Source organism: Oncorhynchus mykiss, chromosome 32, assembly GCF_013265735.2.
Source record: "Oncorhynchus mykiss isolate Arlee chromosome 32, USDA_OmykA_1.1, whole genome shotgun sequence".
Lineage (NCBI taxonomy): Eukaryota > Metazoa > Chordata > Actinopteri > Salmoniformes > Salmonidae > Oncorhynchus > Oncorhynchus mykiss.
The window spans coordinates 32978877-33091650 of record NC_050572.1 but is presented as its reverse complement, the minus strand read 5'-3'; the positions used below and the strand labels follow the sequence as shown (position 1 = coordinate 33091650).

General features: G+C 42.1%; 7 protein-coding genes and 1 long non-coding RNA gene across 24 annotated transcripts; 3 read left to right on the top strand and 5 right to left on the bottom strand.

Moving 5' to 3' along the window:
- Positions 1-9454: 9454 nt before the first annotated feature.
- LOC110488340 (class I histocompatibility antigen, F10 alpha chain) lies at positions 9455-18312 on the bottom strand. Its single transcript, XM_021560551.2, has 8 exons — positions 18023-18312; positions 13647-13907; positions 13196-13474; positions 12695-12994; positions 12377-12481; positions 12045-12062; positions 11701-11778; positions 9455-11572 (listed from the first exon to the last, which is right to left on the bottom strand). The coding sequence occupies exons 1-7, from the start codon at positions 18093-18095 to the stop codon at positions 11729-11731; spliced, it is 1086 nt and encodes a 361-aa protein (XP_021416226.1). The 5' UTR covers positions 18096-18312; the 3' UTR covers positions 9455-11572; positions 11701-11728.
- A 5083-nt stretch (positions 18313-23395) lies between these two features.
- LOC110488338 (E3 ubiquitin-protein ligase RING2-A) lies at positions 23396-26811 on the top strand. The gene is made up of 7 exons (XM_021560549.2): positions 23396-23672; positions 24218-24317; positions 24581-24741; positions 24894-25109; positions 25288-25599; positions 25709-25931; positions 26106-26811. The coding sequence occupies exons 2-7, from the start codon at positions 24240-24242 to the stop codon at positions 26247-26249; spliced, it is 1134 nt and encodes a 377-aa protein (XP_021416224.2). The 5' UTR covers positions 23396-23672; positions 24218-24239; the 3' UTR covers positions 26250-26811.
- Positions 26812-27801: 990 nt separating this feature from the next.
- LOC110488339 (40S ribosomal protein S18) lies at positions 27802-30309 on the bottom strand. Its single transcript, XM_021560550.2, has 6 exons — positions 30188-30309; positions 29452-29550; positions 29253-29339; positions 28784-28885; positions 28477-28568; positions 27802-27922 (listed from the first exon to the last, which is right to left on the bottom strand). The coding sequence occupies exons 1-6, from the start codon at positions 30188-30190 to the stop codon at positions 27847-27849; spliced, it is 459 nt and encodes a 152-aa protein (XP_021416225.1). The 5' UTR covers positions 30191-30309; the 3' UTR covers positions 27802-27846.
- A 77-nt stretch (positions 30310-30386) lies between these two features.
- Positions 30387-39254, top strand: LOC110488337 (vacuolar protein sorting-associated protein 52 homolog). 4 transcript variants are annotated; one of them, XM_036971620.1, is made up of 19 exons: positions 30387-30623; positions 31240-31327; positions 31486-31538; positions 31700-31775; positions 31899-31966; positions 32176-32351; positions 32546-32696; positions 32824-32924; positions 33048-33180; positions 34369-34560; positions 34913-35068; positions 35241-35359; positions 36565-36688; positions 36780-36875; positions 36997-37104; positions 37390-37455; positions 37572-37683; positions 38039-38157; positions 38417-39254. In XM_036971620.1, exons 1-19 carry the CDS (start codon positions 30534-30536, stop codon positions 38561-38563), a joined length of 2175 nt encoding a protein of 724 aa, XP_036827515.1. In that variant the 5' UTR covers positions 30387-30533; the 3' UTR covers positions 38564-39254. The 4 variants fall into 4 exon arrangements, with proteins under 4 accessions (XP_036827515.1, XP_036827516.1, XP_036827517.1 ...); XM_036971621.1 differs by having other exon boundaries at positions 30418-30623; positions 31200-31327; XM_036971622.1 differs by lacking the exon at positions 31486-31538 and having other exon boundaries at positions 30418-30623; positions 31730-31775.
- Positions 34512-35352, bottom strand: LOC118946511. The gene is made up of 3 exons (XR_005041386.1): positions 35211-35352; positions 34894-35093; positions 34512-34587 (listed from the first exon to the last, which is right to left on the bottom strand). It is a non-coding gene; the product is annotated as an uncharacterized LOC118946511 (long non-coding RNA).
- Positions 39255-40289: 1035 nt separating the features above from the next.
- LOC100136003 (VHSV-induced protein) lies at positions 40290-49269 on the bottom strand. Of its 4 annotated transcripts, none has more exons than XM_021559475.2 (6): positions 48823-49269; positions 43964-44007; positions 43033-43383; positions 42575-42844; positions 42396-42455; positions 40290-42279 (listed from the first exon to the last, which is right to left on the bottom strand). In XM_021559475.2, the coding sequence occupies exons 1-6, from the start codon at positions 48843-48845 to the stop codon at positions 42197-42199; spliced, it is 831 nt and encodes a 276-aa protein (XP_021415150.1). In that variant the 5' UTR covers positions 48846-49269; the 3' UTR covers positions 40290-42196.
- A 7967-nt stretch (positions 49270-57236) lies between these two features.
- Positions 57237-71030, bottom strand: LOC110488335 (CXADR-like membrane protein). 4 transcript variants are annotated; one of them, XM_021560543.2, is made up of 9 exons: positions 70853-71030; positions 66780-67028; positions 62299-62580; positions 62003-62044; positions 61843-61884; positions 60770-60880; positions 60646-60702; positions 60490-60521; positions 57237-60407 (listed from the first exon to the last, which is right to left on the bottom strand). In XM_021560543.2, exons 1-9 carry the CDS (start codon positions 70926-70928, stop codon positions 60246-60248), a joined length of 1053 nt encoding a protein of 350 aa, XP_021416218.2. In that variant the 5' UTR covers positions 70929-71030; the 3' UTR covers positions 57237-60245. The 4 variants fall into 4 exon arrangements, with proteins under 4 accessions (XP_021416218.2, XP_021416220.2, XP_021416219.2 ...); XM_021560545.2 differs by having other exon boundaries at positions 60776-60880; XM_021560544.2 differs by having other exon boundaries at positions 70859-71024.
- Positions 71031-71375: 345 nt separating this feature from the next.
- LOC110488334 (cyclic AMP-dependent transcription factor ATF-6 beta) lies at positions 71376-84340 on the top strand. 8 transcript variants are annotated; one of them, XM_036971220.1, is made up of 17 exons: positions 71376-71525; positions 74110-74189; positions 74951-75032; positions 75426-75485; positions 75588-75670; positions 75873-76053; positions 76257-76421; positions 77052-77242; positions 77339-77518; positions 80126-80208; positions 80336-80548; positions 81027-81134; positions 81376-81475; positions 81668-81735; positions 81949-82051; positions 82184-82268; positions 82488-84340. In XM_036971220.1, the coding sequence occupies exons 1-17, from the start codon at positions 71417-71419 to the stop codon at positions 82754-82756; spliced, it is 2160 nt and encodes a 719-aa protein (XP_036827115.1). In that variant the 5' UTR covers positions 71376-71416; the 3' UTR covers positions 82757-84340. The 8 variants fall into 8 exon arrangements, with proteins under 8 accessions (XP_036827115.1, XP_036827113.1, XP_036827116.1 ...); XM_036971218.1 differs by having other exon boundaries at positions 71377-71525; positions 74951-75053; XM_036971221.1 differs by having other exon boundaries at positions 71380-71525; positions 74951-75053; positions 77052-77209.
- The last annotated feature ends 28434 nt before the right edge of the window (positions 84341-112774 follow it).

Below are 112774 nucleotides of genomic sequence, written 5' to 3'. Positions count from 1 at the left end.
TGGTGTTCAAGCCAGTTCTTTACAGTTCGTGTCTTCTAGGTTGGAAATAGCTTTTTGCTACATTGAACAATTGTGATACGTTGGCCGCATTCTTCCCTATTGGATTTTTTTATTCAAAAGGAACCGGAATTAAATATTTGTTTTCCCTGAGTTTCACTTATCTAGGCAAAGCGATGGCACACACACAGCCTTCCGTGGCTCTCAATAGCCACATTTGTGTGGACATTGACCAGAGTCAATTGCCTGTCAAATGCTATGCATGATTAGATACCAGTGGATATCGGGCCTAATGCAGGGAGCCTCCTATAGAGTCCAGACAGTGGGCCCCCCCCTCCCTTCTCTTGACCTTTTATCTCACCGCTCAGTTCAATGTTAACATCCAGCAGTGTCCAGTTGGCCAGCTCCTGCGCAAAATGGTTCCTTCCCTCTTTTCTCACCCTCACCTCCTCTTGTGTGCTGTCCAGCTGGCTGTGACCTATGACCCGGACAACCTCAACTCCTGACCCTTGGACTCGTTCCCACGCCACACCCTTTTGTGTGGACCGCGCCATGGCAACGCCTCGGTCACTGCTGCCACGGTAACAGATGGACAGGGCCCTGGAAATAACTTCATTCGAGCCGCGGACAATCTGCCCAGGGGTACCCCACACACACCCCAAAGCCCCCCACACACTCCCTCCACCCCTGCACTCTGCGCCCACAGTCCTTCGATTAATTCCGCTGCGGTACTTCTGGTTATGCTATTTAATAAAGTCATTACCATGGTAATCTCAGATTTATCCTGACATGTGCGCTGAAAATGTTCATAGAAATAAGAAGAGCATGTCGTCAACGCAGTAAGCCGCAAAAGGCACGAACAAGATAGACAAATATCCTATTTCACAGTGCTGGTATTTATGGCAGGGAGTGGGAGTGGTAACTAACTTCATCAGCTAACTTTATAATTATTAGCTAAACCACTTTTATTAGTCCTATTGTTTTTCTCACATTCTTCAAAGGGTAGCTTTAAGGAGAGATGTAAAAGAGACAGATTGGAGCAATAGGAATTTGTATGCTACTCCAAAACAAATGGAAAGAACAATAGTAGGATTAACATACCCAATAAGGTGCTTGCAGGACATTTTGTGAAAATGACTTATCACTAATTACATTTCTTGACTTGACCAATTAAGTTGATTATGGGGACAAATGTGTTAAATTAAACAGGGACTGTGTTGAATTGTGTTGAATGGGCCTGTGACCATGTTGGTGTTGTGTTGTCAAAACACACACTTGTCCTTTAATAGAGCAGTCTGATCCTCAATGTCGTTTCACCTCCCACTCAGAGTAAACAAACAAACAAACAAAATGGCTCCTATTGAAACTGCCGAATACTCCCAAAAGCATCATATTTCACAAATCTGTACAATTATGTTTGAAAAGGTTCATCTCATAGGCTGCATCTACACAGGCATCCCAATTCAGATTTTTTTTCTACTAATAGCTTCTTTTAGAGCTGATCTGATTGGTCAAAAGACCAATTAATGACAAGAAGATCAGAATTGGGATGGCTGTATGAACGCAGCCGTATAGGCCTACATGAAAACTAAATGATCTCCCAGTCTTATAAGAACAGTTGTATATTCTATTTATTTTTTCTAGCACTTTTATACAGGGAGAAGTTAGTTGGAAGTTCAGCATAAGATTCAAAAGTGGGAGACGTTTTCAGCTCAGCCCAACAGACTGACTGATCAAGAGGCGCCAACGGTGACCCCAAAAGACAGACCATTGATGCGAAATCACACAAGCGCAACCATTTATTCAATTTTGGATTTTGTATCCCTCTGTCCCGCATCTGCATCACTATCTTTCCCTCTCATTCCACCCCTCCTTGCACCCCCCCCCCCCCCCCCCCCCCCGCCTCTCGCCCAGTTCATTGTACCAAAGGAGATTTTCTTCATTGAGGCCCAGTCTCTTAGGTAACCCCAGTGCTGCATGAAATGAAGAGAGAGAGAGAGAGACGGAGAGAGAGACAGAGAGACAGAGAGAGAGAGAGAGGGAGAGAGAGAGAGAGACAGAGAGAGAGAAAGAGAGAGAGGGGGGAGTGAAGGAAATTGAAAGACAGAAGGAGGAACAGGCAGAAAGGCTCGGAGAACGCAAGAGAGAAGGATGCAGGAGCAGAGAAGGCAAGAGTTAAGATGCTAAAGTAGGACAAGTGTGTCAGACATTGAACGCAACGCAGCTAAAACAATAACACATCTGAGGGAAGAAGATCAAAAATATTTCAGGATGAATTTCTACACCTTTGAGCAGCAGTGTTTTTATTTGTTATAACGTGTCAATGTTTTTAGGCCTCAACTAAGTCTAGTAGCTTTTTTTGTTGTCTTTAAGGTACTCAACATAGCTTGAATACATCGGTACACTTTAATTGTTGTGCCAATGTGTATGCAACCATGGTTAAGGTGGTCTATAGTGACCTGTTATGATATAAGAGCAGTAGTTAAGGTTGACTTCAGAGCTAGAGGTTGTATCTGTGGCATGGAGCCGTGTCGTAGACCAGATGCAGCAGTTGGACTCTCGTTGGATTCCTGTCCGGGACAGTGGAACAACTTCACTGCTGCTCAACAGATTACTACCACTTTGAAGAAACTTCTCAAGATGAATGGGTAAAAATGGGTGACTAGATTTTATTTTCAAGTCGTGGCTGATATTCAGGAAGGGAAATAATCTTTATTGAACCTTCTAAACATCCTCTGTGGGAAAAAAATGTACTAAGTACTGTAAGAATCAAGATTTGGTTTTTGATATTTAAAAGAGGTTAACTTAACCCGTTTTTAAGCAAACCACTTTTTTTTCTGTAATCAAGTAAAAGGGCATTTTCTGAATTCAAAAGAAAAACAAGTCTTCATTAGACTTTTAAATATGACTTTTTATAGTATCTACTCAAACAAATAACTGTTAACTTTAAGATACGGATATGAAATACTTTATTTCTCTTTGTGGGGCGTGCGGGGCTGCTCTTCAATTGTGAGCAGCACATGGAGCCTCAATGAATGGCTGAGGCCTTTCGAAAGCAGCCCATATTATTCGTTTTGACACAGCTCATATAGAAAGACAAATGTGGCATAGAGCAATTCAGTTTGGGGGGCTACTTTTGTTTCAACCTCTCACTTTTGTTTCCAGCTCTTACCTTGGCTGCTCATGTGTTAACACTCGGCTGCACTAAGTTATCATAGGGAGCTTTTGTCTCTTTGATCCGTGTGACCATGGGGAGCCCTTTTGTATGGGTCACATTGCTGCTGCCTTGGGGTGCTGCCCTGCAAAGTGACCCTGCGTTCATCATTGTGTCATGAACACACAGAAAGGGTGGTTGAGTTAGGGTTTCAGAGGCCTTCATTTCCCTATACGTTTCTCTGTGCCCTCTGTCTATCCAAACGTCTGCCCATCCATCCCTGCTATGTGCTGACCCAGGGGGGGTCCGGAGCTGATTGTCCAAACGCAATTCTTGTGTCTGCCTCCCTGAAACCAGGAGTTGTGGATGGACATCACGCCCCTGACCTCCAGAAATCTCCAGTAATGCAGACATGGAAGGGACAGAAGCAAACGTGTGGGTATAAATGGTCACCTTTACCACGCTGGGCTTTTTCCTAAAAAATATTTGTACTTCTACTATTCTCCAGCTTCTAAACGTGGCTCACGGTGGCGGTTAAGAGCCAGAACAAGAGGTTGAGTCTACTTGGAGGCTGAAGTCATTAGAGGGAGAAATGAATAGCATTTATAATGTTAAGTACTGTTGAATGTGTCCGGTTTGCACTTCAGTCCCTGTTTTCTAGGTTGCTATTTCTTTCACAGCTATTCAGAAAAGGTCTCACAAGATGCACACTTTTAGCAGGAAAGGGGAGAGAGTGAGAGAAAATTAGATTGAATGAATGAAGTGGGGTGTGTGTGTGTGTGTGTGTTTGCATTTGCCTGTGTTTGGCAAAGTTCAGGGGTTAGGCTACGGAATAATAGGGAAAACGAGAGCAAAAGTAAAGCACTGTAAAGGATTTGGAGATTGTAGGGAGAGACGGGGCTTGGGGCGAGAGACTGGGATTATCAGGGAAGGAGGGATTTCAGAAGAGAAAGAAGGAGAAGAAAAGGGCAATAGGACATTTTTGGAGGGAAAGACAAGAGAACAAGGAAGAGAGAAATGTGTAAAGTACGAAGGGCCCAAAATGAGCGCAGAGAGAAAGGGAAGTACAAAATAAGTTGAGAAAAAAAATTGCCAGGGAGGAAGTTCGAGCGAGACTCGGGAAATAGCTATAGAAAGGAAAGAGAAAGAGAGAGGGTGGAGAAAAGAGAGAGACAGGGAGATCAAGAGGGAGGCAGCATTAATATGCTAATGGCCTGGGTGAATGCACAACAGGCCCACTGACCAGGCTAATCACGGGTGGACACACACTGGGGCTAATCCTTCACGCAGCTCCCTCGCACACACCTCCGTGCACACACTGATCACGCACTACTGAACACACACACACAACCCACCCACACATACACTATTTGCACTGACCCACGCAAATAACATAATTTGATGCTAATAATAGCAAAATAGCAAAAAGTCACAGAAACATATATAACATATGCCCTCTCACTCTCACTTTCACACACAAACAGTGTGTGTGAAAGTGAGAGTGAGAGGGCATATGTTATATATGTTCCTGTGACTTTTTGCTATTTTGCTATTATTAGCATCAAATTATGTATATCGCCATGGTTATTTAGCTCTCTGAAGCCACGATTGGACTCGGTGGGCAGAATGTGTCCTCTGGTGGCGTTTCTACCACTCGTTTTGTTAGGGTTTTCTCTTTCCTCTGAGCGGGAGTCAATGAAGCTACTAATATTTACTGAAGAGATTGGCTGCCATCTGTGTGTCTAACCCAGGCTGAAGGAGTGGAGGTGTTATGTGAGCACAGGGAAGTGGTTCCAAACAATTCCTGTAATAAATGCTGTGTCCATGTTTATTAGCTATCATGTCACGTGTAATATCATGTCTTTCACTTAAATAAAAAAACGTTCAAATTAGTTGACTTTTCCCGTTTTGTTTCCTCAAAGTGATTAGTAGCTATATATGAATGGAAACTCAACGCTTTATGTTAAGTAACTGTCTTTGTTATCCATCTCAAGAGTTGAGTTTAAAACAACAAAAAAACTGTCACAGATTTAGGTATTGCATTGTATCTTGAATTGTATCTTGAGCGCTCAGTTACCCAGGGTAAGAACAAGTTACCCCTCAAGTCGAGTGGGGTTTAGAGGGGAGCAGTGGAGACAGCTGGTGGTTGATATTAGAGCAGCACCTCGGGGCAACCTAGCCCTACACTGACATCTGATCACGTCTCAGCTAAGCTAGGCTAATGCTAACTGTGCTCTGGCCAACTCTTATGTCTGGCAGCAATGACAACAACAACAATAGGAGTGTAGCCATAACAACAGCAACACCAATGGAAACTTAACACTCATTTAATTTGATTGGATGGGGATTAAAGTCCCCTCAAATCCACACCAGTCCCATCATATCTGGAAAACAAAAAACTGACCTAAGGTCAACGTCTCTACGGTCAATTTCAGTTAGTGCCACCCGGAAACCTTGGGACATCGATACCCTAAACCTTACCATAATCATAACCCTAACCTTAACCTTAACCCTTAACTCTTAACCTTTGACAACATTAAATGTTTTAGATTTCAACTACATTTAAAATATTTTAACTTTCAATTTCAATGGGGTAACATCAGAGTTGGACATCCCAAGGACCCCACTTGGACTTTTCAGTCAACTTCCTACTCTGTACCCTGGGCTGCTCTCTCCTCTCCTGGTCCGACTACAGCTCTAGACTTCAGAGAAACCTTCTCCAAGTTCACCCCTTCCACTCACTTCGGCCTCTTGGTGGTCTAAGAAAACACAGTACCAAGAGTCAGTAAAAAAAAAAAACAGGTACAATACAATCCAACTGATTTATTCAGAGATGAAACCAAGACTTGCCTTCTAAAATATACATTTTGTTCACCTTACTTGTCACATTTTAATGTCTTTACCTTGATGTACAGATAGGTGGCGGAGTTGGCTGTCACCAACAGTAGAAAGCTATGTAAATGTAAACAAACACTATATAGCCTCAAAACATGTTCAAACTAACATTTTGATATCATGGATGGTCAGTCCTTGCATCCATAGCTCTGTCTATAATTTTGAAAGTGGTTACATTTCTCCAACCCCCATCCCTCTGCTTTTTTACAGAAACAGGGCGGGGAGTGGCTTTGTTACTGTTTCAACTGCTGATCGCCACTTTAACTAATTTCATCATATACTGTAGATATGACCATAACATCAGCATATAACAGTGCTTGCCAGCCTCTCTTACAGGGCAACATCTGTGATGGGCCTATAGTGACTGAAATTACATGAAAATACAAAAGCATTGTGTGATACTTTGCATTGCTATTGAATTATTATTAGTTCATCTTTATGAGCAGTAAAGCAGCCATAAAAGTTAAACTGTGAGATGTTTAAAGGAAGTTGTATACAAATCAGCTGAATATAATAACTTTAGTGTTACCTGAGCAGATCACCTTTAATGGAGCCACCAAAGTTAGCCCTGTGCCTCTTCCACAGTCCCTGAGCGCAGGCTCAGGTTGTCACAACTTCCGCCGAAGTCGGCTCCTCTCCTTGTTCGGGCGGCGTTCGGCAGTCGATGTCACCGGCTTTCTAGCCATCGCTGCTCCATTTTTCATGTATCCATTTGTTTTGTCTTGTTCCCTTGCACACCTGGTTTTCATTCCCCAATCATCATATGTATTTATTCCTCTGTTCCCCATCATGTCTTTGTGTAGGATTGTTTTGTGTTACGCTGGTTTGTTCCGTGTTTATTGTTTACACGAAGATTGTTACTTTGTTAACTTTATATAGTTGTGGAGCATTTACACTTTTGCCTATTTTGGTTGGAGGTTTTTTGACACAGTTGCGTCCTACTGTTATTCTCTCCTGCCAAATAAAGTGTGCTGTTCAGAACTCTCTGCTCTCCTGCACCTGACTTCTCCACCAGCAGCACCCAGCCATAACACAGGTCCATTACAGTACACTTCAAACCCTTCAGTGCGTTTTCCAAGTAGTCTTGAAACAGTGGAGCCACAGTCCAACTGTCTACACCAAAAAAATCAGCGACATCCTTCAATTTCCAGCCATATTTTACAGGCTACATATTCCTCTTTCCCTGTTGGTACCACTCCACTCTACCAACGCAGCGACTGCCTCCTCCCACCAGCCTCACATCATCAGACTCTGGAGAAAGAAGAGTGCATGCTATTTATTTATACATTCTCAACAAGGCGCTACAGACAAGCTGCCTACAGACTACCTCTGCATCCTGCCTGTCAGTCAGCTTCACGCGCTGACGTCCAGGACTGATTGGACTTCAGCTCCACTCTTCCAGAGCAGAAACCAGCTTCATCCACAAACTTGACAAAATCAGATCAAAAAGAGACGGTAGAACGTTCAGTTTTGTTGACGATACTAGTATTTTCATCCCCCCCCAAAATTTGAATATTAAATGAAAATTTAAAATACCCTAATTTTGTTTGATACAATCTTTAATACAACATATATCAATCTTACCTGAACAGATTACATTAGCATAATTACGCTTATGCACAAAGACACCATCTCCGTGTGAGACTAATGTACACTTCTCAAGAGTAGAATCCTGACCATAGCAATCAATACATGCTTGTTTCTATCCTCTACTTCCCTCCAAACTGAGGTCTGTAAGTTGCAGCTACAGCTGTCCCACAGTCCATCTTTCTCCACACAATATTAGCTGCTTTCAAGTTGAAATACAGTCCTCCAGTATCCATAGAAAACACCCCTGCTTTCCAAACACAGGAGCTGGTTTCATTCATCACTCTGAATGGGCCTAAACAACCAGGTAGGAAAATACAAGGGTGAGGACAGGTTATATGCCAGAATTATTTTGATTGTAACAGTAGTAGTGTCAGTGCTTTTAACATTGTAACAGCAGTTACTACAGAACAGTTCTTTGGAGCTGTTTTTCTACAAACCTGCTGGGCTGCCGATTTGAGCCTGTATATCTGAGAATAAAGATAAAAGATTTAACATATCCCATAATGTGATGGGAAGCATATTAATATGTGTGTTTGTGCTTTTAAATCACACTAACTGCGAACTGAACCACACATTGATAGTTGCTTTTCCACTTGACCACTGGTGGGTGTTTTTCTGGAAGGTTCCATCTTCGTTAGGGAGAGTTTCTCCATACTCCACATCTTCATGGTGATCCGGTCCGTCTTTCTGCCAGAACACCATGACTCCACTGGGGTAGAAACCTGTAGCGTGGCAGGTCACTGGAGAAGAGTGGGTCTTCTGGAGCAGAGACACTGATGGAGGGAGAGAAGAAGTGAGAGGATGTTGTGCCTCACACCAGTAATAGGTTTTGATTGAATAGGGCCCCATGTGTCTCAGTACCTATCCTCTTCAAGATGCTGCCTATTTATTTATTTAACTAGGCAAGTCAGTTGAATTACCAACATCAATAATGTTATTTATTATTTATGTCAATATCTATGTCATTACCTCGCATGCCCCTTGAACGTCTGTCTACATTAGAGTATGCTGATTCATTTTCATGGTCATCAGCACCAGAGTTTGAGGCTGTTGTTCATCTCTGTTCTATTCCTCCTTCTGTTACACTGAGATCATGTATCTAAACAGAGCAGCGTCCCAACCAGCATCACCCCAGAACGGATATGAGTTTGTAGGTTTCAGTATCAATACGTCATGAAACACAGCACATGTTGCAGGGGCAAATGAGAACGGACAGACAGAAGATTGAGACACGCAGACAAGCAAACTAATTGAAAACTGCATTTGATCTGAAACAGAAGAACATGGTCTATAACAGTCATACTGTAATTATACCAAGTCTATGATAGACACATGGTCTTAAAACAGAAACATACAGTAAGAGACCACCACCTCACTGAGTGGTCCTTACACCCTATAGAAAGACCCTGTATTATAACCAGACTTGTGAATGAGAGAAGCCATCTTGATCTTTGTCAGGTTCATGTTGTTGCAGTTTCCCCATCACTGAAATTCACTACATTGTGTTGAAAGGTCATTATTTTGTATATATCAGATGAATTGGAATAAAGGGGGGAAAACACAAACAGTATCAGTGTCGTTGTGACAATTGCCAATAAAGTACTGTATTTCTAATTTAAGACAAGCCAGTTTAGATAACCTGCAAGTGTATTGTGGTAGGCCTAAATACAGGAAGGTCTTGCAACAACTTGATGCTGTAAGTTTAGTTCTGACAATGGCCTTGACTCAAATCAATAACATGGGAGGAGGATCACTTTGACGTGAAAGAGGTGGAACAATGCATCAATATGAGAATGGCATAATAGAGCTACATGTATCTCAGGTTAAGGTCAGAGCTTTATTTGGCGTACTGGATGTGACCCATTGAAGGAGGTGAATCATGTTGGATCTAGCTCCATGTGATATTAAATTGTTTTATATCATCACACTGAAAAACACAGCAACAAAATAATACAGCATAGAAATGCAATCAAAGTACTGTGCACACACACACAGAGAAACATGAGCAGCGCGCGCACACACACACACACAGAGGAAGGTGGTGTCAAACAGTGTTGAGGTAAATACCACACCCTTTCATGTAAGAGCCTCAGTATGCAGCTATCTTGTGTCTATCTATCCTCAATCATAAGATGGCCGACACATGGGGATCTTTTTTCATATCCATACTGCCGAGTGGGACGTAGGCCTATTACAGTGACACATTTTCATTTAAGAAGGGTTTTTGTTTCACTAAGACTATAGGCTACTGAAAGAACTAGAACAGAGCCAGTGGATACTAGCTGAAAACTCTTTGACCATAACTACAGTAACAAGCCTACAAGTCCAACCAAGTCATCTTTGGACACTCATTTTCTCTCCCCAATGAAAATGTGTTCCTGAATTCTTGCCCACTCCCACAGTGTGTTCTGGTACTTTTGACGGGAAAACTAAATCAATAACCAAATCAAACCCTGATAAGAATCATAAAAGCAACAAACCATCAGTCCAATATGTCTACAGTGAAGGATCAACAATATCACAGTGTCATCTATAGGTAGATTAACTCTTCTCACCACTGTTTGAGAGGAATCACCTGATGAGTCATGACTTTTGGGTGTCTTCGTCGCTCCGTGGTAAAGTTTCCCCTAGGTACAGATAGATATAGGATCAGCTTCCCCTACCCTTAACCATTAGTGGGGAAAATGAAAATAAAAATAAGAAGTTGCCTCATCACAAATCTTGGATCAGATTACCCTACTCACAATCCTAACATAAACAATGGGTGGTAAAATAAATATCTGACCCTGTTCATAGACTTTGTTACTGTCAACAGAAAACAGGCATTTGGCACATACCCCAGGAAGTAAGGACAAAGCAGAGGCCATAGCCTGTTTATCAGATGGATTCTATAACCTGAGACTATCTTGACACTTTGTTTCTCTGCATTTCGCAAAACGATCAGGAAATTCTGTGACATTCCAACTCAGGAAGAATGAAAAACATTATATTTTCTATTGAAAAGACAGCTGATTTCATCTGATGATTGGATATGCAAAACATATTTAGCCATTTTCAAATGGGATTAGAAGTTGAATAGGATCTATTAGTCTCTAGGGTTACAAAAATTTGATATGAAGTTATGTTTGTTATGTGACACAAAGAAAACTCCATTTGGAATAATGACTTGTTCAAAAAACAATTTTTATCTAGATAAACTTTATCTAAGTTTTAAGTTCCTCGGCGTACACATCACGGACAAACTGAAATGGTCCACCCACACAGACAGTCTTGTGGGGTATGCATGGTGTCCGAGCTGTGCGCCAGTAGTTTAGACAGACAGCTCGGTGCATTCAACACGTCAGTACCTCTCATAAATAAAAGCTGTGATGAAGTCGATCTCTCCTCCACTTGTAGAATATGTGACTTGCATAAGATGTGGTAGATCATTGCTTTATGTGTAGAGCATCCATAATGTACAAAGCACAAACACTTGCAAAAAAAGTTGTTGTTTAACTTGACCCATCACCAACTTATTCTACAGAACCTACTCGCCCAAAAAGAAAGAAAAATACCACCACTTCAAGTGAAATATGTACAAATGGAACACGTAGACAGGCCTTGTTAAATTGTATAACTATCAGCTAGACACGATAGTGTGAGCAAAGCTTTAACATCACACAATTACTGTATCTTATACTACATTTACCTGTACGGCCGAGTGTTCCATTGGCTCTAATATACATCTGACACAGTTGTAATATTACATTATATAATTCCACAAAATTACAGCACAACTTTTCAAAAGCCAAACCATCAATGAAATGAAAGTAAAACCTAAGGAAATTACCAAAGAATATTTCTGACTACAGATGTTTTATATATGGATCATGTGTTCAGTGTGTGTGTGAGACTGAAGTTTCCGTTTGTTATTTCCGTTGCGGTCCTCTTCAGCTCCTAAAAACACATGAGAAGAGAGAGGTTACACACACAAACACACTCCAAACAGTAGCAGTATGTTCCAGTGTGGTAGCGTTTGGATCTCTAGTTTGCTCATTAATACGAGGACATCTTAAGTGACTTACTCTGATGTTACAGAAGTGCAGAGGTTTCTCAAATCTTCAGGAGACCTTTCCCAGAGTTGTCAGAGTCAGTGTCGGAAGCTAAAACAGAAATAAAACACCAATGTTAGAAAGAGACTGATTGAAAGATATGAGTTCAGGTTAATTTACAACTTCCTAATGCATGGTTCACAGTAAATAAAACCATCCATATTAACTAAGTAGCTACATCAGTTAACATTAAGTTTGAACCCACATCACAATCTACAAGGAAAAGAGACAACCACATTCTAAAATGGATACAGTCAAACAAAACCAAAAAGTCTGATATTTTCAGAATAGTGAACAACATGAAGGTCCCCACTTACAGCTGGCTGGAACAAAGCCTGAAACAGAGATAAACGTTGTGTTATTATGGACTCCGATTTGGTGGAATATTACAAGAGAACATGTTTGACATTATTCTGAATCCTGTATTTCTACTGCAGACATCACACAACATGAGTGACAACGTGACTCTTTATTTACATTAAACAGGTCAATTCAAACATACTTCTACCATCACTAACTAGAATCTACAATACTATTACTTGTAAACCAGTACTGACTACTACTTCTAAAGTAAATCACAGCTGATAATGTCTAAGATGACAGTGTATCCTACATATGACAATAGAAAGAGGTCTTTCTCTCCTCACACCTTTCTTGCTCTTCTTCTTCCAAATGACAACCCCAACAACAACAACGACCAGGAGGAGAGCTACCACCCCTCCAATGATGGGGATACAGTTGGGGGCTGGGTCACCTGTAATCAGAACAGAGCATTCAGACTACAGTGCTAGATAGTACATTTTGATCTCAAATGAACTCTAAGCAACATCAATAAAAATTCAGGAGGTCAATGAGAACATGTGGTCAGAAAGGTAGTGTTCCTGAGCAGGTGAGTAAACTTAAATTAGGAATATTTGGTAGGAGGGTTATGTATAGTGTATAAAAAAAAAATCTTTCTCCCTCTTACCCCAGTTGGTCTGGATCTCAAACTCAGTCAGAACCTTGATGAAGTCCTCCTTGATACCAGTGACCTGAACCACACACTGATACTTGTTGTTCTTCCACTCCTCAGGCGTCACTGTGAGGTGGGTGCTTTTCTGGAAGGTTCCATCATCGTTTGGGAGAGTCTCTCCATTCTCCACATCTTCATGCTGTTCTTGCCCATCTTTCTGCCAGAACACCATGACTCCACTGGGGTAGAAACCTGTAGCGTGGCAGGTCACTGGAGAGGAGGGGGTCTTCTGGAGCAGAGACACTGAGGGAGGGACTGGAGAGAGAATAAAATAGAGAGGGGGAGGAAGAGAGACATACAGGCATAGTGATGAGAAACAATTACAGGGAGCGGAACAGCAATAGATAAAAATAAATAACTTGAATATGACGTGCAGTACGGAAATGTAAATAAAAATACACAATATCATATCACTTTTCTGGCTGTAAATTCATATAATCTCCTGTGTCTCTGTACCTGTCCTCTGCAGAGTAGTCTTCCCATAGTCCAGGTACTTCTTCAGCCACTCAATGCAATCCTGGGTGAGGTAGCTTTTCTTGCTCTTAATGCCAGACAGGTCCATTTCCCACTTCATTTTGGAGTGGAGAGCCTGCGGGACTAAGGCAATCCATGTCGCCGTCTTCACGTCAAATGTCAGGAGGTCTTGTCCATCATATCCAATATGGTGAAACCCTTCTGTGAATCCTGTCTCATCATCCCATGTACAGCCATACATGTCCTGGCTAATGTGTATGCCTGAGAGAGAGAGAGATTACATTAGAAACACTGACATGCAAACATTAACTTTCTTTACACAGAACTCACATTGAACACACAAAACCATACGACTTCTGCACGGAGTAATTTAAATTATATCAAAATGTAGTCACACAGTACGATCACACAGACTGGGGTCTCTGAAGCTCACCTCCTGTTTGATTGAAACGCTTCTGTGCTATCTGAATGTTGGTTTTGAAAATGCTCTCTGCACTTTTCAGGTTCTCTGTGGTGCTATCCCAATACTGCTGGTCAAAAAACGTCTCCATCCAGCTCTGCTTGGGGACCTTCCTCTTCGTGATGCTGTCATAGTGGCTAATGACCTGATCATTCACCATCCCCATGTCCACAAACTCAGGGAAGGCTGGGATTTCTGAGGAGGTTGTGTAGAAGTAGCGCAGGGAATGTCTCACTGTAACAGAGAAGGTACTTTAAGGTACTGTACATGGAACGTTAATGAGTGTGCATATGCATGTTCTCGGCTAGGCTAAGTGAACGTCTGTGCCTCGCATACTCCCTTAAAAAGACCTTTGCTTGAAAAGGAAATGGGGGAAAAAAAAGTGGCAATAGTACATTGTCCATCTTGAGACGCCATAGCCACTATACACTTGCTCAAAATGGTCTGAATTAAACAATGATAACTCAAGAAATCTGTTGATTTTAATATTTTGCTGATGAGATCTTAAATAAAGCAATTTTACAACTGAGATGTTTGGAGCAGTATTTCTCAAGTGAAAAAATGTGCATGAAAACAAGTCTCATTGTTTTCATTCAAACACTTTGTTGAAGAATCCCTACTGTTGACCAATCATACACAAAAGGCCGTAGCCCTCACCTACAGAACATTGGCTTGCCTCAAAAAAAATTGTGAACACGAAGACCGAAAAATCACTTGCCGAAGCAAAAAACATCAAGATGTCGTCATAATATATGCATAAACTTTAGGATGGGAAGCATGCAGACCGCCTTTAAAAGAAGCAATAACAATGTCAGCGCTAGCCAACCTTCATTGATATTATAGCACCACTAACATACACTACTAACCCTTCCTCAATCAATCAATAATTAAAATGTAAAAAAATAACAGTATTTTTGGAGTACCATCATACGCCGAAGACGTGGATGTTGAATATGGCAGCCCCCCGTACCGCTGGTTTAAATGAGGAAGACACATTTCAGTTGTACAACTGACTAGGTATCCCCCTTTCCCTTAAGTATGACATGCAAACCTATTGAGGTTATATATATATATATATATATATATATATTTATTATCCTACTGTAGGTGTAGGATTTTATTCATGTATTTGATCAGAACTATACAGAACCTATAAAGAAGGGCACTCAACATGTACAGCACTGACACAAATGACAGGTGGAAAGGAATTGATAATAGAAGATTGTGGGAGCTGTACTGTTAGATTTCAGTGCAGCCTTTGATATAATTGTCGATAACCTGTTTAAAAAAAACACTTGTTATGGCTTTTCAACCTCTGCCATATCGTGGATTCAGAGTCATCTAATTGAGCATATATATTTTTTAATTTGTATGTAAGCTTCTCTAAATGTTAAACATGTAACGTTTGGTGTACCGCAGGGCAGTGCTCTTGGCACTTTTCATATTTTGTTTACCAATGGACCTGACACTGGCATTAAAACAAAGCCTGTGTGTCGATGTATGCTGAGGATTCAACCCTATACGCGTCAGCAACCACAGCTAGTGAACTCACTGCAATCCTAAACAAAGAGTTTGTCAGTTTTAGAATGGGTGGCCAGTAGTCCTGAATATCTCTAAAACTAAGAGAATTGCATTTGGTACAAATCATTGCCTAAGTTCTAGACCTCAGCTGAATCTGGTAATGAATGATGTGGCTGTTTAGCAAGTTGAGAAGACTAAATTACTTGACAGCTTACATTCTAAGGTAACACCATGGTCAAAACATATATACACACACTGAACAAAAATATAAACCCAACATGTACAGTGATGGTCCCATGTTTCATGAGCTGAAATAAAAAGGTACCAGAAATGTTCCATATGCACAAGTGAGCATTTCTCCTTTGCCCAGATAATCCATCCACCTGACAGGTGTGGCATATCAAGAAGCTGAATAAACAGCATGAGCATTACAAATGACACCTTGTGCTGTGGACAATAAAAGGCACCTAAAATGTTGAGTTGTCACACAACACAATCCCAAAGAGGTCTCAAGTTGAGGGAGCTTGCAATTGGCATGATGACTACAGGAATGTCTACCAGAGAATTGAATGTTAATTTCTCTACCAAAACGTCATTAAAGAATTTGGTAGTACGTCTAACCGGCCTCACAACCGCAGACCACATGTAACCACACCAGCCCAGGACCTCCACATGCTTCTTCACCTACGGGATCGTCCGAGACCAGCCACCCAGACAGCTGATGAAACTGGGATTGCATAATTTAAGAATTTCTGCACAAACTGTCAGAAACCGTCTCAGGGAAGCTCATCTGCATGCTCGTCGTCCTCATCAGGGTCTTTACCTAACTGCAGTTCGGTGTCGTAACCAACTTCAGCGGGCAAATTCTCACCTTCGATGGCCACTGGCACGCTGGAGAACTGTGCTCTTCACAGATAAATCTCGGCTTCAACTGTACCGGGCAGAGTGGGCGAACGGTTTGATTATGTCAACGTTGGGAACAGAGTGCCCCATGGTGGGTTATGGTATCGGCAGGAATAAATCGACTGCAATTTGAATACACAGCGATACCGTGACGATATCCTGAGGCACACTGTCGTGTCATTCATCCGCCGACCATTGCACAGCATCATGCCGCAAGGATCTGCACACAATTCCTGGAAGCTGAAAATGTCCCAGTTCTTCCATGTCCTGCATACTCACCAGACATATAACACATTGCGCATTTTTGGGATGCTCTGGATCCACGTGTACGGCAGCTTGTTCCAGTTCCCGCCAATATCCAGCAACTTTACACAGCCATTGAGGAGCGGGACAAGATTCCACAGGCCACAATGAACAGCCTATCGTGCTGCATGAGGCAAATGGTGGTCACACCAGATACTGATTGGTTTTCTGATCCACGCTGCCATCTGTATTCTCAGTTATGTGAAATCAATAGATTGTGGCCTAATGAATTTTTCAATTGACTGATTTCCTTATATGAACTGTAACTCAGTAAAATCTTTTAAATTGTTGCAGTTATATTTTTGTTCAGTGTAAAATCAATGATCGTAAACATGGGGAGAGGTCTGTCTGTAATAAAGAGACACTACACAAAGCAAGTCCTGCAGGCATTAGTTCAATCTTATCTTGATTATTGTCCAGTCATATATGGTCAAATGCTGAAAAGGACCTAGTTAAACTGCAGCTGGCCCAGAACAGAGCGACATATTTTGCTCTTCATTGTAATCAGAGGGCTAATATATCAATACCATGCATGCCAGTCTCGCTTGGCTAAGAGTTGAGGAAAGACTACGCATCACTTCTTGTTTTTATAAGGAGCAATGTGTTGAAAATTCCAAATGGTTTGCATAGTTAATTCACACAGCACTAACACACCCCACCAGGGGTCTTTTCACAGTCCCCAGGTCCAGAACCAATTCAAGGAAACATACAGTATTATACAGAGCCACGATTGCATGAAACTCCAATCTCATTAAGGCATGTGAAGACCAAACCTGGTTTAAAAAATAAATAAAACAGCAACTTCACCCATGTGACCTACTTTTTCTGTGCATGTACTGACATGTTATTGTAACTGCTGTGTAACACATACATTTAAAACAACATGCAGTGTGGATGTAAATTGTAAAGTATTTTGTTTGTAATGTCTTTTTCGTTATGTGTCGGGTCCCCAGTAAGACTAGCTGTCGCCATTGGCGTCGGCTAGTGGGAATCCTAATTAAATCTAAAACAACAACAAAAACACATTTTACAACTTTTGAAGGCCCTCGGAATCAATTACAGTGGGGTCTCAAATGACTGTTGCTTGTTCGAATAGTAGAATACAAGGTGCAATTTCGAAATTTGGTTGTGCATCAACAGTTCTCTTGGTATGGCAGTCCCTGATAGTCACTCAATTAGCCCATGTCCAGCCCATTGATTCGTGACCACAGCAAAGTTGCATATCCCAGGCCTATAGTAACATAGAACAGACTGCGCGTCACCAAACACCAGGGCAAACTATATACTTAAGGTTAAGATCGAAACTGATACATGCGCTTCACAGCCATTATAGCATATGAGTCAACATCTCACAGTGGACAGCATGCCTCCATATTGTTGGACATATAATGGAATTCACGTTTCTTTACTATACTGTGTTTGTTTTATCGAGTGATGCTGTTATTTTATTCTAACTCATGTTGTTTGTTTATTCTAAGGCCGTCGGCGGACGAACTGTCATATTTTTATTTGAAACAATAAAACATCAGTGTTTAAAATGGTATGAGTCACGTGTATATATCCTACAAAAAAAATCCAACAATAATACAAATATACTAAACAATAATGTGGAAATCACTGACCCGATAAAGCTCCATGAATACAAAAGAGGATAATAAAATTGGTCTTCATGGCGTCGATGAGTCTGGTTTTCATTAACGTTGTCCGAATTCGGGAACAGTTTGTATCTAATTCAGTAATATAGCCAATTTAAACTGTATTACAATTTAAATTGCCTACATTATTGATTTGTTCCACCAAACTTCAGCACCGCTAAGGACGCAACCAGTGAAAATGTGTTTCTGTCCTAGCAAGGCCAATTTATACCGCTCTTCTGTTTCCCCTATTAATTGTAGGAACCCAATAGGAAATCAGAAAGATACTTCGTCACCAAATACCAGGAGGACAAACGTATTCAAGGTTATGGTCGAAATTGAAAGTAAAGTCATGTCACTGTTGATGTTCAAAAACGGTTGGCAAAGGGAAAAAGGACTATAGGGTGACAGATGGATGACTGAAAATTGACTTAAATTAGGTTCAAAGCATAGCCATGTTCAAATTGTACCCTACTCTTTTTCTGCTTACTTTTTGAGATAGCATAGCATATGCCTTGTTCAATATAACAGTGATATTCAGGTCTGAAAGTCAGAGTTCTAGATAGATGCTCGAGTTTCCGACTTGGAATTCAGAGATAGATGACCATTCAAAACGATTTTTCCCAGTAGTAGCAAGTTTTCCCCCGAGTTCCCTGTTGTCCTGAACACTCGAAAGTCGGCCAATCCCGTGTTTCCAGTTTTGCACGCACAAAAACACCGCTGCTGTTTCCATACACACCATGTGACCACCCTGAGAGAAATAACCAACTTCGCCATGGTGTTCGTTGGAGAAAGCCTATGGGGAAAATTAATGACGTTTTTGTAAGGATAAATGCCGGAAATAAATGATGTGGTAAACACAGGCATTAAGAGATATTACGTTCTGTTCTATGAGATTATATTTATTAACTAACATAGCCTAACTTTGTGAATTTTGAATAATTTATGTAATACAAAAAAGCACACAACTGCTTCATAATTCATAAAGGTCATGTTAACTGTGTAACGAGTGCGCTGAGAGTCGGGAAGCAAGTTCAGGGAGTGAAAAATGTCATTAATAAATTAACAAAACAAGAAACACGAACAGCGCACCGACATGAAACAGGTACAGAAACAATGACTACTGGGGAAGAAACCAAAGGTAGTGACAAACAGCAAAAAAATAAACGTCCTCTCACTGTCAACTGCGTTTATTTTCAGCAAACTTAACATGTGTAAATATTTGTATGAACAAAACAAGATTCAACAACTGAGACATAAACTGAACAAGTTCCACAGACATGTGACTAACAGAAATTGAATAATTTGTCCCTGAACAAAGAGGGGGGTCAAAATAAAAAATAACAGTCACTATCTGGTGTGGCCACAAGCTGAATTAAGTACTGCAGTGCATCTCCTCCTCATGGACTGCACCAGATTTGCCAGTTCTTGCTGTGAGATGCTACCCCACTCTTCCACCAAGGCACCTGCAAGTTCCCGGACATTTCTGGGGGGAATGGCCCTAGACCTCACCCTCTGATCCAACAGGTCCCAGACATGCTCAATGGGATTGAGATCCGGGCTCTTCGCTGGCCATGGCAGAACACTGACATTCCTGTCTTGCAGGAAATCACGCACAGAACGAGCAGTATGGCTGCTGGCATTGTCATGCTGGAGGGTCATGTCAGGTTTAGCCTGCAGGAAGGGTACCACATGAGGGAGGAGGATATGTTCCCTATAACGCACAGTGTTGAGATTGCCTACAATGACAAGAAGCTCAGTCCGATGATGCTATGACACATCGCCTCAGACCATGACGGACCCTCCACCTCGAAATCGATCCCGTTCCAGAGGACAGGCCTCGGTGTAACACTCATTCGTTCGACGATAAACGCGAATCCGACCATCACCCCATGTGAGACAAAACCGCAACGTCAGTGAAGGGCCATTTTTTCCAGTCCTGTCTGGTCCAGCGACAGTGAGTTTGTGCCCATATGCGACGTTGTTGCCGGTGATATCTGGTGAGGACCTGCCTTACAACGGGCCTACAAGCCATCAGTCCAGCCTCTCTCACACAAAATGGCGCTGGAAGAAATGGCAGCAGTTTTACGGGCGCCCAACCAATTGTGCTATTATGTGTTTTTTTCCCTGAGCTAAAGGGTAGAGCTGCCGCTTTCAAGGTTGCGGGACTCTAACCCGGAAGCTTACAAGAAATACTGCTATGCCCTGCGACGAACCATCAAACAGGCAAAGCGTCAATACAGGGCTAAGATTGAATCATACTCGTAATCATACTCATACCGACACTCGTCTTATGTGGCAGGGCTTGCAAACTATTACAGACTACAAAGGGAAGCACAGCCGCGAGCTGCCCAGTGACACGAGCCTACCAGACGAGCTAAATCACTTCTATGCTCACTTCGAGGCAAGCAACACTGAGGCATGCATGAAAGCATCAGCTGTTCCAGGCGACTGTGTGATCACACTCTCCGTAGCCGACGTGAGTAAGACGTTTAAACAGGTCAACATACACACGGGAGGTGTGTTCCGGGCATGTGCTGACCAACTGGCAGGTGTCTTCACTGACATTTTCAACATGTTCCTGATTAAGTCTATAATACCAACATGTTTCAAGCAGACCACCATAGTCCCTGTGCCCAAGAACACAAAGGCAACCTGCGTAAATGACTACAGAGCTATAGCACTCACGTCTGTAGCCATGAAGTGCTTTGAAAGATTGGTAATGGCTCACATCAATACCATTATCCCATAAACCCTAGACCCACTCCAATTTGCATACCGACCAAACAGATCCACAGTTGATGCAATCTCAACAAGCATGGGGAAACAGTGTTAAAACCCTTTACAAGGAAGATCTGTGAAGTTATTTGGATTTTTACAAATTACCTTTGAAAGACAGGGTCCTGAAAAGGGGCCATTTTGTTGTTGTTGCTGAGTTTATATAGGGCAGGTAATCAAGGAGGTGATGGAGTCCAGGTGAGTGTGACCTAGAGGCTGGAGAGGGAGTACACGTGACAAACTGACTGCTATTTTCTCATAGAACAAAACCTGTAAGATCTCCTAAACCTGTGTTAATCTCAGACCTTATTTTCTGAGTTTATTCCAAATCCCTATCATTTTTTCGCACAGGAGAGATTTCCGAGTTCCCAATAGTTTTGAACGCAGCATCTATAAAGAGACCTGGCAGTGTGGTGCCAGGACAACAACTTCTCCCTCATCGTGAGCAAGACAAAGGAGCTGATCATGGACTACAGGAAAAGGAGGTTTGAGCATGCCTCCATTCCTATCGGGGCTATAGTGGAGAAATGTTATGTTCCCTGGTGTCCACATCGCTAAGAACCTATAATGGTTCAAAAACACAGACATAGTCGTGAGGAGGACACGACAACACCTATTCCCCTAAGGAGGCTGAAGAGATTTGTTATGGGGCCTCAGATCCTCAAAAAGTTATACAGCTGCACCATCAAGAGCATCCTGGCTGGTTGCATCACAGCTTGGTATGGAAACTGCTTGGCATCTGAACGCAAGGCGCTACAGAGTGTAGAGCATACGGCCCAGTACATCACCGGGGCCGAGCTCCCTGCCACCCAAGACCTCTTTACCAGGAAGTGTCAGAGGAAGGCCCCAAAAACTGTCAAAGACTCCAGCCACCCAAGTCATAGCCTGTTCTCTCTGTATCGTGGAAATATTTGCTCAATCATATTTCTCAGATACCGGAACTTGTGAATTCAAATAGACTTTATTACAAAGTAACCAGACGAGCTGGCCCATGGACCAACTGTCACCTTCTGACCTTAGTTCCTTTGTTTTGTCTATTGTTTTAATATGGTCAGGGCGTGAGTTGGGTGGGTTGTCTATGTTAGTTTTTCTATGATTTGCTATTTCCGTGTTTGGCCTGGTATGGTTCTCAATCAGAGGCAGCTGTCAATCGTTGTCCCTGATTGAGAACCATATTTAGGGAGCCTGTTTTCTATTGTGTTTTGTGGGTGGTTGTTTTCTGTTGTGTGTCTGCACCAGCCAGAACTGTTTTCGGTCGTTCTCTTTGTTATTTTCGTGTTCATTTAATAAATATGGACACATACCACGCTGCACCTTGCTCTTATTCCACCACCAACGACCAATAAGTACACCAACTGCCAGACTCAGTCTCAGTCCACTCCTTTTATACAGTTTCATGCTTATACAAGTTTCATAGTCCCTCCAGGTTATGCCAATAACCATATCTCCTTGACTTTACTCCACCATTGTTTCCAAATCTAAATTATTTCCTCTAGACAGGGTTTCCCCCCCTCTAGTTCCTTGGATCAATTATATTGGTGGCACGCCTATACATTATTTCCAGAAAATAATAAGTACAGATTACTATAGGCAATTATAAGATTGCTACATGTGTAACGTATGTGAAACGGCTAGCTAGTTAGCGGTGGTGCGCGCTAAATAGCGTTTCAATCGGTGACATCACTTGCTCTGAGACCTTGAAGTAGTGGTTCCCCTTGCTCTGCAACGGCCGCGGCTTTTGTGGAGCGATGGGTAACTGTGGGACTGTATAATGTCTCTTTGTTATTTTTAATGTGTTACTATGTTTCCTTTAGTTTATTTAGCACATTTTTCTTACTTACTTTGAAAAAAAAAACCTGCATTGTTGGTTAAGGGCTCATAAGTAAGAGTTTCCATTTCACTCTACACCTGCTGTATTTGGTGCATGTGACAATCTATTCACAGAGAAGTATCAGGACCATAGACATGAATAAAGCATTTCAGTCTTTGGGTCTGAGAAAAGCCTCATAACAATGTTATTTATTATTTGACATACGAACACTGGTTATAATGACATAATTTGTGAGAAGTCAGTTGTGACAATGTATATTCAGTTTACATGAGTGTTATAACTGTCAATCAGTCAACCTGGGGCGGCAGGTAGCCTAGTTGTTAGCGTGTTGGGCCAGTAACCGAAAGGTTGCTGGATTGAATCCCGATCTGACAAGGTAAAACTCTGTTGTTCTGCCCCTGAACAATGCAGTCATTGTAGGCTGTCATTGTAAATAAGAATTTGTTCTTAACTGACTTGCCTAGTTAAATAAAAAAATAAAAATTAAAGATACAAAAAGACAAACTTAACTAATCAGTCAGCCCTATCTGTCTTGACATCTCCCTTCCTTTCTCTCGCTCTCCCCCATGATATCCAAGTGCATTTGAAAGACAGACTTATTTAAAAGTGTATAAATGTTTCTTAGAATGGAAAAGGTAAGACATGTACCGTGCCATTCAAGAGAACGGTCTTTGGAACAGTATTTGTGCGTGCATTATCCCAAATAACCACCAGGGGTAGCTATCAGACAGCTATTTGCAAGGGAAATCGAAGTTGCTTCTCCACATATCCGGCGAAAAGTGAGAAAGATGGCTACAGAGAGATTCCAAACCTGTCGTCTTTGATTAATGATTGTCATTCTGGATGGAATATAGCGATAGTATCACCCCCTCAAAAATACATTGTGACGGAAAATAACCCCGTCACAGAGGTGGTCATAGTGGTGCGAGCTTGAAAGTCTCTCGTTACAATCTAGTCCATAGCAAGCTAGCTAACGTTAGTTGTGCTGCTAGCCTAGCCACACCGGCCAGCTGTCCTTCAAATTCCTTGGTAAGTAGCAACTAGCTAGGGTAGCTAGTCCCACTAACTAGCTCGACAGCAAGTCACCTTTTTTTGGTACGCTAGCTACACGGATAGCATGACAATAGTGTGACATTACGATTCTACCGGAGTCTGACAGTTTGCTCAATGATGTATATCATTGTGAAAAAAAATAAGTTTAGAAAAGTAGTTCGCTAGTTACGATACAACAAAGGAAGACGTCAATATGCATGAAATGTCAAGGAGAGTGTAATGAGATGTACCTATGTTTGCAACTGCGTTGCTTTGACATGTCACTGTTTTTAGAACAACTAGCTAGCTATCCCAAAACATCTTCCCTTGTTGTGTTTTTACTGCATAATTATTACTATTACCACCTGTGCGCCCAAAGACTTGTCTCAACAGCTGTCAAACTGGGTTGCTCAGTTGTAATGCAATCGACTGCAATCTAACCTATACACAGATCTTCTCACATCAGTCTATGTAGGCCTAATTACCTAAAACTAAATGTAATGTGTTTAACATTTCTCGTCATCTTGCATGCGTTTCTATAGATAGGGGTTTTTAAAACAGAAAATGGTGACTCCAGTCAACATCCAAAACCCCAGTAAGACGTGGGAGCTGAGCTTGTATGAGCTGCACAGGAGCCCACAGGTAATGAATCACGTTCCACATAGAAATACTTACATGTATCTAGGTGAGAAGTGATATAACAGCATTGTATTGCATTCACAAAAACAGTTCGATCCTTTTTATAGTTTCTCAGTTAACAAACATTGGTGTGAGGAACAGTGGAATCATTGATTTTGTGCACTTGAAACCAGGCCATGGCCAATCAGGTTAAAGCTGACCCTTGAAGGACATAGATGACCCATAGTTACCTGTATTGCCTGACACATTCCCCTCCCTGCCTGTAGGAGGCAATCATGGATAGCACAGAGATAGCAGTGTCCCCCAGGAGCCTCCACAGTGAGCTGATGTGCCCCATCTGTCTGGACATGCTGAAGAACACCATGACCACCAAGGAGTGCCTGCACCGCTTCTGCTCCGACTGCATCGTCACTGCACTCCGATCAGGGTGAGGGACACACACACAGCTGTGACGATTTGAGGATGACCCTTCATTCTCTACTCTGGAGTGTGCGCCAGTTTAAATCTGAAGAGAACCTCCATATTAAAAGGTTATAAAATGAAAGCTTATCTTTAACTCTCTCTCATTCCTCTCCTCAGGAACAAGGAATGCCCCACGTGCCGAAAGAAGCTGGTGTCGAGACGCTCATTGCGCCGTGACTCCAACTTCGACGCCCTCATCTCAAAGATCTACCCCAGCCGGGACGAGTACGAGGCCCACCAGGACCGGGCGCTGGAGAGACTCAACCAACAGCACAACAATCGGATACTCAGCTCCAGCATCGAGGAGGGGCTACGCATGCAGGCACTTCACAGGTAGGATGAGAGGGGATGGGGAGTAGGGTGAAATCCCAGCGGAAAGACTCTTGGAATCAGGAGAGTTGTCAGACCTAGTATGTAGACAAACGAACAGCACAAGTCAGGGAAAGTTCCTCCTTTGAGTATTGGAAGTGTAAAATGGCCTCTCGCACTCTGCTCACCCATGATCCCCTAGAGCCCAGCGAGTGCGCAAACCGGCGCAGGAGAGTGACAACACAACCTTCAGTGGTGGCGAGGACAACGGGGACACACGGTCACATCTCTCCCACGATTCCGCTCCCTCCCATGTGCTCCCCCCCCCCCCTGAGGCTGGGCACACCCGGAACCCCAAGCGGCCCAGAGAATCGGACGGGTCGGTCCCGGAGGTGGATGGGGGCAGCCCTGCGCCACCAGTCCGCCGCCACAAAGAGAGCCCCGGCTCCGAGATTGAGCTGGTGTTCCGCCCACATCCCCTGCTGGTTAACACACAGGACTACAGCCAGACCAGGTGAGGGTTCTGTGGGGAGGTGTTGTTTCACTTCTCAAATGATGGAAATTTCAATTCGGAATGTGTTCTTGAACGGTCTTTGGTTTTTATTGACACCCATTCCTCTCAGGTATGTGAAGACCACAGCCAATGCAACAGTGGACCACCTGTCTAAGTACCTGGCTCTACGTATCGCTCTGGAGGACAGACAAAGAGACAGCCAATCAGATGCAGGGACAGAGAAAGAGGGGGGTGCTAAAGGAGGGAACGCAGCAGCAGAAGGGGCCAGCCTGAAGAATATCAGTGAGAAACAATACACCATCTACATTCCCACATCAGGGGGCCAGTTCTCTGTGAGTACACAAGCTTATCAGTCATCTTTTTTCAGGGTGGTGGGAGCTATTATCAGTGAATTAATTTAAATGCACCCCTCATCTGTCCTTTTTATCTCCTATTATACTTTCATCTGCATCCATTGCTTTGACTTGTACCTCTGGCCCACTTTTCTTTTGTTCTCTCTACCTCAGACTCTCAACGGCTCCCTGACTCTGGAGCTGGTAAATGAGAAGTACTGGAAGGTCAGAAAGCCTCTGGAGCTCTACTATGCCCCCACCAAGGACCAACAGCTTCAACCATCACAGCCAAAGTCCCCACAGCCCAAAGAGGTGTGAGGAGCCCCCCCTCTTCAGCCTTTATCACTCCCTCTGACCATGTGTCAGAGACTAAGAGTTGTGTGCTGTGTGTAGCTGCTTCGAAGGTAGTCATTGGGAACATTCCTTAAATTGCCGGGCTCAACATTCTGTTTTCCGTAGCTTCAAATCAAACGAGTGTAAAGTTTAGAATTCCTACAAAACAGATCTGATTCATTGTTGATAGAAGGGTTGACTTGGACTGGCACACACCAGACAACATACGTAGTCCGGCCTTAAGTATTGATGCTTGGCATTGCACCAAAACGGCTGATACATTTCAGAACCGTGTGATTTTTCATTGTAAGATTAACCTTGAGACTTGGGATGACTAGAGGTCATGAAGGATGGATTGTTATGCAAGAATACTGCAATATAGCATCAAGACCTTTCTATATGGAAATTTAATGTCAAGTAGTAACTGTATCCTTAACTTACGACCATAGGGCTAGTTAACTTTCACGTTATCAAGACTTACCTGATTGATGCACTTTGTTCTTCTGGCATGGGTTGTCTTTGTACAATTAAAGCAATATCACACTTAGCACTTTTACTCAGTTTATATATTGCAATCACTCTTGATGTTTCAGCCTTAGATCAAGTCAGCACAATGATTGCATTGGTACTGTGGTGTCACAGGATTGAGTCAATGAAACTTGGTTGCATGTTGAGGGTGAACAGTGTAGCACGCTTTTCTACATGCAACCTGTAATTTTAATAGTAACTGAACTTGAGCTCCTCCTAGGACTCATGACCAATTCTTCAAAATCATACCACAATGTATATGAACAGGTATAGTACACTTTAAAAAGTTTACCCTGGTTTCTCCCCAATTTCGAGGTATCCAATTGTTTTTAGTAGCTACTATCTTGTCTCAATGCTACAACTCCCGTATGGGCTCGGGAGAGACAAAGGTTGAAAGTCACGCGTCCGATACACAACCCAACCAAGCCGCACTGCTTCTTAACACGGCGCTCATCCAACCCGGAAGCCAGACGCACCAATGTGTCAGAGGAAACACCATGCACCTGGCAACCTTGGTTAGCGCGCACTGCGCCCGGCCCGCCACAGGAGTCCCCTCCCTAACCCGGATGCTAGGCCAATTGTGCGTCGCCCCACGGACCTCCCAGTCGCGGCCGGTTACGACAGAGCCTGGGCGCGAACCCAGAGTCTCTGGTGGCACAGCTGGCGCTGTACACACCCTTTCAAATCCTGGAATTGTCTGTTTACAGTGCTCGTTCAGTCCCCTCTTAAGAGATCCATTCAGACTTGGGCACAACATTGCGGGACATTTAGAGGCATGTCAATTTCTGACATGGTAAAATAAGGAGTCACAAATTTCTTTCATGACATTACCACAACCTTTCCCTAAAGAATGCAGCCCGGGTGAGTGAAATCTCTGGCCAATAAGTTACAACTACCTACATGGGCACAAAGAAAGCCTAAAGTGCTGCTGAACTCGAGGCCCTGATCTGAGTAGACTACGCAACAACCGCACCAAAACAACTCAGTATGAAGAGATGAGCAAACAATCAAATATGAACTGTGCATTTATTGACACATGGGGAGCAGGGAGACTTTACTTCTTCTTGGACACACCAACAGTGCGACCACGACGACCGGTGGTCTTCGTGTGCTGGCCACGCACACGCAGACTGAAATAGGGGCAGGAAAAAGTCATTAAATGTATCCAGAATGTCAACATGTAAGACAAATCCCATCCTAATGGAATTTAGTAGTCGTCATAGGACAAAATTATTTGATCACACCGACAGCAGATGTTGACAAATGTGCTGACCATTATATCATAATTGGTATGCTTACAATCACTTAAGGAACTTGTGCTACAGTTACTGCAATTGACTACAAAATAAGTTGCTTAAATGTCTCCTTGATACACAGCAGTACAGAGATCAAGCTAAGCATAGTTTAGGATCAGCTTTTACATAGAACATATTCAAAGCCTATTCTCTAGTGAAAGTGCTTTAGTCCAGTATGCACAAAATGTTAGGAAACTACTGTCCAAATACAGGAATTGAACTCAGCCAACAAACTTGTTTTCATGTGCCTTCAAAACAACCCAGAACTAAGCAGTATGCACCTGGAAACAGGCCTTTGGCGGAGCATTGGGATTTGCCCATAAAATATTTAGTAATTAAAATACAGAAAACAGCCATGCAATATAGCTGGACATCAGAAAAGCGCTTACCCCCAGAAGTGCCTGAGTCCACGGTGAGCCCTTATCTTCTTCAACCTCTCAAGATCCTCTCTCAGCTTGTTGTCCAGACCATTAGCAAGGACCTATAAACATACAAATATAATTGTACGGTTGGATTATTGGGAGACAATTGTACATTTAGCTTTCAGAAATATGACTTAATTTGGATTAACTGCGCCACGAAGACAAAGGGTTACTTTAACTAGCCAATATCAATGTGACGGCAACACAAGCTCAAGTAGTTTAGTTCCAATTTTGGAAAGAAGTCAGACATCTCAAGTCTGCTGCAGTTACGTACCTGGCTGTACTTGCCATCCTTTACGTCCTTCTGTCTGTTGAGAAACCAGTCAGGGATTTTGTATTGGCGAGGATTCTGCATAATTGTTACCACCCTCTCAACCTGTGGACAAATACATCCACTCAGATGTAAAGCAGGCAGAGTTCACAGATGACTCATTGAGTGACACAAGGAGATCCATGAAAGGAGTGTAAGGCCAGGATTAAAATCCAACACCCTGTGATTTATTTGAATTCCAGCCTCAGCTCCTCTGGCTGAGTTTATACAGGCAGTTAAATTCTGACCTTTGTTTGCGAACCGATCTTTTGACCAATCAGGTCAGCTCTGAAAAATATGATGTGATTGGTCAAAAGACCACCAAAAAAAATCATCAAGATTGGGCTTCCGGTCTAAACGCAGCCTATGATGCATCCAGCTTTCATGTTTAGGTAAATGATATGTCCACAACTGCCCCATACAGTCCTCTCACCTCATCATCAGTAAGTTCTCCAGCCCTCTTGCTGAGGTCGATATCAGCCTTCCTCAGGACAACATGGGCATATCGCCTGCCAACACCCTGTGAAGGAAATATACATGAACCTTTACTGTAGGTCTTAGTCCCACATTAGCCAACTGTGTAGTCATCTCTACATAGCCCTGAGAAAGTCATTCTTAACAAGCATAGCTACCTTGATGGCTGTGATGGCGAAGGCAATCTTCCTCCTACCATCAATGTTCGTGTTGAGAACACGAAGAATGTGCTGGAACTTCTCAGGAATGACCAGAGACTGCAGAGAAAAGACAAAACAGGGTCAATAGCGATTCACTTAGCTATGTAACGTTAGCAAGTTAGCTACATCGTTGCCTCATGAGGCCTGGCAGTGGCCTTTCTTGCCAGCCAGCAAACAGTGTGACTGTACTAACAATTTGTATTTCCACAACTAAGGCCGTGAATTAACACCTAGTTTCAAAATCTTGAGTTCAAATATCAGTCGCCACCTGGTCAGCTTGCTACCGTAGTGACGAGGACTGACGTTGTCTAATGCTACCGAGTTAACGTTAGCAGCAATGAGACCAGCTTACCATGGACGGTTGAAAACAGTATAGCTTATAATAACAACCACCAGCCCAAAGTATGTGAAACGGAGGTTTACAACAACCTATTAAGAAAACACATAAAGCCTATATTGACAAAAGCTGTACTTCCTGCAGCGTAGTGTCGGCGCGAAATAGGTATTTCAGCATAGGGAGTTAGCTGAACATTTGCGTCAATCTATGCAACTTCAATATGATAAATAAAGGATAAAAGTTCTCAAGCACAATGATAGCAATAGTATCATAGTCGTCCTATTTTCAGAATGTCCCTAACAGTGACGATGAATGCAGATATTGACAATAATTTTGGTAACCCAATTCGGCACTTACCATCTTGGAAGCAGGTTCCGTTCAAAGAGGAAATTCCGAGACTCTCGCGATGGCTTTTGCCTTCGTTTCGCGAGTTCCCTGAGGAAGTGATTACGTCGGAATAACTTGTTCGTCTAGGAACATGAACCGACATTAAATAGCTTTTTAAACAATATACAAATTAATACAATATATATTACATTTAAAACAGTCTATATTTGTATAGTAATTGTGTTCGACATATACATACATTTATTTTAAACAGATTTCAAAATGATCTTTTCTAATCGTTTTTACTCAGGTATCCCGGGGACATTAGGAAATAGCACACTACGTTTGTGTCAATTTTAAAAATTATTTTCAGGCTATGGTGGAGGGAGCAGTGACTATAGCTGTGTTCGATGTAAACATAGCTGGCAACTCGACGGCGAATGTCATGTCATATTTACAAGATGAGGTGACGTTCGATAATGTTTCTGGAATAGCAGATATATTTATGATAACTTGAATGTTCTGACTTCTGTTGCTCTCTGTGTTCTGCTCTCTGTGTTCTTTACATCGACAACACCAGTATAATTTAACGTTAGTTAGCCAGCTAGCTTGATCTTCCTACATCCTGGCCATCTGATCTGTCTAGCTATGGAATCTAGCTACCGTTATCCATCTCTAATCAGCTATATTTCAGATGATTTAGATTAACTTTAGTATTTGTTGTCGTTTTGCCTTATTGTTGTGTTTGTATCAGATGCAAGGCTAGCTAGCCAGAGTCACTGATTGCTTGTTAGCAAGTTAAAAGCTCTGGTCGATTGCGTTGTTCCTGCACCACAACTAGCATGGTCCCTGCTAAGGTGACTCACACCTCAGAAGTCCCCTCTGGCCCCAAATCAGAGTAGGTCAGAGCCCGATACTTTTTTGGGGCCAGGCCTCAGAGGTGGGAACATAAAAAGCACCTGTCTAAAACCTGCAATTCTTTACTCCCATGAATGGAGTCAGTTAGCTAACTAATTGAATTGTTATATCTTCTTTTACATAGTACACCAAAGCCATGTTGACTTACTGTCATTCTGCAACAGATGCAGCCTGACACAGATGCCATGGCCCCTCTCACCCTGGGGGACTTGGACTTGACCACAGACGAGTTCATCTTGGATGAAGTGGATAGTAAGTCCTTCAGCAATATTGTCTTTTGAATTAAGTATTGGTCCTATCATAAGGTCAAATTGGTTCATAACCAAATAGTAATTTAGCTAATTAGTTCAGTGTTTTGGATAAATGTAAGAACCAACCTTTATGGGGATTAAACCCCCCCCCTCCCCCAGTTCACATACAAGCTAATCTGGAAGATGACTTGGTGAAGGAGGCACTGAAAACGGTAAGACCATGATTTAATGGCTGCACTATGCATTTCCCTAAACATCAACACATTTACAGTTTCAATTTTATTTCCTGTTAGTTTTCATTTAATATATTGTATATAAGGCTACATTCCTGCAACTGATGGCTTCCTTTCATCTGAATCTCTGTTTCTTTCAGGGTGTTGACCTCAGGCATTACTCTAAACAGGTGGAAGGTGAACTCCAACGAATTGAACAAGCTTCCATCAAAGACTGTATCCATTCATGTATTAATGTTTTGAATGGTTGTGTGAAAGAATTAGTGCATTGTTTATGGTAATTCCTGATAGCTTCAGTAGTTCAACCTGATAGGTAATCCTTGACCAAGTTTGTGTCAGATATCAAGGAAAGCCAGAACATTGCCTCTCTGCACAACCAGATCACAGCCTGTGACTCCATACTGGAGGTGAGTGGATGATGCCCTCAATCAAAAGTATCAAGTGGCTTCATAAGTCCATTCTAAATGGATCCTCATTTTTGCATGTGCAGGGTCTGAAAGAATGCTTTTACAATTTTCTATGTAAAAATATACAATGAAGCCAATGATAAATCTCTTTCCTCCCCTCTCTCTCGCCCCCCCCCCCCCTCTCTATCCTCCCCTCTCTCTTTCTTCAGCGAATGGAGGGCATGCTGAGCGGCTTCCAGAGTGACCTCTCGTCCATCAGCAGTGAGATCCAGACTCTGCAGCAGCAGTCGGTCAGCATGAGCGTGCGGCTGAAGAACAGGCAGGCCGTACACAGCCACCTCAGCCAACTGGTGGATGAGCTGGTGGTGCCCGGAGCTATGATCCAGTAAGGGCGTGTGTGTTTGTGTTGTATGCAGATTTGTAATCTGATAGATATGGATAGAAAGAGGTTAGGGAGCACATGTCATATGGATTTCTGTTATGAGAAATTTACTTGACAGAGTCTCTATGATGTTGTAAGTGGTCCTATGGGGAAGCATGTATTCTAATAATTGTTCCCGACATTCTGTCCGACTGCAGGGTAATCGTGGATAGCCCGGTTACGGAGCAGGAGTTCCTTGAGCAGCTCCATGAGCTCAACAACAAGATCAATTTTGCCAAAGAGCTCAGCTTCAGGGAGACTTTGGCCTGCTCTGACATCCAGGACATCGTGGACCACCTCAAAATCAAGGTGAAAATACACGGAGGAAGAGAGAGAGAGAATGGGATAGGAGAAGGAGAAATAAGTGAGGAATAATCGTGTGGAAGGTAATTGAGCAAAGGTATTGTGTATAAAATGGTCTTATTTTGTTCCACAGGCTGTCACAAAGATCAGAGAATTTATCCTGCAGAAGATTTATTCCTTCAGAAAGCCCATGACCAACTATCAAATCCCCCAGAACACTCTCCTTAAGTACAGGTAATAACGGGCTGATTCCTTGTTTCAAAACCATCCACATGTTTGGATACTGTAAAACAGACTAAAAAGCACCACCACAATCATGTATCTACAAAAATCGAACTTTTTTTCTTCGTACTTTAGCTTTTTCTATCAGTTCCTCTTGGCAAATGAAAGGACAGTAGCTAAGGAGATCAGGGATGTGTACGTGGACACCATGAGTAAGATCTATTACAGCTACTTCAAGTCCTACAGCGGCAGGCTGCTCAAAGTACAGGTGAGTGAATGACAAGGTGCTAAATCAAAACAAATGTTAATGATCGTGCCTACCTATTTTGCAGATGTTATTGGTCGTGCCTACCTATTTTGCAGATGTTATTGGTCGTGCCTACCTATTTTGCAGATGTTATTGGTCGTGCCTACCTATTTTGCAGATGTTATTGGTCGTGCCTACCTATTTTGCAGATGTTATTGGTCGTGCCTACCTATTTTGCAGATGTTATTGGTCGTGCCTACCTATTTTGCAGATGTTATTGGTCGTGCCTACCTATTTTGCAGATGTTATTGGTCGTGCCTACCAATTTTGCAGATGTTATTGGTCGTGCCTACCTATTTTGCAGATGTTATTGGTCGTGCCTACCTATTTTGCAGATGTTATTGGTCGTGCCTACCTATTTTGCAGATGTTATTGGTCGTGCCTACCTATTTTGCAGATGTTATTGGTCGTGCCTACCTATTTTGCAGATGTTATTGGTCGTGCCTACCTATTTTGCAGATGTTATTGGTCGTGCCTACCTATTTTGCAGATGTTATTGGTCGTGCCTACCTATTTTGCAGATGTTATTGGTCGTGCCTACCTATTTTGCAGATGTTATTGGTCGTGCCTACCTATTTTGCAGATGTTATTGGTCGTGCCTACCTATTTTGCAGATGTTATTGGTCGTGCCTACCTATTTTGCAGATGTTATTGGTCATGCCTACCTATTTTGCAGATGTTATTGGTCGTGCCTACCTATTTTGCAGATGTTATTGGTCGTGCCTACCTATTTTGCAGATGTTATTGGTCGTGCCTACCTATTTTGCAGATGTTATTGCAGGTGCAGTGAAATGATTATGTTTCTAACTCCAACAGTGCAGCAATTCCTAACAATACACACAAATCCCCCAAAATAAAGATATTAAGAAATATCAGAATGAGCCATGTCAAAGTCTGAAGGAGAAAAGGAGTAAAAAAAGACGTCTCTTGGTTTATAGGCTCAATATAACTTAATTCAGGTTGTTACTTTAAATTGTTCTGGAAAGGAATCCTGTTTCAAAATGTCACTATAACTTACAGTAGGGGGGGCTATGTTGTGTTTGATGGTACAACAATTTCAACGGTGTTTGATTATCAAATCAGTGAATTAGCAGATCATATTTAATACTGTTCTCGTAATATCTTGCTTTGTCTCTTTCTGTTGACAAGTATGAGGAGGTGGCAGACAAAGATGACCTGATGGGAGTGGAAGACACGGCCAAGAAAGGTTTCTTCTCCAAGCCCTCCCTGAAGAGCAGGAACACCATCTTCACCCTGGGCCAGCGGGGGGCCGTGCTGAGCCCTGCCGAGCTGGAGGGGCCCATCCTTATCCCCCACACTGCCCAGAGAGGGGACTGCAGGGTGAGGCCACTGGCAGTGTTGTACAACCTAAATCAGACCACCCAAGCTATACCATATACTACCGCACAAGTGTAACAGACATTTTGAATTAAATTACTCTACCTTATTATAAGACGTTAGGTACTACTTTGAAATCTATTTGAACATGCAGAGTGTACGGTTGTGAGGCGAGACACCAAGCCAACTGTAAACGTGTAGATATCGTTAAGCTGTACTGCTCCAATACACCAGTGCTTCTCTCACTACCTCCTTGTCACCACACTCATCTCAGAGGAATGTACAGAGGCAGTTATAATATTAACATTCATGTGATTATCAAGTCACCCAACTAACCTTCTTCCTCCTCTCTCAGTATCCCTATGAGACGCTGTTCCGCAGTCAGCACTACGCCCTCTTGGACAATGGCTGTCGAGAGTTCCTCTTCCTGTCTGACTTCTTCATGGTGGCTGGAAACTCTGCGCTGGACCTCTTCAACAGCGTCATGGGAAAGACTCTCAGCTTGTTCCTGGTACGATAATACTTCTCATACATTGCTGTAAAAAAAAAAATGGTAAAGGCATAACCCAGCAGGTAACAGTGGAGTCCTTCTTTTTGGAAAATGATGGTCTCTAATTATGATATGACTCTTTCTCTATCATGCCTATACCCACCTCTCTCTCCCTCCCTCCTTTCCCCTGCAGAAGAGCATGTCCACCTATGTATCGGATTGCTACGACAGCATCGCTGTGTTTCTGTGTATCCACATCATCCTGCGTTTCAGAGCCATCACAACCAAGAGGGCCATCCCAGCCCTGGACAAGTCAGTAACAATCTCTGTGCAAATACTCCATGACACCCTCCTGGGCTTCTCACGCACAACAGTGTCTATCTAGGGTTTACCGAGAATGGTGCGACAAACAAAAAACATCCAGTCAGCGGCAGCCCTGTGGGTGAAAACATGTCGTTGATGAGAGGTCATTCCTGATATGAAAATCAAATATTCATGTCAATGTATTTGGTACAGATCTGTTCAAAGAAAACAACCTCACTAGGGTAGGGGGCACTATTTTCACCTCCGGATGAAAAGCGTGCCCAAAGTAAACTGCCTGTTACTCAGGCCCAGAAGCTAGGATATGCATATAATTGGTGGATTTGGATAAAAAACACTCTAAAGTTCCCACAACTGTTAAAATAATGTCTGAGTATAATATAACTGATATGGCAGGTGAAAACCTGAGAAAAATCCATCCAGGAAGTGGGATTTTTTAAATGTTTGTAGTTATCCATTGACTGCCTATACAGTATCCAATGACTTAGGACTCAGATTGCACTTTCTATGGCTTCCACTAGATGTCAACAGTCTTTAGAAATGGTTTCAGGCTTGTATTCCAAAAATGAGGGAGTAAGACCACTGAGTGAGTGGACCCTGGTAAGTCCCAGAGCTGTTTCTGTGCGCGACCGAGAAAGCGCCTTTCTTGTTTTTCTTTGATATTGACGAAGCTATTGTCCGGTTGAAATATAATAGATTATTATGACTAAAAACATGTTTCTAAGAACTTTACTGATACTTTTGGGATTTTTCGTCTGCCTGTTGTGACTGCCTTTGAGCCAATGGATTACTGAACAAAACGTGCCAACAAAACGGAGGTTTTTGGATATAAAGAGGGACTTTATTGAACAAAATGAAAATTGATTGTGTAACTGGGAGTCTTGTGAGTGCAACCATATGAAGATGATCAAATGAAGATAATCGCATGGTATGCTTTAGCCGTAAAGCCTTTTTGAAATCTGACACAACGGTTGGATTAACAAGAAGGTTATCTTTAAGCCGATGTATAACACTTGTATGTTTTATGAATTTTTATTATGAGTATTTCTGTTTTTTCACCGGATGTTGGCCAGGTGGGACGGTAGTGTCCCACATACCCTAGAGAGGTTAAAAGAAAACACATCTTAACTCAGAATCGATCCTTGATGCACATTTTCATAGGTCTATTATGTATTTGTTTCTCCGTGGGGTGCCAGGTACTGGGAGGCAGTGCTGGAGCTGCTGTGGCCCAGGTTTGAGCTCATCCTGGAGATGAACATTCAGAGCATCTGCAACACGGACCCCCAGAAACTGGGCGTGTTGGACACCAGACCACACTATGTATGAACACAGACACGTTTTTGACGTATTTCATGTATCAGTGTCTAATAATACCAGACAGTTGTTGACACCAGTTGTGTTCATGTTTCAGATCACACGTAGATACGCAGAGTTCTCTTCTGCCATTGTTAGCATTAACCAGACATTCACCAGCGAGCGAACCCACACCCTCCTTGGTCAACTGCAGGTGCACAACTAAACAACAATAAAAACAGTAAAATAGTATAAATAGTGGGGATCCTACAATTAGCATGAACATTTGAAATAGTGTTTTGTGTGATTGATATAGCTACCACTGGTATTTTCAGGTTGAAGTGGAGAACTTTGTCCTGAAGATGGCTGCAGAATTCCCTTCACGCAGGGACCAGCTCATCTTCCTCATCAACAACTACGACATGATGCTCAATGTCCTCATGGTGAGAATAACCAGTGTAAAACATGAACGATTAACTTATTACCCACCTGAAATGACTCCTTTGTTCAGTTATTTACATTTAAGTCATTTAGTAGACGCTCTTATCCAAAGCGACTTACAGGAGCAATTATGGTTAAGTGCTGTCAAGAGATGTTTCACCTAGTCGGCTCCGGGATTCGAACCAGGTACCTTTTGGTTACTGGCCCAACGCTCTTAACCGCTAGGCTAAGTCTTCTGTATATACAGAATTAGAAGATGTCATGCTGTTTTCCTCTCTATGTCATAGGAGAGGGCAGCCGATGACAGTAAAGAGGTTGAGGGCTTCCAGCAGCTCCTCCAGGCCAGGAGCCAGGTAAAAATGCACAGGGATTCTGGGAAATGTAGTTTTGTCATGTGTGTCAGATTCACAGATAATCAGGGTTTACTAATCAAATGAAACATTCCCATCTTTCTTTTTCCTTTCATCAGGAGTTTATTGAGGAGATTCTGTCCTCCCCCTTTGGTGGCATGATAGCGTTTGTGAAGGCGAGCGAGGCGTTGATAGAGAAAGGCCAGCTGGATAGACTGAAGAATGATGAAGGTGAGTAGGGAGAAAATATTCAGACCTTTTGATAATTTAATTGTTTTCAGAATGTGCCCTTGTCTTTTTCACTGTAACCTTCTTTCTCCTACTTTCTTCCTGTCCTGACTTGTTCTTTATTTACAGCTACTGTTTGGACCGTTTGTTTCTACTCTCCTGTGACATCTCTCGTTGTTTGACTTTTTACCCTAACGATTGTCTTGCATTTCTCCCACACATTTTCAAACCCTTCTTCCCCTCTCTTCTTGCATCCGCTCTCACCTACCTCCCATCCCTAAACTCATATTGTTCTCTTCTTCGCCCCCTCTCCCCCTCCCCCCTTTCTCAAACCCTCTTTTTCTTTCTTCTCTCTCAGCCCAAATCACCCAGCTAATCAGGGGGTTTACCAGCACATGGAAACAGTCTGTGGAAGCTCTGAGTCAGGATGTCATGAGATCCTTCACCAACTTCAAGAACGGCACTGGTATCATTCAGGTACTGCCTTCCTCTATGCTTTTCTAACAGATGCATTTCATCTAAACAATGAATATTAATGTACAGTATGTAGTTAGAGTATGCAGAAGTTTTGCCTCAAGGGGTGCTCTTGAGCCAAAAGGGGTCCCTTAAATTGACATAAATATTTTTCATTTTAAGATGTATCAACTATGAGCCATGGGCTGTTACGAGTTCATTTTTCCTTCCGAAGCTTTTCATTCAACTTGAGATTTTCTACTCCTGTCCTCCTATCCTCCAGGGGGCACTCACCCAGCTCATCCAGTACTACCATGGCTTCCACAAGGTGCTGTCCCAGCCCACCTTCCGCAGCCTGGCCGTGCGCTCGGAGCTCATCAACCTGCACCACCTCATGGTCGAGGTCAAGAAACACAAGCCCAACTTCTAACTGGACACTTCCAAGGGTAGAGACTGGGGATGTGATGGATTAAATGAAGATGCTCAAAATCAGACATGGCCTGATTGGAAACAAGTAGAAGAGTATATCCCTTTGCTTGTGGCATCGCTCCACTGATTAAGGACAGTGTATTGCACGTGGGATCCTGTTGTTTGTGATTTGACATTGTATCAATGTCAATAGGTAAGGCCTTGTGTGAAACTGCTACTTTTTTATCATGGGTGCTTGGTTCTTTTCTTTCAGGGAGGGGATAGGGGGATGAAGAGACAGAAATGGGATATGGGAAGGTTCAGTGGTTATATGGATTGACAGGAGAGATCACAGAAATCAAAGGCTGTAAGAAGAAATATAGTAGATGGTATTTTCCAGACAGGGTTGCACAACTCAGGCCCTCAAGTTGGTGCTGGTATTCATTTCTCCCTAGCACATAACTGATCAATTACTTTCCCAGGTAGAATCCAGTCTTTGGATTCACAGTCACACCCACAGTCTTATGATTGTGAGAGGGAGGAGCAAGAGGTAGAGGTATCATTGAAGTTCAGTGTGAAAAGGAAAAGAGTGGTATCTCCCAGGCCCTTGTTCTGTGTTCTCATACATGTACACTGAACAAAAATATAAACGCTACATGTAAAGTGTTGGTCCCAAGTTTCATGAGCTGAAATAAAAAAAATCTATTAATTTACCATACGCACAAAACGCTTTTTTCTCAAATGTTGTGCTCAAATTTACTTGTACCCCTGTTAGTGAGTATTTCTCCTTTGCCAAGAAGCTGAATAAACAGCATGATCCTTACACAGGTGTGTGCACCTTGTGATGGGACAATCAAAGGCTGCACTAAAATGTGCAGTTGTCACAACACAATGCCACAGATGTCTCAAGTTTTGCAGGAGCGTGCAATGGGCATACTGACTGTAGGAATATCCACCAGATCTGTTGCCAGAGAATTTAATGTTAATTTCTCTACCATAAGCCGCCTCCAAAGTTGTTTTTGAGAATTTGGCAGAACGTCCAAGGAGCCTCAACTGCAGACCGCTTGTATGGCGTTGTGTGGGTGAGCAGTTTGCTGTTGTCAGCTTTGTGAACAGAGTGCCCCATGGTGGCTGTGGGGTTATAGTATGGGCAGGCATTAGCTATGGGCAGGCATTAGCTGTCATGCCAGTGGACCTCAGCATCCTCACCAGACATGTCACCCATTGAGCATGTTTTGGATGCTCTGGATTGATGTATACGACAGCTTGTTCCAGTTCCCGCCAATATCCAGCAACTTCGCACAGCCATTGAAGAGGAGTGGGACAACATTCCACAGGCCACAATCAACAGCCTGATTAACTATGCGAAGGAGATAAGCGCAGCATGATGCAAATGGTGGTCACACCAGATACTGACTGGTTTTCTAATCCGTGCCCCTACCCTTTTTTTTAAAGGTATCTTTGACCAACAGATAGATGCATGTATGTATTCCCAATCATGTGAAATCCATAGATGAGGGCCTAATGAATGTATTTAAATTGACTGATTTCCTTATGAACTGTAACTCAGTAATATCTTTGAAATTGTTGCATTTATATTTTTGTTCAGTAATAAATATATATATATATATATATATATATATATATATATATATATACACACACACACACACACATACACTATAGTGGCACTGTAAATTAAGTCATTCCAATATGTTATCTACGTTTAATATAATCACAAGGCTGTAAATCATTCAGTGGTTTATTTAATATACATTAAAGACTACATTGTTGTAATAAAATTGAACAACAATCACATTTTAATTCAATTGTATAATATATTAGTATTATGAGTAGTGCGTAATAATCAAAATCTCTGAACTTCCAAACTAAACATGAGCTCAGGTTTTCATATCAATAACAGACTTGCAAACATGCCCGCATTTTGCGTACCAACTACGCAATTTTCTGTCCATGTACGCGCGGACGAGATCAGAGATAAAAGTTGGCAGAAATGAATAGGGCCTGGTTTATTTTTTTTACATACATCCACTGAGTAAATCTAACATCCCGATTGTCGAGCTGCAACACAGACATGTACGGCGTTTGTGTCAACGGGCATGGAGATGAATACATTCGAGGTAGATATCCCGTGTCTGCCACTCCTGTTTGTTGTGATGCTGATTTTGCCGGCTGTCAGCTGTACGTGAACACATTGACAAATCCCTTTTCGACTCCGTGTGTTGTGGAATCACTCATTGTTTCAAACTAATGTTAGCGAACATAAGATAGACATTCAGTGGGCTCTAAAGTACCAGCAGTTCACTCGCATTTGCTAGTGAAAGAAATGAAATGCAAATACGAAAAACAACCGGCCACATTTGTGCGAGTGTGATATACATTTCATTCTGCGTCCCATTAGTTATATTTTCCACGTAACATTACGAGGATCACTATCTGACTATCTGATAGACTAACTAATTATGATCCACGTCACAAAAAGCTCCCTCGGTACAGACATTCCGAGTGCCCTCGTTGTCAAGAAGGTTTCAGTCACTGCCAGAGGAACTGTTTGCCACGAGAAGTCTACCCTGATGCGTAAGGCTAAATCTGCTAGCTACCAGGCAAATCTGTCTAGGAAATTATTTTAATCGCCAAAATATTTGTTCTCATCCACTGTTTCCTATCATAGCTTTGTCGTTTTTATTATGGTTAACATGTTTGAGACTGATGCTCTGCTTCAAACATTTGTTCTTATCATTCGAGTTTAATCGTGGATAAGACGTTTGTACATGTTCTCCCTAAAACAACTTATTTGTTTTATAGAATGTAAAAATGAAAAAAAACTCAAAGAATAAAGGTCCTTTGTGCGTTCTTTCTAATTAGATCTTGTTAGTGTCTTTTACCATATATGTAAATGGCATGCTGTCAAGAAGTATTCCAGCTTAATAAAGACTTAGTACAATTCTATAATTGCTATCAGACACACAAACGGTGCGTGCACGAGGAAAGCAAACCCTTGAATCTCCAATTTGCCGTTCGCGTCTGGTACTCTAAAAAGCTGGACAGGGTTGGCAGGTCTGCAATTAATGATGTAAAATTTAACAAACAAAACTAAGTCTACTTAACTTCCAGAAATTAAAATTAGTATTTAAATATAGAGACTGACAATTGACAGGACAGTCTAATTTGTTACAGAATTGGAATGACCCAAACTGTATAATATATGGCCAGTAAGCTATAGACCTACACTACTGACAGTAGCAGGGAGTGGCATCACACTGAATAATGGGATTTTATTTTCTTGACACAGATTAAGCCTAGTCCTGGCCTAGAAAGCAGTTTCAATGGATATTCTCTATTGAGCTCACTATTTAGTCCATTAGGAATAGGGTTCATCTGGTCCTGGAAACTGGCTCAATCTTTATTTTATTATAATTTTATTAGATTCCCTGGAACACGTTGGCCAGACAACAACCAACATCTTTTTTGCATTATTTATTTATCTTTTCTTGAATTTCACTGTTTTCACAGGGGAAAGCACCCTAAGCACTCTGATTTGTGATTTGGCTTTGGGTGTACATTTTTTTTTATTGCAGACGGTCTGGGAAACCATCCAAATAGGTTTAAACCTTGCTTACATGGCGGATCGTTGCTAGAGGAGATGTTGAATCAGGGGACTGAACAGCAGGACAAATAACATACGCAGAGAGGAGGACCTGTTATATGTTGATTTACCTGGAGAGAGAAGATTGAAACAACTTGTTCAGACCTGTCCATCACTCTGCATTTGGTATTCTTTCCTTGCACAATAAGTATCTTGAATGAACTGCATTCTAACCTCTGTGTCTTACCGATAGGTTTTTGTTTGCCCTGGATCTCATGGAATTTTTGAGTTTCATCAACCTGATATGCTAAGGGAGAAAAAATGTAGTAGTTAGAAATCCCAAACATTACTTATATTATTAACCAAGTTCTTCATAAGTATACCCAGAGAGGGCGATCTGTTGCCACCATGGCTCAGGTATGTTACCTTCCACTGTAAGATGAACCGTGCTAACCAGCAGCCCGTGGGAATCCAACACGGTATATGTCCCACAGTCGTCTATCTTCAACCCTTTGAGGACCACAAACCCTTCGACCTCCTTAAGACGACCACTGTTGACCTCCTCTTCACCCCTCATCCACAGGACCGTCATCTCTGTGCTGTTCCTCCCCTGGAAGACCACTTTCTTGGCCTGGGGAGTGTGGAGCTTCAGGTCCAGGGTTTCACCCACCCTCAAGGACTCCTCGGACGTGTGGTCTGGAGAGAATTACAGAAGAAATGAGGTAAGAGATTGTGAGGAAAGTGGAATGCTGGACCAATCTGAAAAGGTCACTTCTGCACTTTTCAGGTAGTCTAAATGAGGTGCAGAGCCATAAAGTTAACTTCTGATCACTTTCACCTGGCCTTATAGCCCCGCCTTGTAGTAAAGATAGTTCTACCCTTACCATGGACTGAGAGCTGGACACTCTGGATGAACACCCGTCTCTTATTACGTGCCCTGTCAACCACCATGAAGCTCTCGTAAAGCCCCACATCCCCAAACTGCACGTCATGCAAGATCAGAGAGCAGTCTCCCTCCCACAGCTTTTCCTCAGGTACCTCCACCCGCCCCTCAAACTCGGTTGCCTGCCACCGTTGCGTCCCCATCTGTTCAAACACTGTCTCATCAGGTGTCTGCCACTGGACATGGCAAACTGGGATTTTGTCTAGCTGGGGCTTCCACTTGCAGGGAAGGATGGCTTGGCTTCCCACATTGCAAGAGATGGAGACAGGAATGGAATGCAGGGGGGAGGAGGCTGTAGGAGAGAGTTGGAACCAATGATTGGCAAAAAAAAATACAAATCCATGATTTTCCAATGTTCATGTTCTAATTAAGCAATTAGAACATGAACACAGGGTGTGGTATATGGCCAATATACTACGGCTAAGGGCTGTTCTTATGCATGACGCAACGCGGAGTGTCTGAATACAGCCCTTCACCATTGGGGCGGCAGGGTAGCCTAGTGGTTAGAGCGTTGGACTAGTAACTGAAAGGTTGCAAGTTCAAATCCCCAAGCTGACAAGGTACAAATCTGTCATTCTGCCCCTGAACAGGCAGTTAACCCACTGTTCCTAGGCCGTCATTGAAAATAAGAATTTGTTCTTAACTGACTTGCCTAGTTAAATAAAGGTTAAAAAAAGTAAATAATAAAATGGTATATTGGCAATATACCACCAACCCGAGGTGCCTTATTGCTATTATAAACTGGTTACCAATGTAATTAGAGCAGTAAAATTACATGTTGTCATACCCATGGTATATGTTCTGATGTACCACGGCTTTCAGCCAATCAGTATTCAGGGCTTGAACCATCCAGTTTAATTGTGGATACTCACCAACATAGCCGACAATCCACAGACAATGAAGATGTATGAAAAGTCTAAAAAAAGAAAAGGAAGAAGAAGCAGGATAAGAGGAAAGCATATGTGTGTGTATATATATATGCTATTGATGCAAAGCATAATGTCCCTCGCTACATAGTCGTCAGACCCACTGGCTCCAGGTCATCTATAAGTCTTTGCTAGGTAAAGCTCCGCCTTATCTCAGCTCACTGGTCACGATCTGGTTGCCATGGCGCCGACAGAGATGGCCGCCTCGCTTCGTGTTCCTAGGAAACTATGCAGTTTTTTGTTTTTTTTACGTGTTATTTCTTACATTAGTACCCCAGGTCATCTTAGGTTTCATTACATACAGTCGAGAAGAATTACTGAATATAAGATCAGCGTCAACTCACCATCAGTACAACCAAGAATATGATTTTCGTGAAGCGGATCCTGTGTTCTGCCTTTCAACCAGGACAACGGAATGGATCCCAGCCGGCGACCCAAAAAAACGACCCCGTAAAAGAGGGAAACGAGGCGGTCTTCTGGTCAGACTCCGGAGACGGGCACATCGAGCACCACTCCCTAGCATTCTTCTCGCCAATGTCCAGTCTCTTGACAACAAGGTTGATGAAATCCGAGCAAGGGTAGCATTCCAGAGGGACATCAGAGACTGGATCACGGAAACATGGCTCACTGGAGAGACGCTATCGGAGGCAGTGCAGCCAGCGGGTTTCTCCACGCATCGCGCCGACAGAAACAAACATTTTTCTGGTAAGAAGAGGGGCGGGGGCGTATGCCTTATGGCTAACGAGACGTGGTGTGATCACAGAAACATACAGGAACTCAAATCCTTCTGTTCACCTGATTTAGAATTCCTCACAATCAAATGTCGACCGCATTATCTACCAAGAGAATTCTCTTAGATTATAATCACAGCCGTATATATTCCCCCCCAAGCAGACACATCGATGGCTCTTAACAAACTTTATTTGACTCTTTGCAAACTGGAATCCATACATCCTGAGGCTGCATTCATTGTAGCTGGGGATTTTAACAAGGCTAATCTGAAAACAAGACTCCCTAAATTGTATCAACATATCGATTGCGCAACCAGGGCTGGAAAAACCTTGGATCATTGTTATTCTAACTTCCGCGATGCATATAAGGCCCTGCCCCGCACTCCTTTCGGAAAAGCTGACCACGACTCCATTTTTCTCATCCCTGCCTACAGACAGAAACTAAAACAAGAAGCTCCCACGCTGAGGTCTGTCCAACGCTGGTCCGACCAAGCTGATTCCACACTCCAAGACTGCTTCCATCACGTGGACTGGGATATGTTTCGTATTGCGTCAGATAACAACATTGACGAATACGCTGATTCGGTGTGCGAGTTCATTAGAACGTGCGTTGAAGATGTCATTCCCATAGCAACGATTAAAACATTCCCTAACCAGAAACCGTGGATTGATAGCAGCATTCGCGTGAAACTGAAAGCGCGAACCACTGCTTTTAATCAGGGCAAGGTGACTGGTAACATGACCGAATACAAACAGTGCAGCTATTTCCTCCGCAAGGCTATCAAACAAGCTAAGCGTCAGTATAGAGACAAAGTAGAATCTCAATTCAACGGCTCAGACACAAGAGGTACATTATGTGGCAGGGTCTACAGTCAATCACGGACTACAAGAAGAAAACCAGCCCAGTCACGGACCAGGATGTCTTGCTCCCAGGCAGACTAAATAACTTTTTTGCCCGCTTTGAGGACAATACAGTGCCACTGACACGGCCTGCAACGAAAACAGGACTCTCCTTCACTGCAGCCGAGGTGAGTAAAACATTTAAACGTGTTAACCCTCGCAAGGCTGCAGGCCCAAACGGCATCCCCAGCCGCGCCCTCAGAGCATGCGCAGACCAGCTGGCCGGTGTGTTTACGGACATATTCAATCAATCCCTATACCAGTCTGCTGTTCCCACATGCTTCAAGAGGGCCACCATTGTTCCTGTTCCCAAGAAAGCTAAGGTAACTGAGCTAAACGACTACCGCCCCATAGCACTCACTTCCGTCATCGTGAAGTGCTTTGAGAGACTAGTCAAGGACCATATCACCTCCACCCTACCTGACACCCTAGACCCACTCCAATTTGCTTACCGCCCAAATAGGTCCACAGACGATGCAATCTCAACCACACTGCACACTGCCCTAACCCATCTGGACAAGAGGAATACCTATGTGAGAATGCTGTTCATCGACTACATCTCGGCATTCAACACCATAGTACCCTCCAAGCTCGTCATCAAGCTCGAGACCCTGGGTCTCGACCCCGCCCTGTGCAACTGGGTACTGGACTTCCTGACGGGCCGCACCCAGGTGGTGAGGGTAGGCAACAACATCTCCACCCCGCTGATCCTCAACACTGGGACCCCACAAGGGTGCGTTCTGAGCCCTCTCCTGTACTCCCTGTTCACCCACGACTGCGTGGCCACGCACGCCTCCAACTCAATCATAAAGTTTGCGGACGACACAACAGTGGTAGGCTTGATTACCAACAACGACGAGACGGCCTACAGGGAGGAGGTGAGGGCCCTCGGAGTGTGGTGTCAGGAAAATAACCTCACAGTCAACGTCAACAAAACTAAGGAGATGATTGTGGACTTCAGGAAACAGCAGAGGGAACACCCCCCTATCCACATCGATGGAACAGTAGTGGAGAGGGTAGTAAGTTAAGTTCCTCGGCATACACATCACAGACAAACTGAATTGGTCCACTCACACAGACAGCATCGTGAAGAAGGCGCAGCAGCGCCTCTTCAACCTCAGGAGGCTGAAGAAATTCGGCTTGTCACCAAAAGCACTCACAAACTTCTACAGATGCACAATCGAGAGCATCCTGGCGGGCTGTATCACCGCCTGGTACGGCAACTGCTCCGCCCACAACCGTAAGGCTCTCCAGAGGGTAGTGAGGTCTGCACAACGCATCACCGGGGGCAAACTACCTGCCCTCCAGGACACCTACACCACCCGATGTTACAGGAAGGCCATAAAGATCATCAAGGACAACAACCACCCGAGCCACTGCCTGTTCACCCCGCTATCATCCAGAAGGCGAGGTCAGTACAGGTGCATCAAAGCTGGGACCGAGAGACTGAAAAACAGCTTCTATCTCAAGGCCATCAGACTGTTAAACAGCCACCACAAACATTGAGTGGCTGCTGCCAACACACTGACTCAACTCCAGCCACTTTAATAATGGGAATTGATGGGAAATGATGTAAAATATATCACTAGCCACTTTAAACAATGCTACCTAATATAATGTTAACATACCCTACATTATTAATCTCATTTGTATACGTATATACTGTACTCTATATCATCTACTGCATCCTTATGTAATACATGTATCACTAGCCACTTTAACTATGCCACTTTGTTTACATACTCAACTCATATATATATATATATATATATATATATATATATATATATATATATATATATATATATATACTGTACTCGATACCATCTACTGTATCTTGCCTATGCTGCTCTGTACCATCACTCATCCATATATCTTTATGTACATATTCTTTATCCCCTTACACTGTGTATAAGACAGTAGTTTTGGAATTGTTAGTTAGATTACTTGTTGGTTATTACTGCATTGTTGGAACTAGAAGCACAAGCATTTCGCTACACTCGCATTAACATCTGCTAACCATGTGTATGTGACAAATAAAATTTGATTTGATTAGATTTTTTTTTATTTTGATAACACCCACCCGTAGCACGCACTCCAGCAGGTATATCTCACTGGTCATCCACAAAGCCAACACCTACTTTGGCCACCTTTCCTTCCTGTTCTGCTGCCAATGACTGGAACGAATTGCAAAAATCACAGATTTTTGTTTCCCTCACCAACTTTAAACATCAGCTATCTGAACAGCTAACCAATCGCTGCAGCTGTACATAGCCCAACTGTAAATAGCCCACCCAACCTACCTACCTCATCCCGATATTGTTTTATTTACTTTTCTGCTCTTTTGCACACCAGTATTTCTACTTGCACATCATCATCTGCTCATCTATCACTCCAGTGTTAATTTGCTAAATTGTAATTATGGCCTATTTATTGCCTTACCTCCTCACGCCATTTGCACACACTGTATATAGACTTATTTTTTTTCCATTATATTATTGACTGTACGCTTGTTTATTCCATGAGTAACTCTGTGTTGTTTGTGTCGCACTGCTTTGCTTTATCTTGGCCAGGTTGCAGTTGTAAATGAGAACTTGTTCTCAACTAGCTAATCTGGTTAAATAAAGGTGAAATAAAAAATAAAATGTAAAAACTGTTGTCAAACCAAAGTCATAATTAGAGAAAAATAATACAATGTTTTACTTTCATATACAGCAAAATGATCTCAAATAATTTAAAAGTTTGAAACAACATCACTAGCATATCTGACACTAATTGATATTATTGCTTTAAAATATAAAGATTTTGTCAACGGCAATAAATCAGTTTCGTTTCTCCAAACCAGTTAGGTTTCTATTGACTTTCTTTAAAGCGGCTGGCTGTGTGCCCTTCTCTGAAAACGAAATTTAAGAATATTGCGTTCCTAATGCACGCCATGCATCTAATTTAGTAAACAAACTTGTCCATACATGATGTCATCCACCAAGAAATGCGTACATCTATCTACTCGTTTAAATTAGTTGCCCGATGTGAGCGCTTAGCCTAGTGATGCACAGTGAATACAATAGGAAACAAGCATTTTATCTGGGCAGATACAAAAAAAAAATATCCATTTGACTCTAAGAACTGTTTAAATCATTTGCTAATTAAAATAAATACATGTGTGTCGCTTACCGGTCTATGCCATACATTTTCATTGTAAGTAGGTTGAGTAGGTTGACTCCTCGAACTTGCAACAAACTGCCAGTAGGCTGTCTCCTAGAAAGTTGTGATGGAGCAGTGGCAGCAAGCAAAGTAGTACAAGCCTCTGGAGCGTCAGCTGAGTTACCAGAAACGAAACCTGGAGGGGGAGTCCTGCCTACTAATTAGAGATTCATTTCATTGTAAGGACGGGGAACTTCGCAGCAAACAACCAGCCACACACTGCAAGCTACATTGTCTCAAAATCGCAGCTCAGCTTTTGCACAACAAATGTGGTGGTCTCTCTCAGGTCCATAAGTACCGCAGTCATTCAGGGCAGGTGCACCTGTTTTGAGTCTCACATTTTTAGCCCAAAAATATATATCATTGAGTTAATAAAGCCGCATACAAACATAGTCTCTTTTTTGTTTTCCTGGGTAGGCAGCTCCAAAATGCAGGTGTTTCAGCATAGCTCAGCGCTTTCTGTGGTGGTGGGGAAAGCAAGCAGAAAATATGGAGTGTTTCGCCGTGATTGGCTCAGTGTTCTGTCACTCATGGGGACACTAAATCACCGCGAAGTCTAAGGGGAGACCTCGAAAATTCTAGCCCTTTGGGTGCTGCCATGGAGTTACATTAGAAGTGCCCATCTAAAGAGGCTCAAGGTTATTGACCAAAGAAAATATTATGTCAAATCACATTATACGTACAGTAGCTTTGATTGGACTGATCATGTCAACATCATCCTTTCAAAATCTTAGCAGTCATTATCAGGAATCAAGTCGACAATCGACTGGCAAATCCTTTTCAACCTTGTCATATGAAGATAAATAATGAAGAGAAATTATAGATAAAACGTATCGGTGCTCATCGGCTATTGGACATAAACATTTCACAAGTTGGAAATCACAAATTCAACAATGAGTGGTTTGAAAGGAAGTAAGCACAGCACAACAAGGTGAGTCCAAAAATGTCTTGTATGCCTCTGCGTAAATGATGTAATATGCCAGGGAAATATATATATACTACAGCTAAAAAAGTAATACTAAGTGTATGTTGTGTAGTAAACTGTTAGTAGCCCATGTGCCTCATGCTAATAATTTGGTCCCCTTTCCCCTCTTAATTTCACCTACTGTTCTGACTTGGCACATGTAGCCTATAGCCTGTTTAAGAGAAATGTAATAATCAAATATTGTAAGAGCTTTCATTGTCTGTGTCCCGGCCGTCTTCCTGGAAGGAATAAGTGGACCAAAGCACAGCGTGGTGGCGTACATATTCCTTAAAACATTTTTTTTTTAATGAAGCCAACAAACGAAGAAACAACCGTGAAGCTTACAGGGCTTTAGTGCCACAAACAAAGGTAACTACCCATACTGAAAGGATGGAAAAAGGGCTACCTAAGTATGATTCCCAATCAGAGACAACGATAGACAGCTGTCCCTGATTGAGAACCATACCCGGCCAAAACATAGAAATAAAGAAACATAGAAAACAAAACATAGAATGCCCACCCCACATCACACCCTGACCTAACCAAATAGAGAAATAAAACGAATCTCTACGGTCAGGGCGTAACAGTCTGCTTATTTGCCCCCATTATTTATCCTATGGTTATGATTTGGTGTACAGGGAGCATACTGTAAGTACAGCCCATGTTCTGAATTCTGTCGTTGTACATTTCAAAAGTGCTGAACAAATAACTATATTGACAACGTCCTTCCTAGCTCACTCATTAATGTCTTAATCGATATTACGGATTGCCTCTTCTCCGCTCGTCGTTCCCGTATGCCATAGATTGTACATCTCAATTGACAGTAGAAACCACATTTGTTTAAACAAGTCAGCCATAATAGCTATGTTTTAAAAAAAGGCTGAATGAACTGTTTCGCTGCCAGAGAAGGCTCCGTTGATAGCCAGGTGTAGAAGTGGTAAGGTGTTGGTACTGCTGTTGGGACAGCTTTATGTAGGCCCTAACAGTTTGTGGGAACTGTTTGTCACTGTTATAGTGCAGTTAATGTATTGTTTAGTGTTGTGCTGTGTTGTGTAGTGGCTTTGCTGGCTTGCATAATGGTGTTAACCCGCTAATCGCATTATGGAACGAATATTCAAAACAGTAGCCTACTGCCTTGTCCGCATTGCTGTGTTATAGTGCAAAGAAATAATAGTTTATCAACATTTTAAGCTAAGCATTCTGATCTGTTGCATGAGCCTTATTGCTTTAGATATTTTTGGGGATGTAGCATAGGCCTACTGGTTGTATGAATTCAGGATCTATCGTCCCACAACTGTCCCAGAGTCTGTTTTGAATATAGGCTATTGCTTTCTCGCACAGAACGACAAACTGACTAATAGAATATACACTTCCTAAAACTGGGGTGCAACTCCTAATATTGGTTAACATATCAGACAATGCTTGGTCTGCTTTTTAGGTTTGTTGTGTTTCCTGTTTATCATTAGGGGCCAGGTAAAGAGTAAGCACTTCTTCATAATCAGTGGTTGACTGTCAGGGTACAAAGGCTACTCGTCATCAATTCTGTTCAAGGTTTCTGTTTCTGCTCAGCTCTCCTCCCACAGCTCTCCAAGCTCTGGGCCGGGCAGCAGTGTGTGGTAACCATGGTGTGGTTTGTGTTCCAGACGCAGAAGTGGCAGAGAGGGAGGTGGTGTCATGTTGTCCCCAGTCTCGGCCTTGTTTGGCGCCCTCTTTGTCTTTGGACTCTGTTTCCGGTCAGGTGAGCTTGCTGCAAATCCTTGGCTTGATGCCCTAGATTTACCAAGGCTACGTTTATAGAGGAAAGTTTGCACTTCTTTTTAATCAATGCAAAAAAACAAAGCATTGTTTTATACATATATTATATATATTAAACTAACAAACAGTAGTTTGATCTGAATAAACCAGTTATTAATGCATTTTCAAATCACTAAGCATATCTTCATGTAGATTACTGAAAGAGACACCAACAAACTAGCAGGCTAATTGTTCATATACAGTGCCTCCGGGAAAGTATTCAGACCCCTTGACTTTTTCCACATTTTGTTAGGTTACATCCTTATTCTAAAATTGATTACATTTAAAAAAAAATCCAAATTGGAAGTCAATAATTGGATTTAAATATCATAAGAGTACCACTAGGTATTGATGCTGTGACAACAGCTTTTCAATAGTGAAGTATTTTTCTGCGTTGTCCAAACTAACATTTTGGAGGTATATGTACATAGAAAGCACTCTTTTCCCAAAACAACTGGTTGAAACTATGTGGTTAGATGAGGCGCGTCACTGGAAATAAAGTACAATGTAAATAAACAATGCACACTTATTTCAAGTCATTGTATTACCTTTGAACACATCCATATTAGTAGCCTATCAGGTAAAGGCTACATTTACACTGCAAAAATCTCAAGCAATCGTATGCTAATCCTATGACTATAACAAATTAAACTTGTTACTTAGTTGATTTAGAATTGTATTGATCTGATGGTACATCTCTTCATTTTCTGATCATACTGAGTATGATTAAGGCAAACCTATTTACTTATCTATCAAACATTGTCTGCCTTGATTACAACACTTCCTTAAGCAGCAGACCATAAGGACGGATGGAGTTCTCCACAATAGCTCTCTCTTGAACAGGAGATGATCCCTCAGGCACATAAACCAGCCAGTAACTCTCTCTCCGACACTGTTGCCTTTTCTGGGGGTTGATCCTATTCCGTAGCACCACCTTGTAGGTTTTGTTATCTACTTTGGACGTAAACCTCTTGGAGAACTTCTCAGCTACGTTAATGTCCGGTGTTGAGTACACTCCTCTTCCGACAGTAGCACCATCTCCATCTCCATCATTCCTGATGATGCCCTGGGATCCGTCCATAGCAGGTCCGTGGTAGGACACTGGCCAGGCCTCGTCTCCGGTCCCCAACCATCCATCTCCATCCCTGTATTTGTTCAACACCTTCAGGGCAATGCGGTTCCAGCCACAGGGTCGGACGTACTTCTCCTTTCCCCGAGTAAACACTGCTTCACCATCCTTAACATTTGTAAAGTCGTAGTCATACCGAGAATCAAGGAACTCATTCACGTTCACAGAAACAGTGGTTTGTGGAATGGATGCGGCGGATGGGGCATCAGGTAAAGGCACCTTTTAAAGACAATGTCCCCAAACTTGGGTACTCCAACTCTAGAAGGCCCTCTTGTACGTAGAACTCCTTTAGTGCGACCACATTGACAAAGTCCTGTGGGGTTAGTGAAAGTGTTCCCGCGGTGGCTGATTCCACGTTGCAACCTGAGACAGCAGACAGAGCCTCCAAGATGAGATTTACATTTGGCATGGTGAGAGTTAGAAATCTCGAAAACATTTACGGTAAGAAGACTTCACAGAGAGCAGAAAAATCCTTCCTGTGTGTGATCCGACACAAAGGCGTATGTTCTTGTAATTTCACCTATACATAGACTGTGCTGTGAAATGTAATTCTTACTTTCACTTTCTGTTGCAGTGACTGGATAAACAAGATGGTGTATGGTAAAAGTACACTGATTGTACATAACATTAGGAACACCTTCCTAATAATGACTTGCATCCCCTTTTGCCCTCAGAACAGCCTCAATTCTTTGAGACGTGGAATCTACAAGGTGTCGGTAGCATTCCACTGGGATGCTGGCCCATGTTGACCCCAATGCTTCCCACAGTAGCTTTCACCTGGTCAGTCTATGTTGAACAAATCTTGATCATCCCCATTATTGTTATGGTTGAATGGAAGCAGCAAAAACAGAAGGGAATGTAAACGCATAAGACTTGTAAATAGTTTACTTAAAGGGACATTACAAAATAAAAGTTTATCTTTTGCAAATCTGCAGTTGTTACAAATAATGTTTTTGACTTCAAGTAATTATATATACCCATTGATTCTTGAACAATATAACTTCAATAAAAACTTCATGAGCTTAGTTGAACTGTCTTACCCGATAGAAACCCCAATTATAACCCCAATCCTAATCTTGTTTTTATATTCTCAAAACATTGTAGTCAATATCCGCGCTTATTCACCCAAGATCATTACAACATGATTAAAGATATCATTTTGATCTCATGGATGGTCAGTCCTTGCATCAATAGCGCTGTCTATGAATTTGAGAGTGGTTCTATTTCTTCATCCCCATTGGTCATCTATTTACTAAAATAATGGTGGGATAACCCATTTGTTATTGTTTGAACTGCCGATTGCCTCTATGAATTGTTTCCTCTTTCAGGTACAACAACATATTTGTGTAGCACCTGTGTGAACAGGAATTCAAGTCTCAAGGTAAAAGTACTTCTGTTAGTCAGAATCGTTAGGACTAAAACTTGTCTAACTGTAAATCTATGCCTGAGAGGTTTGGATGGCATGAAGTCAATATTTAATCACTAACACTGACATATATATATTTCATAAGGAAGTGAGTCTGCACGATGCCAGTATGAAGCACACTGGTAAGGCCCGCCCCAATGCTTAGGGAGTGCCAGGATTGGCCCAGGGAGATGTTATCTATGCAACAGTGGCCCAATGCGTTCATTCAGGCGTATGGTGCATCTGCTGACATTGTTCTTTAAATATCTGGTCTTGATGGAAATAGGATTGTATTTTGATTTGTGCATGTATGAGTGTTTCTGTAAATGTTGGAAAGGCTAATGTAATAATAGTTTTTTTAATCCAAAGAATCTCAATATAATTGTTTTAAGCCAACAGGATATAGAATTAGTTGGATAAAAGAATAGTATCTTGAAAGACTCAAATACATTTATTATAGGATTAAAGAGCAACCTTTGTAAAATGTACTCGTACTGTAATACAAAGAGGTAAAAAACTAACTGTTTTGTAAAGGAGTCAATCAGTCAAATCAATGTGTTATTCTCTCCAAACCCTGGAATGCTGGTCTAGCAGTGACCACAGTGGAATAGATGACGTGATGCTGGTCTCCATGTATCTTCAATCTTTCCCTCCAGTTCTGCTGACCCAGAGATGCATACTGAACCTCAGTGTCTTCCACATGAGAAGGGCTCTGAGACACACACGGAAACATACAAATATTTCATTGAGGGATATTCATTTGTACTCACCTCTTCCCCATCACTTTGTGTGATATCAGACCGTATAATAGTTTTTTTAATTTTATTATTGTTTTCAATGATAGCAATACTTGTTGGGAGAATGCACACATTTTACACAAATCAATTACCATATACCCAGTGGCGACCCGTCATTCAGGACAGGTGCACCTGTTTTGAGCCCCACATTTTTAGCATAAAATGTATATCATTGAGTTAATAAAGCCACATACAAACATAGTGTCTTTTGTGTTTTCCTTAGTAAGGCAGCTCCAAAATGCAGGTGTTTCAGTCTAGCTCAGTGCTTTCTGTGGTGGTGGGGCAAGCCAGCAGAAAATATGGAGTGTTAAGCCTTGATTGGCTCAGTGTTCTGTCACTCATGGGGACACTAAGTCACCGCGAAGTCCAAGGGGAGACCTCAAAAATTCTAGCCCTTTGGGTGCTACCATGGAGTTACATTAGAAGTGCCCATCTAAGAAGGCTCAAGGTCATTGGACACAAATAACATTATGTCAAATCTTGTTATTCGTACAGTAGCTTTGATTGGACAGATCATGTCAACATCCTCCTTTCAAAATCTAAGCAGTCATTATCGTGAATCAAGTCGGCAATCTACTGGCAAATCCTTTTCAATCCTTGTCATATGAAGAGAAATAATGAAGATAAATTATAGATAAAATGTATCGGTGCTCATCGGCCATTGGACATAAACATTTCACAAGTTGGAAATCACAAATTCAACAATGAGTGGTTTGGAAGGAAGTAAGCACAGCACAACAAGGTGAGTCCAAAAATGTCTTGTATGCCTCTGCGTAAATGATGTAATATGCCAGGGAAATATATATATACTACAGCTAAAAAAGTAATACTAAGTGTATGTTGTGTAGTAAACTGTTAGTAGCCCATGTGCCTCATGCTAATAATTTGGTCCCCTTTCCTCTCTTAATTTCACCTACTGTTCTGACTTGGCACATGTAGCCAATAGCCTGTTTTAGAGAAATGTAATCATTGAATATTGTAAGAGCTTTCATTGTCTGCTTATATGCCCACATTATTTATCGTATGGTTCTGACTTGGTGTACAGGGAGAATTCTGTAAGAACAGCCCATGTTCTGAAATCTGTCGCTGTACATTTCAAAAGTGCTGAACAAATAACTATATTGACAACGTCCGTCCTAGCTCACTCATTAATGTCTTAATCAAAATTACGGATTGCCTCTTCTCCGCTCGTCGTTCCCTAATGCCATAGATTGTACATCTCAATTGTCAATAGAAACAACATTTGTTTAAACAAGTCAGCCATATCAGCTATGTTTAAAAAAAGGCTGGATGAACTGCTTCGCTGCCAGACAAGGCTCTATTGATAGCCAGGTGTAGCAGTGGTAAGGTACTGCTGTTGGGACATCTTTATGTAGGCCCTCACAGTTTGTGGGAACTGTTTGTCACTGTTTTAGTGCAGTTAATGTATTGTTTAGTGTTGTGTTGTGTAGTGGCTTGCTGGCTTGCATAATGGTGTTTTCCCGCTAATCGCATTATGGAACGAACATTCACACAGTAGCCTACTGCCTTGTCCGTATTGCTGTGCTTATAGTACGAAGAAATAATAGTTTATCAACATTTTAAGCTAAGCATTCTGATCTGTTGCATGAGCCTTATTGCTTTAGATATTTTGGGGGATGTAGCATAGGCCTACTGGTTGTATGAATTCAGGATCTATCGTCCCACAACTGTCCCAGAGTCTGTTTTGAATATAGGCTATTGCTTTCTCGCACAGAACGACAAACTGACTAATAGAATATACACTTCCTAAAACTGGGGTGCAACTCCTAATATTGGTTTACATATCGGACAAAGCTTGGTCTGCTTTTTAGGTTTGTTTTGTTTCCTGTTTATCATTAGGGGCCAGGTCAAGAGTAAGCACTTCTTCATAATCAGTGGTTGACTGTCAGGGTACAAAGGCTACTCGTCATCAATTCTGTTCAAGGTTTCTGTTTCTGCTCAGCTCCCACAGCTCTCCAAGCTCTGGGCTGGGCAGCAGTGTGTGGTAACCATGGTGTGGTTTGTGTTCCAGACGCAGAAGTGGCAGAGAGGGAGGTGGTGTCATGTTGGACACTCCTGGCCTGTGTTGTCCCCAGTCTCGGCCTTGTTTGGCGCCCTCTGTGTCTTTGGACTCTGTTTCCGGTCAGGTGAGCTTGCTGCAAATCCTTGGCTTGTTGCCCTAGATTTACAAAGGCTACGTTTATAGAGGAAAGTTTGCACTTCTTTTTAATCAATGCAAAAAAACAAAGCATTGTTTTATACATATATTATATATACTAAACTAACAAACAATAGTTTAATGTGAATAAACCATTTATTAATGCATTTTCAAATCACTAAGCATATCTTCATCTAGATTACTGAAAGAGACACCAACAAACTAGCAGGCTAATTGTTCATATACAGTTTCTCCGGGAAAGTATTCAGACCCCTTGACTTTTTCCACATTTTGTTAGGTTACATCCTTATTCTAAAATTGATTACATTTAAAAAAAATCCAAATTGGAAGTCAATAATTGGAATTAAATATCATGAGAGTACCACTAGGTGGCAGGGTAGTATATTGTTGCTGTATTGATGCTGTAACAACAGCTTTTCAATAGTGAAGTCTTTTTCTGCGTTGTCCAAACTAACATTTTGGAGTTATAAGTACTTCGAAAGCACTCTTTTCCCAAAACAACTGGTTGAAACTATGTGGTTAGATGAGGCGGGTCACTGGAAATAAAGTACAATGTAAATAAACAATCCACACTTATTTCAAGTCATTGTATTACCTTTGAACACATCCATATTAGTAGCCTATCAGGTAAAGGCTACATTTACACTGCAAAAATCTCAAGCAATCGTATGCTAATCCTATGACTATAACAAATTAACCTTGTTACTTAGTTGATTTAGAATTGTATTGATCTGATGTTACATCTCTTCATTTTCTGATCATACTGAGTATGATTAAGGCAAACCTATTTACTTATCTATCAAACATTGTCTGCCTTGATTACAACACTTCCTTAAGCAGCAGACCATAAGGACGGATGGAGTTCTCCACAATAGCTCTCTCTTGAACAGGAGATGATCCCTCAGGCACATAAACCAGCCAGTAACTCTCTCTCCGACACTGTTGCCTTTTCTGGGGGTTGATCCTATTCTGTAGCACCACCTTGTAGGTTTTGTTATCTACTTTGGACGTAAACCTCTTGGAGAACTTCTCAGCTACGTTAATGTCCGGTGTTGAGTACACTCCTCTTCCGACAGTAGCACCATCTCCATCTCCATCATTCCTGATGATGCCCTGGGATCCGTCCATAGCAGGTCCGTGGTAGGACACTGGCCAGGCCTCGTCTCCGGTCCCCAACCATCCATCTCCATCCCTGTATTTGTTCAACACCTTCAGGGCAATGCGGTTCCAGCCACAGGGTCGGACGTACTGCTCCTTTCCCCGAGTAAACACTGCTTCACCATCCTTAACATTTGTAAAGTCGTAGTCATACCGAGAATCAAGGAACTCATTCACGTTCACAGAAACAGTGGTTTGTGGAATGGATGCGGCGGATGGGGCATCAGGTAAAGCTAAGGCACCTTTTAAAGACAATGTCCCCAAACTTGGGTACTCCAACTCTAGAAGGCCCTCTTGTACGTAGAACTCCTTTAGTGCGACCACATTGACAAAGTCCTGTGGGGTTAGTGAAAGTGTTCCCGCGGTGGCTGATTCCACGTTGCAACCTGAGACAGCAGACAGAGCCTCCAAGATGAGATTTACATTTGGCATGGTGAGAGTTAGAAATCTCGAAAACATTTACGGTAAGAAGACTTCACAGAGAGCAGAAAAATCCTTCCTGTGTGTGATCCGACACAAAGGCGTATGTTCTTGTAATTTCACCTATACATAGACTGTGCTGTGAAATGTAATTCTTACTTTCACTTTCTGTTGCAGTGACTGGATAAACAAGATGGTGTATGGTAAAAGTACACTGATTGTACATAACATTAGGAACACCTTCCTAATAATGACTTGCATCCCCTTTTGCCCTCAGAACAGCCTCAATTCTTTGAGACGTGGAATCTACAAGGTGTCGGTAGCATTCCACTGGGATGCTGGCCCATGTTGACCCCAATGCTTCCCACAGTAGCTTTCACCTGGTCAGTCTATGTTGAACAAATCTTGATCATCCCCATTATTGTTATGGTTGAATGGAAGCAGCAAAAACAGAAGGGAATGTAAACGCATAAAACTTGTAAATAGTTTACTTAAAGGGACATTACAAAATAAAAGTTTATCTTTTGCAAATCTGCAGTTGTTACAAATAATGTTTTTGACTTCAAGTAATTATATATACCCATTGATTCTTGAACAATATAACTTCAATAAAAACTTCATGAGCTTAGTTGAACTGTCTTACCCGATCAAAACCCCAATTATAACCCCAATCCTAATCTTGTTTTTATATTCTCAAAACATTGTAGTCAATATCCGCGCTTATTCACCCAAGATCATTACAACATGATTAAAGATATCATTTTGATCTCATTGGTGGTCAGTCCTTGCATCAATAGCGCTGTCTATGAATTTGAGAGTGGTTCTATTTCTTCATCCCCATTGGTCAGCTATTTACTAAAACAATGGCGGGATAACCCATTTGTTATTGTTTGAACTGCCGATTGCCTCTGAATTGTTTCCTCTTTCAGGTACAACAACATATTTGTGTAGCACCTGTGTGAACAGGAATTCAAGTCTCAAGGTAAAAGTACTTCTGTTAGTCAGAATCGTTAGGACTAAAACTTGTCTAACTGTAAATCTATGCCTGAGAGGTTTGGATGGCATGAAGTCAATATTTAATCACTAACACTGACATATATATTATTTCATAAGGAAGTGAGTCTGCACTATGCCAGTATGAAGCACACTGGTAAGGCCCTTAGGGAGTGCCAGGATTGGCCCAGGGAGATGTTATCTATGCAACAGTGGCCCAATGCGTTCATTCAGGCGTATGGTGCATCTGCTGACATTGTTCTTTAAATATCCGTTCTTGATGGAACTAAGATTGTATTTTGATTTGTGCATGTATGAGTGTTTCTGTAAATGTTGGAAAAGGTAATGTAATAATTGTTTTTTTTGTCCAAAGAATCTCAATATAATTGTTTTAAGCCAACAGGATATATAATTAGTTGGATAAAAGAATAGTATCTTGAAAGACTCAAATACATTTATTACAGGATTAAAGAGCAACCTTTGTAAAATGTACTCGTACTGTAATACAAAGAGGTAAAAAACAAACTGTTTTGTAAAGGAGTCAATCAGTCAAATCAATGTGTTATTCTCTCCAAACCCTGGAATGCTGGTCTAGCAGTGACCACAGTGGAATAGATGACGTGATTCTGGTCTCCATGTACCTTCAATCTTTCCCTCCAGTTCTGCCGACCCAGAGATGCATACTGAACCTCAGTGTCTTCCACATGAGAAGGGCTCTGAGACACACACGGAAACATACAAATATTTAAATTGACATTTTAGCAAAGTTTTTAATGAGTGATATTCATTTGTACTCACTTCTTCCCCATCACTTTGTGTGATATCAGACCCTATAACACAAAATATTTTAAAAATTACTTGTTTTCAATGATAGCAATACTTGTTTTACACATTTTACACAAACCCTATTAGATGGACCTTTCTGTCAGCAAACAATTAGACAGTGTTCTTAACCTAGATTTGACAAGCACCTAGTCTGGAGTTCAGTTCCTTCCTGCTTGTGTCCTGTCACTATAGGGAATACAGTAAGTATGTCACATTTATTACAAACAATATAATTTAGAGGATTTTTAAAAACCTGTACTGCATTTCTTTCTTCTTTTTCTCAGTCTTCCTTTCAGCAAATTGCACAGCAGACCAACCAGAAGCACCACGAGGCATAGTCCAATGACAGCTATTATCGTCACAACTAATAGACAAAAACATGAAGCACAATTTGATTTGTGAAAATGTCACCTGATAACAGGATGAAAGCCCAGTTCATGCCCTCTGAAGCGAGCACACAGCATGGAGGGTCGCTAACAGTAAACACAAAGTTGGGTGGGTGGCATATTACAACACATAAATGTTCAGGGCCTTCGGAAAGTATTCAGATCGCTTGACTTTTTTCACTTTACAGCCTTTTTCTAAAATGGATGAAATAAAAAAAATCCGCAGCAATCTACACACAATACCTCATAATAACAAAGTGAAAACAGGTGTCGAAATGTTTGCTAATTTATAAAAAATACGAAACAGAAATACATTATTTACATAAGTATTCAGACCCTTTGCTAAGAGACTCGAAATTCAGCTCAGGTGCGTCCTGTTTCCATTGATCATCCTTGAGATGTTTCTACAACTTGATTGGAGTCCACCTGTGGTAAATCCAATTGATTCGACACGATTTGGAAAGGCCCCCACCTGTCTATATAAGGTCCCACAGTTGACAGTGCATGTCAGAACAAAAACCACGCCATGAGGTCGAAGGAATTGTCCATAGAGGGGCCTCCCGAGTGGTGCAGCGATCTAAGGCACTGCATCGCAGTGCTAGAGGTGTCACTGCGGACTCGGGTTCGATCCCAGGCTGTATCGCAACCGTGTGTGATCGGGAGTCCCATAGAGCGGAGCACAATTGGCCCAGCGTCATCCGGGTTAGGGGAATGTTTGGCTGGGGGGGCTTTACTTGGCTCATCGCGCTCTAGCGTCTCCTTGTAGTGGGCGCCTGCAGGCTGACCTCGGTCGTCAGTTGAACGGTGTTTCTTCCCGACACATTGGTGCGGCTGGCTTCCGGGTTAAGCGAGCGGGTGTTAAGAAGCACGGTTTGATGGGTCACATGACTCGACCGTTGCCTCCCGAGGTTTGTGTCTGAACTTTCGTTGGACAACCTACCATTTATAGGGCGTGTCTCCCTGTTCTCTCTCCCAACAACATCTGAAAATAGGTGAAGAATATTAGTCATGGAATTTACTTTTACAGCTCACAGTTAAAACCCTGGACTTTGGTGTCATTTTCATACTTTCAAGAACTGCAAAGTGTTGCTTTGTGTTACCTGTTTGCATAAGAGCAGTGGTACTCTGGATGTTGAGATGATCTGGGTTTGCAAAAAAAAAAGTTATGCATGACATTTTAAGTTAAGGGAATGGCATTGTAGTGGCCTCTGAAGCTTCCCCAAAGCTTCCTTTTACTGGTTTTCCCAGCAAGTGTTCAAGAGGATTTTTGAGCCTGATCTTTTTATTAAATGCTTTATGATACTGTCAAAGGAAAATACATGGACAGTGTAGCTAGATACAGTGTAGCTATAAGGGAAAAACAGGAGAAAAAAAAATGCTACTTGGAAAGCTCTACCTGTCAACACTGTTACTTTGGCTGCCTTTTCTCCATTACACAGGTACTCTCCAGAGTCCCCTGGCTGCAGATTGAGGATCTGCAGGGAACCATCTTCATCACAGGAAAACCTTTTCTGGGGGTCCTTTCTCTCCTTTTTCATGGTCCCATTCTTGAACAGAGTCAAGATGGGTTCTCGTTTCGCATGACTATCTTTCCTGAAGAACCACCTCCACTTGGCTTTGTTAGATACTATACAGGGAAGCAATAGGGCTCGTCCAGCAGAAACCGCAAAGTTTTTGCCTGTGGGAAGATATTTATTGTATTAAATATTGGTAACAAGATGTGAAAATGTCTTTGACACTGATAGTAATATGCTCATTAGATGAACAAAATAGACTAAGTTTCTGTTCCCACTTAACAAAGCAATGTTCAACCTCGATAATAGAATCGAAGATACCAATTGTGACCCATTTTAAATACCTGGGGATTGATGTTTCAATTAAAAATGTTTAGAAGAACTACAAAGTCACAACTGCAATTACAGCAGATCTCGACAGATGGTTTAATCTAACATTAACTTTATCAGGTCGAATTTTGATAGTCAAAATGAATGTCTTGCCTAGACTCAATTTATTGTTAGCACACTTTGTTAGTACTGAGATAAGATTCAAAATTCAGTCTTACATTTTATATGGAAAAAGAAACGGCCCAGAAATCAAATATATACAATCCAGAAACCCAACGTTTTTGGGGGTATAGCTTTACCCAACTTAAAGTTATATGCTTTGATGAATGATGAAGGGTTATTATCCTTTCATGACCTAAAAAATATGTATAATTTAACTGATTCGTCATTTATTTGTATTTTACATTCTTTGCCGTTAAGAACCACTATGCGCACTTATGGAGCCTTTCCATCCACTCACTGAGTTTGTATGTAACCAGAACACAAGTGGAGGTTTTGTATTCAATCTATATATAAAAAACTACTAGAAGTCCTCCATAAACCAATGGGAATAGTTACGATATGGAATACAGACCTTAAAGACTACAAACAAAATACAGATTGGAAAAGAGTCTGGAACAATATCTGTTAAAACGGCCAGTTTCAGTCGGCTGATTCTAGCCATCCCTTCTGGATAGTTCCGGTCGGCAGCTTAGACTCCCATTCAGAGGACCCCCACTTTTGTTAGTGTTTTATTGGTCAAGGTCACGCCAAATACCTAAGTTGTGTGGACTTTTGTGTAAAAGTACCATGTGTTCAGCTGGTTTGTTGGCTCGCGTTAGCACTACCGTTAGCATATTGTATTGGAATGCATGATCATTTTAGCATGATTGCTAGCGATTAGCCGTTTATTAGCATTCTTAATTTTTGGTGCTAGGCTATTTTCAGTTCTATATATATCACTCATTCATGCTCATTGTATTTATATTATGTATACATTTCAACATTACTGTAATGTTTGAGCACATTTGCCTGAGTTTCATGTGTACAAGTCCAATAGGTTGTTTAGTCTATTGCCATGTGACTAGGTCTTATGCCTGTTGCAGTGTATAGCCCTTGCTGTTATATAATTACCTGTGCTAGCTTCAATAAGCATTTCTCTACAACTGGCCATGCTTTCCTCCTGGCTACCCCAACCCCGGCCAAACACTCCGCACCCCCCACGGCTACTTGCCCAAGCCTCCCCAGCTTTTCCTTCACCCAAATCCAGATAGCAGATGTTCTGAAAGAGCTGCAAAACCTAGACTCGTACAAATCAGCTGGGCTAGACAATTGTTGGAACCGCTATTACTAGTCTGTTCAACCTCTCTTTCGTATTGTCTGAGATTCCTAAAGATTGGAAAGCTGCGCGGTCATCCCCTTCTTCAAAGGGGGTGGCACTCTAGACCCAAACTGTTACAGACCTATATCCATCCTGCTCTGCCTTTCTAAAGTCTTCAAAAGCCACGTAAACAAACAGAACACTGACCATTTCAAATCCCACCGTACCTTCTCCGCTGTGCAATCTGGTTTCCGAGCTGGTCACGGGTGCACCTCAGCCACGCTCAAGGTACTAAACGATATCATAACCGCCATCGATAAAAGACAGTACTGTGCAGCCGTCTTCATCGACCTAGCCAAGGCTTTCGACAATCACGTATTCTTATCGGCAGACAACACAGCCTAGGTTTCTCAAATGACTGCCTCGCCTGGTTCACCAACTACTTCTCAGATAGAGTTCAGTGTGTCAAATCGGAGGGCCTGTTGTCCAGACCACTGGCAGTCTCCATGGGGGTACCACAGGGTTCAATTCTCGGGCCGACTCTTTTCTCTGTATATATCAATGATTTCGCTCTTGCTGCGGGTGATTCCTTGATCCACCTCTACGCAGACGACACCATTCTGTATACATCTGGCCCTTCTTTGGACACTGTGTTAACTAACCTCCAAACGAGCTTCAATGCCATACAACTCTCCTTCCATGGCCTCCAACTGCTCTTAAATGCAAATAAAACTAAATGCACACTCTTCAACCGATCGCTGCACGCACCTGCCCACCTGACTAGCATCACTACTCTGGACGGTTCTGACTTAGAATATGTGGACAACTACAAATACCTAGGTGTCTGGCTAGACTGTAAACTCTCCTTCCAGACTCATATTAAGCATCTCCAATCCAAAATTAAATCTAGAATCAGCTTCCTATATCACAACAAAGCCTCTTTCACTCACGCTGCCAAACATACCCTCGTAAAACTGACTATCCTACCGATCCTCGACTTCGGCGATGTCATTTACAAAATAGCCTCCAACACTCTACTCAGCAAACTGGATGCAGTCTATCACAGTGCCATCCATTTTGTCACCAAAGCCCCATATACCACCCACCACTGCGACCTGTATGCTCTCGTTGGCTGGCCCTCGTTACATATTCGTCGCCAGACCCACTGGCTCCAGGTCATCTATAAGTCTTTGCTAGGTAAAGCTCCGCCTTATCTCAGCTCACTGGTCACCATAACAACACCGACCCGTAGCACGCGCTCCAGCAGGTATATCTCACTGGTCATCCCCAAAGCCAACACCTCCTTTGGCCGCCTTTCCTTATAGTTCTCTGCTGCCAATGACTGGAACGAATTGCAAAAATCGCTGAAGTTGGAGACTTATATCTCCCTCACTAACTTTAAGCATCAGCTATCTTACCAATCGCTGCAGCTGTACACAGCCCATCTGTAAATAGCCCATCCAACTACCTACCTCATCCCCATATTGTTTTTATTTACTTTTTTTGCTCTTTTGCACACCAGTATTTCTACTTGCACATCATCATCTGCACATCTATCACTCCAGTGTTAATTTGCTCAATTGTAATTACTTCGCTACTATGGCCTATTTATTGCCTTACATCCTTATTCCATTTGCACACACTGTATATAGATTTTTCTATTGTGTTATTGGCTGTACTTTTGTTTATCCCTGTGTTGTTTTTTGTCTCACTGCTTTGCTTTATATTGGCCAGGTTGCAGTTGTAAATGAGAACTTGTTCTCAACTGGCCTACTTGGTTAAATGAAGGTGAAATAAAATTTGAAAAAATGAAATGTTGCTATTATTTTCAAACGATGAATCTTCACTGACTCGAGGCACAGTACCCCAGAAACTAGTGTTTGTCTGGACTGACTGCGGCCAAAATACTATTAGTGACCAGATGGAAGCCTCCACATAAGCTCAGCATAACTCAATGGGTACAAAACTTCCTTGATGTTCTTTCACTAGAGCTCCTCACAGCTCGTATGAACAGCGACAAGGAAACAACCTTAGATACAGTACATTCAATAGAGCAGTTGATAAGGTCAAAAGCTTATTGTGAGTTTACGTAATGCAATCATGTTTGAACTTATCCATTGTATTTTGAATATCTGTATAGAATATTGATGTATGCAGGCTGATTCTATTCATGTGTGCCTTGGTCCCACAAACAACTTTACAAACATAAGATGAGTTGCCCATGATGTTTTGTTTTATGCATAGATACAGTATGTCCACATCATGAGCGAGGAAGGGAGGGAGCGAGGGAGGGAGGGAGATAGGGGGAATAGGAATGGGTCGCACCTACTAAGAAGTGGGAGGGAGTTGGGAGATGGGACTGACAAGTTTTCGACTGCTTTTCATTTCTTTATATTTATACACTTTGTGAATATTAATTCCTGTCTGTGATCTGAACCCCTCACAAAAAAAATGTATACAAATAAATAATACAAGTTGGTCACAAAAATAAGTGTGTTTCAGCTAATTTTCTTAAAAATAGATCACTCCAATGACAGAGCAGTTTCACTGGTGGTTGACCACTTGAAATTGATCATTGGTTGAACCATTCTTCATCGCCCAGTCAGTGGTACATTTTCAGCTCACATCATCAAGGACAGCAACCAATATATTTATATATTTTTTGTTGTTGTTGTTATTCTAGAGTGGTGGTCAGACAAGTGTTACATTTCACACTGTACCTGTCACTCATACCTTTCAGTACCTCCACGTCTGCCACTAGCTGGTCGTTGCAGTGGTAGTCCCCAGAGTCGGATGGCTCCAGCTCTTTAATAACCAGAGATCCATCAGGCTGGAGGTCATATTTCTGTTGGTTCGTGTAAGTAACCGACTGGCCTTGTTTGGTGACTATGATCCTGTTGACCTGGTGTCGCCACTGTAAGTCAACAGTGCCACTGCAGGCCAGGTACAGGCGATGCTCCTCAGGCACTGAGACTCTTCTCACTGAGTGAAGAAATAACAAGTGTGAAGTAGGTTTACACTAACTAGAATAAACTGGACAAACTGGATATTGTGGGAAATATAGACATAGACTTCTGAGCATGTCTGCTTTGTGTCACAGCTAATTTAATCCAAGAAAAAATGTGGGGTAGTGTGTTGGATCAGGGGTGTTTTCTGAGAGCCTGACTTGTCCCAAGCCTATGGAATCATCTGAGTGCAGTCTACTTCTACAGTGGCTGTATGTAGAAGAATATAACTGTTTGTCTACCATTGCATGCAAGGCTGTGTGTCACTCATATCTTCCTGAGTCCATTTCTTCCCTGCTTCCTGTGTGATCCACTATTCCTCTTTATCTAATGGGAACATGGCATATCCTTAGAGTGGGAATAAAATTAGCCCACTTTAAGGAAGCTAACATGTGGGGGGTTTTTCAAGGCAAAACCATTAAAACAAACACTAGTATTAATGGTGTTATTGTTTGGAAAATGTTACTGTCAAGGTGTTGACAAAATGGATTGAATTTCAAATAGATTAAATTGAGATTGTTGTCCCTTGCCTAGACACAAAACCCCATAATGTCAAAGTGGAATTGTGTTTTTCGAAAATGTTAAAAACAAATTAAAAATTAAAAGCTGAAATGTCTTGAGTCAATAAATATTCAACCCCTTTGTTATGGCAAGCCTAAATAAGTTCAGGAGTAAACATTTGCTTAACAAGTCCCATAATAAGTTGCATGGACTCACTCTGTGTGCAATAATAGTATTTAACATGATTTTTGAATGACTACCTCGTCTCTGTACCCCACACATACAATTATCTGTAAGGTCCCTCAGCCGAGCAGTGCATTTCAAACACAGATTCAACCACAAAGACCAGGGAGGTTTTCCAATACCTCAGAAGGGCATCTATGGGCATCTATGATTGGGTGACTGGAGTCGTTGACGGGGTTGTAGTGGAGCGGGTCGAAAGTTTCAAGCTCCATGGTGTCCACATCACCAACAAACTATCATGGTCCAAACACACCAAGACAGTCATGAAGCAGGCACGACAACACCTTTTCCCCCTCAGGAGACTGAAAAGATTTGGCATGGGTCCCCAGATCCTCAAAAAGTTATACAGCTGCACCACCGAGAGCATCCTGACCGGTTGCATCACCGCCTGGTATGGCAACTGCTCGGCATCCGACCAAAAGGCGCTACAGAGGGTAGTGCGTACGGCCCTGTCATCCAGGACCTATATGCTAGGCCGTGTCAGAGGAAAGCCAAAAAAACTGTCAAAGACTCCAGTCACCCAAGTCAAAGACTGTTCTCTCTGCTACCACAAGGCAAGCGGTACCGGAGCGCCAAGTCTAGGTCCAAAAGGCTCCTTAACAGGTTCTACCCCCAAGCCATAAGACTGCTGAACGATTACTCAAATGGCCACCCAGACTATTTACATTGACACTCCCCCTTGTTTTTACACTGCTGCTACTCGCTGTTTATTATCTATGCATAGTTACTTTACCCCTACCTTCATGTACAAATTACCTCGACTAACCTGTACACATTGACTGTGTACTGGTATCCCCTGTATATTGCCACGTTATTCTTATTTTATTGTGTTATTTTTTACTTTATTTTGTAAATATTTTCTTAACTCTATTTCTTGAACTGGATTGTTGGTTAAGGGCTTGTAAGTAAGCATTTCACAGTAAGGTCTACAACTGTTGTATTCGGCACGTGAAAAATAACATTTGATTTGACCTATTGGTAGATAAAAAATATCCCTTTGATGATTATTAATTACACTTTGGATGGTGTATCAATACACCCAGTCACTACAAAGATGACAGGTGTCCTTCCTTTCTCAGTTGCCCAAAGAGGAAGGAAACCGCTTAGGGATTTCCCCATTAGCCAATGGTGACTTTAAAACAGTTACAGAGTTTAATGGCTGTGTTAGGAGAAAACTGAGGATGGTAACACCTCCCTCTGCAACCGGATCCTGGACTTCCTGACGGGCTGCCCCCAGGTGGTAAGGGTAGGTAACAACACATACGCCACGCTGATCCTCAACACAGGGGCCCCTCAGGGGTGCGTGCTCAGTCCCGTCCTGTACTCCCTGTTCACTCATGACTGCATGACCAGGCTGACTGCACACCATCATTAAGTTTGCAGATGACACAACAGTATCAACAACAGCCTGATCACCGACAACGACGAGACAGCTTATAGGGAGGAGGTCAGAGACTTGGCTGTGGGGTGCCAGGACAACAACCTCTCCCTCAACGTGATCAAGACAAAGGAGATGGTTGTGGACTACAGGAAAAAGAGGACCGAGCACGCCCCCATTCTCATCGACAGGGCTGTAGTGGAGTGGGTCGAGAGCTTCAAGTTCCTTGGTGTCCACATCACCAAAAAACGAACATGGTCCAAGCACACCAAGACAGTCGTGAAGAGGGCACAACAACACCTATTCCCCCTCAGGAGACTGAAAAGATTTGAGATGGGTCCTCAGATCCTCAAAATGTTCTACAGCTGCACCATCGAGAGCAAGCTGACTGGTTGCATCACTGCCTGGTACCGGAGCGCCAGGTCTAGGTCCAAAAGGCTTCTAAACATCTTCTACCCCCAAGCCATAAGACTCCTGAACATCTAATCAAATGGCTACCCAGACTATTTGCATTGTCCCCCCTCCTTTTACACCGCTGCTACGCTCTGTTGTTATCATCTATACATAGTCACTTTAATAACTCTACTTACATGTACATATTACCTCGACTAACCGGTGCCCCTGCACATTGACTCTGTACCGGTATCCCCCTGTATATAGTCTTGCTATTGTTATTTTACTGCTGCTCTTTAATTACTTGTTACTTTTATTTCTTATTCTTATTTTTTTTAACTGCATTGTTGGTTAGGGGCTTGAAAGTAAGCATTTCACTGTAAGGTCTACCTACACCTGTTGTATTCGGCGCATTTGACTAATACAATTGTATTTTATTTTATTTCCTCTGTTCTATACATTATTATGAGCTGTCCTCCCCTCCACTGAATTCAATACAATGCATTACTGAGTACCACTCTCCATATTTTCAAGGATAGTGGTGGCTGCATCCTGTTATGGGTATGCTTGTAAGGATAAAAAAGAAACAGAATGGAGATAAGGACAGGCAAAATCCTACAGGAAAACCTGGTTCAGTCTGCTTTCCACTAGACATTGGGAGATGAATTCACCTTTCAGCAGGACAATAGTGGCCAGGTTTTGACTTAAATCTACTTGAAAATATATGGCAAGACCTGAAAATGGTTGTCTTGCAATGATCAACAACCAATTTGACAGAGCTTGAAATTTTTTTTTATAATAATGGGCATATGTTGCACAATCCTGGGGTGGAAAGCTCTTAGGGACTTACCCAGAAAGACACAGCTGTGATCGCTGCCAAAAGTGCTTCTACAAAGTATTGACTCAGGGGTGTAAATATTTATGTAAGTGAGATATTTCTGTATATCACTTTCTATACATTTCCATTAAAAAAAGTTTTCACTTTGTCATTATTGGGTATTGTGTGTAGACGAGTGAGAAAAATACAATTGAATCAATTTGTTATTCAGGTGGTAGCACAACAAATATGGAATAAGTCAAGGGTATGAATACTTTCTGAAGGCACTGTACATGAAGTAGAATCTCAAATCAATATAGGAAATAAAATATTATTCTATTATACACTATGTTTCCCAGTGTATACTCCCTCTTTTTATGTTTGTTCATTTTGTCTTGGATAGAAAGAAAGTATGGTCGGTGTAGTACTCAATCAATGCAAAGAACAAATAACTAAATGTTCACTGTACCTGTACCTGTAGCTGTTGCACTAGAGGTGAGGGGAATCATTAGAAAAAACAACAAAGGCTTGAAATAGCTCCACATCTTTCACCAAAACTCTTAACACTGCAGAGTTCATCTGTATACGTGATGATAACCCCTCCTTCCCTTTTCCTCTGTTTCCTGTTTAAACCAGACCAAGACTGCGTGAGTCTGTGTGGTCATGACTAAGACATTGACATTATGGTGACTAATGGGCAGCATCATACCATAGACTCAACATTATGATAACATTTGATAGTGGATATCCAAAATGTTTCATTATGCTTCAATGAGAGGACATTGACACGTCTTTTCACATAAACCTGTTATATACTGTGTGTCTTATTGCATTTCATGCTAATTTAAAAATGCCTTCTTTTTGTTGATTGATTGGTAAATAAGAAGCCACTCACAATAGGGCTGAGCCTATCTTGAAGTTGAGACAGTGTTTAATTACATCCTCGTGAGTAAAAGATTTGAACCAGGTGGGACCCCTGCAGAGTGACTTTCCAAACAATGCTATTAGAATGATGACAGTAGTAGCGAAATAAATGCTTTATACTAGTTTTGTGCAGATATACCGTACCGGAGACGGTTCAGACATGTTGGACATACTTAGTCTACTTCATATAGTGGAGGGCGCCAAACAACAACACCCACGTACGTTTTCGTTTTTGCCCTCGCACTATATAGCTGATTCAAATAACCAACTAATCATCAAGCTTTGATTATTTGAATCAGCTATCTGCATTGACCCTTTGTGCACTAACTTTTAGTCAACTGTCACTTTATTCATAGTTGTACATTCATTGTCAACTTTTACATAACTACCTCAATTACTTCGTACTCCTGCATATCGACTCCGTACTGGTACACCCTGTATATAGCCACGTTATCATTACTCATTGTGTATCTATTATTGCTTGTATTATAACTGTTCTATTATTTATCTTATTTTCTCTCGCTCTGCATTGTTGGGAAGAGCCCGTAAATAAGCGTTTCACTGTTAGTCTACACCTAGCATTTGATGAATACAATGATATTTTGATTTGATACTTAATTAAAGTGATTAAACAATTTAATTTATTTCAGGGAGGCTAGGGAGCTGTTGTAGCTAGATTTTCATTCATTTTCATACATCACCTGAGCAAAGAAAATGTTCCTTATTCTTTGACAGTTGACTGTTTTTATCACCAGTCCATTTGATAGGAATGCCTAATTACATGTCTAGTATTTGATATTTTTAATGTCTCTCAAAATTCTGATGCGTGAGTGGGCGGAATCACCTTTAAACATCTGATTTCTGACCACCCACAACTGTTTACGCTTAGTAAATAGTAATACTATTACTGGACAGGTCGATTGAAAAATCTATCTAACAAATCGTTGCTCTGATTGGATCCTGCATTGAAAATGGGACGGGCTTTTGCCGGAAATGTCGTTTCCGTGTCTGGATGTAATCATATGCGAGATGGTGCTGTGGACCGAATGGATATTATGAAATAAAATAAATACAACATCTAATGTTTCGATGGACCCAATCGCAAATTGAGCATCATTCGCTGTAAAATCGTTTTCGCGGATTTATCTTTTTTGTTTGATGTAATTTATCAGTGATTACACCCCCCCCCAACAAACGCATTTGGCTGTGTGGCTATGACTACGGATTTACTATCTGATTTGGATAGTCGTTTCTTCGCTGATAACCTTCTGACAAGCGAAGATTGGGGTAAGGTACATAAATGGTAACGTTACTGTAATGTATGTTTACCACCTGGGCAGCATGGATGCGTTAGCTAGCTACGTATCTAAAATGATCTGCTACTGTGGCTAGCTAACGCGACTTTCAGCTGATCACGAACGCGTGAAATTGATTATGCATATTCCCTTTACTCACCCTACCCTTAACAGGTTGACAAAGGGAACAAATTCCAAATATGAAAGTTGGTGGTAGAATGATACGCAGTTGGGGGGTGATTTGGTTTCTTTCGTGGCTGTGTCAACGACTAGCTAACGTTATACTTGTACACTGGACAGCCAGCCGGACATGTGAATGCACAGATGAGATGGGGCTTTAGCTAGTTTAGTATTAGTGCGAGAAAAACTTGCGCTCTGCAAGCTTTCGTTTTCCATAAGATACAGTCTATCTGAAAATACCATCAGGCCTAAATACCTGAATTACAACTGTATGCAATATGTGAAACAACCATAGGGCTTAGCCTACCCAAAGACTGAAAACATAGCTAGCTTTATGGGACATCTGGTGGTCTGGAATATCTGAGCATCTGTCTTTTTCTTAAATCAGTAGCATTTGCATCTTTCTGGTTTTCATTGTAGGGCACTGTATTTTAGATAACTTCCCCTTGTACTGACTCCCTGGTCATTGCTTTTGTATGCTCAAGTTTGTATGCTCAAGACTTTGGTTGTCTCATGCAATCAGTCAACTGTGAGCACTTTAACTTCCTGTGATTGCTGAACCTGATTGAACTTTTACATTTACTCTTTATGATAAACAGAATTTAAACAGGCCTGTAGTATGAATCAAAACCAGTTCTGGAAAACGTTTTATAGTTGTAAAGGATAGCCTACTTAGTATTCTTTCAGCGTTCTTTCAAGACGACAAACACCCCACGATAATGTAGGCTTGAACTACAATTTGATTTCATAAATTGGCCCTCTAGTTAATGGGGTTTACTATTATCATGAGTAGCTAAGACTTTTGCTATCCCTTTGCTAATTGAAATTCAACAGTAATGGGGAACAATTCTCAGCACAGAGTAGGTGGGTATCTGATCCCTCTGCTATTAAAGCTGGGTCACCTCAGGGCTGAAATCCTCATTTATTTTAAGCCAGCTTCCCCTCCACTGCTTAGATTTCCCCCTCTTTGTAAAGCCAGAAGACCCAAACTGGACTCCTGTGACTGAAACCTGTTTTTCCTTTAAAATGGGTGTATAAAAGCATCAAACCTGGAGCTTATTTTAGGTGTTGTGTTTATGATCACAACCACCATTTACTAGTAGATCCCTCTTCTTGTTTTAGCTCAAAGGTCAGAGTCATGTGTTTCAAGCCCGTGTCAAACCAAATAAGGCACTGGGAACCGTGGCGGACGAGAGGTCGCTGTGGGACAGTGTGAAGGCTTTACGAACGCTATAGCAACTGACACTCAAGCAAACTAGACTTGAGCGTGTCGGTAAATGATTATGTTCCTACAGTACTAACTAATTGGTCTGTCGGTCTGTCCCAGATGCCTGTCTGTACCAGTGCGAGAGCATGGAGGAGGGAGAGGATGGGGAGTACACGAGACGGCCGAAATATGAAACATCGGTAAGGACAAAGAGAGTTTCTGCTCACAGACCCTGACTCTATTTTCTGGCCACTGTACTGCATATGTTGTATCACCACATTGAAGTTAATCCAAACCTATGACCGACGCTAATCGCTCTTTCAATGATTTAGACCTCATTCCCTGTGTACTCAACATGGGGCCGATTCCAATCTACATCCCTACAATCAACCATTGGAAATGTCTTGTTTGTTAGTAATATGAGGTAACCACCACTGTTACCTCCATATCTGCTTTAACAATATGGTCCACATATGAGATCCAACAACACAGGTAATTCAGAGGTTCAAATCTCCCACGGACTTGATTTGTGATTAAGTCTGTTACACAAGTGTATCTCAAATTAAGATTTGGACCACATAAGACTAAGCCTATCTGATGCAAGCATCTCAGTCCATTCAGGGTTGCCAGGCCGTCATTGTAAATAAGAATTTGTTCTTAATTGACCTGCCTGGTAAAATAAAGTTTAAATAAAATAGTGTGCAATAGTGCGACAATCTGCTCATTCTTGCTCTATGAGAGCAGTATCAGTATATATCAGCCAGGCAGCGTTAAACACTAACTAGCAGTGGTGATAGTTCAGTGTGTGATGCCAACGTTAAATAAGGTAACTTGAGTGAACCTGAGATGGGCCGGTCCATAATGGGGCTGATTGTCTGTTGGGGAAACCGATTGCGTGCCCCCTGTCGACCTACTGACTAATCCAGACAATGGCCTAATTCTGTGCTTCGCTTCCTCGCAGTTTGACAACGATCTCGTGCTGACTCTTGATCCCGACAATCCCACGTCGCCGTGGAGACACCTGGATGACAACCTTCTCACAGGTGCAGAGATGAATAAAACATGTCAGTAAGCATAAAAATAGGTTTTCCTTTTCAAAGTATTAGTTGTGGTAGTATACATGTTATTACTGTTATAGAAGGCCCACAAAGCAAAATAATAAGATGAATGATATGGGCCTGAGGATTTCTCCATGTTATTTTAAAGATCAAACATGTACTAGGCTAAAGCAGGAGTTATGTACAGTAGACATTTGGGCCGTTTGACCTCAAACTATAAGTGGAAATGTAATTATGTGAACATCAATACTTCTCTAATGCACTACCACTTCAATTTATCAATAAGGTGTCATTGTAGCTCAGCGTCAGTTGTAGTGTACTTGCATAACCTTGCTCCCTCCCTCCCCGCTGTCTCTCTGCCTTCCTCTCACTCTTAAGGGGACAGTCCCATATTGAAAGATAAAATGACGATAACGCAGCCTTTGCCAGTGGACATGTGTAAGTTCCTCTTTGGCTATTGCTTACGTGTGTGTGTCTTTTTATCCTTGAATGTGAAATATTCACTGTGTCTTTTTGAATAATTTGTGTGTGCTGTTCCAGTGTTCCGGGTGAAGGCGGAGCCTCCCTCCCCTGCCTCCTCGCTGGCCTCAGACTGCTCCCTGACGTCACTCCCAGACTCACAGGTCAGTCCAGACAGAGATCAACTTCCACATCACACTACTAAAGGCCCCTTATGCAACATTGATGCATGACTGTGTCTCAGAGTCTCTGAACTAGTTAGCCTAGTCAGAATATGTCAAAGCTAACCAATGTGCAACAAAGGTGTGAAGCCTTTAAAAAAAAATGTTTTAATGTCTTCCACATCTCTGTCTTTCTACCATTCAGATCACAGTGAAAGGGGAGAACCCGCCCACACCTCCTTATATGTTTGGAGATGTGCTGTCGCCACCACTTGGCACATGTGAAGTCACGGTGGCCTCCGCGCCACAGGCCCAGCCACAGTCCCATTTGCTCCCACAGCAACACCAGACAGCAGTCAACAATGGCATCGACGCACTTGCCACAGGTGTGTGTTGCTACAGTGATGTCAGCTATACTGTAGGTGTACGTGCTGCACAGGAAAGACTTCAGCCACAAGAGAGCAGACTTTGTATTTCATGTACTTTTGATGCAAATGTACTTAGACATTTATAGTGCGTGGGAGGGGTTTTAACTCTCACACGTTCATGCTCTCTGTCACATTGTTTTCTCTACACACCCTCCCTCCAGTCCACCCCACTGCAGCAACCATCAAAGCCAGTACCATCCTGAGCAGTAAGCCTCCCATCCAGCCCAGGCCTGTGTGTTTATCGGCTCTCCCCGTCCCCCAGTCTCCCAGTCCAGCCAAGGCCCTCATACTGCACAGCCTGCCTAGCATGGACCAGAGCAGGCCTGGTGAGTCCTGGGACCAGACTGACCATTTTTCACATATGATCTTTTTCCAGGCTTACTCAAATCGACACAATGCCTGTCAATGTATATTCCTGCAACGGTTGTTGATTAGAAATCTATTTATAGGGGCCTCTCGAGTGCGCAGCGGTCTGAGAGGTGTCACTAAAGACCCGGGTTCGATCCCGGGCTGTATCACAACCAGCCGTGTTCGGGAGTCCCATAGGGCGGCGCACAATTGGCCCAGCGTTGTCCGGGTTAGGGGAATGTTTGGCCGGGGGTTGTTTATTTCACTCATCGTGCTCTAGCGACTCCTTGTGGCGGGCTGGGCGCCTGCAGCGTGACCTCGGTCGTCAGGTGAACAGTGTTTGCTTCCAGGTTAAGCGGGTTGGTGTTAAGAAGCGCAGTTTGGCGGGTCATGTTTCGGAGGACGCATGACTCGACCTTCGCCTCCCGAGTCCGTTGGGGAGGAAAAGGGGGTAAAAAGAAGAGAGAAACTATTTATATATCAGTCTTTTTTTTTTTTTTTACTACCCGGATTCTGGATTTTAGTGTGTCTGTCTGGTAAGATAATTTATTATGTAATGGCATGGTTATGTAATAGCTAAGTGATGTCCCATTCCTTTCCTCCCGTAGTGGTGCTTTCCCAGTCTGTCTGTCTGGGGTCCACTCCAGCCATCGTCAAAATGGAGCCTGTCTCTCCCATCATGCCTCACGGCCATAGCCCCACAGCCCCATTCCCCAGCAAACCCGTAGTCCCAGCGTCCTCTCTGCCAGGGAGCAATGGCATTGATGTGAGTGTCTGTCAGTCACATGTCAGTCAGTCAGTGAGTAGGATTGAGTCTCTTTCACTCTCAGTCTTCACTGTCGAATCATACGCTGTGCAATCAGCTGCTGTGTTCTCCCCTCCGGCCGTGTCACAGATGAAGGTGATGAAGAGGCAGCAGAGGATGATCAAGAACCGGGAGTCGGCGTGCCAGTCACGCAAGAAGAAGAAAGAGTACCTGCAGAACCTGGAGGGCCAGCTGATGGAGGCGCAGCAGGAGAACGAGCGCCTTCGCAGGGAGAACCAGGCCCTGAGGGAGAGGCTTGTCGGGAAAGAGGTACGGGGTGGGAGGGTGGAGTGGGAGGGAAGATATGCAGGGCTCTACAGTGCGAGCATTACATTTCCAAATAAAAAAAATTGTCAGAAGTCAAGAATGAGCACGTGCTAGTTGCAATTTATTGTAGAAAAATGCTACAGTAGCTGTTTTCAGAGTGTTTCTGCTGTTTTGTTTCAAAGCTGCTAATCAAACAAAGAAATACAAATCCTATATCCCACCTCACGCAGCAACAACTGCCTGGCAGGAGAGCTGTGCGCTCTGAATGAAGTGCTGATTCATTTGTGGAGGCGCTGTGTATAGAAGTTGGTCTAAATTTCTCTAAAATCTACAAACGGAGACTTTGTCTTTGTGTTTCTTGGCTATTTACATTTAGTTCACAAGCTAGGTTGTTTTTCAACATTAGTTTGAGTCTGCTGCTTCAACTGATAGTGAAGAGATGCCCTGTCCAGATCCCAAATCTCACACACAGACTTACGTGACACGACTCAAGTGGCCCCATAGGCGCATCTGAAAATGGTATCTTCTGATATTTTGAATACATTTAAATGAAATGGAGCAATACACCACATTACTTTTTACTAATACATTGTTTTAGAAACATTACAAATCATAGTCATCTATTCTGTTTTTATTTGACAATTTTTTTTGCTGTAATTATGGAGGGAAAATATTTAGCCCGGTAAAAAAAATCTGAGTGGCTGTTTGATTTTTTTCTTCCCCATCTACCTGCCACAGTGGCTGGTGGACCAAAAAGTTCATTTTAGGCCTTTAACCAAACATATTGTATTTCCAGCTGTTTGAAGCTGGTGTACAATCGTGGCCAAAAGTTTTGAGAATGACACAAATATGAATTTCCACAAAGTTTGCTGCTTCAGTGTCTAGATATTTTTGTCAGATGTTACTATGGAATACTGAAGTATAATTACAAGCATTTCATAAGTGTCAGGCTTTTATTGACAATTACATGAAGTTGATGCAAAGAGTCAATATTTGCAGTGTTGACCCTTCTTTTTCAAGACCTCTGCAATCCGCCCTGGCATGCTGTCAATTCACTTCTGGGCTACGTCCTGACTGTTGGCAGCCCATTCTTGCATAATCAATGCTTGGAATTTGTCAGAATTTGTGGGTGTTTGTTTGTCCATCTGCCTCTTGAGGATTGACCACAAGTTCTCAATGGGATTAAGGTCTGGGGAGTTTCCTGGCCATGGACCCAAAATATCAATGTCAATATCACTTAGTTATCACTTTTGCCTAATGTCAAGGTGCTCCATCATGCTGGAAAAGGCATTGCTCATCACCAAACTGTTCCTGGATGGTTGGGAGAAGTTGCTCTCGGAGGATGTGTTGGTACCATTCTTTATTCATGGCTGTGTTCTTAGGCAAAATTGTGAGTGAGCCCACTCCCTTGGCTGAGAAGCAACCCCACACATGAATGATCTCAGGATGCTTTACTGTTGGCATGACACAGGACTGATGGTAGCACTCATCTTGTCTTCTCTGGACAAGCTTTTTTCCGGATGCCCCAATCAATCGGAAAGGGGATTCATCAGAGAAAATGACTTTACCCCAGTCCTCAGCAGTCCAACCCCTGTACCTTTTGAAGAATATCCGTCTGTCCCTGATGTTTTTCCTGGAGAGAAGTGGCTTCTTTGCTACCCTTCTTGACACCAGGCCATCCTCCAAAAGTCTTCACCTCATTGTGCATGCAGATGCACTCACACCTGCCTGCTGCCAATCCTGAGCAAGCTCTGTACTGGTGAGACGGTCCTGGCGCTTGCTGGACTTTCTTGGGCGCCCTGAAGCCTTCTACACAGCATTTGAACTGCTCTCCTTGAAGTTCTTGATGATCCGATAATGGTTGATTTAGGTGCAATCTTACTGGCAGCCATATCCTTGCCTGTGAAGCTCTTTTTGTGCAAAGCAATGATGACGGTACATGTTTCCTTGCAGGTATACATGGTTGACAGAGGAAGAACAATGATTCCAAGCACCACCCTCCTTTTGAAGCTTCCAGTCTGTTATTCGAACTCAATCAGCATGACAGAGTGATCTCCAGCCCTGTCCTCGTCAACACTCACACCTATGTGAGAGAATCACTGACATCATGTCAGCTGGTCCTTTTGTGGCAGGACTGAAATGCAGTGGAAACATTTTGGGGGGATTCCGTTCATTTGCATGGCAAAGAGAGACTTTGCAATTAATTGTAATTCATCTGATCACTCATAACATTCTGGAGTATATGCAAATTCCCATCATACAAACTGAGGCAAAAGACTTTGTGAAAATTAATATTTCTTAGACTTGCTTTCTATATGAATGACAGATCTATAACTCACATTTCTATGTGAATTTGGTCGGGGTCGACCGAAAAGTGACAATCGCGGCTTTAAGCAAATGTGTTAGGCGATTACATTACTGAGCCAGAGATGGATTTCCCTAATGGACTGCATTGCTTTCAATTCATCTTTCTAAATGAAAGTTTTAAGAATGTGGTTAAGATTTGTCTGTTTAAGCAATGACTGTATACATTCAAATATGTGATTGAGGATACGTGTTTGTACTTGCTTGTGTACACTGTGCTTTAACTCTCCTCTCTCTATGTTCCAGGGCAGTGAGTCTGGTAACAATAAGAGGGCCGTCTGCGTCATGGCAGTGCTACTGTTCATGACTTTCAGTTTCGGCCCTGTCAGGTAAAAGTCACTGTTCATAGTCACTGCCATTCAATTAAGTGTTAACAATTGCAAATTGGCCAAAACAAATCCTTTGTTTTAAAGAGTCATGTGCGTAACTCCATGATTTAATGTTTGATTTTGACAGAATGTTTTCCTCCAGTATCACAGACAGGAAGCTGGAGACGGGACTACACGAAGAGGTGGTGCCTCACGCAGGAAGACGTCTCCTGGAGTTTGAGACGGCTCAGGAACACAGCAGAGTGGAGGAAAGGATGGATCCTGAGGAGGAGGAGGCAGGAGAGGATGGGTGGAAGGGAGGAGAAGTGGAGAGGGAATCCACCGATTCATACCAGTTTAGGTGGGTAATGAAGTCCAATTCATAGTTCCTTCTGTATATCCATGATGGTGAGCCTGTTCATTATGACCTTTTCACAGCCATCTGCGACTGCTGCCCATGTGGGTCGTACAGCCAATCATGCATCTACCAAAGGTTTTAATTGATGAGGCTTTGCAAACATGGCCAAGTAGAACGCCCATTGAGAACAAGACAGTGTTTTGAGCTGAGCAGAAGATTTTCATGCAGTCTAATAATCTAGAATGCAGTCATACTGGTCTGATCTTGGAAGTAAGTAACAGGCTGTCATAAAATGAACGATGTCCACATACTACTTGCCTGTTAAGTGTTTACTTCATGTTTACGGCCCTTTAAGCACTTGTGCCCTTGAACGCACTAGTTTTCCATAGAATAGTAGTGATATGCTGATTTAGGCTTTCAGAAGGATGTTGAATCTGTTCGTTGCTGTTTCAATCTGCATGACGTGTTTGTCTGTTTTTAGGAACCTGAGTGACGTGTTCAGTGACGTGAAGGACCTGGTCCTGCAGGACATCGACCGCTATTTCACCTCCAATGACTGCAGGCAGTTCAACCGTTCCGAGTCCCTCAGGTCAGCGGTGCTGCTATGGTCGCAACTCGGGAGTCTCTCTTTTTCTCTCTCTTTCTCTCCCACCCACCACATTTATGCAAATATGATATTGCTACTATTTACAGTGCACCTGTGTTCTCGTATATCTGTGTTGAAAGGGGGGCGGGGTATAATATCCTCATAGATCCCACTGTATGTGTTGTTAGTACATTATCTGTGCACTCATCTTGACTGTAGCCGACTGTTTCACGTCCTCTTTCAGGCTGGCGGATGAGCTGAGAGGATGGGTTCACAGGCACCAGATCGACAGGAAGAAGTCTGGAGGGAAGCCAAAGATGGTGAAAAAAGCTAAAATAGCGCAGGTGGGGTTTCATTTACTTTCTTAGTATTTCTGCATCAGATCATATTTTCTTAGTTTTTCAAGTTCACATGCGCAGGTGAGTACTCATGATACCCTCTGGTGTGTTGAACGACCTAGCTGTTCGAGTCGGTGTTCATTGGTATTGTTTGGGTGCACACATTTATCATCGTTGTTTCCCTTCCCTTTTCTACAGAAAGCACAGCTAAGGAAGACAAACTTCTCCAGATATCTTCCCATACCGGCCCATCGTTCCATCGAGAGGTAACCGTCGTAGACCACATTTCCCAGTAGTCAACAATGGGTGTTCATGCTTCAATTTCTAAGTGATTCGTTGACTTTTGCATGTTCACTTGTACCATACTAAACCATCAACTGAGGAAAAACACTGCTGGAATGAGTCCGACCATTTAAATTATTATTATTTTTAAATGAATGCTATTTGTCTTGGCCTAACTTCCCTTCTGTCTCTCACAGTCAGATACAAGTGTTCCCTGCCGGTCCCGAGATCAGCTACAGTGACTTCATGGACGCCATCGACCGGCGTGAGGATACCTTCTACGTGGTCTCCTTCAGACGGGTAAGACGGAACAGCGACGCCAAACCTCTAGGGAAGTGAAACCGAGTGTGAATAAAAACGGACGGTGGGTGTCATTTGAAAAATGCAAAACAAACATGTCCTGACATTTCTGAACATACTTTCTGTTTGTAGGATCACCTGCTGTTGCCTGCCATCAGCCACAACAAGACCACACGGCCCAAAATGTCCCTGGTGATGCCGGCTATGTCTGTCAACGGTGACTTTGTTTTTCTTGATATCTAGTTGGAACTATCAGCGGTTTAGAATTATGCATAATTATAGCCCCAATGCACTGCCCCAAACACATTTTTTGTTATTTAGTTAGCCTTTATTTGCCTTTATTTGTCTATCTATTGTACACTCTCCTCTCCCCATATCCCTGTCAGTGTCTCTCTTTTTTTACATTGCACTCTTTCTTTCTCTCGCCCTCCCACAGAGAGTTTATATAACAAATCCCATGAGATGATGATGCAGGTGGATTGTGAGGTCATGGACACCCGGATCATCCCCATCAAAGCCTCCGATGTTCCCCCGTCCCTCCGCGACCCCCCTTCGGCTCCCCCCGCCCACCATCACCACAGCAACCACACCTCCCTCCGAGGCCGCCACCATCCCCACACCGGCGGAGCGGAGTCTCCACGGCAACCCTTACCCATCAGAAGACGGGAGGCTGAGTATTACATCAGCCAGGGGGGCCAGGTTTGAGGTTATTGAAGGTGAACAATCGAGAGGGGGATTGGAGGAGAAAGGACAGGTAGCGGAAAACGGGACAGAGAGGGTAATGGGAGATCGAATAGGTGAAGTTAGATCTGGATGCGGACTTAATAAGGGAGAGTTGAAAGGTTGTAGGAAGCAAATCTGTTATGGAATTACGGAGGCCATCTGTACTAATTGAAACGGATGTTTAACAGTGACCTTGTGGTGCCCCGATGTTGAAATGTTGTCTCAGCAACTCAAAGCAAATGTGTTTTATTATACTGAAGACTCAATATACTAATAGCCACTTTGCAAACCTGCTCTGTTTTTATATTGAAGAAGTCAAATAAAATTGAAGGGGAAAAATCTGAAAACAAAGCAAACCTAAAGGCTATGCCATCACCCACGTTATTTAACCTCATCCCACTTGACACCCTCTTTTATTTATATATATTTTTTACATTCTAGGATTCATGTTTACCAATGGCTCCTAACTAAATCATTTCTTAATATATATACTTTTTTTTTAAAACCTGCCCAAAACATAGACCTGGCAGTACACTGCACTAAGACAGAGCACAGAACTAATCACTGAAATATATATGCAGCTAGTGGTAGAATGGACTGCTCATGGTTTCATTTGAGTTGTTGTTGTTGTAGAGGTTGTCTGTATATTTGTTTTTATCGCTTTCCATTCAGAGGGCTCCTGCAGGTCAGATGCTAGTTGTCAGCTTAGATTTGGTTTTTGTTTGTTTATTTTATGTCAAATGTGTTTTGGATTTGTATGAGGATTATTTAACTTGAGTTTATTGGTTGTAAATATAAACGGTAGCTGTTGAGTTACTTTTTAAAAAATTCATACCTATATTCTGTCCTCTAAACCTCTGCATCTTATGGGCACAAACCTGCTGTTCCAGAAATGAGCACAGTAATAATAAGTACATGGATGGACTAAATATATTTGCATTGAATGTAGACCACCACCTTGATCATACCGTGTGTTTCTATATACAGGTGATTTTCTCACTTGCACAAATCTTGCAGCTGATCCATTTGTGTCTCTGTGTAATTATGGAGAACAGCAACAGCTGTGATAGTGCAGAGAAAAAAAAACTAGGATGTATTAACATCCGAATAAATTCTCAATGTCATCAGCAATTACTGACACTTTATCCAGAATCATCCAGTCACGCTGAAATGATAGAATGTATTGTTTCTCATACACAGTATATGTGAAGTAATTCCAGTGAACTGTAAGCATCGTTTTCAGTTGTTTTTCTTTTGGTGGTTGTCGCCCCCCCCACACACACACACACACACACACAAACAAAAATACAGTCTTAGTCTTTTGACCAAAAGTGATTTCTGAATTTACAATGAGATGTTAAGGCATTTTCTTTAGTTGCAAACTCTCGCTATGTTTTGTCTGTCTTTCTCTGCCTGAAGCACTGCACGCACTTCTTTGGCAAGTGTGTATTTTTGAGATAATAATGCCGTTCTCATGGGAATACCACCCATGTTGTAACTTTTTTTAAATATGAAAAGTAGAATTATTATTATTAAAATAAATGAATAAAAAAAATTGATATGAAACTGTACAAGTTATGTTAGGGGTTTTGAGGGGTCTCTTTGTAGTCTGAAATATTTCTATTTCAGACCTTACTTTAGCCAATGAAATACAGGAACACAATGCTACTACTAGTCATGTATGTGAGGTGTCGGACCAAAGACATTCCCTTTTTCATTTACATGTCAATTCACTGTCCCAAACACACACACATTACATGTACACACAGCAAAACTTTAAGCATGAAAATCTATGGTTATAACGGAAGCAATGTTACAGAAGGGTATTAGGGCCAAGTGAAGAGTAAAAAATAATAAACAGCAACGGGTGGTGGTACTTGGATTATAATTTTTTGCATGATATGTAGAGAAGTACTATGTACAGTGGGGCAAAAAAAGTATTTAGTCAGCCACTAATTGTGCAAGTTCTCCCACTTTAAAAGATGAGAGAGGCATGTAATTTTCATCATAGGTACACTTCAACTATAACAGACAAAATTAGAAAAAAAATCCAGAAAATCACATTGTAGGATTTTTAATGAATTTATTTGCAAATTATGGTGGAAAATAAGTATTTGGTCAATAACAAAAGTTTATCTCAATACTTTGTTATATACCCTTTGTTGGCAATGACAGAGGTCAAACGTTTTCTGTAAGTCTTCACAAGATTTTCACACACTGTTGCTGGTATTTTGGCCCATTCCTCCATGCAGATCTCCTCTAGAGCAGTGATGTTTTGGGGCTGTTGCTGGGAAACACGGACTTTCAGCTCCCTCCAAAGATCTTCTATGGGGTTGAGATCTGGAGACTGGCTAGGCCACTCCAGGACCTTGAAATGCTTCTTACGAAGCCACTCCTTCGTTGCCCGGGCGGTGTGTTTGGGATCATTGTCATGCTGAAAGACCCAGCCACGTGTCATCTTCAATGCCCTTGCTGATGGAAGTAGGTTTTTACTCAAAATCTCACGATACATGGCCCCATTCATTCTTTCCTTTACACAGATCAGTCGTCCTGGTCCCTTTGCAGAAAAACAGCCCCAAAGCATGATGTTTCCACCGCCATGCTTCACAGTAGGTATGGTGTTCTTTGGATGCAACTCAGCATTCTTTGTCCTCCAAACACGACGAGTTCAGTTTTTACCAAAAAGTTATATTTTGGTTTCATCTGACCATATGACATTCTCCCAATCTTATTCTGGATCATCCAAATGCTCTCTAGCAAACTTCAGACGGGCCTGGACATGTACTGGCTTAAGCAGGGGGACACGTCTGGCACTGCAGGATTTGAGTCCGTGGTGGCGTAGTGTGTTACTGATGGTAGGCTTTGTTACTTTGGTCCCAGCTCTCTGCAGGTCATTCACTAGGTCCCCCCGTGTGGTTCTGTGATTTTTGCTCACCGTTCTTGTGATCATTTTGACCCCACGGGGTGAGATCTTGCGTGGAGCCCCAGATCGAGGGAGATTATCAGTGGTCTTGTATGTCTTCCATTTCCTAATAATTGCTCCCACAGTTGATTTCTTCAAACCAAGCTGCTTACCTATTCCAGTCTTCCCAGCCTGGTGCAGGTCTACAATTTTGTTTCTGGTGTCCTTTGACAGCTCTTTAGTCTTGGCCATAGTGGAGGTTGGAGTGTGACTGTTTGAGGTTGTGGACAGGTGTCTTTTATACTGATAACAAGTTCAAACAGGTGCCATTAATACAGGTAACGAGTGGAGGACCGAGGAGCCTCTTAAAGAAGAAGTTACAGATCTGTGAGAGCCAGAAATCTTGCTTGTTTGTAGGTGACCAAATACTTATTTTCCACCATAATTTGCAAATAAATTCATAAAAAATCCTATTATTACAGGCCTCTCATCTTTTTAAGTGGGAGAACTTGCACAATTGGTGGCTGACTAAATACTTTTTTGCCCCACTGTATGTAATCTGAAAATAATCTGTGGCACAACCTTTGAGGTCCTAATACTACTTCTTATTATATGTGCTAAAAGAGAGGATGTCCTTGTTACTGAAGCCAATTCTAATGTATAGTTTCACCAGGTCATCTAACTGCAGGCTTTTCATTGGTGGCGCGCACAGCAACAGGGAGTCAGGGAGACATGCTGTTAACCAAATCTCCTACTTTAACCTTGAAATTTAACTCAACATTTAGACTTTATTCTCAACATTTTTACTTTCTTCTCAAAATATTGGCACTTTATTCTTTACTATCGTGCAAAAAATGTATAATCCAAGTACCACCACCCGTCGCCATTGTTATTATTTTTTTCTTCACTTGGCCGTAATACTCTTCCGTACAATGTGTGTTTGTATGTGTGTGTGTGTGTATGTATATATATATATATATATATATTCAACGCCACCTGTCTTTTCTTATTTAAATGAATTTTCATAAATAAAACTTTAAAAAATGTCCTCTTTCCCTGAATGAGAAGTTTGAGCTGCTGCCTTTTTGAATTTGATAAATAAAGTTTTTTTTTTTTTAAGTACACTGTTGCCTTTCTCATGAACATAACTCTACAAATATATATATATATTGTTCATAGGGCTTTGACGCTATCCACCAACTTTTTCCTTCTAATTCTTCTTACGCCTCCAGTCTGTTATCATTTTTCTGTAACCTCGATTTGATCTCTTAAACCGAAAGCCAGAGTATTTGGTCTCGTTCCAGCAGCTTTAATTGTCAGCTGATACAAATACCATCCTTGGCTTGGTCTTGTGCAAATAAGCAGAGAATGCCTTCTCTACTGAATGCTGTCACTATCTCGCTACTGCGTTTTCATCTCGCTTGTGCATGTAGCCTTACGAATACATTGCAAATGATTAACAAGTCAAATTTGTCTTTGCTGCAGGAGGAGCAGTTTGCATCAGGGGGAAATGCATGCAAAAGGACAACTTAAAAGTAAAGGAAAACTGGTCTGGTGACCATGTAAACAAAGCTTCATATAGACTGGCAGCTTTGTTTTTCACGGCAAGAACAAGAACCTATCATTATTCATGGACAAGCTGAGGTAGTTGAATGTTCAGCCCAGACTGGTGACGTGAGATGGTGAAGTACATTTGAGTTCTCAGAGGACAGGGCACTGCTTTGACAGAGAACCAAGGGCTTAATTGCTGAAGTAATGCCTAGCTGTAAAGCAGAAGGCAGATGACTGAGAGCGAGATTCCAGGTGGGGCTTCCTGCACCCCGTGACAAAGTCGATGCTCAGGAATATCCTATTCCTGAGGTATTCAGAAAAACTAGTCAAGAACAGTCCTAAAATAAAAAAAAGTATGCTTGATTGATGACTTTTACATTCCCTAAAGTAACTAATCAAATGGGTTATTTTTCAGTGTATTTTCTTGCTCATCAGGCTTTATGGATAACAAAGAGCGCAAAGGTCAAGGTTAATACTACTGAGAGACTCAAAATGTTTGTCCTCATCAGGCATCTTTCTCAGCTAGGGGGCACTTGAGATCTGTGCATTGTGCCTTCTGGGTGAATCAGACCCTAGTCTTTGATGGTGGGGTTGTATGACCAAAAAATACTTCTCCATGTTAGACCCTTACAGGACCTCAGAATAGTCCATAACATTGGGAGGCATTTCTGTCTGGTCACTTGAACGGACTGCAGGGAATACTACTTTCGTTTTTGAAAACATTTGATTCTATTTTGGAGGTAATAAAATAGACTTTTGGCTCAGAAAACATGGGAAAAGAGGGACGACTACAACCAATTTTGATAAAGTCATAAGTTCAAAGGAGAGTGTTTTGGCTTTGAAAAAGTATGGATGGGGGGTGACACACCCTAACCCTTAGGGGCGATGACAATTCTGCCTCCAGAACATTCCAATGATTCTCTTTAGATCGCACTTTAGTATAGCTTCTTGGAGTGGAGTAATTTACACTGATTTACAGGGTGATTTTGTACAGTCTGTACAAGAAACATTAGCTTATACCTAAAAATGTTATTTCAGTAGGTAGCATGTCTTGGATTTTAAATTCAGTAGGAAATATTCTCACACACACACAGCTGATTTAGGGTGTATTGGAAGCCTGTCTGGCCCTCAAGTAGGGGTTCACAGTCAGGTTCTACATTTACCCCCAGGGTTACAGACATGAAAGACAGTCCCAGTAAGCAAACTTATGTTAAAAAGATGTCTAAAATACGAGATATTTTAGGTTCTAAAATGTAAGGTGAAAAGACGTCTTTTCCGGATGTTGAAGTCAGGTATATTTTCAGTTCTGAATGAAAGTTAGACATCTAATAAAATAACTAAAACTACAATTATATTCTCAGTAACGCTTACAGATTTGTAGTTTATTTTTATGACTGTGATATGTTGTTTATCTACCTTAGTTGAATGCACCTGACTAAGTCGCTCTGGACAAGGGCGTCTGCTTAATGACCTAAATGTAAAAACAAATACATGCAAAGCATGCTGGGTATTATTCTAATGAGTGCAGCCCCCAAACAAGTACACATTTGGTCGATCAGGACTAGACCAAATCATAACAAATAATAGACGTATAGGCTCATAAGTTTGAACAGCACAGCGGAGTACAGTACAGCTTAATTCAGTAGAGTACAATACAGTAGTTTACTTCAGTAGAGTACAGAAGAGTTTAGTTCAATAGAGTACATTAGAGTAAAGGAGGGTACAATACAGTAAATTATACTGTACTATACTCAACTGTGCTTTATAGATCTCTACTTTATGTTTCTTTAGTTTACTCTGTGCTCTACTGTACCAGCAGCGGTCTTTTCCAGCTATTTGCTGAGGGGGGAAATGCCCCAATGAAATCGCAGGATTTTATAGCATAAATTATAACCGCACAAAGTAAATGCACTCAAATGTGCATTCAATCAACCTATTCTCCTCTTCCTATTTTTTATTACATTACAATTTACAGGAGCAATTAGGATTAAGGGCTTTGCTCAAAGGCACATTGGCAGATTTTTCACCTTGTCAGCCCGGGGATTCAAACCAGCAAACCTTTCGGTTACTCGCCCAACCCTCTTAACCGCTAGTATATCTGCTGCCCAATGAGTCTATCACGCCAGAAGGCTCACGTCTGCACGTGAGACTAGATCTGCTCAGTACAGATGCTGCTAAAGCAAAAAGAATCATACCAATCATGGGAGCCTGGGACCTAATAAACCAGACACCTACATCCAACAAGAACTGAAGGACAGAGAGATACACTATTTAGAACCTTCTCATGGCGGATCTGGTAGAACAAAAAAACATGACCAATTGTTTCCCCCCATGTTGTTAATCAGGTTCTACTGTAGGTGGCAGGGCGACATGGATCACAAAGCATTATCAAGTTAATTAGCCAGCTACAGTCATTTTGATAAACATTGAGAGATAGCTCGGTAGATTTTTTGGGGGGGTCAAATTAAACAGTTATCTACCCTTGATGAGCAGCTAGCTAGCCATATTTATTTATAAATCAATTTATATATCGGGAGGTGCCGGAATAAAAAGTGAGAATGAGAGGGGTGTGAACTGGGGGGCTCTGAGGTACCGGAACGCATGAAAGCGTGTCGGCATTAAGGGCAGGCCTTACGGGGCCTGCTCTACTGTACCTCCTTGCCCGTACTAATAAAATATTGAAATATTGATCATTTATTTGACCGAGACGCGCACCGACAGAAAGATGCATCAATCTCAGATAAAGCATCCGATCATGCAAAACAGCGCCCCTCTGTCTCAGTATGTGTAGACCATGTATCTGATGCTGTCTGGACAAAAAGAGTATGGCATGTCATACTATTTCTGGCCAGACAGGATCAGATACATATGCTACAAACAGTGGATTCAGAAAGTATGTAGACCCCTTGACTTTTTCCACATTTTGCTACGTTACAGCCTTATTCTAAAATTGATTTTTTTTTAAAGTGAAAACAGGTTTTTAGACATTTTTGCAAATGTATTAAAAATAAAAAACAGAAATACCTTATTTACATAAAAATTCAGACCCTTTGCTATGAGACTTGAAACTTAGCTCAGGTGCATCCTGTTTCCATTTATCAACCTTGAGATGTTATTACAACTTCATTGGAGTCCACCTGTGGTAAATTAAATTGATTGGGAATGATTTGGAAAGGCACACACCTGTCTATATAAGGTCCCACAGTTGACAGTGCATGCCAGAGCAAAAACCAAGCCATGAGGTCAAAGGAATTGTCCGTAACGCTCCGAGACAGGATTGTGTCGAGTCACAGATCTGGGGAAGTGTACCAAAACATGTCTACAGCATTAAAGGTCCAGAGAACACAGTGGCCTCCATCATTCTTAAATGGAAGAAGTTTGGAATCACTAAGACTCTTCCTAGAGCTGGCTTCCCAGCCAAACTGATCAATCGGGGGAGAAGGGCCTTGGTCAGAGGGGTGACCAAGAACCCTCTGTGGAGATGGGCGAACCTTCCAGAAGGACAACCATATCTGCAGCACTCCACCAATCAGGCCTTTATGGTAGAGTGGCTCGACAGAAGCCAGTCCTCAGTAAAAGGCACATGACAGCCTATTGGAGTTTGGCAAAAGGCACCTAAAGACTCTCAGACCATGAGAAACAAGATTCTCTGGTTTGTTGAAACCAAGATTTAACTCTTTGGCCTGAATGCCAAGCATCAGGTCTGGAGGAAACCTGGTACCATTCCTACTGTGAAGCATTGTGGTAGCAGCATCATGGGAGACTGATCAGGATCAAGGGAAAGATAAACAGAGAAAAGTACACAGAGATCCTTGATGAAAACCTGCTCCAGAACACTCAGGACCTCAGACTGGGGCCAAGGATTCACCTTCCAACAGGACAACGACCCTAAGCACACAGCCAAGACAACTCCGGAATGGCTTTGGGACAAGTCTCTGAATGTCCTTGAGTGGCCCAGCAGGAGCCTGTACGCTCCCCATCCAACCTGACATCACTTGAGAGGATCTTTGTTTTATTTTTATTATTTTGTCATTTTTTATTTCACCTTCATTTAACCAGGTAGGCTAGTTGAGAACAAGTTCTCATTTACAACTGTGACCTGGCCAAGATAAAGCAAAGCAGTGCGACAAAAACAACAACAACAACGGAGTTACACATGAGATAAACAAATATACAGTCAATAACACAATAGAAAAATCTGTGTACAGTGTGTGCTAATGAAGTAAGGAGATAAGGCAATAAATAGGCCATAGTGGCGAAGTAATTACAATTTAGCAATTAACACTGGAGTGATAGATGTGCAGATGAGGATGTGCAAGTATAAATACTGGTCTGCAAAAGAGCAGAAAAACAAATGTGGGGATGAGGCAGGTAGTTGAATGAGCTATTTACAGATGGGCTGTGTACAGCGGTAAGGTGCTCTGACAGTTGATGAATAAAGTTAGTGAGGGAGCTATAAGTCTCCAACTTCAGTGATTTTTGCAATTCGTTCCAATCATTGACCAGTGAAATATACCTGCTGGAGCGCGTGCTATGGGTGGGTGCTGCTATGGTGACCAGTGAGTTGAGATAAGGCGGGGCATTACCCCGCATTTAAGAGCAGTTGGAGGCCATGGAAGGAGTGTATGGCATTGAAGCTCGTTTGGAGGTTTGTTAACACAGTGTCCAAAGAAGGGCCAGATGTATACATAATGATGGTGTCGTCTGCGTTGAGGTGGATCAAAGAATCACCCTCAGCACGAGCAACATCATTGATATATACAGAGAAAAGAGTTGGCCCGAGAAGGGGAGGGGGGGGGGGCTTGGGGCTTGGGCCAGTTGCTGCAGGGGTTGCAGAGCTGTTGGCCGGGGTTGGGCTAGCCAGGTGGAAAGCATGGCCAGCCGTAGAGGAATGCTTATTGAAATTCTCGATTATTGTGGATTTATCGGTGGTGACAGTGTTTCCTAACCTCAGTGCAGTGGGCAGCTGGGAGGAGGTGCTCTTATTCTCCATGGACTTTATAGTGTCCCAAAGCTTTTTGGAATTAGTGCTGTAGGATACAAATTTCTGTTTGAAAAAGCTAGCCTTTGCTATCCTAACTAATTGTGTATATTGGTTCCTGACTTCCCTGAAATGTTGCATATCACTGGGACTATTTGATGCTAATGCAGTACACCACAGGATCTGCAAAGAAGAATGGGAAAATCTCCCCAAATGCAGGTGTGCCAAGCTTGTAGCATCATACCCAAGAAGACTCGAGGCTGTAATCGCTGCCAAAGGTGCTTCAACAAAGTACTGAGTAAAGGGTCTGAATACTTATGTAAATATGATATTTCAGTCATTTAAAAAAATGTTTTTGCAGAAAAATACAAAAAAATGTGTTTGTGCTTTGTCATTGTTGGGTATTTTGTGTAGATTGATGAGGGAAAAAATATAGTTAATACATTCTAGAATATTGCTGTAACGTTACAAAATGTGGAAAAGTCAAGGGGTCTGAATACTTTCCAAATGCTCTGTATACTGAGACAGTGGGGCACTGTTTGGCCCGCACGGATACTTTCTCCGGTGATGGTTTCAGCAGAGAGGAAGAGGCGAAGCGAGAGGGCTCACTCTTGCCAAAATCTGCTCAGAATACGCCCAATGCGTTTTTATGGGCATATTATGTAGACCTAAGCTTGTTGCCGGCCTTCCTGCCTTTGGGACAACGACTCCCATTGTTTGGGCGGAGACATGAGCATCTCATCATTATATACAGATCTCTGGTTTTAGCTTCTTGCGAATTGGAAGGGAAATATCCAAATCTGAACCAATCGTAGACGTCTATGTTTGGGCTAAATAAAGGCCGGTCCATCCTAATATTGAGTAGCACCCCCTTTTGCACAGCCTCAGTTTGTTGGGGATGGACTCTACAAGGTGTTGAAAGTGTACCACAGGGATGCTGGCCCATGTTGACTCCAATGCTTCCCACAGTTGTGTTCAGTTGGCTGGATGTCCTTTGGGTGGTGGACCATTGATACACATGGGAAGCTGCTGAGCGTGGAAAAATCCAGCAGCAGCTGTTCTTGACACACTCAAACCATTGCCTGGCTACCATACCCCGTTCAAAGGCAGTTCAATCTTTTGTCTTGCCCAGTCACCCTCTGAATGGCACACATACACAATCCATGTCTCAATTGTCATGACATGGGATCATAGCTTTTTCCTGGATTCACCTGGTCATTTTATGTCATGGAAAGAGCAGTTGTTCCCAATGTTTTGCACACTCAGTGTAGACGTCTATGTTTGGGTCAAATCAAGGCCAATCCAGACCAAAAATGTACGTCCGTGGACGTTGGTATCGAAGCCGGACAGGACCAAAAAAAGACGTCCAAAATATGTCAGTGTCGCTCCGTGCGCACTTCTGCCCTCGGGTGCCCATGCTTTACATTGAAACAGGTCAGATGTAAAGCATTCTGCAGACAGGAAAATCTAGTAGTGAGCAATCCATCCCTAACAATGCTTTTGTTCCTCAGAGAACCCAGGGGATCCAAGGCTTTTCTCAATTGAAGATGGTTCTTCCATTGACATTTTAAGTTAATGCGTCAGCAAGTCTGCAAAGTCGCACAAAACTGTTATGGACATTTAAGTTAATGACCACTTCAAGAACAAAATCTCTGCAGAGAGAAAGAAGGCAGGGATAGAAAATGTACACCCCATCCCTCAGTACTTTGGCAGGAGTTACACATAACCAGTGTCATGCCAACACAGCCATGAGAGAGACAGAGATGGAAGCTCAATTAGTGGACTGTAAATGATCATGATAATATCAGAGATGGAAACTCATTAGTAAGTTTGCTTAACACGAGTTAAAGTCCCCATGATATCATTTCCTTATTTTGTGGTCCTGACAGATGATATCATTTCAAATATATTACTGTCCCGTTTTTTTATAATACAGTAATAAGGGTTGTTTTTTTATAATACAGTAATAAGGGTTGTTTTTTTATAATACAGTAATAAGGGTTGTTTTTTTATAATACAGTAATAAGGGTTGTTTTTTTATAATACAGTAATAAGGGTTGTTTTTTTATAATACAGTAATAAGGGTTGTTTTTTTATAATACAGTAATAAGGGTTGTTTTTTTATAATACAGTAATAAGGGTTGTTTTTTTATAATACAGTAATAAGGGTTGTTTTTTTATAATACAGTAATAAGGGTTGTTTTTTTCTACTTGGGTATTTCTTTCCTTTTGAATATTTTTCTTTCTGGCACACAAGGAAAAAGACTCTTTTTTGAAATCAATTGAAATCAATTGCTGATGACAGACTATTGTGTGTGTACGGGAACGCTTCTCGTTCTCTCCCACTGTTTTACGACAGTGTCCAGTAATTATCTTATTGCTGCTGAAACAATCTCAGAGGGCTCTTCAAACTCTTTTGATCTTCTCATTCACACACACACATGCAAACCTGCAAATAGATTCTCTCTGACTCACACACACACACACACACACACACACACACACACACACACACACACACACACACACACACACACACACACACACACACACACACACACACACACACACACACACACACACACACACACACACGTGAAGCTTATTGCAAACCATTTGTACAATGACCAAGAATGGGCTAAAGTTACCATTCAAATACACATCTATTAAATGTCTAGAGCTGCTGCAATGTGGGTGAGGGAAATATAGACCCATAACAATAACAGTGGGTCCCGGGCACAAATAGCTTTCATGTCAAGGTGGTGATAAAGTCCAACCACCCGGAACACCCCCTGCTTGTAAACACGCCAACTGGCTGGCTGAACGTGTGAGTATGTTTGTGTGTCCAGGCATGTATAGTGTGCTTGTGTTTATGCAGATGTGTGTGTCCAGGCATGTATTGTGTGCTTGTGTTTATCCAGTTGTGTGTGTCTGTGTGTGTGTGTGTGTGTGTGTCCAGGCATGTACATCTGTTTACTTGTGTTTACATTGTCTCCATGTGGTGTTGAGGAAGTGTCAGGGCATGGACAATGGTTTATCTTTGTGTGCTGTGTATCTACCTGCATCTCTCTCTCTCTCTACCGTCCTGAGCGAAGACGAGTTTGCAGATGTGTTCTTACGCTTTAGCGTGGGGGTTATGTAATTCTCTATTCACAGCATTCTGCCTGTCTTTATAAGCGCAGACCGGAAAGACCTACATACGTTATATTAAGCACTGTGCTCGTTTAGCCTGTTTCAACATGTAGCATGTTTAGATCTCTCTAACCTGCCCCCCGAAAAATCGACACGCTCCAGTTATTTTATTCAATTGAGCTTCATTTCACTTTTATTTGACTGGGTCTGGTTGGCTTGGGCTACAGCAGTGGAAACTCTCCATTTATGTAAAGCTGGCTTCCTGATTTACGACTGGCGGTCCAACTTGGCCTGTGTGCGCTGACAGACAGTGTGCGGGAGGGGCACTGTCAGTGTGTGTATGTATGTACAGTGGAGTTTGAAATGATTGACACCCTTTGATAAAGATGAACAATAATGTCTGTATAAAATAAAAAGGTGAAATACTGAGCTATATGGTATGCTCAAAACAGTGGAGACATTACGTTAGCACAGTTGCTCAGAGAAAGAGACTTTGTTTCGCAAGTCATTTTCTTTCTTCAAAACTAATTTAGGGGTCAAGATTGACACCGCTAAAAGACGAAATGAAGTAGTTAAAAGTTCCATAATTCCAGCACGCAATGACATCAAGCTTGTGAATCTACTTGTTGGATGTATTTGCTGTTTGTTTTGGTTGTGTTTCAGATTATTTTGTGCCCAATAGAAATGAATGGTAATCATGTATTGTGTGATTTTTGGAGTCACTTTTATTATAAATAAGAATATATAATAGGTTTCTCACCATTACCAATAACAGGGGAGGTTAGCATGTTTGATCTTTGACCCTCTATAACTTTCTCACTCATCGTTATTCACGATTCATTCAGGATAATAATGGTAGCATCCACATTAATGTAGAAGTGTTTTCTGGTCATTGCGTGCTAGGAATATGGGACCAAATACTAAACTTTTGACTACTTTGTTGATAAGAATCTTTAGGGGTGTCATTCATTTTGACACCTACCTTTTTGAGAGAAAAAAAGATGACTTGTTAAACAAAATCTATTTCTCTGAGCAATTGTATGAGTATAAAGTCATTTTTTGCATTCAATATAGCTCAGCATTTGAATGATTTGTTTTATACAGTCATTATTGCTCGTCTTCATCAAGGGTGTCAATCATTTCGGACCCCCCTGTGTGTGTGTGTGCGTGCAGGGCCCACGTGTGAGGGGACACACAAACCTCTTGAAAGGCAGAGTCTAGATTTACGCCACCTTGTCCGAGCTGGTGAGCGTGATTTATGCTGTGCGTGCATGAGCCAGTAGTATGAGCACTGAAACAGCACATGTGCTCACTGTTTATATGGGCAGGGAATATGTCCTTGCTTTGTTGTTAAGTGTTGAGCACATGCCCTGGGCATATGTCTGCCCTGTGTGAGCCTACACCGCTTTGTGGGAATGAACATATTCCACACAATAACAGATTGAGTGCTAATGAACATGCAGAGCGTAAAGGATAGCCAAGCCTTCTCCTCGCTGGATGTATAATTCTCCACTGACCCCTGTTAAATGAGGTTTATCATCTCTCACTTGAACATGTGACAGTTATAACCAATTTAAGGACAGCAGAGTTTAAGATGGCTGTTAAATGTCTCTGCGTGTTCACAGCGGCTGTGGAAACAAGGCTACCGCTTGTGTCCTCTGTTGACTTTGACATTTCAGGGCATTTTCTCAAAATTACACCTTGTATCTGAGCCAGCCCGCTACACTGGAATACAGTGGCAACAAGCCTGCACAATAGGACCATTGGCACTGTATTCATGTCACCAGCTCCCCGCTAAAAGCCATCAACGGTCTCAGGAACAATGATCAACGGTCTCAGGAACAATGCGGTTAAATGAACGTCCATAAATGTTTGTTTAACATGTTTGGTATGTGTTGGGAAATGTTATGGAGAAATACGTGTAGGATCATTGTTTTCATCAGAGTTGGTTACACAGGCAAGCTCATCTTGCAATGATTTGGCTGCAATGGGTTTTATGTACACTCTGCGGCCAATATGCTGCCTTCACGGAAGCTACCTCACATCAGCTCTTTGCCCGAGGGCCCGATGCATCAGCCGCCCCAGACGAGCTTTGACCCATAAATCTGTGTATATGTTCTAACTTCAAGCCACAGGTCTGCGCATAATCAAAGCAGTGTGAAGACCACTACCTAACTGCGCGTTAGGAGGGAGCGAGAGAGTGCGATTGTATTCTGACACGTGTGTACATAGATCCATGTTGTGTGCATCTGACGTGGATGTGGTAAATGTGTTTTTGATAGGGCTTGACTCCGTAACGCTTGTACAGTAGGAACTGACTGCAGAAGACTTAAGACTAGTAAGGTTACGTACGTACTGCTCGGATCGAAGTAAGGTAGCGTTGTGCGAGAGAGCCGAAACGGCTCATATGAACTGGAGCCTATCTCCTTATTCTGTGGCGTGAGGTAGCTTGATGTGCAAGTACACCCCCTGGACAGGACGCTAGTCTATCGCAGCTTGGATCGAAGACTGCATCTGAATTTATCATTGACATAAAAGGGTTTTGGTTACAGTTGTACATGCATTCAAGCATCAAATATGTATATTTGTGTGTGCATGCGCAAAATAATATGCAAAATATATGTAATGGATTGGGCATGCTTGTGTGTTTCATGTCTTTTACTTTGTACTTCATTCACCTCGTGTCTTAACTCAAACCTCAGATTTAAAAAAGTAATTTACCGGCGCCAATGGTCCCAAACCCGGGAGTCCCGGGTCTACAGGCAGCCGATAATATTAAGAGAGTGCCTTCCTCTCGCTGTCTGGGTATTGTCTCTTCGTCTGTCTCTGTCTGTCATTCAATTTTACCATCAAGAAGCTATTTAACGTCAAAGCAATGAGTTAGATATTATAGCATTATTCTCATCAGTCGAATCAAAACATGTGGCTTGGATTTACTTTGTTCACTTTTTTTTAATCTGTTCTGGCCTGTTTGGATCTGTCCTCCTCCGAGAACCATTCATTTCCTTCACTGGGTGTCCATGTCCCGGTCTTTTTGCCTCTTTCTCTATTTCCTGAATGATAGACACACTACGTGCCACCATTTTGGCTCCAAAGTAATAACCGTCAACTGGGGCTGCTTTGAAAGTGAGACGGACTTCTGTTTCACGGAATGTGTGTGTGCATGTATATACCTGAGTCTGGAGAGCTGGAAATTAGGCAGAGGCTGCTAGGTCCAGGAACCATGCTGGCTCTATTTAAATGGCTCTGCATGGGGACTATGGCAGTAGGCATGTGTCCATCTTGGCTCTAGCGCTTCACGTGTTTTATGTCTTTCCCTGCAGTGGAAAAAGAGCGAGCAGGGGACACAGGGAGGAAGAGAGAGTTACTATAAATGTCCGTTTGGACAATTCAAGCCCAACTTCTAGGGCAATGCCACCTCAGACTATTCAACCTTCTTATTGGGGGGACTTTTTAAAAAAACTTGAAGATTTGCAGAAAAATATTAGCAAAATGGTCATGGTGATTGCGAGAGAGTAAACCAGACAGGGAAATAGAGAAAGAAAAGGATGAGCGCTCTTTTATAGGAACTGTGTGTCAATGCGTTGGTCTTGATTTATGACCTTTAAGTGTTTTGGCAAAGATGGAATATTGCTGTTATAGCCATAAAGTCACTTTTTGAATTTTTGAGAGAGAGAGAGTAGTGGGAGGGAGAAAACGGGGAGAGCGGGTGGAGGGCATACGAGCCTGCAAAGAGTCGGCACACTGAACGTGTGCTCGAGTCAAGATGATAAAGAAACTGGAACAAGCCTTTGAATTCATCCAAAATGTTACACTCCATGAGGGCATTTCATTGGAAGCATGGTCCTAAAAATATTGAAGGTTGCTTTTGAGCTTTGAAAAGAGCAGAGGCAGGATAACAAAAGACAGTGCAAATGGACACAATATAAACGTCAATCTACGTTCTGCTGGTCAGTCGTTTTTCAAGCTTCAGACAGCGGGTGCCACCAACTCTGTGGAAAGCATTGGGTGGGAGGAAGAGAGGAGGAATTTGGCTGGTAGGCTACAAAGAGCTATGTCACCATCTGAAACCATAACATCCAGGCCTTTATTGATTCCATAACTTTGCCTTCCGGGTATGATCATTTTCTGATATGTGCAAATCAACTGTCCCACAAGCCAACATTCCGTCTCTAGATTTTTGCTACCATGCAGCCAAAATGGCAAACTTTCTGGAATGGAGAAAGTGTGAAAGGCCCACACCTGCCAGAGTTAGGACAAGTACATGAGGAACTGAGAACGGAGGATGAAAAGGAAGTTTCCCTGTTGCACATAAACTATAATGGAGTGAAAGAATTGGTGAGCTACATATCTCACCGTTGCTGTCACTGCATTGCTCTGCCGTAACCTCAGCATAATGCAGGAAGGTCAAAGGGTAAAAAAAAGAAGAATTTAATTTAAAAAAGGGTAAAACATTTTTTTTACAAAAAAAATTCCCCATGACAATGACCTGTTAAAAAAAGGGGGCTAAAACACCATGGCACATCAAAACACCTCAGATTGCTGGCCTTTGTGGTAATTAGATTTAAAAATATATATTTTACGATTGTAAAACAAATGTTTCTCTGTACCCTGTTGATTTTGAGGTTATATTAGACAAGAAGGATGGTCTGATCAGATATCCAAATCCTCAGCCTGAAGGGGACCAAAGTGTCAGTAACAATTGACATAAAACATAATATGTGAACTCCAGGTCTGCAACATGGGCACTCTACAGGTTCAGTGTGCCATATTGCCAGTAATAAAATGTTTGAGCTTCACTGCAATGGGAACAAAATGTGTTCATAGACTGTGTCCATGGATGTGTTCATGGAAATTCGGTAACTGGCCGAGTAAAGGTAAAGTATCTCAGTACTATTTTGCATCATGGGATGGGATTCATAACCCAAAGAGCGGCTTTCATCTAATAGCAATTTGTGTTTATGCAACAGTGCAAAGTTTGCAACTCATTTTTGCAGAAGAACAACACCTTAAAAACATGAAACGATTGTCTATAGTTACTTTACTTTATTGTCTTAATATTTATTTGAACATCTTTTGGGATCTTTTTCTTCTGCCAGTGCCTGTTTCCCTTTACGTTTTTGAAAAGCATCTATCTGAATTAAATATAAGTACTACATTGATTCTTTGCTAGGTTGCTAAGAACTTAAATGGGAATAGCTTTGCATCCATCATTGTTATTCATTGTCACCTTCTCTGCTTCTGTGTTGACCAACTTTCAAATGATTTATTGGGCCGGGACGGAATGTTGATGATGTCATTAAGATCTCGGGCAGTTCGCCGAATGCTGACTATAAACCACACTTGTCTTATTGTAACTTCTAGATGTGAATCTGTCCGCACTGTAAGATAGTAGACTGATTGGAGGTGTTTTCCCCATAGGGAATCATCAGCTGGGACGCTCAACCTTCGGAGTGCATCTATTGGGCAACTTCATCCTGGAACCACCTGACGAGGGTTAGTGGTGCGTCTGTCTCATAGCTACCTTGCCTCATTACACCGTCACCCACAGAGCAATGCACGGCTGAGTGCGTCTGGGATGGAGGAACCTGCCGGACCCTGGGTCCCCCAGGGGCCATTCACAGCCTGGTAATGTGGAGATAAGACGGACTGGTTCCAATGTCAACAAGGCTACCGCCGAGAGAGACATATGTAAATGACATGTCAAATGAATGTGGAAATGACGGTGTCATATCGGACTACAGAGAGAACTGCAGAGTGATGAATTAGCAACTGGCGCTCTCGCCAGCAGGGGAGGAGACGGGAAGAGAATGTGTATAAATATAGACGCCTTCACCCTTTCTACAGAAGCTCAGGCGGGCCATTATAAACTCAACACTCACATAGAGAGACGGGAAGCAAAAGAGAGGGAGAAAGAGACACACCTGGAAACCATTAACCTGACAGCTGCGTCTCCAAGGGGGAGGGACTTTGGGGGATGCGTGCAGTCATGTGTCCCCAATAAAAAGGTTTCCCTCCATGGCCAGATGTTTTGCACTGATGGGTTTAACAGCTGCTGTGAAATATGCATCGATAATGTAACACAGGCACACACTTAGCTAAAAAACAATGTGTGGGAGCTCACAATCAGACAACGGATATTAATTGATATATCTCAAACACATTCTACGATGCTGCTTTCTAGGGTTTATCATTAGCTCATAATGAAAATACAAAACATCTGAAACGGATCGATGTTATTCAATTGCAACTACCTTTGCCCTACTTGGCAAAGGGTCCCATGTGGCTCAGTTGGTAGAGCATGGCATTTGCAATGCAAGGGTTGTGGGTTTGATTCCCATTGGGGACCAGTATGAAAATGTATACTCTCACTACTGTAAGTGGCTCTGGATAAGAGTGTCTGGTAATTGCTAAGAAAATTACTTGGTGTTTTACCTACTACAATGTAGAGATGAAGTAGGCACATACACCTTTTACAATGTAAAAAAAAACAACTATATTCTTAATTCAATCACTGCTACTGTGACAGCTACAGTATGTTTGGCCAAGGAAACGTCCTTGGATGGAGATACTTTGGCAGGGTTGTTTCTGTTGTGAGTGACGGCTACATAGTCTCAGGAGATGGTGCATGTCACAGTTAGAGGGAGTAAACCAGGAGTGAAATACTTTGCCTCTGGGTCAGTGGTATCCAGCAGCCTTTGCTCTCCACTACAGTGACTAACCAATAATATATGCTAGCTAGGCCACACAGAAACGCAAATACATGTATATGCCAATAGAAACACAAACACATTTACAGTTTGAACAAAGATATATACGTGATCAAAACACATTCTCAAATGCTACATGCTCTCTAGCTTGCTATTAAATGCTTATTAATGAAACACACACGGAAACACTTTTCCAAGGACACATTCTGTTATGTCTCTTACGAGACTAAATTCCTTTTTGGTCAAGTCGCTCATCAAAATTTTACCAACTTTAGGAGTGTATTTTCTGTTAATTATTTTAGTCATTTTTGTCGTTTACTTTTTGGCCAACAATACTGAAGTACCAGTACTGACTCATGCGCCCCCTCAGATGCAAATCGTTGTGGCATAGAGGTCGGCAAGTGTCAACAGAGATTGGTTGTGTTTTGCTCATTCAAATGACCTACAGTAGCCACAATAGAGCTACTTATAAGGAGCTTGCTGTAACTCACCGGATTGGGTTCAATTCATCAGCTTCACATACAAGCATTGTGTGTTGCAACATCCCTAACAGTCAGGAACAGGAAACGACTTGTTAAGGGCCTTTCTATGTTCTGTTACTACTTCAGTGAAATTAGCATGTTCAAGTTTTTGGGACCAAAGTAACTGGTGGGACAAACACTAGGTGTAGGTGCATAATGAACATAGACAGGGTGAGGAGTGAAGGTAGAAGAGGAGTGCAGGTGGGAGAAAGGGTGAATTACAGTGGGGCAAAAAAAAGTATTTAGTCAGCCACCAATTGTGCAAGTTCTCCCACTTAAAAAGATGGGAGAGGCCTGTCATTTTCATCATAGGTACACTTCAACTATGACAGACAAAATGAGAAAAAAAATCCAGAAAATCACATTGTAAGATTTTTTATGAATTTATTTGCAAATTATGGTGGAAAATAAGTATTTGGTCAATAACAAAAGTGTATCTCAATACTTTGTTAGATACCCTTTGTTGGCAATGATAGAGGTCAAACGTTTTCTGTAAGTTTTCACAACGTTTTCACACACTGTTGCTGGTATTTTGACCCATTCCTCCATGCAGATCTCCTCTAGAGCAGTGATGTTTTGGGGCTGTTGCTGGGCAACACAGACTTTTAACTCCCATCTGGTGTCTGGCTAGGCCACTCCAGGACCTTGAAATGCTTCTTACGAAGCCACTCCTTCATTGCCCGGGCGGTGTGTTTGGGATCATTGTCATGCTGAAAGACCCTCCCACGTTTCATCTTCAATGCCCTTGCTGATGGAAGGAGGTTTTCATTCAAAGTCTCACGATACATGGACCCATTCATTCTTTCCTTTACACGGATCAGTCGTCCTGGTTCCTTTGCAGAAAAACAGCCCCAAAGCATGATGTTTCCACCCCCATGCTTCACAGTATGTATGGTGTTCTTTGGATGCAACTCAGCATTCTTTGTCCTCCAAACACGACGAGTTCAGTTTTTACCAAAAAGTTATATTTTGGTTTAATCTGACCATATGACATTCTCCCAATCTTCTTCTGGATCATCCAAATGCTCTCTAGCAAACTTCAGATGGGCCTGGACATGTACTGGCTTAAGCAGGGGGACACGTCTGGCACTGCAGGATTTGAGTCCCTGGCGGCGTAGTGTGTTACTGATGGTAGGCTTTGTTACTTTGGTCCCGGCTTTCTGCAGGTCATTCACTAGGTCCCCCCGTGTGGTTCTGGGATTTTTGATCACCGTCCTTGTGATCATTTTGACCCCACGGGGTGAGATCTTGCGTGGAGCCCCAGATCGAGGGAGATTATCAGTAGTCTTGTATGTCTTCCATTTCCTAATAATTGCTCCCACAGTTGATTTCTTCAAACCAAGCTGCTTACCTATTGCAGATTCAGTCTTCTCAGCCTGGTGTAGGTCTACAATTTTGTTTCTGGTGTCCTTTGACAGCTCTTTAGTCTTGGCCATAGTGGAGGTTGGAGTGTGACTGTTTGAGGTTGTGGACAGGTGTCTTTTATACTGATAACAAGTTCAAACAGGTGCCATTAATACAGGTAACGAGTGGAGGACAGAGGAGCCTCTTAAAGAAGAAGTTACAGGTCTGTGAGAGACAGAAATCTTGCTTGTTTGTAGGTGACCAAATACTTATTTTTTTATTTTTGCAAATAAATTCATTAAAAATCCTACAATGTGATTTTCTGATTTTGTTTGTCATAGTTGAAGTGTACCTATGATAAAAATTACAGGCCTCTCTCATCTTTTTAAGTGGGAAAACTTGCACAATTGGTGGCTGACTAAATACTTTTTTGCCCCACTGTATATTATTTTAATGCCAGTGGCAGTTGGAGTGGGGCTCCAATACAAGCATGGTCCAACAGCACAGTTTCAATGGCCCTACTGTGTCTAACATCATGTTAACCCTGTCATTAGCTCTGAGTCAACAGCCAGGTAAACCATCCTCCTCCAAAGCACTGATGTTCAAAAAAGTTCAAATAAACGCTCCCCCTCTCTTGTCTCATTTTTCCTGCCCCAGCTCTGATATTTATTTAATGTTTCTGCATCCCTTGATTTCCCCTCTCTCTCTCACAGCATTACTCAGATTCTTCAGTTCCTTTTTTCTGAATGGTCGGCTTTGAGTTTGTGAAGAAAAAAATCTCACTTTTCCTCTATTCCTTGTTACAATGGTGCCCTTTCAGGTCCCTGAGAGAGAGAAATGTATTTTTCAAGGAAATTTTTTCTGTTTCCAAATTTCCCTTCGCCAAATGCCCAACCTCTGCCACCTTGTCTGTTTAATGACAATGATAGTCGCCAATTATTGCCCATACTGTATGTCATGTGAATAATATCTAGTGAGCTTTCCCAGAGTCTTAGTCAGCTGAAACATATTCCATTCCTGGCTTACATCCAATTGCGAAGACACGCCTAAATCAATGGGAAACTTTTACCCTTTAAGATGCTAATGAAATGCTTCCTCAAGAGCCAGTCCACTGACAAATCCATGCTCTGAGCTAGACCAGTTGCAAATTCCAGGGTGGCTTGGAGAGACGAGAGAAATTACCAGAGATCTTGAGCTTATTAGGCAAAGACATGGATTTGAATCATAAATCCGAACCCTATCCCTACGGTGAGGTCATAGAATAGGTGCCTTAATAATGTGGTTTCTACACCAATATTAGTGTCCGGTTAGCGAAGCAGATACAGATGCAGGATCTTAATTTGATCACCCTGTTACAGGAGAACTTTCCTGCAATGCAGGAAATGTAACACTTGTAGTGTATTTGAGGTTTACAAAGGCTTCAGAAGTTTGTAATTTCCACTTTGAAATTTGACTTGATTTTCCCCTACGAAAAATTTATCAATCCTTACAAAAATGTCCGTTAATTATAATCAAAATAATATATTTTTTAAATTTGATTTAACTAGGCAAGTCATTTAAGAGCAAATTCTTATTTACAATGACGGCCTACAGGATTGCAGGATTATTTTCCTGCTGTAGCAAACTGGCTCCAATTAAGGTCCTACATCTGAAGCAAGGTATTATAGTATCTAATAGAAATGTTTGAAAAGGATATTCAGTAGAACTGGCAAAGCCTCTATCCTGACTAAAATCCAGCAAATCCAGTAGTTACCTCACAGTCTCTAGTTCTGTTGAACATTAATGCAAAAATCCAGTAAATCCAGTAGTTACTTCATAGTCTCCAGTTCTGTTGAACATGATGGCAAACAAATCACTGGTAAAAAAGGATTCAGTCAGAGGGGAACTTAACACACTTGACACCATTCTAAAACTCAGTGAGTAGCCTTGGTATAAGAGCTAGGCCCCTTTCAGACTGTCTGCTCTTTCTCTTACAGATGTAGGATCTTGGTTTCTTCCCTCTTTTGTTGCTGAGAATTTTACTGCACAGCAGGAAATGCAAAGTTGTAGTGTATTTCATGTTTAAAAAAAGCTTCTAAAGTTGGTAATTTCTACATACATTTTGTTGACTTGATTTGCAGTTTTCTTTATCAACACTTACAAAATCTTTCCATTCATTATAATCCACATAATAATTCACATGTCCTGCTGTAGCAATCTGGCTCAAATTAAGATCCTACATCTGTAAAATCACAGATTATGACTTAAATATAGAGATGTTGTAACCCCACCACAGTGTGAATGTCTCAAGACTCACTTCTATTTGTAAAAGGACCATGTTTTCCTGCTCCATGTTCCCTGTCCTCCAGGCTTTCATAGGAGAAAGAGCACCCTGTGCCAATTAAAAAAACTCTGAATGAGAGAGATAGTGGCTTGTCTTGTAGTCTGCCTCCATGTCTCTCTCTCTCTCTTTCTTTCTTTCCCTCTCTGAGGAGTGATAGCTGTCTCAGTTTCTTGATGTTCTTCCAGTCCCTGCTCTGACTTCTGAAGATGGACAAAACAGAATTTTCCTACCAAACCCCCTCTTAGTGTAACATATGGGATTCACTGTTCAGTTTGGATTTCCATAGTAGGGAGCATCCCGATTGCCCCGTAAAATGTATACAGCACTTCTTGTGTGCATCTGTTTCTGTATCCAACAGTGTATTACGTGTGCAGCAGCCAATCATATAATTCAAGGCAAGTCCTCCATTTGTGAACAACAATCAGAATTCATGGTGACTTGAAGTCACAAAGCTCTACGATTGACTCTCACGTCACAGCTGCTTGAAGCTTCAGGATGTGTGTGCGGCGTGTTTGTGTATGTGCACTCACATTCCGTTTACCTACCTGGAGCGGTGCAAGTTTGGATTGCGCCAGTGGAAAGTCTGAGTCGGGACACAGCGGATGGCGCTTCCATCTCTATGTGTGGCCAGTAAGCTCTGACCCCTGAAAAGAGCCTGGGTACATCGGATCACAGAGGGCAGGCAGGTCACGTCTGTATGGCACGTGTGGACGGATATGTGGATGTTTTGTCAGTGCTTGCATAGGTGGGAGCCCATTTCTTTCAGAAAAGGGGTGCTACAATGAGTGTCCAGTAATGCAAACACAAAGTGGTGCTACAAGTACCAAACGACCAGCTCTAGTATTTCGACTCGGCTTCAGAGACCAGTGAGGTCTCTATCGTCCAGTGGGCCATGAAGTCAATGGACTGACCCGCCATTGTGTCAATCAGCAATATTACGGCCCGTGAGTAGAGAGCGCGTAGAGAGCGAGTAGAGAGCGCGTAGAGAGCGAGTAGAGCGCGCGCCTGGTAAAGGAGTCCTACTATTAAGGGTTTCACGTGGGCTCAAGACCAGACAGCCAAGTCCTGATAGTACAGTGAAACAGAAAAGTAACACACGTATAAAAATATAATCCTCTGTGACGTAAGGCATCCAGTCACTTGTTATTTACATGAGACCCCAATCCAGAAAACAGCATGGATGGCCATTATGCGATACGTGCTGAGAATACTTCAACAGATGGGACCAGTAAACTTTCTGAATATGAAACTTGCAACTATAAATTCCTTAAATGGCATGTGATAATGCATTTTGAACTATGGGTAAACTCGTAGAGCCTGATATACCCGTCGTTATTACCTTCCCTTCATGTTCACCTCACATTTGAGTGATTTCTGAAGGAAAAAAAAGTCACCTTTACCTATTGTTTGGGGGAACCGGAGAGAAGACAAGGTGAGCGCTACCATCAGTCCTGTGTCGTGCCAACAGTAAAGCATCCTGAGTCCATTCATGTGTGGGGTTGCTTCTCAGCCAAGGGAGTGGGCTCACTCAGAATTTTGCCTGAGAACACAGCCATGAATAAAGAATGGTACTAACACATCCTCCGAGAGCAACTTCTCCCAACCATCCAGGAAGAGTTTGGTGATGAACAATGCCTTTTCCAGCATGATGCAGCACCTTGCCATAAGGCAAAAGTGATAACTAAGTGGCTCGGGGAACAAAACATAGATATTTGGGTCCATGGCCAGGAAACTCCCCAGACCTTAATCCCATTGAGAACTTGAGGTCAATCCTCAAGAGGCGGGTGGACAAACAAAAACCCACAAATTCTGACAAACTCCAAGCATTGATTATGCAAGAATGGGCTGCAATCAGTAGCCCAGAAGTGAATTGACAGCATGCCAGGGCGGATTGCAGAGGTCTTGAAAAAGAAGGGTCAACACTGCAAATATTGACTCTTTGCATCAACTTCATGTAATTGTCAATAAAAGCCGTTGACACTTATGAAATGCTTGTATATACTTCAGTATTCCATAGTACACCGTAAATAACATAGTACATATCTAAAGACACTGAAGCAGCAAACTTTGTGAAAATTAATATTTATGTCATTCTCAAAACTTTTGGCCACGATTGTACAGTATGTGTGGCCCAATGTCCATTGCATAAATATGTATGTCGTTAATGTGCCTGCCAATCATTGATGGGGCATTTTTGCTTAACTTACCATTGACCTGTAGGCTCTGTGATGTGGTTTTGCGGGACGGGTGGAAGTGGCAGTTTCATGTGGCCTGAGACTCACTGCCATAGGTGAACAACGTCACAGAGGCACATCTATGACACCCCCAAGACGTCTAGGACTGCCGCCCCACTCAGAGTCAGCCACAGAGTCGACTTTCAGTTACACTAGGCTACGAGCTTTCAGGCCACAAGCTTTCAGGCCACAAGCTCTATTCTGATGAATGGAAGTGAGACACTGATCTAGGATCAGTAAGTTTATCTGTGCTAATGTCAAAAAAAGACCATGTTTTTCATGACGTTCATTTCTAAATCTCTAACCGTACACCGTCCATGGTAGACTCACTGTAAATTCACGAGGGGTATGCAATGGAAGGATGCAGATAGCGTAGCACATGGTCCAATTGTGAAACTGTTCCATTACAGATGCTCTGATTATTTGGAGTAATACGGTAGTCGAAGTTGGAGACTTTTATTTCCCTCAACCAACTTTAAACATCAACTATCTGAGCAGCTGACCGATCGCTGTAGCTGCACATAGTCCATCTGTAAATAGCCCATCCAATCTACCTACCTCATCCCCATACTGTTTTTATTTGATTTACTTTTCTGCTCTTTTGCACACCAGTATCTCTACTTGCACATCATCATCTGCTCATTTATCACTCCAGTGTTAATCTGCTAAATTGTAATCATTCGCTCATATGGCCTATTTACTGCCTACCTCCTCATGCCTTTTGCACACACTGTATATAATACTTAATTTTTTTCTACTGTGTCATTGACTTGTTTATTGTGTTATTGGCTTGTTCATTGTTTACTCCTCCATGTGTAACTCTGTGTTGTTGTCTGTGTCACACTGCTTTGCTTTATCTTGGCCAGGTCGCAGTTGCAAATGAGAACTTGTTCTCAACTGGCCTACCTGGTTAAATAAAGGTGAAATAAAACAAAATATGTAAACAAAAATACTATGAATAAAGAGCACAATGCTAGATGCAGATGTCATTGACGTGATAGACATGAACGCAGCGGTTGACGGACAACCACGGATAAACTAACAGGATGCACTGTACAGCTCAGCCAGACACATTCATACAGGCTAGCCAGGACACAGAGATTCAGGATTTCTCAAACCTCCTGAGCATACTGTCTTCAGTGCCTTACCTGCAGTCGATTGACACACCCTGTGGTCAACCACAGCAAAAACATTCAATGACACATTGCCCACAACAAGCCATGCTGAAAACTTCAAAAGATATGCACCCGATTAGTGTGAGTAACCTAAGTCCCTCTTGACATGCACCACGGCCGCCTTGTCTTACGGTCCAACCCTTCGAGTCTAAACAGAGGGGCTGTTTACAATGTGTTTGAATCGTTTCACTTGATTGATTGCCCTCGCCAATGGTGCTCACACATACGGTACATTCATCAAAAGCTGGCCTGGACAGCTGAACATGAAACGAGTGTAACAGATTCCCCCCACCCCACCCCTCATCTCCTAAATTTTGCTTCTCTGTGACGAAGTAAAAACATGCAGGGTTTGGTTTTTTTAACAGGACCCTGGGGAAATAGCCTGGAGGGAAACATGTTTTGAAAATACAGGAAACAGACTGGTAGTGAGGGTGAAAAAGAAAAGAAAATACGCTTGGCTGCTGAAAATACTTAAGAGGACTACATCTGTGCATTAGTGGTGTATTAGCTGACCTGTTTTGACTATGAGCAGCACTGAGCGGATCTCTGGGCATTGCTGGAAAACATCAGGAGCACCTCTCCTTCCTTCCTCCGATCCCTGGCTCTTGAACTGGACGATTTCAGCTTGTGACGGTAGTCTGTTGAGGAAACTACACTGAACAAGAATATGAACGCAACATGCAACAGTTTCAAAGATTTGCTGTTTAATCAGCTTCTTGATATGCCAAACCTGTCAGGTGGATGGATTCATTTGGCAAAGGAGAAATGCTCACTAACAGAGATGTAAACACGTTTGTGCAAAACATTTGAGAGAAGTAAGCTTTTTTTGCACATGGGAACCTTTCTGGAATCTTTTCTTTCAGCTCATGAAACATGGGACCAACACTTTACATGTTGTGTTTATATTTTTGTTCAGTATACTTCAGTTAGTAGTAGAGTTGAGCTGAACCAGAATGTATTCCTGTGTCCCTTCACTAAGCCGCACAGCTGGCCATTTGTAGGTCAAATCATTGAGAAGAAAATGAATGATACAATTAAAGGTGCAGTTATAAAATGTGATTTTCCTTTTCTTTTTTAAATGATAATTCCACACTATGAGGTCGAAATGACAACATTTGAAAATTATGATAATTCCCACATCATGACATCACAATGTGATCGGATTATAATAGACCAATGACTGTTCATCTGGGTAAGGGAGTGGGCTCTAGACCATCCTAACAACCAATCAGGGCTGTGTTTGTAAATATCTTCAAATTTGTGTCCTAATGTCCACACGGTCAGACTGAGCATTTGAAGGGCCAAAGGAAGCTCAGGGAAATAAATGACTAACTATATATTTTGGAGTTATTTTCATTAAGTAAACAAGCTTTGATGGAGCGATTGCAATTAGCATGTTGACTGCAGGAATGTCCACCAGAGCTGTTGTCAAAGAATTGAATGTCAATTTCTCTATCATAATTCTCCAACTTCATTTTAGAGAATTTGGAAGTACGTCCAAAAGGAACACCTGTGCCGATGACATAACAGTGGTATGCCTGATCACCAACAACAACAAGACAGCATATAGGGAAGAGGTCAGAGACCTGGCCGTGTGGTGCCAGGACAACAACCTCTCCCTCAACGTGATCAAGACAAAGGAGATGATTGTGGACTACAGGAAAAGGAGGACCGAGCACGCCCCCATTCTCATCGACGCGGCTGTAATGGAGCAGGTTGAGAGCTTCAAGTTCTATGGTGTTCACATCACCAAAAAACTAACATGGTCCAAGCACACCAAGACAGTCATGAAGAGGGCACGACAAAACCTATTCCCCCTCAGGAGACTGAAAATATTTGGCATGGGTCCTCAGATCCTCAAAAGGTTTTACAACTGCACCATCGAGAGCATCCTGGTTGCATCACTGCCTGGTATGGCAACTGCTCGGCCTCCGACTGCAAGGCACTAGAGGGTAGTGCGTACGGCCCAGTACATCACTGGGGCCAAGCTTTCTGTCATCCAGGACCTCTATACCAGGCGGCGTCAGAGGAAAAATTGTCAGACTTAGCAGACTATTCCCTCTGCTACCACACAACAAGCGGTATCGGAGTGCCAAGTCTAGGTCCAAGAGGCTTCTAAACAGCTTCTACCCCCAAGCCATCAGACTCCTGAACATTTAATCAAATTACTAACCAGACCCCTCTTTTACGCTGCTGCTACTCTCTGTTTAATATCTATGCATAGTCACTTTCATAACTCTACCCACATGTATATATTACCTCAATTACCTCGACTAACCGGTGCCCCCCGCACATCGACTCTGTACCGGTACCCCCTGTATATAGCCTCGCTATTGTTATTTTACTGCTGCTCTTTAATTAGTTGTTACTTTATTTCTTCTTTTTTTTAGGTATTTTTTTAAAAACAGCATTGTTGGTTAAGGGCTTGTAAGTAAGCATTTCACTGTAAGGTCTACTACTCCTGTTGTATTCGGTGCATGTGACAAATACAATTTGATTTGATACATTGATTTAGAAAAAAGAATGAAGGGAAATGCTCCAAGGATGCAATAGGGGGTCTTTGTAGATAGAAGGTGCTCTTTGTTAAAAGAAAGGAGGACCAAGGCACTCTTTATATAATTCATTAAAATGCCTTTATTTGTATGGCATGTTCAATGGAACAGATTTTAATACTCCAATGAGTTTCGGCCGCATGGCCTTCGTCAGGGAGAACAAAGATAGTCTTTTTTTCAGCAAAGCATTTTCCAATCAAACCTGATTGAAGAGGGAATGGTTACAGAATAGTTAATAGTCAATGTTCATTGGTCAACACCTAGTAAACAATACCATACATTCAGAAGTGAAATAGATATGTCATCAAAATGCATATTAAGATTAAAAGTTTTCTAACTATTAGAAAATACAAATTATTTTTGAATAGGAGTGGGCAAAATGGCGAGAGTAGGAGAGCACACTAGATCACAGCAAACATATATTGATTTATTACACATACAGTGATGATTTGAAAATGCCATTAGAAAGACTGCATGGGTTTTTTTTAAAAAGCCACGTGTTTCCTTTTTTCACACATTTCAAAGATCCAGTCTTGTCATTGATAGTGACCATAAAGAAGTGTTGAGGACCAACC

What these genes read in the sequence shown, in the direction of transcription:
- LOC110488339 (XM_021560550.2), bottom strand. An exon ending in TCGCCATCACAGCCATCAAG is followed by an intron (nt 29,340 to 29,451) that starts GTAGCTATGCTT and finishes TTTCCTTCACAG; the next exon opens with GGTGTTGGCAGGCGATATGC. An exon ending in AGGATGGCAAGTACAGCCAG is followed by an intron (nt 28,569 to 28,783) that starts GTACGTAACTGC and finishes GTATGTTTATAG; the next exon opens with GTCCTTGCTAATGGTCTGGA.
- LOC110488340 (XM_021560551.2), bottom strand. Translation starts at nt 18,095, where the DNA reads ATGAAAACCAGACTCATCGACGCCATGAAGACCAATTTTATTATCCTC. An exon ending in TATTCATGGAGCTTTATCGG is followed by an intron (nt 13,908 to 18,022) that starts GTCAGTGATTTC and finishes TCTCTGTTACAG; the next exon opens with TGAGACATTCCCTGCGCTAC. An exon ending in GCGTTTCAATCAAACAGGAG is followed by an intron (nt 13,475 to 13,646) that starts GTGAGCTTCAGA and finishes TCTCTCTCTCAG; the next exon opens with GCATACACATTAGCCAGGAC.
- LOC100136003 (XM_021559475.2), bottom strand. Translation starts at nt 48,845, where the DNA reads ATGAAAATGTATGGCATAGACCG. An exon ending in TGTCCAGCTCTCAGTCCATG is followed by an intron (nt 42,845 to 43,032) that starts GTAAGGGTAGAA and finishes AATTCTCTCCAG; the next exon opens with ACCACACGTCCGAGGAGTCC. An exon ending in GGGCAAACAAAAACCTATCG is followed by an intron (nt 42,280 to 42,395) that starts GTAAGACACAGA and finishes TTCTCTCTCCAG; the next exon opens with GTAAATCAACATATAACAGG.
- LOC110488338 (XM_021560549.2), top strand. Translation starts at nt 24,240, where the DNA reads ATGGTGACTCCAGTCAACATCCAAAACCCCAGTAAGACGTGGGAGCTG. An exon ending in GTCACTGCACTCCGATCAGG is followed by an intron (nt 24,742 to 24,893) that starts GTGAGGGACACA and finishes TCCTCTCCTCAG; the next exon opens with GAACAAGGAATGCCCCACGT. An exon ending in CATCAGGGGGCCAGTTCTCT is followed by an intron (nt 25,932 to 26,105) that starts GTGAGTACACAA and finishes TCTCTACCTCAG; the next exon opens with ACTCTCAACGGCTCCCTGAC.
- LOC110488334 (XM_036971218.1), top strand. Translation starts at nt 71,417, where the DNA reads ATGCTTTATACTAGTTTTGTGCAGATATACCGTACCGGAGACGGTTCA. An exon ending in CATCGACGCACTTGCCACAG is followed by an intron (nt 76,054 to 76,256) that starts GTGTGTGTTGCT and finishes CCCTCCCTCCAG; the next exon opens with TCCACCCCACTGCAGCAACC. An exon ending in TTCAGTTTCGGCCCTGTCAG is followed by an intron (nt 80,209 to 80,335) that starts GTAAAAGTCACT and finishes TGATTTTGACAG; the next exon opens with AATGTTTTCCTCCAGTATCA.
- LOC110488335 (XM_021560543.2), bottom strand. Translation starts at nt 70,928, where the DNA reads ATGTGGAGCTATTTCAAGCCTTTGTTGTTTTTTCTAATGATTCCCCTC. An exon ending in TGCAACAGCTACAGGTACAG is followed by an intron (nt 67,029 to 70,852) that starts GTACAGTGAACA and finishes TTCTTCACTCAG; the next exon opens with TGAGAAGAGTCTCAGTGCCT. An exon ending in GGAGACACGCCCTATAAATG is followed by an intron (nt 60,881 to 61,842) that starts GTAGGTTGTCCA and finishes TTTGTCTATTAG; the next exon opens with TTGTGACGATAATAGCTGTC.
- LOC110488337 (XM_036971620.1), top strand. Translation starts at nt 30,534, where the DNA reads ATGGTGGAGGGAGCAGTGACTATAGCTGTGTTCGATGTAAACATAGCT. An exon ending in CCCAGAGAGGGGACTGCAGG is followed by an intron (nt 34,561 to 34,912) that starts GTGAGGCCACTG and finishes CTCCTCTCTCAG; the next exon opens with TATCCCTATGAGACGCTGTT. An exon ending in ACGGCACTGGTATCATTCAG is followed by an intron (nt 38,158 to 38,416) that starts GTACTGCCTTCC and finishes CCTATCCTCCAG; the next exon opens with GGGGCACTCACCCAGCTCAT.